The following is a 144,179-nucleotide window of genomic DNA, read 5'->3' on the forward strand; positions in this document are numbered from 1 at the left end:
TGCTTTTTCTCTTTACATGTGCCCTGGCTGTGCACCCTTGTCAGTGTCCACCCATGCTTTATTTCAGATAAGGTAAGACTGTCTTCTGCTGTTCTGGGAGTCACTGGAAAGGGAGCAGCCAAAAACCTTACGCTGTCCCATCGCCACATATTGTGTTGCTGGGTGCATCACAGGGGGCATACCCAGCCAGCATGGATCTTGTGATCCACCGGGATCGCACTTGGGAACCTGGAGACTCTACAGCACAGTCCCATAGTGCTGCTGTCCTCGGTAAGCATGGGCTTGGGTGTGCCACTGTGATGTACTGCAAACATGCAAAAGGACACAGCCTGGGTCAGTCTTGGTCTTTTGACATGTTGCCTTGATGTAGCTCTCCCCTCAGTCTCCCTCCCTTCCGGTGTAGTCAGCATATGTAGGTGAGAGTAGTAAATGTATGAAGGTCAGGACAGCAATTAGTGAGTTACTTCAGTCCCTCATCCCTTAGGTCCATTGCTGAATGGGCACATGTAAAGAGAAAAGGCAGAGGTAAGGCAGACTGCTGCCACTGAAGGAGGTCATGAGACCATAGTGGTATCAGCAGTCTGAGTGGGCAGCCGGCACAGCTATGGGACACTACAGATAACCAACATCTGGAACCCCATGCCTGTCCTTGGCATATTAGTGGAGCGGCGGTCCTTACCCTGCTTTTTCTCTTTACATGTGCCCTGGCTGTGCACCCTTGTCAGTGTCCACCCATGCTTTATTTCAGATAAGTTAAGACTGTCTTCTGCTGTTCTGGGAGTCACTGGAAAGGGAGCAGCCAAAAACCTTACGCTGTCCCATCACCGCATATTGTGTTGCTGGGTGCATCACAGGGGGCATACCCAGCCAGCATGGATCTTGTGATCCACCGGGATCGCACTTGGGAACCTGGAGACTCTACAGCACAGTCCCATAGTGCTGCTGTCCTCGGTAAGCATGGGCTTGGGTGTGCCACTGTGATGTACTGCAAAACATGCAAAAGACACAGCCTGGGTCAGTCTTGGTCTTTGACATGTTGCCTTGATGTAGCTCTCCCTCAGTCTCCCTCCCTTCCGGTGTAGTCAGCGTATGTAGGTGAGAGTAGTAAATGTATGAAGGTCAGGACAGCAATTAGTGAGTTACTTCAGTCCCTCATCCCTTAGGTCCATTGCTGAATGGGCACATGTAAAGAGAAAAGGCAGAGGTAAGGCAGACTGCTGCCACTGAAGGAGGTCATGAGACCATAGTGGTATCAGCAGTCTGAGTGGGCAGCCGGCACAGCTATGGGACACTACAGATAACCAACATCTGGAACCCCATGCCTGTCCTTGGCATATTAGTGGAGCGGCGGTCCTTACCCTGCTTTTTCTCTTTACATGTGCCCTGGCTGTGCACCCTTGTCAGTGTCCACCCATGCTTTATTTCAGATAAGGTAAGACTGTCTTCTGCTGTTCTGGGAGTCACTGGAAAGGGAGCAGCCAAAAACCTTACGCTGTCCCATCACCGCATATTGTGTTGCTGGGTGCATCACAGGGGGCATACCCAGCCAGCATGGATCTTGTGATCCACCGGGATCGCACTTGGGAACCTGGAGACTCTACAGCACAGTCCCATAGTGCTGCTGTCCTCGGTAAGCATGGGCTTGGGTGTGCCACTGTGATGTACTGCAAAAACATGCAAAAAGACACAGCCTGGGTCAGTCTTGGTCTTTTGACATGTTGCCTTGATGTAGCTCTCCCCTCAGTCTCCCTCCCTTCCGGTGTAGTCAGCGTATGTAGGTGAGAGTAGTAAATGTATGAAGGTCAGGACAGCAATTAGTGAGTTACTTCAGTCCCTCATCCCTTAGGTCCATTGCTGAATGGGCACATGTAAAGAGAAAAGGCAGAGGTAAGGCAGACTGCTGCCACTGAAGGAGGTCATGAGACCATAGTGGTATCAGCAGTCTGAGTGGGCAGCCGGCACAGCTATGGGACACTACAGATAACCAACATCTGGAGCCCCATGCCTGTCCTTGGCATATTAGTGGAGCGGCGGTCCTTACCCTGCTTTTTCTCTTTACATGTGCCCTGGCTGTGCACCCTTGTCAGTGTCCACCCATGCTTTATTTCAGATAAGGTAAGACTGTCTTCTGCTGTTCTGGGAGTCACTGGAAAGGGAGCAGCCAAAAACCTTACGCTGTCCCATCGCCGCATATTGTGTTTCTGGGTGCATCATAGGGGGCATACCCAGCCAGCATGGATCTTGTGATCCACCGGGATCACACTTGGGAACCTGGAGACTCTACAGCACAGTCCCATAGTGCTGCTGTCCTCGGTAAGCATGGGCTTGGGTGTGCCACTGTGATGTACTGCAAAAACATGCAAAAAGTCACAGCCTGGGTCAGTCTTGGTCTTTTGACATGTTGCCTTGATGTAGCTCTCCCCTCAGTCTCCCTCCCTTCCGGTGTAGTCAGCGTATGTAGGTGAGAGTAGTAAATGTATGAAGGTCAGGACAGCAATTAGTGAGTTACTTCAGTCCCTCATCCCTTAGGTCCATTGCTGAATGGGCACATGTAAAGAGAAAAGGCAGAGGTAAGGCAGACTGCTGCCACTGAAGGAGGTCATGAGACCATAGTGGTATCAGCAGTCTGAGTGGGCAGCCGGCACAGCTATGGGACACTACAGATAACCAACATCTGGAGCCCCATGTCTGTCCTTGGCATATTAGTGGAGCGGCGGTCCTTACCCTGCTTTTTCTCTTTACATGTGCCCTGGCTGTGCACCCTTGTCAGTGTCCACCCATGCTTTATTTCAGATAAGGTAAGACTGGAAGGGAAGATGTTCACTGGTTCAGAAGGGATGGCATTCACCTAACTGAGGAGGGCATTGGATTCTTCTTGACCAACCTCCACAATGGCGTGAGGAGAGCCATGCATGATTGTGAGAAGAATGGAAAACACCCACGACCAAGTCGGACCAGTATAGTAAGTAAAACACTATTATGAAATGTGTTATGTAAAATTTATTTCTCTGAGCTTGGCAAATAACTGTTATGGAAATTATGATTTTTTTTTCATATTTGGGTAAATAACTTTGCAAGGGAGCATCTGAATGTGCCAAGTAATATCTCATTTTGAAGACAGTATTGCTAGTTCTAATATGGTAAAAGAATTGTGCCAGTATGTTTGACACATGTGCAGATATCAAAGTTTGTTTGAGACTTATGGTTATGGAAATTATGATTTTTTTTCATTATTTTGGTAAATAACTTTGCAAGGGAACATCTGAATGTGTTAAGTAATACCTCATTGTGAAAAGATTATTTATAGTTCTAACATGGTAAAAAAATGGTACCTGTATGTTGTACTCATAGGCAGATATCAAAGTTTGTTTCTGACTTAGGTTATGGAAATTATGATTTTTTTTTCATATTTTGGTAAATAACTTTGCAAGGGAGCATCTGAATGTGCCAAGTAATATCTCATTTTGAAGACAGTATTGCTGGTTCTAATATGGTAAAAGAATTGTGCCAGTATGTTTGACACATGTGCAGATATCAAAGTTTGTTTGAGACTTATGGTTATGGAAATTATGATTTTTTTTTCATATTTTGGTAAATAACTTTGCAAGGGAGCATCTGAATGTGCTAAGTAATACCTCACTGTGAAAAGATGATTTATAGTTCTAACATGGTAAAAAAATGGTACCTGTATGTTGTACTCATAGGCAAATATCAAAGTTTGTTTCTGACTTAGGTTATGGAAATTATGATTTTTTTCATATTTTGGTAAATAACTTTGCAAAGGAGCATCTGAATGTGCCAAGTAATATCTCCTTTTGAAGACAGTATTGCTGGTTCTAATATGGTAAAAGAATTGTGCCAGTATGTTTGACACATGTGCAGATATCAAAGTTTGTTTGAGACTTATGGTTATGGAAATTATAATTTTTTTCATATTTTGGTAAATATCTTTGCAAGGGAGCATCTGAATGTGCTAAGTAATACCTCATTTTGAAACTATTATTTATAGTTCTAACATGGTAAAAGAATGGTACCTGTATGTTGTACTCATAGGCAGATATCAAAGTTGGTTTCTGACTTGGTTTATGGAAATTATGATTTTTTTCATATTTTGGTTAATAACTTTGCAAGGGAGCACCACATTGTGTGAAGTAATGCATCATTTTGAAGACTGTGTTACTCATTATAACATGGTAAAAGAACTGTGTCTAGGCACTGTACACACATACAGATATCACAGTTTGTTTAGTCTTGTACAATTATGAAAATTATGCATTTCCAATACTTCTCATTATTATGCCCATATCTTTGCTTGGGAGCATGGTAATCACACGAATGATGCGTCATTTTGAAGCTGACATTCAGATGCACAACTTCTACACTGATATGTAGGTTCTGTCTGTTACAGGTGATGAGATATTATGCTTTGTTTATTTATCAATTATGAGAAATAATATACTAATCATATTTCTGTGAATATCTCATGAAAGGAGTGTCACACAGTTATGGTTAAAGTATCATTTTAAAGCTGACATTCATACTAACAAATTAAATTCAAATTGTATGGGTCTGCATGGTACATAGACCAAGATATTGTGCTTTGCTTTTCCAAAAATTTAAAAATTGCACAATATCAGCATTCCTTGCCAAATATTTCATTATGACTTTGATATGCACTATCAACATTTACACTGTTGGAAAGGTCAGTGTCTGCTGAACAACTTTCGAGTTTACACTTTTAGTGTAGCTCTTATAGTTAAAGAGTTATGAACATTTGTTTTCTGTATAGTATTACAAATGGATTTTCTGAAAATGAGCTCAGGCTGCTCTGTTGTTCCTATGGTGGAATTCAGCAGGCAGCTTTTCCTGAGCTGCTCTGGAGTGAATGAGTTAAGATGTTATGTATAAATACTATGGATTTCATTCAAATATATTTGAAAAATAAAAAAAAAAATTGAGAGAAAACAGGTTGTCAGCACACACACACCTCTCAACTCACACAAGATAACGTCAAGACACAAAAATCCACAGCTTCAAATCTCCACTCACACAAGATAAGGTCAAGACACATAAACCCAAAGATTCAGAGGTACTCACTAAGAGCATACCAAAAGACCAGAGACCTCAAAAGTGCAAACAACCTACACATACTGCTACACAAAGAAAATCCACCACTACTCATAACAACACACATATCAGTGTGTCAACAATTAAGCTCCTAAGGCAAAATACCTCAAAACCTAATGTCTTGGTCATAGGTGACTCAATAGTGAGACACACAGATGTCCTCCTCATCAGGATGGACAAGGAGAAAGTTAGGTCAGCTACCTGGCAGGTGCCAGGAGCCATCAAACCATGCACACACTCAAGACACTCAGCAACAATTACTGTTATGACTCTGTAATAGTACAAGTAAATTACATGAGACATACCTCTCCGTCTATATAGAGACATGACTGAACTCTCAGATTATGCATCCCAGGCAGGTATGTCTCTAGCCCTAAGCAGTATTCTGCCTTCACCTAGGATGATGCCACAATACAGACAAAAAACAATTGATTTCGATAAGTGGTTTAGCTTCTGGTGCCACTCCAGGGGAATCCAGTATCTGACAGCCTGGGAAGACATGGTCGACAGAATGGGCTGCTATGACAGACATGGCCTTCACCTGTCTCCTCAAGGCTTTTGGATACTGGCAAAGACACTTGTCTCCTCCATAGTGCCTTTTTTAGGCAATGTCAAAACAAGAAAACTCCCAAGGTAAAGAAATTCACTAGAAACAAACTCAAGGTCATGCTGCTGCTTAATGCTAGGAGCCTAAACAATAAACTGCACTCCCTGGCAGCACTCCTCACCTTGGAAGATGCTTACATCTGTGCAGTCACTGAGACTTGGTACAAGGCTGCAGAGGGCACCCAGCCATACAAGGCTACAATGCCTTTCACACGTTTAGACCTCAAAACAAGAGTGAAAGAACCATAGGTGGAGGTGTATTCATCTTCATTAAATCCAAATACACCTTGAGAGTGGTGAAACAGTATGACTCTCTTGAACTACCTAGGTCCAAATAATTATAGGCAAAATACCCTACCACATCATCTCAGTAAACACCTTAATTGTGGGAGATTTCAACTATCCTTCCAATAACTGGGCAACTTGCACAGACACAAACATGACCACTCTGAAGATCCAGGATTTTGTTAATTCAAATGCCCTGGAACAGTTGATCTGTACCCCCACAAGGGGCTCAAATGTCCTAGACCTAGTGCTCACCAACACAGGGTGGGTCACTTCACTACCCCTGTGTGTTGCCCACCCTGGAAAGATCAGACCATAAATCAGTCTCATTTGAAGTAAAGTTCAGACCTGACACCCCCCACAAGATCCATTTTTCCAAATTAAACTATAGCCTAAGTGATAGTATAAAAGTTTTCAGAGTCCCTGCTAATACAGCCAACAATGACTCCTATGCAGAAGAGTACACAAATACCCTATATAGCCACTTTAAACAAATGTATTGACTCAGCTGTACCTGACAGGGCTAAAACCAGGTCCCCCCCAAAAAAAAACAAGCCACCTTGGTAGACTGTAAGTATAAATAAGATACATAACAAAAGAATGAAGCTGATATCTAAGAACTAGAGGGAACGTACTCAACAGAAGAAGAATACCCTCCACAGACTGAACAAGCAAATCAAATATCTTGTAAAGTTCTCTAAGGCTAGTTATGAGACTAAATGTGCATCCTTAGCTAATAACAACCATAAGGCATTCTTTGCTACATTCGAAATCTAATCTAAAAAGGAATGCCCAGCTGTGTGCCATACTTATTGTGGATGGTACCACTCACACTGAACCTGAGGAAATTGCCAACCTGCTAGCTGACAGATTTGGCAATAACTTCACCCTCTCAAACCCAGTGGTGCAAGACTTGGGAACACAGGTTGATAGCACTCTAAACTTCGATCACCATGTATCCATAGTGGTAAGGAAAGCCTTCTACATTGTTCATCTCATAAATAAGGGTACCACATCCAAAACTAAGGAGGTTATAACTCCACTGTACTCGACCCTTATCAGACCACTAATTGAGTACAATGCTCCCTTCTGTATGTATCTCACAAGACACCTGCAGCAACTGCAGAGACCACAGAGGTTTCTAACCAGGAGAATCCACAGTCTCCAAAACATGACTTACATTAAAAACTGAAAGCCCTGTCACTGTACTCTGTATCATGCAGTCTGCTGAGAGGTGACCTGTGCCTGGCCTACAGAGCAGTCTCTGACTGTGTCCTAATGGAAATGCTCCATATTCACAAATCAAATGGGACAAAAATCACTCACTCCAGAGATCTAAAACTAGCCTGCGATATTAACAAAGCATGTTAGAGAGACAGATATATATCCTAGAGATTACTACTCCTCTGAAATAAGCTCCCACTGCACATGAAGCAGACTTCCTCAATGACCCTATTTAAGCACAACCTTGACAATTGGATGAGTGACTGTAAATTCACCCTGGGAGGTGGCACCTATGTCCCTCATGGACAGGGGTAGTCGGTGCTGATCATTGAATCATTCTGCTAACAATGATCATCTAACTATGATCAATTAGGGTGCACTGTTTTTTTACATGGTTATGCTTGTAAAGGCCCTAGAGCCAATAGCCAGGTAACCTCCTATTAACCTATGAGACACTACAATGCAAAGAAAAGTTATATTGTCTTTAAATGACTACATGCAAGGAAATGCATTCTTCTGTGCTGTCAGGATGATACATTAAAATGCCTTCTGGCAGCAAGGTAGAAACTGCAGTCATGTTTGTGATATATGATGGCAGGCACACTTATTATCATTTTCTGGGGAGGGTACTTAGGTCTACCATGCCCTCCACAAATAAATGTATAAGTGCTTTACATAATGCAAATGTGTGAGTGCACTGTGAGTGAGCGTGTGTGTGTATGTGTGTGTGTGTGTGTGTGTGTGTGTGTGTGTGTGTGTGTGTGTGTGTGTGTGTGTGTGTGTGTGTGTGTGCGTGTCTGCTGAGTATGGAGGGGATTACTGAGGAGTGATTTCAGAAGGGCAACTGTCATCAGTTATCTATGAGTGTGAGGCACTGGGGTTGCAGTGCCATTCTTGTGGGAATGCTGGGGCACAGCCTCAGAAGTAGTTGGTGCACCATGTCTTGATCTAACAGACAGATTTAAGGTATGCATGGAAGATGAGTGGGCACCCCATGTATGCTTCTACAAATTGGAGCTCCTTCTACCTGGAGTTTCATGGGAAGTACCATGGCCCTGGCCAGATTTAGATGTGCTACATGATTGAGGGTGATGTCTGTTACTAGACATGGCACTGATGTCAGTGCCACAACTCCTTGGCTGTGTCCTACGTGTAGGCACATCCACATCTGATGTTGCTGTGAAAGTGCTGGCAATGAGTGGCTGTGACCTTAGCTGTACACTGTGACAACCATTTGTGGAGACAGGTAGATCATATCTGTGGATCATGTTTGCCACATGGCACATGGCACGAGTATACAAGGACCTGCCTTGTGCCAGTGTGCAACTAATTCTGTCAAGAAAAGCACTCCTGTAGATCATTACACACGCACTGCAGTATCCTTACCATCTCTGCAAAAGCTGAGATGGAGCTAGCCTTTGCCTTTACAATGGTTCCGTGCATACGTTGGGTTGCATCCATTGACACAGCCAGTTCTAGGGAAGATGGTACCCATGATGTCTACATGCATCTGTACATATAGTATACACATGTGGTCACCCACATGTAGGGCTTGGCACACTGCCATGACTGAAGGTGTCTGCTCCAACTAGACTTCCCTATGTGGTGTGTATGTCTCGTAGGTGGTGTCCACAGGCACCAAGGCTGTTTCTATGGTCTAGGCAGGGGATCTTGTGTACACACTTCCTGTGCCCAACACTGACACTGCATTGCCTGATCATGTCAGCTGTTCATTATAATCATTATCCGAGTCAGACATCCATCAACATCAGGCAGTAGAAGTTTCACTGTAGTGGAGCCAGATAGAGAGTGAATGACCTGTGCAGACACCAAAGTAGAATATCCAATATAAATACAGCTAATCACCTCTACTTTACTCACAGTGTAGATCTGATAGGATAGTAAATACTGGTAATAATGGGTAATATAACCATACCTTGTGAAGGTGCCTTTGGAAGTTGTATCCCTGATTTACCTAAAGTACGTAAAACACAAAACATTGGCATCATGTTCACTAAAAAAGGAGAAATCAAAATTATTCATGGTTTAATAAGACAAGAGCAATACATACCTGGTGCATCTCAGATACATTTGGGGCATGCTGCAACTCAGTTCTGAGATCCAACACCATACTGTGAGCATGCAATAAGTTTGTGCCCCATGCAGAGATAGATGCCAGAACATGCTTCAGTGCAAGGCTGGCAGCATGTTTTTCCACTTCACAGGTATTGCTGGTGGTCCTATGTCTAACCTGCTCATGTGTATTGTCTTGGCCACTGAAAGCATTGATGTCTACAACAAGATCCTGCCAAGCATGGTCATTATAGGGCGAGTCAATAATATCCTACATAAACAGCTGTCAGCCTTGGAAATGGATGGCTTGCAGCAACACTTCATTTTCCACATTGGAAAACCTGCTCTTCCTAGCAATTCCCTTGTCAGGCATAATGCTATGTAGAGAAAGACTACATATGCTATCTACTTGCAACCATGTGGTCATCCACAGTGTGTTTGTCTAGCTACTCTAGCTACAGTCTAGCACCCTTTATATGTTCTCTTTTTTATTTTATTGAGTTTTAACATATATACAATACTTAAACAGAAAAGAAGATATAGCCAATATATTTAATAATAAATAGCTACACAATTATATTAATATATAGCATGATCAATTCAGTTATTCATATATTTTGTAATTAAGGCTTCAAGTTTGTCCCAGTATCATGCATTCTTTATATTCTTAACAGAAACCATCCATCCATCCTAAACCCTTTTTCCCATTTTGCATATGGGATCAGGGTGTCACTTCAACAGTGACAATCATCTCGAGCCAAAGTTTACACCACTGGGTGGCTAACCCTGCTCCAGTAGTTCATTCATACCACTCACTTAAACACACACTTGCACTTATGGCCAACTTAGAGTCTCCAATCCACCTACTCCCTGTCTTTGGAATGTGGGAGGAGACTGAAGCACCTGGAAGAAACCCACATGACTGCAGGGAGGACATGCAGACTCTGCATAGAAGGCCCTCCTGCTGAGAATCAAACCAGAGATCCTCTTGCTTTAAGGCAACAACACTTACCACTGCATCACTGTGGCCACCCAATGCAGTCTTATATATATTTTTTATTTTTACAAATCATAATGATAAGTGACAAAAATTCTTCAAGTAAAAAAGACTCATTAGATTTCCATTTGGCTGTTATAATTTTCCTAGCTATAGCAAAGAGACACCAAAACATTTTATAGGGATTATTGTCGATAACTTTTGAAAATGGAACAATTTTTTAAAATGATTGTCTTTGTAAAAATACAATTATCAGTCCAAAGACTTATGAAAAAAATTACTAATAAATTTCCAAAACTCTTGAACTTTCTTACATTCAAAAAACATACGTACCCAATCTGCTTTTATTTCATTACATCTCCAACATTTAGTCATACATCAAGCTCTTACCCCGACATAATAGAGGTACAAAGGTCCAAAAATAGGGACATGTTTTAAATATTGATGTTATAAATTAGAAAGTTTCTAAAATAACAGGGTATTTGATGAAATACATTTTCTAAAAGATATGAAGTCTGAATCTCAAATGTGTGACATTGTTTACTAATTTTATTCATCAGATCATCCCAGTGATTTGCCAGAAAACCAAAAAAATTTTGCATTTTTGGGCACATTGCAGATGCTGTGAAGAGCACTTTTGGTTAACATAAAAAATTGAAACAATACTAATTTCATGAACTTTAATCATACTTTGACTTAGGAATGGAGTCCATTTCCACCATGGTATTAGAAACCCAAAAACCTTGGAGAAATTGAAAGGGGGGGTGATTCAAAGGGGGATATTCCGCGGTGACTCTTTGCCACCGTAGCTCTTTTGTCTTGCCCTTAACCCATTAAACTGTCTACTTAACAGATTAGGTCATGGTTACAGTTTGTCTCTCAGAAAACAATAAAGTGTAAAGGCTTCTCACCTTCTTTTTGTGGATGATTTGAAATTGTATAGCTCATCAGATGAGCTGAAAGTACAACTGGAATGGGTCAAAGCTTTCTGAGATGATATAAGAATGTTATTTGGTCTTGATAAATGTGCAAATTTAACATTTAAAGCAGGAAAGATACAGCACAAAGAAAATATCAGTCTGGGACAGGAATGTGATATAAAGGAACTTGAGCAAGAGGGACTGAATAAATATCTGGGAATTGAAGGATTGACAATAAAACATGAACAAATTCAAACAAAACTCAGTAATGAATATTTTAGAAGACTAAAATTAATACTGTAAACAGCCCTGACATCTAGCAACAAAGTACAAGCTACAAACCAATCTGCTTTCCCTGTACTAACTTACAGTTTTGGGGGTGATTGACAGCGTAAAAGGTGTTTTATCAGTTGGATGGCTAAACATGAAAAATGCTTCACATTTATCAAATGATATATAAAAATCAATATATGCCAAGATCATATATTCTTCATTCATAAGGAGATATAGGCCTTCTTGGAACTGACTACATGTATAGCTCTACAGTCATAGGACTGCATTCATATCTGCTAACCTCATCAGATCCAAACATAGTGAAAGTTTTGAAATATGAGGAGAAAAAGTCTAAGATGACTTTCCTGCTTAGTTTAACAGAAACATATCACTGTCAAGCAGTAATGGAAACCAAACCAGAAGTAGACAAAAACAGGCAGCAACTGAATGTGCCAAAAAGCAAAAGAAAGAATATAAAGGGTGGGATCAGATGAGAAGGCAAGAAATGTGGAAAAGGCATAAATATAGTTGGTAGTACAAAAAACCCCTGGAATAATCTCATGTCAATCAGGAGCTGATGCAGGAATGGTTAAAGAGAGGTGAATTTAAACCAAAAGATGAAAGGTTAATATTGGCAGCCCAGGATAGTGGACTACATACACATTGGTTTACAAAGTTCATTGAGCATGTGGAAGAAACAGACAAATGCAGGTTCTGTAAAACAAAACTGGAAATTGTTGCACATTTTCTGACTGTGTGTGATACACTAATGGCAGAGATCCTGTATATTGAAAGGCATAATAATGTGGCAAAATTATTGCATTGGGGATTGTGCAAACAATACAATGTTGAAGTAGCTGAGATACATTGGAAACATAAGCCACAAAATATTATAGTGAATGATGAAGTCTATATCACATGGGACCATTCATTACCAACACTTTAATAAACAGATGCAAGAAAACCAGATATAGTCCAGGAAAAAAGACAAAAGTAGCACCAATCACCAAACTTGCTGCACTCAGTGATTACAGTGTCTTATGTACAGAAAGACACAAAAGTCATAAAATGCATAATTTGCAGGCAAAAAGCAAGAACACTGTGGAAGAAGGATACCAAGATTGTTCCAACAGTAGTAGGAGCAAAAGATCTTATAAAAAGAATTTACAGTCTTATTTAGATATGCTACCAATACCTATAAGTCTGTATGAATTGCAGAAGGAGTCAATTCTGGGCACATTGTGGGTTCTGCAAAGAGCATTTTTAGCTAACATCAAAGATTGAAACAATACAAATTTCACTAATTTTAGTTATACTTTGACTTATGAATGGGGTCCACTCCCATCATGGCATTAGAAACCCAAAAAGCTTGAGAAATTAGACCAACTGTAATAAATATTCTATGCATATATTTCCACATAAAGATTCTCCATTATAGACTAGACTATATTTGTTGCACAGATTTCAGCATTAACATCTTACCTACATTTAGTTGTAAATTATCTTCTAATGAATTTAAAAAAAAAATCATATAGTCTCTATCTAATTATCAATTATAATTAGCTTATATACTCTAGCAAGATGTTTTTAGTAGATAAATTACCTTTAAAATTTAAATAATATATTTATAAAAACTTGGAATTTTTTTCCTTTCATTTTCATTCATGAAATACAGATAATCATTAAGTTTATTAATAGCATAAACTAATAATACTCATCTAAATCAATTTTTTCAAAATTTCTGTTGACAAAATGGGTGTATTTTTATCAAAATAGTCAAACAAAACTACAATAACCCGTTTTTATTTTTTAATTAAGTCATTCTTAGGTTATCTTGACTTTCTGTAAATCCGACTGTAAAAGCTATAGGACATTTCAGAAATGTCAATGACTAAGTGAAAGAAATCTAAAAATAGAGTTCCTGAATTATTTTAGAATTAGATTAATATAAGTTGAATCAGATACAAATACTGGTTTTCCTTAAAAATACCTGTCCAATTAGGCATAAAAGCTTATAATCAAATCATTTTTTGTAGTCATGGTTAGAAGATTTTAAAATAACTTGTTCATGTATATTTTTCCAGTTATGACTATAATTTGAATTCAGTGACAAAAATACAGTTGTAAGACATATAGCCAATGAATATGACTCAAGATCTGAAAAGCTAATTCCATCAAATTCCCATAATCTTATATGATTTGTAGATGATGACCTTGGCTTATTAGTATTCCACAAAAATTAGACTAACAAGTTTTCCTGTTTCTTTATTAATATGTTACCTGACTGCATAGCTGTAGATTATAAAATATGTAATATGTTAGGTAGTAGTCCCCCTTTAAATAATAATTTTATATTATATACAAGATTCATAATTAGTATTGATAATTTTATTTATGTCATGTTGGATTACATTTCCTGAATATACAATTCTTGACTATCCCATTTGTAAACAAATTTATTCTTTGAATTTTCATTTATAGGTAGCATTATTAAAATTATATCTCATTTATTATCATGCAATTCATTAAGACTTACAAATAAATTTATTCCATTAACTACTTCTTCAAGTGAAATGTTAATATCCGCTAGTGATAAAAAAAGTCATCAGCAAATAGTTGTAGTTTTGAATTATATTTTTATGTATATTATAACCTTTTTTTCATTTGATCTAATACTATTTGCTAAAGGTTCAATGGCTACGCCAAAGGGGAAGAGAGCTAGAGGGCATCCTTGTATAGTACCTTTATTAGTATTAAACATTTGAGAATGAAATACATGCCTGTATATATCTTTCTAACTAAATCTACAAAATTTTCTAGAAATCCAAAACTTGATAATGCTTTGAATAAATATTCCCAGTCTACAGAATCAAATGCCTTTTGTATGCCCAGACTAATTAAAGCTATTTATATTTTGATTTTGGCTAGATCAATAATTGTTACAATCCTTTTAATTTTTTCATAAATAAGTCTGGTAACAATAGATTCTGTTTGATCTTTATCAATTAAACTACTTATTTCCCCTCATTCTCAAAGAAAAAATCTAGTAATCTGTATTTAATAATGTTAGTGGTGTACAAAATAATACAAATTCATTATTTTCCCGATTAAGCATTAGAGATATTAAAGAATATTTCCAAGACAAAGGAACTTTATTTGAACTTTGAATAAAAGTAATTGTTTTATCTAATGAACTAATATCCTATAGGAGTAATTTATGCATTTCTGCACTGAAGCCATCTAAACCTGGTGCCATTCCCATTTTACTGTTGTAATTGCATCTTTAATTTTCTTAAATTATATATGTTTAGAAATATTAAATATCTGATCTTCGTGTTTAAAAGATATGTTTTGTCCACATAATACTTTTATATATATATATTTGGCTATTAAAATACAACTATTATTAAGTTTTTCATGATCATTTTTAAAGATGGAAAGCATTTCATCAATATCTAAACTTTTTTTATTTAAGGGATTTACAGTATTACTGATTTGAGCTTTTCTAGCTAAAGTTTTACTTATATTAGCTCTTCTATGCATGTTTTTGGGTGTCGTTGCATAACTTTAGAGCTTAAACTTTTCTAAAGCCATTTTAATTTTATGTTCCAAAATCTTCTGATATTATGTTGTTAAATATTGTATCATTTTAATGTTATGAGTGTTTTTCCTTGTTCTAATCTAGTTTTATGAAGTTTCTATTGAATATCTGATTCTTTATTCCATTCTTTAATTTTATTGCAAGATCATCTCATTTTAAATTTTAGTGCAAGATCATCTCATTTTATCTCTAATATTTATTTTAAGAGTGTATCAAAGAGTAAGTTTATTTACCTCATCATTATTATCATTAAAGATAAATTCTACAATTTTCTTAATTAAATATTCTTTGAAATATTGTAATTTCTAATGTCCATTACTAATATTATAGATAAAGCATTGTGATCAGATATTGGACATGAAATGACTCTAAAACTATTAATTTTTATTAAATAGATCAATGTATATATAAGTTTTTGATACAGGTTTATGTACCATGCACATAAGAGTAATGTGTAAAATTAAACTTTTCCTATGATAGTCTAAACATCCTTCACATTGTTATTATATGTCCACCTATTTAAGCTTTTGCCACACATCCTAATTTTGTTTTTTATTAGTAGAATCCAAAAAGAAGCACCAAAAGTCCAACCGTCACAAGTATTTTAATGAAAAAACAATTAAAAAAAACTTTCAAGCCACACAAGACTCTTCATCAGTGTTATAGATAGATTAAAAAATACTCTATTATATATATATAAACAGCCAGCCAATAGAATAGAATGAAGCAAATCACGTGATAAAACTTAATTTAAAATTAAGTAAATCACACCATAATATTACCCTATACTACTATATAAAATGTTCTAAAAAGCATTCTAAAAATAATTAGTTCCAAAAATACAATAACAAATGTACAGAAAACATATCAAATAGAAATATCTGTAAAAATGTGCTAAATATATATATATATATATATATATATATATATATATATATATATATATATATATATCAAGGAATAAACATTCAGGCAGAAGACTGTCTTTCCTTTAATAAGGTTTAATGCTATTCATAGTATTAAGTTCTGGTGGGGAGTCTGCCCTAAAATAATTTATCCATTTATGTTCAATGAGCTCAGTAAAGTTAACTATATCTCCCCCTCTTTTATTAACATAACATAATTGTATATTCAGGAAATGTAATCCAACATGACATAAATAAAATTATCAATACTAATTTTGAATCTTGTATATAATATAAAATTATTATTTAAAGGAGGACTACTACCTAACATATTATATATTTTACAATCTACAGCTATGCAGTCTCTAAAACCTTAAACTTAAAATTATGTTCTTTACCATACAATATGATAAGTTTATGTAATGCATTACTCTCAATTTGCCTACAGATCTCAGACATATGCGACGCTATCCTATCTTTCCATTTCTGATTAGTTTTGCCTGCATAGCAACTAGTACATTTCTCAGAGTTCACCATATATATTACATTTTCTGAAATAAAGGCAGCATGGATATTAAAACTGAATACTTGTGAGATAGGCTGTAGAAATTCTTTCTCCAGAATTAATATACCTACAGAACATACAGTTATAACAAGTGATTGTCACTTTTCTAGAAAAATCATGTCCCATTTTCTTGCTATGGGAACTGAGGTCTTTATAACATAAATATTGTTTTAAGTTCTTTTCTCTCCTATATATGAAGTGGGAGCAATCACTTATTATCCTCTTGATTTCAGTATCAGAACATAAAATAGGCCAATTCTTCTCTATATTAGATCTAATTTGGGGTGTCTGCCTGTTATATTTTGAAATATATCTCATAGCCTAATCTTGATCACTAGTTAACTTTCTATTGGAAGTATTTTCAATACCAAATAGATAGGGTCTACCTGTCTTATCTCTCTCAGATAGAATATAGTCAGTATTTTCTTTAATCGTCTTAAGATCATGCCCTATTTTTAAGAAATTTTCAGTCATTCCTTTTCTTTTTATGTTAAAAGCCTTCCGTAGTTGTATTCAACCTACTCACTCTTATAAACTGACTTTTTACAGCAATGTTATATACATGTCTGGGATGCATACTTTAAGCATGAACATATCTAGTTGCTTGAACATTTTTCTTATGTATAGTAATGTCAAACCTACCATTAATACATATGTTTAAATCTAAAAAGTTAATGCATTTTTCAGAATCGTGAAGTTCAAATTGCAAAAAAAAAATCTGAAGTATTTTGCAAATATTCAACAAATATATGTAAAGTTTCGATGTTACCTAACCAAATAAGAAAAATATCATCAGCAAAATGTTTGTAAAATCTAAGACTCTCATGTTGAAAGCCTCCATTTTGGGTCCTACCTTTGTGAAGGTTAATGGTCCCATCCATGATGGTGTAGTTAGCCATTCATTCTGTTCTCGCTTTCAGCTTCTACCTCTTGTTGCTCTTGCTGGAGAAGGAACCTGAATGGGAAGCTGCAACTGGACCCATGACTCAGAGCAAATTAACCAAACCTTAAATGATATTGACAGTAATGGACCATCTTATATTCCATATGTTGATGGTAGTTTGAATGATAGTCTCTGTGATCTTAGATTATTTGTTAGAATTGTTGACCTTAAATATATGTTTAAAAATAGTGTACTGAACAACAGTACACAATACAAAAGGGCTAATATTACACCAGCCATTAGAGCTTTTTATAGTATGTGTGAGAGTGATATGTATAATGTGATATATGAATGCAATAAAAATAAGTTCTATAATTTCAGTGTATAAGAAAGACAAGCACTAATGGATTTATCTAAAAGAGAGGACATTACCATTAAACCAGCTGATAAACGTGGCAAAATTGTTGTGATGAATACATGTGACTACTTTGAATGGATGTCTTTATTATTGTCAGATACTAATAATTTTAGAAAGTTAAGTAGAACTTAAGTCAATGGCATTATTTATGGAGTAAAAGCATTTTATATGACTTATTAATGTAATTTTCTATCTCTCCAGAATTGTATAATTACCTCTGTGTAGCTAACCCTACCATTCCAATTATTTATGGCCTACCAAAAATTCATAAGAATTTAACAACTCCCATGAGACAGATAGTGTCTGGGAATAGGTGGCTCAGTATAGTTCTCTCTAAATATTTGGAGCAAGAGCTGCATAGCCTCCTCACAGTCAGAGCTTTATTAAAGGTAGTAATGATTTCCTATCTGCGTTACATGTCTGGTTGCAAGATAGAACACTCGATAACCTATTACTAGTTACATTAGACATGAAATCTTTATTTACAGTGATTCCTAATGGTGCTGGGGTTCAGTTCATCAGAGAATATCTCTGTACCCATAGTGAACTTTCAGCTACTAAAATATTAGAAATGCTTTGTTCAATGTTGGAAAGTGTTCTTTGCAATAATGTGTTTATGTTTAAGGATGAGTTATTTCATCAACTATTAGGTGTAGCGATGGGGATTCTAGTGGCTAACAGTTATGTCAATCTGGTACTATCTAGATGGGAAAAACTGTTTATTTTTCATGCTAATGGGGGTTTTCAACATGTGAGTCTTACATTTTGCAAATGTTTTGTTGATAATATTTTTCTTATTGGGTTAGGTAAGAACAAAATGTTACACATATTTGTTGAATATTTGCAAAATACTACAGATTTTTTTGCAATTTGTACTTCACTACTCTGAAAAAATATTATTTTTTTTAGATTTAAACACATCATGTATTAATGGTAGATGTAACATGACTATACATAAGAAAAATGTTCAAGCAACTAGATACATTCATGCTCAAAGTATGCATCCCAGACATGTATGTATGCAAACTCATCAGCTCCCCAAATTGCCATTGAAGAAATAATATATACCAACCTGAAAATAAACCAGAATAAAACCATCAACATAATAGGATGCTACTTCCCACTTGGCCAAAATATCCATCCACTAGAAAACCTCCTCAGCTGGACTACCCACCATCTCCCCCAAGAGACCATAATTGTAGGTACCTTCAATATTGATTGGCAATCCTGTTGCAGCAACCATTCAACCCATCATCTAAACCTTCATGGCTTCCTCCAACTAGTCCAGTCACCAACCAGAATAAATAAAAACTCCAACAAGCACACTAACCTGGATTGGATAGTAGTCAGCAAGATTCCCCAGTCCTATATAGCAGGCTGCCTATCAGATAGCCTCAGTGATCATTCCCCAACATTCCTACTCAAAAAATACCTATACCAAGTTAAACCTGCCATCTACTGTCAAATATATAAAAAACTACACTTTAACCCAATCACATTCATCTCATACCTCAAAGAATTTAACTGGCACCCTCTAAATGACCTCAGCCTAGATGATGCAGTCCAATTTTTCAGTATTACCTTCCTAAGCATCCTAAATAACCATGCCCCCATAAGACTTACCAGAACCAAAGCCCAACCCTCCCCATGGCCACAGAAAACCACTAGGTCAGAAATGAAAAACAGAGATAAAGCCTGTGAACATTGACGCAAAACCAAAACCCCCTCAGCTAGACAGAAATTCCTAGAACTACGCAATAGAGTCAAAAAGCTAATAAAGCAAGACAAAATCCAACACTACCAGTCTGCCCTCAACTCCTCCCAACACAACCCCAAACAATTCTGGACCTCCATAAACTCCATCCTCCACCCAGGTAAATCAATACCCTTCCACCTAACATTCCTCACTCATCCGAAAATATTGCTACCTCATTCAACACACACTTTACACAAACCGTACTATCACTAGCTAGACAACACAACCCCCCCCCATACCCCACACCTTCACCCAATAATCTCCCCACACTCTTCTCATTTTCTCCCATTCCTACTTCCAACATAAAAAAAACTCTTAACTAAACTTAAACCCACAAAATTAGACAACCTCCCAAGTGAATTCCTGCAAATTGCAGCTGACGCCCTAGCCTACCCAGTATCACTCTTGATTAACTGACCTCTGTCAGAATGCTACGTCCCTACACTATGGAAAATATCACACATAATTCCCCTTAACAAAGGTGGCCCCTCCACAGAACTATCCAACTACCGCCCCATAGTGATTCTGTCTCCACTCTCCAAAATACTAGAGAGATGCAGTCACTCTCAAATCTCAGACTACCTCCTTACTAGCAACCTCCTTTCTAATACTCAACATGGTTTCCGACCAAACCATAGCACTACCACTGCCTTACTCTCTTTTACTACCACTATCCTTCACCATAAAAATAATGGCCATCTCTCCTCTGCTATTTTCCTAGACCTATCTAAAGCATTTGACATGGTCCCACACAAACAACTCATTTCTGTACTCAGTAACCTATCCTTCTCTCAGTCAGTCACCAACTGGTTTCAGAGTTACCTGTCTGACCGCCAGCAATCCATTGTATGGCAAAATGAAACATCTCCCCAACTACCTGTCTCTGTTGGTGTTCCCCAAGGATCCATCCTTGGACCCCTACTCTTCTCTATTTTCACCAATAATCTAGCCTCTGCCACCAAACATGGCACACTCATACAATATGCAGATGACTCAACCATCATCTGCTCAACCCAGTCCCTACCCAAACTGCAAAAGGTCACACAGGATGCCGTTTCCTCTGTTAAAACTTGGCTATCTGATGCCCAGTTAATACTCAACCCAAACAAAGCTAAACTCCTCATCTTCAAACCCAAGAAACATACTCAAAACAACTCTCACTTTAACATCACAGCAAAAGACAACACCACTATCCACCCAACAGATCACACCAAATTGCTATGAGTTGAAATAGACAGCAATCTCAAATATGACATTCACGTATCCATGACCATAAAAAAGTCCACAAAAAACTAGGAGCCTTATACAGAAATAAGCAACTCCTCACCAAAGCAGCTAGGATTTCAGTTGCAAATTCGCACCTTATCTCCACCCTACATTATGCCTCTCCAATATATACCAACCTAAGGCAATGCGATCTAAATAAACTCGAGACCTGCTAAAACAAAATCACCAAATTCGTCACCGGGGCATCCTACCGCAGTCACCACTGTCTCTCACTTATTGAACTAGGCTGGCTAGAACTCCCTCACCTCCTTCAATGGTATCAACTCGCATTCACCCACAAACTTGTAAACCATCCTCTAAAGGTCCCATCCCTCCAGTATCTACTCCAACCCTATCTCACCACCAGACCATTATGATCCAACAACAAAAATCAATTACAGGTTACTAGAGCCAATAATACTGCTGGAGGAGCAATATTCTCCAGCACTATAGCCAAATTATGGACCCCCCCAACACTAACCTCTGTACCATCATGCACCCACTTCAAAGCATTACTTAAAGTGCACCTAAAAACATGCTGGCCATTCCCTTGTAACTCTCCCCTCTAACTTCTCCCACTCCACCTGCCCTCTATCTCTCTTCCACCCCACAAACTACTTTTGATTACAGCAAGCTCTGATACTTCCATGCCTATCTAGTTATTATATGGCAGTAACTTCGTATTGTAACAATTGTTAATATCTGCTATGACTTCATGGATGTAACAGATGCTAGTTATCTACTGAATGTACTATGTTCTTCATCTGTAACTATGTTTGTAATATTTTAATTACTAGGATTCTTCATTTGTAGCTATGTCTGTAATATTTTAATTTGTGGAGCTTTTCTCCCCAGGTCACTGCTGAAAATGGACCTGTGTCCAGTCGGACATTCCCGGTCAACAAATGTAAATAAATAAATAAATATTGTATATAACAGTGCTGTGAAAAGTCAGGTTATAAGAGTGAATAGGTTGAATCCAACTATGGAAGGCTTTTCAAAAGAAATAAAAGGAATGATTGAAGACTTCTTAAAAAAAGGGTATGATCTTAAGATGATTAAAGAAAATACTGACTATATTCTATCTGAGAGAGATAAGACAGGTACACCTTATCAGTTTGGTAATTAAAATACTTCTAATAGAAGATTAACTACTGATCAAGATTGGTCCATAAGCTATATTACAAAATATAACAGGTGGACACCCCAAATTAGATCTATTATAGAGAAGAACTGACCTATTTTATTTTCTTATACTGAAATTAAGAAGATAATAGGTGATCACCCCCACTTCACATATAAGAGAGAAAAGAACTTAAAACATATTTATGTTATAAAAACTTTGGATCCTATAGTAAGAAAATGGGACCCGATGTTCTAAAAAAGTGACAATGCCTTGTTATAACTGTAGGTTCTGTAGGTGTACAAATTCTGAGAAAGAATTTCTACATCCTATCTCACAACAAGTGTTCAGTTTTAATATCTATGCCACCTGTGTGACAGAAAATGTAATATATGTAATGAACTGTAAGAAATTTACTAGTTTTTATACAGACAAAACAAATCAGAAACTAAAAAAATAGGATAGTGTCACATATGTCTGAAATCCATAGGAAAATTGAGAGTAATGTACTATATAAACATATCATATTATATGGTAAAGAACATCATTTTAAGTTTAGGGTTTTAGAGAGAATATATGTTAATAAAAGATGGGAAGATATAGTTAACTTTACTGAGCTCGCTGAATATAAATGGATAAATTATTTTAGGGTAGACTCCCACCAGGACTTAATACTATGAACAGCATTAAACCTTATTAAGGGAAAGACAGTCTTATGTTACCTGAATGTTTATTCCTTGATATATATATATATATATATATATATATATATATATATATATATATATATATTTTTTTTTTTTATCACATTTTTATACATATTTTTATTTTATACATTTTCTATACATTTGTTATTGTATTTTTGGAACTAATGATTTTTTAGAATTTTTTCTATAATAGTGTAGGGTAATATTATGATGTGATTTAATTAATGTCGTTTAATTAAGTTTATTATGTGATTTGCTCGTTTCTATTCCATTGGCTGGCTGTATATATATATATATATATATATATATATATATATATATATATATATTTAAAATAGAGTGTTTTTTAATATTTCTATAACACTGATGAAGAGTCTTGAGTGGCTCAAAAGCTTTGTTTCTCTATATTTTTTTCATTAAAATACTTGTGATGGTTGGACCTTTGGTGCTTCTTTTTGGATTTTACAGTATTTTGCTTTTTTTTTACCTATTGGTCCATTTGTTTACCATGTATTTTTTATCTTTATTCATTTTTTATTAGTACTTATTTCTATTTATTTTATATAATTAAAATCTCCAACCAAAATAAGACTACCTTTCCAGGAATCTTGTAAAATCTCAAGAGGATTTCTTTCTACACTAACTTCTAATCCCAGAATTCAATACAAAATTTCAAGAGTATATAGCTTGTTATTAAAATTAATGTTTGCTATAACATTTTGGCATATATTGAGACCTTCCCCACAAAATAAAAATGCATATTCTTTTCTTTTCAAAACAAGATGAAACTATAACTTCATAATCAAATGTATTTAAAAAAATACTGTATTCTCTAATTAAATGCATCTGTTTTAAAAAATGTAATATCGCCTTTATTAACTTTTTAGTATTTAATTAGAGCATTTATTTTATTACTGCTATTCAGGCCATTAATATTGATGTAAATTAATTTCAGTTTAGTCATAAAACGTTAGTGAGATAAAAATTTTCTATGTAAATTTTAATGGATTTACATAAGAATATTCTTTTCATTAGTTACAATTGGGATATATTATTGAATATTTCTCTATATTATTTACACAAAATTTAAATTGAGCTAACATTTATTCCTTTCTAATACCGACCCCCAGATTCAGCAAATGATGCAGGAATAACTTATTCCTGCATGGAAGCGAACATGTCTGTTCAGCATGGCAGTACGCCATGCATATAAATTCATAGGTTCATAGGTAGGTACTAGGCTATCGGCCCTGGGGCCTATACAAGCCCAGCCAAAAAGGTACCCTGGCTTTTGCCACCCAAGAAAATTATTTTCCTGTGCCACTGTCGAGCAGAGCCACAGGGGTGATCCCCGGGGTGAATTTCCTATTTCCCATCCAATCATCAAGATTCTTCTTGAAGAGTGCTAATGAGGAGCTTTGTTTGATATAGATAGGTAGTTTATTCCAGAGTATGGGAAGTCTCTGGGACAGGAATCTATCCCTCCGGCATGTTCTGTTTATTGTGGTGACAAGGTTTAGGTCCCTAGAGCATGTAGCTCAGAGGGATTGGGATTTCTTTAAGTGGAGCATGTCCAACAGCTCTGGGTTTGACATAGCTTTGTATGTTAGGCAGAGATCACCTCTGAGTAGGCGATATGCGACGGAGTAAAGCTGTAGTTTTTTGAGACGGTCTGCGTAGGGCATCTGTTTGAGGCCGGTAATCCTCTTTGTGAGGTATTTCTGCGGCCTTTCCAATTGTTGTAGATGTCTTGTGAGGTACATACAAAGAGGGGCGTTGTACTCTATAATGGGTCTAATGAGTGATGAGTAGAGGGGAACAATGACCTCTTTTTTTCTAGATGAGAAACCTTTTGTGATGAAGTGTGCCATGTAGAAGGATTTCCTGACTACAGTGGCGATGTGATTATCAAAGGAGAGACTACTGTCCACCTGTGTCCCAAGGTCTCTTATCACACTTTCTGTATTAAGTATACTACCGCCTATGTTGTAGTTCATGGGTACAGAGTTTTTACCAAAGGGGATGACAATGCACTTTTTGGCATTGAGCTTGAGGCCATGGCTTTGACACCAGGCATCTGTCTCAGTGAGGCCCTTTTGTAGGATGTCCACATCATTAGGAGTTTTGATTATGGCTCCTAGTTTGCAGTCATCTGCGAACTTCATTAGCCAAAGACCTTCTGTGTTAGCCTGTACTTCAGAGAAGTAGATACCAAACAGGAGAGGACCCAGGACTAAACCTTGTGATACTCCACTTGTCACTGGTCTGAAGTCGGATTTGAAGTCTGCTACTTTCACTGTGTGGGTTCTGTCAGTGAGCCAGTTGGCAACCCATCTTGTGACATAGGGATTTATACCTAGTTTAGTGAGTTTATCTATAATTCCAGAGTGGGGGATGGTGTCAAAAGCCTTGGCAAGATCTAGACAGGATGTGTGAACCACCTTACCCTTGTCTACAGCTTTGGTGACTGCTTCAAAGATGTCTATCAGGTTTAGGAGACATGATCTGCCTTTTACAAACCCAAACTGGGTGGGGTCCAGAGTTTGGAGATTACCAATGTCTTTGTTTATAAGTTCCATGATGATACATTCCATGGCCTTGCAGACAGGCTCATCAGGCTAATGGGGCGGTAGTTCCCGGGGTCCGTGGTGGCTCCCCCCTTGCGGAGTGGGATAACCATCGCTGTGCACCATTCAGCAGGCACAAAGCCTGAGGTGAGGCTATGATTGAACATGGTACTTGGGGGGGGGGTGCCAGTTCGTTCTGTAGTTCATGTAGAACGCAGCCTGGGATGTTGTCTGGTCCCATGGATGCTGTGTTCATGGCTTTGGAGAGTGTGGTTTTTACCTGTGCAGCCATGATTACAGGAACTTTTCATTCTTCCGGTATAGAGATGGGCTCTTTAGGGGGTGAGGGGGGGGGTAAAGTTAGCACTGAACCTATCTGCCAGGATATTGTCAATATCAGTTGGGTCTGTATATTTAGTGCCATTGTGCTGTAACTCAGAGCAGATCTGAGTGTTGCCACTGAGATTCTTGACATAGCTATAGAATGCTTTGTGGTTGTCTTTAGAATCAGTGGCGATTTTGTTTTCGTAACTAACTTTGAAGGATTTTATCAGGGATCGCAGCTTCTTACTGAGGCTGACCAGGGAGCTCCTCCACTCATGGGATTTTACTCTCTTTTGCAACAGTTTCTTTCTTCTGTTGTACAGTTTGTTTATGACAGGGGACCACCAGATTGGCTTCCATTTTTGGAGGATAGTGTCTTGGTTCTGTTTGGGATAGCACTATCCATGCACTCATGTAAGTGCTTATAAAGTGCAATTGTGTAGGATTCAGTAGTCATAAGTGTATTGTCCATCTGCATGGGTGTCATGAAGTTCACCACTTCTGTCTTAAAAAGCATGAAGTTGGCTTTGGAGAAATTGTTTACCATGGTTTCCTTAATGGGGGGTGGGGGCAGGATGTGTATATCTAGGGTAATTAGCTTATGGTCGGATCGGACCAATGAGGCGTTGACTTCAGGTGTGGAACACCGGTCACTCATGTTGGTAATGACTAGATCTAGGATATTGTTGCCCCTGGTGGGGGAGTGGATAAGTTGATCCAGGGCATTGGAGTTTATGAATTCTAGAAAGCGTTGAGTGAAGGAGTTGGTACATGAGTAGGTTTCCCAGTTAATGGTGGGGTAGTTGAAATTGCCCATTATTAAGGTGTTTGGTTGAAATCTAATATTTTCCAGTACATCAAGAAAAGAGGAGTGGGAATCCTGGGGCATGGTGGGTGATCTGTAGCAAGCTACAATTTGGATTGCAGTTTTGCCCAGAGTTAGTTGCACTTGGATAACCTTGGCTGCATTATGCTGAGCAACTAGCCTGGAGGTGTGGATATCCTTAATGAATATGAACACACCTCTGCCTTTGGTGTTCCGGTCCAGGTTACATGGCTGAAAAGTGTGGTATGAGTTATAGCCTGGTAGTGCAGGGGTGCTCTCTGGAGCCTTGAACCAGGTCTCCGTCACTGCACAGATATCGATGTTCTCCATTTTAAGGAGTGCCTCGAGTGAGTGCATTTTGAGATTTAGACTTCTAGCATTGAGTAGCATCACCCTCAGTTTTTGCTTGCCTGTTCCTGTTACGGTGGTGAATTTGTCATTTGAACCTTGCCTAAAAAAAGCACTATAGGGGTGGCAAGAACCTTAGCCAATATCCAGAATCCCAGGGGTGACAGGTGCAGGCCATCTCTAGCAAAGCATCGTGGTCTGTCGACCATGTAATCCCAGGCAGACAGATACTGGATCCCTTTAGAATGGCACCAGAAGCTTAGCCAATTGTTGAAGTCGATCATTTAGTACTTGTACTGCGGCATCATTCTGGGTGATGGCAGAATGCTACTCAGGGCTAGGGTCATACCTGCCTGGGCTACAAGATCAGAGAGCTCTTCCATGTCTCTTTTCATGTAGTCCAGGGAGGTACGTCTCAGGTTGTTCACACCAACATGGACAATGACAGAGTCATATTTGTATTTGTTGTGGAGTGACCTGAGTGCGTGGGTTATGTGTCAGATCCTGATGATTCATGACAATATGTATGAAGGCATGTTGCCGTGCTGTAAAACAGACACGGGTCTGTGTACGAGTGCAGGGGCTGTGTCTGAGAGCTCTGCTGTCACAATACACATGCTCCCTGCTCACTAGAATTGCCATACGGTAATGTAAAATGAGTGAGAATGCTTGTAACACCCCCAACCTGTCAGGGTAAGAAATCTGGACAAAGCCATAAGGGACAATCGTCCCTACAAAGCCAGAAAGTTGATAGAATAACATGTTTAGCATAAGCACATAGTGCACACCTCCCAACCCATCAGAGTAAGGAATGTGGACAAAGCCATAAGGGAAAATCATCCCCACAAAGCAGAAAGTTGATAGAATAACAGATTCAGCATTAGCATGGATATTCTGAAGGGTACAAATAAAAAAACACAACAAATAAATTATTTTTTTATATATGCAATAAAGTTTAAGCATAGCTGATGGGTGTGTCCATTGCTTAGCTACGCTTAGCCCAGCTGAAATGGCACGATAAGTTAAAAAGCAATTGACATCCAGCATAAGCATAAGTGCAATAGTGTAGCAGTTACAGCATATGCCTTGCATATAGTTATTCATGGTCTGAGCCTCACCAAAGCCATTTCCATTTTGCATGTGTAAACATTAAAATTTTAATTTTTTGTATATTTATGTAAGAAGTAACTGATTTTTCTCAACCAGAGTAGTATATTAGGCCCAGATGTGTGTTGTCAGTGTGATAAAGTATTGAAACCCACATATAAACACATGTGCCTCATACAGTATAGTCACACAAGAATAAATTAATCACAGCACATTGGGGGGATGTCAGGGAAGGTAAATAAATCTATATTATGTAATGAATGATGAATCAATCCCATAGAGGTGGTAAACCAATATAATAAAACATAAGCAATGCTAAGCATTGCACAGCTACGCTGACCGGGTGTAAGCATTGTGTACATATGAATACTAAGCAATGAATAGCCCAGCTAAGTGGATTTGCCCAGTGAAAAGCAGTCCTGAACCTGCCCCTTTAAGCACTGCCAACCTTAGCTAAGCAGGTTTTCCCATAACGTAGCTGATCTCAGCAGTTTCAAAAGTAACCAATTACGACAAAGTGCAGGAAATCGGCCCTATTTAAACCCTGTAGACGGGAATACATCCCAAAACTAGTTGGAGCTCATCACTGCAGGCACCATGGCTGGAGTAAGAGAAGGTGCTTGCTTTCATGTGCAACGCTGGGGCATTCTGGAGTCCAGGGTCATGGTTGGACTTCTTGTTGAAAACCATGATTTGAGACTGCTGCAGGGCCAGTACCAGGGCTCAGAATATAAAGCAGAGGCCTGGAACCATCTTGCCCATGAACTCATTAGTGCTACTTGGATCCCTCGGACTGGTGAGCAGGTTCGGCATCATTATGCTGATTTCAAGCGAAGAAAGAGGGACCTTCTGGACCAGTGAGAATAAGGAATGCCCCAGTAGTGTGTAAGTATCAGTATCAATTGCTGTTTAAGGTAGTCCAGGCTGTGTATGTGATGGATAGGTAGTCATAAATGTTTCTCTGTCTCCTGTACAGCTGCAGCTGAGAGGGCTTTGAACGTGGAGGCACATGGAAGCAGGTTGCAAAGGCTGCGCCGCAAGGCTGGTGAGTACTGATCTAGCTGGCAGTATAATCGAAAGTAGTAGAATATCACCGATCAGTGCTGTAATCTATGTATTGTTTGAACAGAATAAAACTGAAATTACCACAGATAATTCTAGTGATATACATAAAACAGTGATAACCTGTCAATAAAACTATACAACTCTGGACTGTTGTGTTTTATTTGCAATGTGTTAGTAGGAATTGGAAATGTGTATAGACTTTGCACAGCAAATATGGCTCTGATAGCAATAAGTAGCTGAGGTTCATGTGGCAAACAGTCAAGTCTTGTATAACATATTAAGCATAACAAAGTTCTCCTGCACTATGATCTGATAGTTGAATATTAAAAATGCTTGCTAACCCTTGTTTCCTGTAATGTAATATCTGAAAGTGTGAGTGCACAGTAGAACAACTGACTGCCATGCGGGAATGTCAGAAGTACAAGGTCAGATTGGCCAAATCACAGACTAATAGGTAGAAAATACTCACACAATAAATAGCAGTTGCTTGATAGCTTGTTCTGATAAACATCAGCATTATGACTACTTTTTGAACAAACTGGCAGGATTTGAATCCCAGGAGTGGTACTAAGCTGTCTGTGTATTTCCACACAAGAATATGTGAGTATTGTTACAAACAGTCAGGTAGTGTAAACACACATTTCCCACAGCTTCAGCAGGTAAGGCAGGCTGGATATTAACTGTAGGATTAGCCAGCCCCAAGGCTGCAGATAACAGCAAGAGAAGTCCAAAGACCACTTAGTTCTCCCAAAAAATGTCCAAGTGTCACACCATCATGGCTATTGGTCACTGTGCGCAGCATTCATGGTGCTGTACAAAAATGAAGGTGGACTATGACATTAGCACACACACATGCAGTATGATTGCACATATCAAAGCTGAACCCTGTTAATGTGTAGAAACAATCAGGTAGTGTTAACCCATTTTTTCCACAGGTCCAGAAGCTAAGTATGGCTGTATATTAGGTGTACGAAGTTTGAACTGATAACTGTGTACAACACCCACTGGCCAACACCAAGCCCATGGGTAGCTGTAATTTCAGGTCATATCTGGAGAGTACTGAGTAGACTATAATGTACAGAACAGTTGTGAGCAATGTAATAACAAATAGTTGTTCATTTTTCTGTCTCACCCCCACCCTATCTGCAACAATAATACAACCAAAAAAAAATGGTATGTTTTTAACAAACCTACTGTTGGGACATGTTCCCCATTGTTATGCCAATATTTCAATGTCTGTTTATTGCTGCTCCCTGTTGAAATTAAATCATTGGTGGCCTGTTGCTATCAATATAACCTGCATGCTGCTGTAATATCCACTGTGGTTCCATATCTCATGTGTTATGTTTGCTATGCAACTGATTGAAAATTATGTTATGATGTCTATTGGAACATCCATGCATGCTGTTATAACTAATCCTGGCATTGTATTATTCATAACTAACCAACATATGTTGTAAACTGTCAACACTCTAGCTCATCTGGGAAGGATGATCCCAGTGGATCCACCTGACCTGCCTAATCTGGCTGTGGTACCAAGCCCCAGCACATCTGGGACCTACCCCAGATCTTCCTCATCGCTGATCCTGCACCACCCACAGGTGGAAATGCTTCAGGGGATGGGGATCGTTCCCCCCCCCAGAGCAGGCATGGACAGGAGCCCATCACCCAATGTCAGGTCCGGGGTTTGGTACATAGTGAGATGCAAAAGGAGTTTGCAGCTCAGCTACGCCAGCTTGAGGACCACTTGGTGCATTTTGAGGGTCAGCCTGCCCCTCCTGCTCAGCCCTCAGCACAGCCACCTTTGGGGCCGTGAAGGTACAGTGGTGACTGCCCATGGGTGGGGACCTCAGTCTCACTGTATCCATTTGTGGGCTCATGTGCCTCCGATTCCCAACCACCCTCCCCATCAAAGTGTTCACCCCCACATGTGTCATACACCGCCCCTGTCTTCTGTCTTGTCTGTCTTGTCTGTTTTCCTACCCAAACTCCCTCCCTACATATACCTACTATCCTTCCCCAAAAACCCACTCTCATCTTAAAAAAAGGGAAATCTGTTCCCACAAAAATTACTCCCCATACATAGCTGTCCATTTCACAGACATGTCCACTGGACACATGTAATCTTGTCCAAATGCCTAGACAACACATTACCGTTGTCCTCACCTCTCTCACATGAGTATGAGTATCCAAATTTACCTTCAAATTCAATACATATGCACAGCTGCTGCTGTAGGAGAAATGGACAGCTATGGACCTTCCCTACTCCCATCCTGCACATTCCTATCCATCTTTCATCTTCTTTCTCCCTCCGCATGCCCCTTTGTTCACCACTTTCTTTTCACCCCTTTTTCTTTTCTTTTCTTTCAAAAAAATCAGAGCGGGGGTTAGCAGGAATAAGCGCCGCTAAGTGAAGCTAAAATGGAGTAACCATATTTAGCAATGCTTAGCTTCAAGCAAACCCACTTAAAGCTGCTTTAAAGTGCCTTAATCACCCTCTATCCATCAGCTGTTATTGTAGCCAGCAACAAAACTAATCAGCCCTGCCAAGTCTTGAACCCAGGACTCTTCACACTACAGTCAGCAACCATTCCACTGCACCACCCAAGCTCTAAAATTTGCTCTTGCTTTGCCTAACTTATCATGCAGTCCGGTCATTTAACGTTATTGAAAAAGCTAGCAGCCCCAGGTCTTGAACCCAGGACCCTGTACAATGCACCAGAGACCATACCACTACACCCCCTGAGCTGTGTAAGCTGTGCTTGTTTAGTCAAACATAACATTCAATAGAGCGCCTATACGTTTAACCATGTATTACCATCGCTGAGCGGTGGGAAAACCAGTTGACATAAGCTCAAACACTGAATAGATAAACAGTAGTTATCATACCTAACTGGATTTGTGCAATGATTAGTGCAGCTAAGACAAGCCCACGCAGTTTAAATGCCTGTACATTTAACTGTGTGTTAGGTCTGCTTAGCTTCGCACAAATCCATGCACACCCACTTAAAGCCGCTTTAAAGTGCCTAAATCACCCTCTCTCCATGAGCCCTTGTTCTGCCCAGCAACAAAATAAACAGCCTTTGCCAGTTTTGAACCCAGCAACATATACACCATAGTCACAGCACATAGCCATTAAGCTGTATAAGCTGTAAGAGCTCAGGATGATTTCATGAACATATCTTGCAGGACAATCACTGAACTATAGGGAATGTATATTGTGGAAGCAGTAAACATTCAAATAAGGCATTACACAGTGGCCAGACATATACCAATCTCTTAGGCAAGTAATGGAAATGACTAAAGAGAGCACAGTGAAACCCAAAAGGCCAGTAATCCTATAGCTGCCACCTTATCAAATGGCCAGAGTGAGATATATTTGCACAAATGAGAATATTTGCATTAAAAAACACAAATAACACCACCATTTTCCCAAAAAAGTTTATTTCTGTACGATTTTAGTCATTTATGCCATGTCTTACAGCATGCAGGTGTGTAAAATACAACATAACTGAATTATGCAAATATTAAAGGAAACATAGGTTCATAGGTTCATAGGTAGGTACTAGGCTATCGGCCCTAGGGGCCCATACAACCCTAGCCAAAAAATGTACCCTGGCTTTCACCACCCAAGAAAATTATTTTCCTGTGCCCCTGTCGAGCAGAGCCACAGAAGTGATCCCCGAGGTGAATTTCCCATTTCCCATCCAATCAATATTTTTCTTGAAGAGTGCTAATGAGGAGCTCTGTTTGACATAGATATGTAGTCTGTTCCAGAGTATGGGAAGTCTCTGGGACAGAAATCTATCCCTCCAGCATGTTCTGTTTATTGTGGTGACAAGGTTAAGGTCCCTAGAACGTGTAGCTCGGAGGGATTGGGATTTCTTTAAGTGGAGCATGTCCAACAGCTCTGGGTTTGACATAGCTTTGTATGTTAGGCAGAGATCTCCCCTGAGTAGGCGATATGCAATGGAGTAAAGCTGTAGCTTTTTGAGACGGTCTGCATGGGGCATCTGTTTGAGGCCAGTAATTGTCTTTGTGAGGTATTTTTGTAGTCTTTCCAGTTGTTGTAGATGTCTTGTGAGGTACATACCAAAAGGGGCGTTGTACTCTATAATGGGTCTAATGAGTGATGAGTAGAGGGGAACAATGACCTCTTTTTTTCTGGATGAGAATCCTTTTGTGATGAGATGAGCCATGTAGAAGGATTTCCTGACCACTGTAGCAATGTGATTATCAAAGGAGAGACTACTGTCCACCTGTGTCCCAAGGTCTCTAATCACATTTTCGGCATTAAGTAGACTACCAGCTATGTGGTAGTTCATGGGTACAGAGTTTTTACCAAAGGGGATAACAATACACTTTTTGTCATTGAGCTTCAGGCCATGGCTTTGACACCAGGTATCTGTCTAAGTGAGGCCCTTTTGTAGTTTGTCCACATCATTAGGAGTTTCGATTATGGCTCCTAGTTTGCAGCCATCAGCAAACTTTGTTAGCCAAAGACCTTCTGTGTTGGCCTGCACTTCAGAGAAGTAGATACCAAACAGGAGAGGACCCAGGACTGAACCCTGTGGTACTCCACTTGTCACTGGTCTGATATCAGATTTGGAATCCGCTACTTTGACAATGTGGGTTCTGTCCGTGAGCTAGTTGGCAACCCATCTTGTGACATAGGGATTTATACCTAGTTTAGTGAGCTTATCTATAATTCCAGAGTGGGGGATGGTGTCAAAAGCCTTGGCGAGATCTAGATAAGCTGTGTGAACCATTTTACCCTCATCTATGGCTTTGGTGACTGCTTCAAAGAAGTCAATCAGGTTTAGGAGACATGATCTGCCTTTTACAAATCCAAACTGAGTAGGGTCCAGAGTTTGGAGATTACCAATGTCTTTGTTTATGAGTTCCATGATGATACGTTCCATGGCCTTGCAGACCAGGCTCGTCAGGCTAATGGGGCAGTAGTTCCCGGGGTCTGTCATGGCTCCCCCTTTGTGGAGTGGGATAACTGTCATAGTGCGCCATTCAGTGGGTACAAAGCCTGAGGTGAGGCTATGATTGAACATGGTGCTTAGGTAGGGTGCCAGTTCATTCTGTAGTCCATGTAGAACGCAGCCTGGGATATTGTCAGGCTCCATGGATGCTGTGTTCTTGGCTTTGGAGAGTGTGTTTTTTACCTGTGCAGCCATGATTATAGGAACTTTGCATTCTTCCGGTATAGAGATAGGCCCTCTAGGGGGTGAGAGGGGGGTAAAGTTAGCACTGAACCTATCTGCTAGGATGTTGGCAATATCAGTTGGTTCTGTATATTTAGTGCCATTATGCTGTAACTCAGAGCAGATCTGAGTGTTCCCATTTAGATTCTTGACAAAGTTATAGAATGTTTTGTGGTTGTCTTTAGAGTCAGTGGCAATTTTGTTTTCATAACTAGCTTTGGAGGATTTTATGAGGGATCTCAGCTTCTTACTGAGGTTGACCAGGGAGTTCCTCCAGTCATGGGATTTTACTCTTTTTTGCAACAGTTTCTTTCTTCTGTTGTAGAGTTTGTTTATGGCAGAGGACCACCAGATTGGCTTCCTTTTTTTGGAGGATAACATCTTGGTTCTATTAGGGATAGCATGATCCATGCACTCGTGTAAGTGCTTATAAAGTGCACTTATGTAGGATTCGGCAGTCATACCTCTATTGTCCATCTGCATGGGTGTCATGAAGTTTGCTACTTCTGTCTTAAGAAGTGTGAAGTTGGCTTTTGAGAAATTTTTACGATGGTTTCCCCAATTAGGGCTGGGGGTGGGATGTGGATGTCTGGGCTGATAAGCTTGTGGTCAGATCTGACCAACGAGGAATTGACCTCTGGTGTGGAACACCGGTTTCCCATGTTGGTAATGACCAGGTCTAGGATATTGCTGCCCTTGGTGGGGGTGTGAATAAGTTGATCCAAGGTGTTGGAATTTATGAATTCTAGAAAACGTTGAGCAAAAGCGTTGGTACATGAGTAGTTTTCCCAGTTAATGGTGGGGTAGTTGAAATCGCCCATTATTAGGGTGTTGAGTTGTACCCTAATACTTTCCAGTGTATCAAAAAATGAGGAGTGTGAATCCTGGGGCATGGTGGGGGGTCTGTAGCAAGCTACAATTTGGATTGCGGTCTTGCCCAGAGTTAGTTGCACTTGGATAATCTCGGATGTATTATGCTGTGCAACTAGCCTGGAGGTGTGGATATCCTTAATGAATATGGACACGCCTCCACCTTTAGTGCTTCTTTCTGGGTTAGGTGGCCGAAAGGTGTGGTATGAATTGAAGCCTGGTAATGCAGGGGTGCTCTCTGGACCTTTGAACCAGGTCTCTGTCCCTGCACAGATGTCAATGTTCTCCATTTTAAGGAGTGCCTCGAGTGAGTGCATTTTGAGGTTTAGACTTCTAGCATTGAGTAGCATTACCCTCAGATTTTGCTTGCTTGTACCTGTTATGGTGGTGAATTTGTCATTTGAACCTTGCCTAAAAAAGGCAGTATGGGGTGGCAAGAGTCTTAGCCAGTATCCGGAATCCTAAGGGCGACAGGTGCAGGCCATCTCTGACAAAGCATTGTGGACTGTTGATCATGTCGTCCCAGGCAGACAAATACTGGATCCCCTTAGAATGACACCAGAAGCTTAGCCAATTGTTGAAGTCAATCATTTTGTCCTTGTACTGTGGTATCATTATGGGTGATGGCAGGATGCTACTCAGGGTTAGGGTCATACCTGCCTGGGATACAAGATCGGAGAGCTCCTCCATGTCTCTTTTCATGTAGTCCAGGGAGGTACGTCTCAGGTCATTTACACCAACATGGACAATGACAGTGTCATATTTGTACTTATTGTGGAGTGACCTGAGTGCATGCATTATGTGGCGGATCCTGGCACCTGACAGGCAGCTGACAGTAACTTTCTCCTTGTTTAGTCTAGTGAGTGGAACATCAGTGTGCCTGACTATAGAGTCACCTATGACTAGAGTGTTGGGTACATTGTTATGCCTTATGGGCTGTGGTTGAGTGGCACACTGAGTTTGTGGGCTATATGTCATTTGGGTTGTGTTGGGGGGTGGAGTTTGCTTGCGTTTATGCTTTGGATGTCCTGATGCTTGGGCAGGTTTTTATTGAGAGCCTCATGAATGTAGGTGTGTGTTTTGTGTTTCTATGTGTGTGTTTTGGTGGTGTAGGTTTTGAGGGACTATGTGTTGAGTGTGGTGTGGTGCAAGTGTTTACCCTCTCCTCTTGACTGTCTAGTCGAGTCTTGGGTGAAGAGAGCTTTGCTTCCAGTTTGGCTATATAAGTGCATCTCTCACAGGTTGTAGTGTTGGGTGGTAGGAGGAGAGGGTTGTCTGTGTACATGAGGCAATTGCTGCATTGCCTCAAGATGCCCAGATTCATCAGGTAGACAGGAGAAATCACTGGGAGCTGATCCTTAGACATGCCTGGATAAGTGCTTATTTATTAAGTACTAAAAACTGCTTTCCACTAGACAAGTGAGGAAAGTTGAGTGCTGTAGTAATTTGGAGCTTATGTAGTGCTTACAATGAGTTCTGAACAAGTGCTGAGTTCAAAGAAACAGATTTGAGTGCTGAAACTAGAAAACTGGCTAGATATAAGAAAAAAAAAATAAGCTAGAAGGCTTCCCTCCAACACAGAAGGGCTTGGGGGCTCAGAAGCCTACAGTCTATACCATTTAACAGGAAAGGCAGGAAACAAGCTTAAAATGTTTTTTTTTCTGTTTCAAAGATGCTCTCTTTGTACACAGTAGGAGTGCCTGAAATCAGAATATGATCTCACTGTACTCAGTTGAGTGAGCAAATGAGATGGGCCCAGAAGGAGTATCCAAACACAAATTTACAAGAGGGACGGGCAGTTTCAAGGCCACTAAGATTAACACCAAAACAAAAACAGGGAGGGTGGGTGTGACTAACTGAAGAGCAGAGTCAAAACTTCCAGTTCAGTTAATATTCCTGCAACACGGTTAAATCAATTTAAATACTATATTCTTTGAAAAAAAGAGCAGATAAAGGTACTTACATTCTCTTATATGTCCAGTTGAATACAGCTAGATCTTAGCCGGCCAAAGCTGAGGTTTTTAAGCAGAAAATATTTCCAACTGTACCACTTAAATAGGCAAGGACAGGAAATCAAAGAATGTGGCTACCCCCACACTTGCAATTACTAACAGATAATAAAATTCAGCAAGCACTGACTAAATAGCAGAGTCAAAACTTCCAGTTCAGTTAATATTCCTGCAACACACTTAAATCAATTTAAATACTGTATTCTTTGAAAAAAAGATAAAGGTACTTAACTTCTCTTATACGTCCAGTTGAATACAGCTAGATCTTAGCCGGCCAAAGCTGAGGTTTTTAAGCAGAAAATATTTCAAACTGTACCACTTAAATAGGCAAGGACAGGAAATCAAAGAATGTGGCTACCCCCACACTTGCAATTACTAACAGATAATAAAATTCAGCAAGCACTGAGTAAAGAGCAGAGTCAAAACTTCCAGTTCAGTTAATATTCCTGCAACACAGTTAAATCAATTTAAATACTGTATTCTTTGAAAAAAAGTGCAGATAAAGGTACTTAAATTCTCTTATATGTCCAGTTGAATACAGCTAGATCTTAGCCGGCCAAAGCTGAGGTTTTTAAGCATATGATACATTCTTGCCCCTACCATCTCAGGACATTTTCCAGTTGTCAGAATTGTCGTCAGCAGTACCATACCTCTCAACCTGTTATAGGCAAAAATATGGACAAAGCATAACATGATGGTGGACAAATAGGGACTGATTATAAATATTCTCTTACAATCTCAGAAAGCTGATAGAATACTAGAGGTTTTGCAGTAGCATTACTTTTCTGAAGGATGTGGAGTCTTACAGTCAAATGTTTGTCAACATTGAATGATCCTCAGCTTTTCACCAGAAAAACTAACTAACTAAGGAGGAACGCACAAAAGTTATGATGCCAACATCTGGACATTATGGAAAAATGTGTACAGTTGAGGGTTATGAGTAGGACACAACTGGCAAAACAATGACCATGCCTTGCGCAGAGCGACCAAAGTAAGCCACACAAAGTATCAGACACTGATGTCATGGCAAAATTTTTCAAGTAGTACAACAGTACAAAACACATGCCTTGAATAAAAAAATCAATCAACACTCAATTACATGATTAAGCCAACAGCCTTCAATTACACTCCTCAGTTAACCACTTATTGGGGAAAGTATGAAATGTTACAATATAAATTGATACTTTATATAAAAATGCTTCACTTCAAACTGGTCTATCAAACTGACAAACAGACTGTGTGCCAAACAGTAACCTCTAACCCACCACTGTCCCCATCACCATAGTATCAAAAAGTACAGCTACATAACTTTTATGTTTTTATTAGTAATATCACTCACATGTACTAACAGCCTAAGAGTCAAACATGTACCCCCCCCAAAATGTGTTACATGGGTATATAACAGTGTTTGCTATACACTGACCTCTTGACTGTACACGGTCACACATGTTGTCTAGCCTATGGCACATATTTATGGCCCCTACCCCACAACATGAGTGGGAGTCCACAACATCACTGGGATGAGAGCAGGAATATAAGCACTAAATAATGATAGCACATACCTATCAACCTCTTACTGCATGACATCTGGACAAAGCTGGTATATAGGTGTCAGCACTAAATAATGATAGCCCACACCTATCAACCTCTTACTGCATGACATCTGGACAAAGCCTGGTATATAAGTGGAGGACATAGGGCCAAACACATGGCCATATTCAATATATTGCACTCGTACACTGTGAAAGTTGCTGGTGTCACAGGGTTGCTTGCAACATATCCTTCCTGAGTGATATGAAGTCAGAAACACTAATGCATGTTTCCAGTTACTGATAGCAGTCAACAGAGTATGGCAATGATTTGTCAAGGACAACACCTGTTTTGGTAACACACTAAACATAGTGGCCCAAACCCTGGCCATTATGTGGATAACCCTATAGTTGAGAGCTATGCAGACACATAACGTTGTCAGACTGCAAGCTATGCAGAACTAACATGTACACACTAACCCTGTTAAACTAGCAGTATTCAAAGCATACAACAGTGATACTCACACTCTGTCCCTATGTCTGGAACCTTACATAAACTTGTAGTTGGCCTATGTCCACATGTCATGTTGTAAGAGATATTCTCACTTGCTGTCTGTAACACTGCTGCCCACACACAGAAAGGATGTGTTCCTTATAGGCAATGTAAAGAGACAATGACCACACACAACATGTATAAGAGTGGGTTACCATGACATTGGCTATTGGAAGAACTACACAGCTGCTCTGCATGCAATTAGCAAGTGGGGAACACTTATTGGTGCATAAGCCATCACCTGGTCATGACCATCACCTACAAAAGCCATGCTGTCACTTAATCAAACCCACTCAATCCCTGCACTATAGACGGAGAGAAAGAAAATGACACAGAGCGAGAAAACAACCAAACCAAAACTCTTACGTTTGAATATACAACAACCCCAAATTAAAAAAAGGTATTCAAAACATTTAAGCATGTAATTTAATGTATTGCTTGGTCTGTAATAATGGGAGAGCTGATTTGAAAAATGTATATATGGCAGCAAAACTTGCTGTACTGATGCCCTGCTGTACAACTGCTATGGCAATAGCATCTGGCTCTGTCACAAATCTTCACAGAATGTCCAGATTTTGAAATCAGACTCTTGTGTCTGTTCCTCTTGACATCTCTACCTGTCTGACAAATAGCTGAGGACTGAATTCATGAAGTAATGACAAACACTTGAGTGTAAGACTACACATCCTTCAGAACAGTCACAGTAATGCAAAATGTATTATGCTAAAAACTTCATAACTCTGTAACAGGAATATGTACAATATTTCCCTATTTAACCCCCCCCCCCCCATCATGCTAGGTTTTGTCCACATGTGATGCTCTAAGAGTTTGAGAGGTGCTATCACAGCTCAGGGGCCAGACTCACCCTGGGAAAGGACAGCTGACATTTGCCAATCACTAGAGTGTCTGTCAAACAATTGTGACTGTGCCACTGCTAGGCTAGTTAATGGGATGTTGTCCACATCCATATGTTACCTGTGAATATGAGTATGATATATGTTTGTCTTGGAAAGCTAAGAGACATATCTAGGGCATGTGGATAGTACAGTACTGTTGCAGACATGTGTGCCGAACTGCATGTGATATCTTGAATTAATAACATTCAACTGTACAGTGTTCTGCTGGACAATAAGCACATGTGTGACTAATATCTGTAGACACGTACACATATACTTGACCTATGTCGGCCAAACCAGTGGCAAGTCTTCCAGCAATGACAACGTAACATAATAGTGTAGTTATAACTGTTGGACATCTTCCAGGTTATCACAGTAGTGTCAAAGGCTAATGTGCAATCAACTTAAATATGTATGTTGCAGCTAGAGTAATAGTACAGTCAAACACAGACTTGCCATCATCCACACACCATCCACATGGCCGATGGCCACTGTCATCCCTACAAGTAGACAACCATATGAGGTTGTGTAACCTTTTCTCCTGTTTATGTCTTCCAACTACCATGTCACGAGGAAGACTACCAGTCTTTACTTCATTGGAGAATTATGTAATCATTCAGTATCTCATACAACACTATGATGTCCTATTTGGATGGGGCAAAGAAGCCCTACATGACCAAACAGCCCTGTGGGAAGAACTGGTCCACAAGGCGAATGATGCTGGACAACAGAACTGGCATTATGACCAGGTCCATCATCCTGCCAGTGACATTTTGCATCATGCATGGAACTGAACAGCTGCTGTAGCAAGGGAGCAGATAGCCACAGGTGGGGGTGCAGTCATCCAGCCTTCACTAACACGTATGGAACAGCTCCTTGCCAGCCTTGGTGCACCCACCCAGCACACCCACCATGAAGCAGAACCCAGCATTGTTGAGGTGGGTGGTGCCAATCAATGTCTAAGGAGCATGCAGGTAAGTCCACAGTGCACATAACTAGAAGAGTGTTGATTCTATATTTCTATCTATAGAGAATCTGTATGTGTATATCAGAGAAGATAGTATGCAGCTGGAGTTTAGTAATGCACAGATGTGCACATCTATGGTGTTAGGCTGCATATTCTGTAGTATTGCTGTTTGTTCTGTTAATGTTCTGAAATGCTGCTTCCACCCTGTAGCAATGCCACATGAGTGGCTACTGAAATTACCTCTCTCCTACAACTATGTAGGTCCCTCAGGTATACAACTGGGGCAGCAGCCAGTGGCTGGTGAGTATGGGGTTATTTTGTTCATGTTTGCCAATACACCAGCCATGTTAAGGCCATGCTATATGCCCTGTACACAATTATCACACCTACCTATAATGCATGATGTACATGTTCGGTTTTGTTGGTGTTAACTGCACAGCATCACAGTGGTCACCATGGTGAAGGGTAAGTAGGAGTCCTGCAGTATACCTCACAACCCATCAGTGCAAAATGTGTGTACAAAGACAAGCCAAATGGTGGGACAAATGGCCTACAGTAGGGACATGTATGAAACATAAACCTCATACAGTCAATACAACAGTGTACACACCCCTATGATGGTGTCAACTGTTCCTGATATATACAATGAGAGAGCATAATAACATATTCCACACCTTTTACAACCCCTAATGTGCACCTAACATGTGCAATTAATGTGTAAAATAGAATCCTGTTAGGACAACAAATACAATACACTGGATTCATATGTGTGCACACATTCCAATTCACATATTGTGGAGGCAGCTTGTGATGTACTGACAGCATTCACTCTTCTGCAGTACACAGCTGCCATCAAGTACAGGCCTTTATGTCACACCATGTAATGGTCTGCTGTCCGAGAAGTATGTCCATGACAATTGGCCAGCTGCCTGAAACACAGGCAGCCATGGCTTGCAGACATCTTCCAAGGCTTGACATGGATCCCATATCTGAAAGGAAGTAGTCAGGAGTAGGGTAAAATAACATTACCTCACCATTGTATATTTCATGGCAAACAGTGGCGACAGTCATCTAGAGGTGTATTAAATATGGGACGAGAGTGATGTTGACAAGACACAGATGGCCATCCAATACAGATGACAATACATAGTGCAAACTGGTCAGTGAGGCTACCCAGATACATGCAGCAACACTGAGGCAGTTGCACAAATGTCTAGCAAGTCCCACCTGTGTATTACCTGCATCAACAATTGCATGGAGTCTGCATAAGTGTGCCCTATGGGTTAAGGTAAGTAGATGGGAGATTTATCCCACAAGAAACATCATCCAGGCCTCCGTACAGGTAATAAAAGCATGACCTCAGGTCTTCCAAAGGCATGTGTGGCAATGTGTAATGGTGTCATGAGACCAAGGCTCAAACCTACAGACAGTAGTCCTAAGGTTATGTGTGGTGCACAAGCAGCAGCTCCCATCCCATCAGAGCCGCCATCCCCAACTTGAAGGTTGCTGGTGCCAGTGTACACCTTTATGGTTGCTGTTCATTACCTGAAAGTATGCCTGTAGACATGGTGGAGTGAATTTGGAACAATGGAAACTAACACTCATGTGTGGCCCACAGTTGTCAGGCATCTGCAATAAGGCTGAGGATGGGGAGGGGTGTCAGCTTCAAATACGACAGTGAACTGGAGCATACATCCAAAGCTAGCTAAGAATGGCCATATCTTAACACATTCAAGGTTATGAATTTTCCCACACATAACATGCACTCCACAGCAATATTGAAGTCCCTGTGTGACTTCCATGGGCCGTGCACATGAGCTGGCCTTGCAATCTGGCAGAGTTGTGGTACCTTTGTTGGGAAGACGGACCTAATTATGCAAAGGCAAGATGTGCCATGCTACTGTACCCCTTCCAGGAATAGTGACTGCTGTATTTCAGTTAGCAGGTGGTTCAACAAACCATTGGTTTAAGGGTGTGCACAGTTATGCACCCCCAATATGGCATGTATCTCAGTCAGCATCTCCATGACTGACAGTCATCTGACTCAGGATTGGATTGCATAGGTCATATGTCACATATCAGGTGTGTGTAATGTTTTTGACTGCAGTAATGTGGCCCCATTGCATATCATAGAAGAGGCTGCCATGTCAACAGGGGTGTGTATGCTCTTGAAATCCACATGAGGCTTGGAAGGTCATCAGTATACACAGATGTTATTGCACATACATCAACTGATGATGATGAGATCTGGGAATCACGTCAGTCATTCATTAGTGACATCTGTCCTCATATCATCCCAGTCATGTGTCAGACAAACAGATAGGGGTTGTAAACTACAGAGCAAACATAACTGCTACACATCTAACACATTCAGCAATGATTTGTATAGTTGTGAGGTATGGTGTACAGTGCATGCCAGTGTTCTCTACAGGTGCAAAGCATTAATGTGTACATGGGTGCAGTGTGTCCCGGGGGAAGAGGCATCACCTAATAACATGACTCCTGCATCCCACATATGTATACTGTTTGTAACCAGGATTTAGAATGGCTGCACTGCCTGAATTGAGTGCCATATGTCATGCACGTCAATTGTTGGGTACTGAGGTCTGTGTAATATGTTTGTGCCACCTCACCTGTAAGTGTGTATGTGTGTAGACATAAACCATAATGTACAGGTCTTAATTTACATTTCTTGTGTGTCACTCACAGATGGCGAGGTGGGTCAGGGTCCCTCCTATAAGCAAACTAATGTTAGTGTCCATACAGACTCTGACAATGATAATAGGCATAGTGAGGCACAGGCAGGGTTGTCAGGGGCTGAATCTGTGCCATTGGTTGACATCCCACTTTTATCCACCCCATCCCCACACACAGTCACAATGCCCATACATACCTCATCACCAGTGGCCATAGATGAGGGACAGTTGGCAGGTGGTGGCATGGGACAGGACAATGTGGTGACTATGGCAAGTGTGTTTGTACACAGCAGCCATAGCTGGATGACCGGCAATGTACCATACAGGCAGATGTACAGGGGTGCTCATAGGAGGGCTGCTGGCCATCATGCTTCTGGCAGAAGTGCCACAGCAGGTGTCACCAAACATATGTTTTGGACCATTGTGGAGGCACGGGCATGTATGGAACATTACAATAGAGATAATCTGAGCCTCCAGAGGGCTACTCTTCCTGCTGTATGTGACAACATCCATGATCTTGCAGGTGCCCACTGTTATTTTGTAGAGGTCATGGATAGACAGTTGGGTGAGATGGTGGGAATCCTCGACTTTGTGGTGTCTGTGGTAGAGCATGTGGTGGGAGTAGGGTGTCGGCCACATGGATGTAGGTCAGCAACACCAACAGGTGGAGGTCTACGTGGACATGCAACAACTCATGGCCACTCCCGTAGTGGCAGTACCAGCACCAGCACTGCAGGGGGGGTGCTGTCCACACCACAATGCAACAGGCTACATGCATGTGGTCCTGGCCAGTCCCAACAGGGACTTGATCCAGCAGACAGTTGTCATCATCATGGTAATGGTGGATGTACTGGTGTTAATGAGCAATGCATAGTATGACATACTGTCATATACACATTGACAAACACATACAGTCATAGACACATTTGACAGACCTGGGTTTAGCAGTGCTAACTACCTTGTCAGTGATTCCATACTGTTATAGAGTTTTTGCACACAGCACATGCATTATTGGGCTGGATAGTGTTATCAGTTACCTGCATGGTTGATGGTGACAGTGGTCCTCATACAGTGGACCTTGGAATATGTACTGGGGGTATCATGGTGTAAAGACAGTATACCCAGCACCCACACCTCACATTGGATATTGTACTCACTAAAATCCATGATAATGCTCTGACATACCCACAATCACACATTGACCAGGACTGCAATACAACCCCTTGTCTATCTAATCAGTGCTACTACAGGGATATGCATTTATTGCACATGCTACAGGGATAGTAGGGTGAGGGTTTGTCATGGCTCTTCTAATGTCAGCAACATCACCATCCCTTATAATGTATGGCAAGGTTTAGTGTATTTGGAGAATGTGGCCTCAGAATGCTGTCTCCTACAAATATGCACACTCACACACAAGTGCACACACATACATACACACACACACACACACACACACACACACACACACACACACACACACATACACACTCACATTTGCAAGGACTCAGAAGGTAACCCAAGGCTGTCTACCCATTTGTATAACAATGTTATGCTGGTGCTGCAAGCTCCATGTAGCCCATAGGGGAAAGAGGGCCACAAGGTACATTTAATGTGAATTACAGCAGCAGCCCTTTCTAAGTATAGCAATTGGAGGTGTAGTGGGTGAAAAGGCCCTCAGAGGATTTTCAACTACAAGTTTACAAACACACAAACACTGTTATACTCAATAATGCACATGCACATTTCTCAGTACTTGGAGGTGTTCCTAGGTGTGTACCACGCTAATGTACATGGAGAGATGAGAAGAATAAGACATGTGAGTACACTGGTATCATGCCACCTGACATTTGTCAGCAGGCCATCTGTCAACTGATGCCACTTGAGTGATCCTCGGGGTGACAGTTAAATTCAACATCCACTCATCTGGTTTTCTCTTGAAGAGGGCCAGTGAGGTGCTCCAATTGACATGTATGCAACATATATTACATAACATGGCCAGTGTCTGGGTTAGGGACCTATACCCAAACATGTTCTATTGACTGTGGTAGTCTGGTTGAGGTATCCATGCCATGTGGTGCATACAGAGTGGGGTTTCCAAGCTGTGGCATTCATAAGACAATTGGCAAACATGTAAGTGTCAGTCAATCAGAGATTGCCTGTAATCAGCCAAGATGACTAGCTGACATTTGCGCATCTGTACAGAGGACAGACAGAAAGTAGCTAGCCAACAGGTTATGCATTAGGATGAATGTTTTGACAGATAGACGTCTGAAACTGATAGGTATGCCATTGCTACATGACAGAAGTCCTCAATGACATGTCCTAAAACATAGTAGTCTACAGTTAATATCAACATATCAGATCAATATCCAATAGGAGATGCATAAAAACATACAGGTCAGACACCAAGAACATGATAGTCAGTACTCAGAGTCCACTTTGCATGCAGGGATGTATGGTTCCAGTACTACAATCTACAATCTAACTCTTACTTGGAAAAGCACTGTTAAAAGTAGTAATGTAATGATACAATACATGTATGTGTGACTGCATATAACCTGGGATACTATCCAAGTATGAAACACATACAAAGTGAAAAGATTGGGGTACTACCCATGTATACTCAGGTGTTCCATACAATATACACCCCTTGCTACTGTAATGACAGCACATAGAAGCAGGTTATGTACATGGAATTAAATACACTAATTAAAGATGTCATTACCTTACTATTTTATCAGACTGGAATGTGGTCACCAGGGCTGAGTTATGTGTAGCAGGTGTAATCATAAACGTAAATGCTAAGTAGATTTGCGCACTGGTAAGCGAAGCCTACACAGTGTAAGTGCCTATTTGTTTAACCATACATTAGCACCGCTTACCATCACGCAAACATGCTTAAAGCTGCTCAAAACTGCCTTGACCACTCTGTATCCAACAGTCCTTGTTCTGCCTAGTAACAAAATAAACAGCCCTTGCAGGTCTTGAACCCAGGACCCTGCACACTATTGTCACAGCAGTTAACCACTAAGCCATCTGAGCTATAAAGATATCTGTTGTTTTTCAAATATATCATTCATTATACATATTGAATAATAGTGAACAACTGCTTTGACTACTGCAATTGTTTAGTATTTGTAACTGAAAATAGTGTTGAATCAGTCATGTTCTTATATGTAAATATACACATATCAGACTAATATGGTGGGATACATCTGAGAAGGTATATCCTACATTCATGTTTACACATAAAAGGATATAGATATATGTTTATACATATATATATATATATATATATATATATATATATATATATATATATGTTCATGTGTGTGTGTGTGTGTGTGTGTGTGTGTGTGTGTGTGTGTGTGTATATATATATATATATATATATATATATATATATATATATATGTATATAAAATATGGATCTAGGACTTTTGATCAAAAGTTCAAAAGCCCGAATCCATTACCACTGAACACACTTTAACAAAAGCGCTTTCATTGAAAAAGCACTTTCGTTAAAGTATGTTAAAAAAAAAACACAAAATCTTCTTGAATGCAGGAGGGCAAGTCCCCTGTGCCCCCAACCTCTCCACTTTAATATTCTCACTCTGAGGTTGCACTACATTTGGAAAAAGGGAATTTTCCCTTACAGCACCATAGTACGACCGGAACAACAAGCATACTTACGCAAAAGTGCTGCTTCAGTGAAAAGCACTTTCGCGTAAGTATGCTCACCAAATTGGGATTCGGTGAATGAATATGTAACATATGCCCATGACATATAGTGGAGTCATACCTCTTCACCACAACTCTCAACCTCTTAGTGCAAGGGAACGTAATGTATGTATTGCAGTTATAAATGTAGAATGTTGCTACAGTGACAGGGGTTGTGTCAACATACATGTTGTGAAGGAAGGGTCTTCTGAAACTGACATGTATGCCATCAGTTACTGACAGAAATTATAAAATCATCATAGTGAAATACCACACAAATCATAGTAATGATCCTGTGGAATACAGAAGAAATATGAGCAATAAACATGGAGAGTCTGAAACAATCTGGTCAGTCAGGAGGTATACACAGAATGGCTTAGTGCAAGATATGTGGAACAAGCCTGACAAAGGGGATGTTTAAAGCCATGAAAATGGGGATATATCAGAAATACTAGACTAGATAAGCTCACACAGTTGATGCATTCACACCTTCCTGTCTGTCCTAACACATATTAAGTGGAGAAGCAGAGATCCCAAGCCACATACTTCATACTAGTTAGTGACATACATCTTCTCACCAGCCCACTGCTTTGTCAGAAAAACACAACACTTATGGTGGCCAGGAAACAGTACATCTGACAAATATCTGGACATAACATCACACTAGGGTAAATACACTGCGCTGCTAGGCATGTCACCAAGCACTGTCTACACTACAGGCAGACTGCCACAACACTAACCCAATTTACCTATGGAGGAATACATATGTAATTGCAAATATAGCAGACACTGCAGGCATGTAACAGTATGGAGTAACAGACACCAGTGTGAAAATGCATACCCACAACCAATCTCAACACAGTCACATAATGGTAAGCCTAAGTAATAGTACTGTCTATGGTCTCTGTGAACAAAATTCATCATCATGTTTGCCACTCACACACTAACCCAATTCACAGTGTAGTCTAATGCCTGACTGTGGTATGGGACATGTCTCAGTCTGGCCCTACAAACATATAGGCTGATAGGGTATCAGAAACTGGAGCAGCATGCACTGTCAGATAGAAGAGGACCAAGAACACTAACGTCTCCCCCAGTCTGTACACAGGCCAAATAACATGATCATGATACACTGCTACATAATACAGGCACTCTGTCAACAATCACCATAAGTACACAGACCTCACTGCTATTCAGGCTACCACAGAATGTTCAGGTTTTGTCATCAACTATTAGGCCTCATATACATTACATGTCTGGCAGTCTGACATATCACTGGCTTGATATCAGGAATTATGTCAGGAAATAATGGTATACTGTACATATCCACCTCTTACTGCATGACATATGAACAAAGGGTGACAGACCTGGAGGACAGAGGCACAAACACAGGGCCAATATTGACATATTGCAGTTATAAACTGAGAACATTGCTGGTGTAGCAGGGTTTGTTGTGACAAATCTCTTCTGAGGGATATGAAGTCAGTAAAACACATGGATGTTGCCATTGACTGACTACAATCATCAAAGTACACTACTGCATTTACAAAGACAGAAAATGTGTGAGTAACACACCAGATCTCAGGCTCCAAACTTTGGTGAGCCTGCAGATAGCCCTACAGGTGAGTGTTTTCTCAACCACATGTCATGCCAAACTTTAAATCATGCAGAACAGCCATATCCACACAAACCCTGTTAAACCAACATTTCTTCAAATGTAGAACAGCAATACTTGCATTCTGTCCCCATGTCTGGAACATCCCCCTCCAGTTTGTTAGCCTGTCTCCATAGTGTTTGTTGTAAGAGGTGTTTCCAACTACCCTCTGTGATGCTGTTTGTCACACACCCACATGAAGTCCTGCTCACAGTGAAGGAGAAGGGCCAACATCCACTTGCACTGCTTACTTATAGGAGTGTGTTTCCATGCAATTGGCTATAGGAATGATACCACAGCTGTTCCACATGCAATTAGCAAGTGGAGGACTGCAATGAATGCACAGGCCATCAGCTGATCATGAGCATTACCTACCAAAGTCAAGCTGCTGCCTATGCAAAACAGATGCATTTTTCCACATCTACCAGAGAGGGGGAGAGAGAAAGACAGACGTTAAGAAAGAAAGGAAGAGAGAAAGAGCCAAGCATGTTTGTATATGATCTGTGGGTGGAAAGAGGTATCTGGGTATTATAATGGTTGCCTATATATAAATGTATGGCTGTGGATTGTCTACAACAACCTCTACAGTGTTTGACAACTGTTAGCCTTGTAATGTGACATTGGGACATATGGGTCCTCAATATGAAAATGTAGCAAAACCCATCCTGCAATGGATCCTGTTATTTACACAATCACACCCACACCCACACATACTTGCCAGTACTGAGTTTCAAACCCCTACCTAGTTATGGATTGGTACTATAGTGTTACACAGTTATCCCAAGCACCATGGAGCTTATATGTTGGAATACTGTCTAAGGTATCTTTGAAGGTGAGTGACATTAGCTGCAGTGCTAAAGGAGGGGTAAGAGAAGTGCAGTAAGTGTAAATGTCCACATAATCAGGTTTCAACAAAGACTCACACACAAACACACACATTTTCACAGTTACCTGAACCAGGATTAGAACTCCTACCTAACTAGCTTGCTACACTATGGTATTACACAGTTATCGTAAGCGCTACAGAGCTTATATGCTGGTAAGCTGTCCAAAGGTATTTTTAAAGGTGAGTGACATCAGCTGAAGTGCTAAAGGAGAAGTAAAATAAGTGTAGTAAGTGTGAATGACCACAAAATCAGTGTCAACAAAGACTCACACACTCTCACACACATTTTCACAGTTTTATTTATTTATTTATTTATTTTACATTTATTTTACATTTGTTGACCAGGCTAGTCTAACTGGATACATGTCCATTTTCAGTAGAGGCCCGAGGAGATAAGCTCCAATACAGATAAATGAAAAGCTTAGTAATCAATATATAAAATAAGACTAAAAGAAAAAATTCATATAAAACTAGCAGATTTCAGGTGCATAAACACAAAAAATAATAGGAAAGATAACTAAATAGCAGAATTAATTATATATAAAGAGAAAAACAATATTGCCAGTTAAACATATTATTCTGTGAAGATAAACAATAAATCGTGTAGTGCCAGAATGCTTCTACTATACAGTATGCAGTTATAGGTCATTTATAAATAGAAAGACTAAGGTCTAGAGGGGAGGCAGGATAAGTATATACATAATGTAAAAGGAAGAAAAACAAGTATATTTTTCAGTAGGAAATGTAAAGTGAGATTCTGCATATTGAAGTTTGGGAGGAAAATAGAATTTATTGGGATAAAATATGTACTAATTTCTGAGTAGTGAAGGCTAGGCAGAGTTTAGTTCAATTAGATAGATAGTTGCCTAGTCAGGTTTAGTACAGGGGCACAACCAGTGTGTTCTAAGGAAGGGTTTTAGTCTATTTTTGAAGAGTGATAGAGAGGGAAGAGAGGAGAGGTCACTGGGGAGAAGATTCCAAGTTTTTCCAACAGCATTGGAGATTCGCCAGCTTTGTTGTTAGGTTTAGAAATGTACAAAAGAGTTTTGTGAGAAGAACGCAGTGATTTCAGATTTGTGTATGGAGTGATGAGGGTAGATAGACTAGGAGTGCAGGAAGGTTTATACAGAATTTTATGGGCGATGGTTAGTTGATGGAATTTAATCAAGTTTTGTAGTTCCAGCCATCCTAGCTGCTTTATATTTAAGCAGTGGTGGGTTCTGTAAGGGTTACCTGTTGCAAATCTAGCAATATTATTGTAGGAAGTTTCCAGTTTGCTGAGGTTATTTTTTGAAAGGTTAGTAAAAATAGGTGAGGCATAAAGGAGGGTAGAGATTGGATGGGTATGGGCTATAGTTGTTCTAGCTGTGGGAGAAAGGTATGATTTAATTCTGTAGAGGGAGCCAAGTTTTTTGTTGACAGTTTTTATTGTGTTGTTGATATGGATGTCAAAGCTCAAGTTGTTATCAATGGTGATTCCCAGTAGTTTGGTAGAAGTGTCAGGTGATATTATGGTGCCGTTAGTGGATATAACTGAGAAATCAAGTGGAGAGGACTTGTGGGTGGGATTAAAGAGGAGGAGGTTAGTTTTTTTGGGGTTCAGAAGAAGACAACATTGTGTAAACCACAGTTCAACTGTGTTAAATACTTTCTGGGTATAAGAGAGAAGTTCAGATGTGGATTTGGCTGAGCATATAAGTGTCGAGTCATCAGCATATTGTATGCATGTGGCTTGGGGGATGGCTAGATGAAGGTCATTAATAAATATTGAGAAGAGGAGAGGTCCAAGTATAGACCCTTGAGGGACACCCAGTGAAACTGGTTGGAGGGTAGAAAGAGTCTTATGCCAAATAACTGCCTGTTGTCTTTTATCTAGGTAGGACTGGAACCATTTTATAGAAGGTGCATCAAATGATAGTGATTCTAGTATATTGAGGAGAATCTGATAATTGACCATGTCGAATGCTTTGGACAGGTCAATGAATAGTGCCGAGGATAGGTTATTAAGGTTATGATTTTTATTAATATAATCTGTAAAGGAAAGGAGGGCAGTGGTAGTACTGTGTGAAGGTCTGAAACCATGTTGACAGCTGGAAAGTAAGTTATTTTGTGTTAAGTGGTCAAGTAATTGTCTATGGATACATTTCTCCATGATCTTTGCTAGAGGGGAGAGAAGGGCAATAGGATGGTAGTTGGAGAGCTCATTAGAGTTTCCGCCTTTATGGAGAGGGATAATATGAGAGACTTTCCATAGGCTAGGTATGTGACCTTCGGTAATCGTCCTATTGATCAGAATGGAAACAGGGTAAGCTATGGATTTGGCTGATAGCTGTAGAAAATTGGCAGGTAGTTGATCTGCAGAGGGACAGCATGGTTTTAGTTTTTGTATGAGGGTTTGGATGTAAGTAGTTGGGACAGGTTGTAAATGAAAAGGAGGGGGTGAGGTAGAGTTATAGGTGGGTATTGTAAAGCTATTGGGTGTTAGCTGATTAGCCAGTGTTTGGATAGTATTTGTAAAGAAGGTATTGAAAGTATTGGCTGTATTTATGAGGTTAGTATGGTCAGTGTCTTGAGGGTTTGGTGTGGTGGATTGACCTGGGTGGAGTAATTGGTTAATGCTAGTCCAGAATTTTTGAGGGTTGTTTTGATTAGTTTTTTGGGATTGTAGGTAGCAATTTTTTTTATCAGATAGTATACCTTTCTTAGTGTCGTTTCTTAACTGTCTAAAGGTTTGTTGGTCAACAGGGTTTTTAGTCATTCTCCATTTGGCCCAGTGTTTATTTCTAAGGTACATTTTGTCTTTGGTTGCTTTTGAAAGCCATGGGGCAGAGTTGGTTTTGACTCTAATTAATCTGGTTGGAGCATGTTGGTTAAGAATAGCCAGAAATTTGGAGTTAAAGTACTTGATGGCTTCCTCTAAAGGGAGGTATTTTAAGGGAGACCAATTGCATGTTCTTAGTTCATTTTCGAATAGCTCAGGGTTAAAGTTCTTTTTGTATCTGATATTTTTGACAGATTTAGGATTGGGAGTATGGGTTTTGTGTCTGATAATATAGGTAAGTGAGTGGTTGCTTATATCATCAGGGAGGGTTCCTGAATCATAGTTGAGAGGGTGATGGTTTATGAGTATCCAGTCTAATATGCTAGCTTTCTGGTTTGTTTTATTGATCCTGGTAGGGGATGTAATAGTTTGAGTAAAACCATGTAGGTTGATGTGGGTTGTAGGGAGGCTGCTGCAATAGCAGCTCCAGTCAATGTTTATATCTCCTAGGATTATGGTTTATTGAAGCAAGTATTGGGAAAGGCAGCAAAGAATATTTTCCATGGTGGAAATGTTATTACCGGGTGGAAGATACATACAGATGATATAGATGGATTTGGCATTGTTAATTTGAAGTTTGGATATGAGAATTTCAGCATTTGAATCAAGAGGTATTTTACAGTTGTGGGTGATAAGCTGTAGTCCTGATTTAAAAAGAATAGCTACCCCTCCACCTTTCTTGGCTACTCGGTCGAGTCTTAGTATGTTATAGCCAGGTGGAAGGAATTCATTGTCTTTGGTAGAAGGTTTTAACCATGTTTCTGTTAAGCAGAGGATATCAAAGGAGTATACTTCTACTAGAGCTTGTAGTTGAGGTATTTTGTTGTTTATGCTGCGTATATTAAGATGGGCTACATGGAGGGAATTAGATGTTTTACTATGTGGATTGATTGGGTATGGATTTTGGCTGTGGAGAGTACTAGAAGTATTTGTTGGGCCTGGGTTAGGGTGGATATCTCCATCTTTTATATGGAGTAGTACATCTATGTAGCTTGGGTTAGGGAATTTGTTGTATGGAGTAGTACATCTATGTAGCTTGGGTTAGGGAATTTGTTGTATAGAAGTAGATTTTTCCTGAGATTGAGGGTGTAATATTTCAGATGTTGTATTCTATGATACTTTGCAAGCAGGTATTTATGTGAAGTTGTTATGTTAGCATGGTTAAGGAGGAGTGGAATGGATGGAGCATTGGTTTCTTTGTTGGGAAAGGGATGGTCTAGATGTAGTGGATATTCATAGGAAGTAAGTATGTAGGCAAAGATTAGTGGAAGAAGTAGTAGTAGTATGAATAGAGGTAGGATAAGTAGTGGGGTATGAGGTTTATACATTGTGCAGATTTATTATTGGATCTATGTAAAGGGTGAGGTTGGAGAAATGTGAAGGATATGGTAAGGTGGAAGGGAGTGTTATTAAGGTAGATATAAGAGAAGATGAAATGTGGTGGAGTGTTATGAGAGTAGTAGTTGAAGGAAGAGGTGTGGCTAGTAATTACTAGAATAGATTGGAAGAGGAAGAGGTGTGGTTAAGTAAGTATAAAGGTAGGACCCTTGGGGGTGGGTGGGAATTGAGGGTAGGCAGAGGAGCGGAGTGAGCCCACAGGGCGAACGGAGCAAGTTGAAAAAACTTCAGTTGCAAATGTAAAAAACAATCAGCAAGACTGACTCCAGAGGAGAAGTTAGACAAGATACATGTGGGAGAAAGTAGTGAGGAACTAACTTAGAAGAGGTGAGTGTGGACAGTAGAAGTAGAGGGTGAAGTGCGAGGACTAAAAGGTAGTTAAGGAGCAGCAGGAGAAAATAGTGTAAGTTCTGTGCATAAGTTACAAGAAAGAGGGAAAAGCTGGGGGTGAGGAGCCCCCTAGTGAACAGATCAGGTAGTTGCAAGGCTTGTAAGAGAGGGAGTTAAAGAGCAAAACAAGAGAAGGTTGCTGGACAAAGGGAGTTTAAAGAGGGGATGGGAAAAGAGAGTAAGAGGTACAGCGGGGGGGGGTAGAGGCTGCTGGCTGTCCTAGCTCAGGACTTTCTCTAACTTGTGGTATAGGTACAATAGTAGAAAGTATCTCTGGCAGGAATTATTCCACAAACATACTTTGCTGGTGTCCTTTGGAGAGGTATTGTAGGATGGATTATTCAGTGAGGTGGACCTCCGATAAGTTGGAGTACTTTATTCTCCTAGAGACTAGTGCAGGTAGCACAAGATGGGCAGGTAACACATGGGTTAGATGCTGGGAGCGGAGCAGACAGCAGCCAGGGCTAATCCTAATTCCTAAAGATCAGTTGCCAGGAAAAGGATTAGAATTCCTACCTAACTAGTTTTTACACTATGGTATTACGCAGTTATCGCAAGTGCCATGGAGCTTATAGGGCTGAGACCTGGCCAAAGGGTTATTTCAAGATAACTGACAGCAGGAGTGCTAACATGGGCAATGGGAAGTGCAGTGTGTGTGACTGGGCTATAAATCATTCCTTTGTAAACACACACACACACTCAGTCACACACAACTTTACATTTGACAGGGCTGAGTATATAAATGCTACATGAATACTGGTTTTTACTATTGTGTTACACAGTTATAACAAGCACCACAGACACTGTAGGGCTGAGGGCTATCAAAAGGAATGTCTACAGTGATTGACATCAGCACATCATGTGATATCGACCAATTGGATGTGTAGTGGGTGGGACAGGCCTCATAATGGAATTCTGTCTGCCACTGTCTGTCTCTCTCTTCCCCACATCTCTGTGTATGTATGTTTGACACATTATAGTGTGTTGGCCTTGGATACATGTGAGTATTCCTATCCAATGTGTGTGTGAAACATAAATGATGTACAATTTGGTGTATGCGCACAGACATCTGCAAATGACAGATATGTATAGTCCAAGAAGAAAATGATGCCAGGCAGAAGCGGAACCAAAGGTGTAAAATAATTTATTCCAAAACTAAAGTCGAGCTCACAAGAAACAACCACACAATAACGTTTAGCGCGCTTTCACTCTACTATTGCAGAGCTTCCTCAGAACATTCTCAGTTCTGCAATAGTAGAGTGAACGTGCGCTAAACGTTATTGTGTGGTTGTTTCTTGTGAGCTCGACTTTAGTTTTGGAATAAATTATTTTACACCTTTGGTTCCGCTTCTGCCTGGCATAATTTTTTTCTTGGATTGTTACTTTTGACTTGTGTTTCGTAGATATGTATAGTCCACTGTGTTGTCAGACATGAACTTCATTTCTCAAAGTGTAGGAGCATGCTCAGTATGACCTTCTGTATTGAGTGTGTGAATCCATTCCAGGTAGGGTTGTACTCCAGTCCAGGGTTTGGTGTTCTCAACCTACATATACCAACCCTTTTTCTGCAGGATATCTGTAGATAGGTTGACAATATGGAGTCACAATGGGTGACAGATAGGGGGATACTATACCTATTGCTGTCTATGCTGTTTGTGTTACATAGTTGGTGTTAGCAGAGATATTCAGACATATATACACTGTGATGTATTATGTCATCGACTACTGACAGATATAATTATTTGCTCACAGTTATTTACTGGGAAATAGAAGATGAATGAAGCTGAGTCTAGTATTGAGGTCCACAGCTTACACATTCTTGCACACTCCTGCTATTCTGGAGGGGTAGCTACAGACACTTGCTGATGGGTCTGTGTAAATGGTCCAGCACTTTGGTAGCATGGTGGCTGAGGATCCCCTTCTTGTACATATATCGACTTAACAGAATGGCCATATCCTGCTGTGGTCATACCTGTCAGCTGTATAGATTCACCCAGGTTACCCAGAGGCAGGGCTCATATATCTGGTCAGTTCCCCTTCACACTGTGGTTTGCGAGCAGGTTTGTAGTCACCCATTACTGGGTTTGCAGGCAGGGGTAGTATGGGCCCACATCAGAGTTTCAGACTTCATGCACTCCATGGCGTCCATGCATCTACACCCCCCCAATCTGTTATTCTATCCTCCTCCTAACATTATGCAAGTGATATCTGGGAAGTATCCCTATAGTTGGCCCTTCATCCCAGCAGTATTTATGGATTGGTCTACAGTTCATGCAGTAGGACATGGGGGCATGCTACTGGAATTTGTCAACGTGACCTTGCATTTGTGTTCTGTTGACTGTTAGTTTATTTGGACCCCATGAGATACCATACATTGGCACTACGGGTGAGGCACAGGCCTTTGATAGAGGACTGTAGGCCATTTGGTAGTGATGCAGGCCATCTGTTGCAGGCCAGTGCATTCTGTCACACCTACATTCCCAGGCTGTGAGCCAGTGGATTCCCCTGGGGTGACAGGGTAAGTGTGCAAGGTGTTAATGGCAATAGTTCCTGTACATATTGACCCATTGGTCTGGATGCAGGCAGGGTGCTGCTTACAGCTAGGGACACACCTGCATAGGATACCTCTTCAGCATGCTGCATTCTGTGGGTATTCCCACACAGACATGGGGTCATACTGTACTCATTCCCAACAGCAAGAATATGACCTGTGATAAACCTGTGGCTGATGGTGGGGTGAGTTGAGTGAATGTGTGATATGGAAGCTACTTGCAGCTGACTCACAGATATACCTGGGACATTCTCCTTATGCTGCCTTGTGCAGGGACATAGGCAGTCTCTCATTACTTCATAACTGTGCCTTTTGTGGTCTGCCAGTGATTGTCCAGACTACATCAGTATTCCATACTACACATACAACTAATGTGCTGCTAACCTGTATGTACAATTCCAAAGTTGTGTGCAGTTGACAGTTACATTTTATGCACTCTGTCTAGGGTACTTCCACCTGTGTACTGTGTGTATGTATGGGCCCACATTCATGGCATGTCCATCTTTCAGATAGTGACAGACATTGACATGTGAACAGTGAATATGGATGACTGCTGACATGAGTATTGCTGAGAAGCATTGTGGTCGGCACTGCAGTTGTCGGAACATGGCCCTGTCATCCACAGTACTGGCCAGAGGCCACTGAGACACAACCCTCCATGCCTACATGCTGACCACTTCCACACAATATTGAACACATGACAACTTAACTCATGGACCCCTGCATATTGTACACATGCAACAATCTATCTTGTAGATAGGGCCAGCTCGGGTGATCTGTGCTCCACTGTTATTACACCTCATACTAACGTTACTGCATTTCTACATAGGATTGTGGGGGGGCACACCTGATGACTTTAAACATTTGCTATGACTGTACACATATTTCAGGTACTCTGTTGGCTTCCATTTCATTTTGTATTCTGAGTTAACATGCAGACTGGAGGCATATCAGTAGTGTACAGATCTTAGGTTTTATTGACCTACATTTCAGTTTCAGACTTCTTACCCTTCAGAACTGACGTGCAACTGCCTGACCTGGTGTTGTCTGTCTGTGTAGGGCTGGAGGGGGGCTGTTAACCATTGCCATCAATTGGAGGCCTTAGCCCAGCCATTCTTTATGGTCATCTACACCTGTCCTGCTGGCTGAGGCTGGTGGTGGGTATGTGAGCCTCACTGGCATGCATGTGTGTGTCCTATGGACACACATTTGGGCCACCACATGTACTGCAGTGGGATTTGTCACCTTGTCTAGTACTGCCTAGTATGTTGACAGCAGTATTTGTTATGGATTTCATGCTGCCCACATAGGTGTCCAGTATTTGGTGCCATCCCATTCAGCCACCCGATTCCCTTGCATGCTCATGTCCATACCATAGATACAACTATCAGAACATACTATTCCATTCAGCAATTGATAGGAAGACTGACTTACCTTATGGCTGTGCCAATATTGAGGATGGTGCTGGAGGGCTGATTATGTCAGATGCATGTAGTATACTCCCTATACATGGTAAAGCACAGGTATTGTCATGTTTGGCATCCCTTTTACTGCATGTGCGAGTCAGAGAGAGGTGTCATTCCCTGGGTTCCTGCCGTGTCAGTATATGTGCTATGCGTTGTCTCTTTGCCAAGGTCTGGGCATACTGGGCATGCCTCCTTCTGCCTACATGGGCAGGCTCATGTAGTTCCTCCTCCAAGTCCCTCTGTGCCTGTGATGGCCTGAGCAATGGTGGGGGGCTGTGTGGCTTTGCCCCATGCTGTTCCTGCTGCAGCTGTTTCCACAGGATCATATTGTGTAGCATGGCACATACTATTAACATTTGTGCACATGTAGCTGAAGAGCACTGCAAGGCTCCACCAGATATGTCCAGGCAGCGAAACTGTGACTTGACCATCCCAAACACATGCTCCATTATGATTCTGGTCTGTATGTGTGCCTCATTATGGAGTTCTTGTTCAGGTGTGTGTGCATTTCTGAGGGTTGTCATCAGCCACGGCTCCAGTGCATAGCCAGCATCCCCCACTAGGTGGCCACATGGGATTCCCCACTGGCAAATGCCTGGTACAGCTGTGCCATATGCCAGATGTGGGAGTCGTGATAGCTTCCAGGACTGCCAGCACACACATTCAGGATAATGCTCTGGGCATCGCGCATGACCTGGAAGTTGATGGAGGGGAAGCCTTTGGAGTTTATGGAGACCCTATCCCGCTCGCCAGGTGGTGCTTTGATGTGTATGTGCGTGCAGTCTATAGCACCCACTACCGCAGGGTATTCTGCTATTTGGTGGAAGAGATGCATATTGCTGGTCAACGCCTCACAGGTGTTGAGGAAATATATGTGCTCACAGGCATGTACTGACATGACATTCAGGAACTGGTGGAGTACCCTGGATGCTGAAGCCTGTGAGATCCCCATGATATCTCCAGTTGCCCTTTGGAAGGTGCTTGTGGCTAGTATTCTTAAGCCTACACATACCCTGGTATCCACTGGGATGGGTTCCCCTCTGTTGGTTCTGTGTGTAAGGTGTGGCCAGCACAGCTCAACAATTTGCTGTAGAATGTCCCTGTCCACCCATTAGTGCTCCACTATCTCCAGTTCATGTAGACCCTGGAAGGTTACCCTGGGTCTGTACACTCTTTTCCTTCTCCTCACTGTGGGTTGGTCGTCAGCATTCACATCCTCACCACCCTCAGCCTCTTGCACATATTGATGTATGAGAGCGACAGCAGCCCCTAACATTTTGTTAATTTTGTCAGGTAAAATTTCCCCCTTCTGTGTACACCTGTGGTGTAGAATTTCTGGGAAAAACCAGACTGGAAGGTGTTTGCATAGTTTATAGTAGTGCGCAAGGCTGTTCCATGTATAATTGGCTGATTTTGATACATTTCACCTGCCAGCTATGCTAGTTCTGCTTGATTGCCTTCCTACTGCTGTTTTCCCTTCCCATTGCCTTCCCGTTTAAGCCCCAAGGCGCAGTGCGCATACCCAGTGCTCAAATGTGAACAGAGCTGCTATTTCCTGTTTTTTTTTTTGTTTGTTTAAAACCCAGTGCACAGCACACACACCCATTTAGGCAATGTAAACACTGCTAGGCAGCCTCAGACACATCCCCTTCTTTAGCTGTGCTTAGCTAAGGGCAAACATGGGCCACAGAACTCCAATAAGCTTGCAGCATGTATGACACTCCCCCTTATGAGGTCATCCACCTCTTATACAATGGTGTTGCTGCACCTACACGGTTGGGTGCAAGGTAACACTGAGAGGAAATCTGTGATTCAGTATCAGTCCCCTCATTTGCATAAAACAGAATGCTAATTCCGTTAATTATCACATTCACACTCAGCCTTCCCCCTTAGCAACCACTATTCCCTGGTATTGTTGTCTTATGCATGCCATTGACTATTATGGCAAAATGCTGATTTGGGTTTAAAAGCTTATTTCCAACTTTTTTTTTCTTATTTTCGGGCCGATCCCATTTGCGCACTGTTGCCCTACGCTTAAACGACCGAAATCAGCCAAAAAATAAAAGTTATCTTTTATAATTTTTGCAACTATTTCTCATGCCAGTAGCCATATATTTAGCCATTTGCATGCCTATTCATTAAATGCATGCTTTCTTTGGAGCTATCATGCCTCCATTTTGTAATTTGCTGAAATGTATTCGGTTAGTAACCGAATACATTTCTGCAGGTTACACTATTCCTGCACAGACACCTGCCTGCTTCCTGGATCGCTAATTCACCTCATTTGCATAGTTCTCACCAGAAAATTAGGTAATTAGTATATAGAGTGGTGCCTGTGCAGGAACAGTGTATGAGAGCTCGTGCACATCCCGGGAGCTTGTTCCTGGATCGCTCGTCGGCCATACTGCATGCAGCAGCTCTTGCACTATTCCTGCACTCCATGCAGAGCTTGCTGAATCCAGGGTCTAATCTATTAAAAGTAAAACACAGTAATAAAACTATAACATCATAAAATACAGCAACTAAATTAGCAATCCTACTCACTATGGATGCCAGGTTTCTTATTTTGTCTCCAATTATAGACAGAAAAAACGGGTCTATATCATATAATCTACATTTGAAAATGTCAAAGCACCTTTACTCGACACGAAAATGTTGAATGCTAAGTTTGTCAAATGACCAAATCACCGATTTCTTTCCAAGGGAAAGAAATCGGAAAGCCAACAACAACACCACATAAAAACAAATGTATTTAATTTTTCAAATGTCGATCTTATGATACACACCCGAAAAAACAATCTTACCAATCTAAATAAAAGTATTTTAAGTATCAGTGCAAAATCAGTACTGTAACTTATACTAATAATCTTTAATTGCCTATTATTATTATTATTTTAGAAATCTTATAGAGTTAAATAATCATACATTAAAATTTCTTAACATTAATGTCATCTTTCTACCATAAACAAAACAACTTAATGATAAAAAGAGATTTAAACAATAAACAGTAAACATGTCTATGCTTCTGTTGTAATACTATTCAAAATGATGTACACTATTAATACAAAATAGTGGATAATATTTAGAAATTCATATAAGATGACCTTGTGTCAGTTTATATATATATATATATATATATATATATATATATATATATATATATATATATATATGTGTGTGTGTGTGTGTGTGTGACAACATTACATCATTGTGTAAGAAATAGGACTATATAACCACAGAAAAGAAGAATGTATAATTCTTATAAACCTTTCATATACTCTTGCATAATAAATAGATACACACACCCACACACACACAAACACACACACACACACACTCACACACACACACACACACACACACACACACACATATATATATATATATATACACATACTTATACATGATAACATTAAAACTAAAAAAAAGTTTTCATTAACCAAGTAAACACTCATTAAGTTCATCATAATATAACTCATTTAGTATTAGTTTTGACTTTTAACATGCTTATCTTACAAATTCTAATTCTAGCTTAAAGTATGATTTTCAGATAGTATTCAAATACCAAGGTATTAATAATTTGATATTAAAAATAACTGATAATATCACTATACTAGTCTAATCTAATCTAACAAGAAATTAGTTCATTTTAACAAGTAAGAAATATATAACTTACATAACCTTGCGTTTAGTACCTGTGGACTTACTATTAAGTTGTTTCCATATTTTTTCTTAAGAAAACCTTTAATTGCAGTATTATGTCACAATCTACACTCTAATGCATTGATTAAAAATGTTCTTAATGAAGTAATATATAATCAACAGAATATATTTTGTATGCTTAACCTTTTCCACTAAGTTATTTATAAAAAACAGGCTTATATAGTACATTTAATGTAAAACTCTGTATTATTCTGTGGAAAAAACTTTGGGCAGGATTCACGAAACCTCCGTGTAAGAGTTAACAAGTCTTACATGGAGGCTGCAGTTAAACGGTGTGACGTCAGCATGCCATGCATATTCATGAGGGCATGCTGAATCACACCCTAAGCTAACACGGTCCGTGTAGGAAAGTAGGGGGCGTGTCCGCACGGTGAGTCCTGCAAAGGGACATGCCCCAGAAGAGTCACAGTCCTGAAAGGAAACTCCCACGAGCGAGTCCGCGGAAATGTCAAGAAACACAACACCACACATACCCCCACAGACTATAAACCCAACTGTAATGTGAAACGTAAACATTAACAGTTTAATTTTTTTTTTTATAATTTCAAAAATGTTTGCCCGTAATTGCGCCTTGCTTATGCTGGTGTGCCCTTTGCTCAGCCACAGTTAGCAGTCATTGAAAAAGCATATAAGATCTAAATATGCAAATTAAGCCAAGTCGCAATAGCGTAGCGGTAGAGACGTCGGCCAAAGAGGAGGTAGTCAAGGTTTGAGCCCCAACAACATCATTTTCTATTTTTAGTGAAATAAGCACGAAACAATCCCCTGACATATATGTACATATATATAACTATAATTTAAGTAAAATGTAATGAAATGGGCCATGTATTTTGGAAGAAATCTGATACAATAAAAAAAAAAATTTATAAGTGCCCATAGCTGAGCAGCGCTCTAACAAGCTGAGTATGACTGCCTGCAGGTGAGCAGTGGTTTAACAGGTGTAAAATGAGTGCCCAGAGTTGAGCAGCGCTTTAACATGCTGAAACTGTGTGCACGTAGCTGAGCAATGCCTCACACAGCGTAATATGCATGCTCATAGCCAAATGACGCGTAAACCAGAGTGACCCATTTGCGCGGAGCTGCGCACCGCGCCAACCAGCTTACCGGCGGGCAACGTAGGGCAGGCTGTATCAAAGCCGCCTTTACACAGACACACCTCCTAGCCTGTGTAGACAGTCATAAAATAAAAAAAACAATGCCCAGGCTCGAACCCAGGATGCCGTGCACCATAGTCAAAGTACTGAATCACTAAGCCATGACAGTTATACTGAGAAATGCAGTATTAGCATATATATAGGAATGAATGGAAATAGAAGCATGACAAAGCAGGTTTTTTTAAGCTGATACATTTCCAAAATGGCCAATCACAGATAAGTGTGGGAAAATCGGCATATATAAGCCCCATAGGCGGGAATACACAGCATAACTGATTGTGGAACCTATTTGCAGTCAGGATGGCAGGTGTAGGAGAGGGCAGTCGCTTCCGAGCACAGAGGTGGGGTGTTGAGGAGTCCAAATATATGGTTTGGCTCCTAGTCCACGATCATGAGGCTCAACTCATGCAGGGCCAGGTTCTATGGGGTGTGTACAAGGCAGAGGCATGGAACTGGTTGGCACATGATCTCACCAGTGCCACAGGCATACCAAGGACTGGTGAACAGGTCCGTCACCACCATGCGGACCTGAAGAGATGAAAGCAGGACCAACTGAACCGTTGGATCCAGGAGGCCCTGCAAATGCCCAACGCCCCACTACTAAGTATCCATGTAATTACGTAAATATGTATGTAAGAAATTATCCTAGCTGATATTATGGAGATGTATGTTCCAATATTACTTCATTTATATTACAGCTGCAGGTGTGCGTTCTGCGAATCGGTGAGCCTATGGTGATAGGCTGGTGCGGTTGCACCACCAGGCAGGTTAGTAATTATTTTTCTGTAATTGTTATGCAATATAAGTGAGACGGCTTGTAAAAGAGTTCAGTGTAGTTACATATTAATAAAGTTCAAATAACACTAGAAGAAAGATTCTGCTAGTACTGTATGATTAGATAAGTGATGCAGCCTGTAATCCAGAAATAAAAATTAAACAAGTCTGAAATAGAGATTTTCCACCTGTATTGTAATATCACATAACCTGCTGCAGCCTGAAAATTAGTGGTAAACAAGCTAAAGACAATAGACATGTGTCAAATACATCCCCTTTTAAAATCTGCCATATGAAACAAGTGAGTCTGTTGGAAAGGATTGTTGTAACCAAGTAAGACATGTTAATAATGCCTAGAATTAAGTACTATCTTAAATTGTAAAAATAAAACAAGTGAGAGTGTGAGAAAGAGGTATGAATCCACCAAGAAAGCTGTAATAACTCTTGAATAAAGTATACTGCAGTCAGTACATAATGAAATGAATGAGACAGCCACAACCAAATAGTGAAATGTTTGTAATAAAGTACTGAAGCTGGAATGTGTCTGTCCCACAATTTGGATATGTTGCTGTACCCTTGCAATATGGAGATAGTATGGTTGTATGAAATAATGAACATCCACAGTTGTCTAGAGCCATATAAATCAAATGTAGCAGGATGTTGTACCTGAACACAGCCAGATATGAACATGTATGAATAAAAATGCAATGTATACTAATGTAGCAGTAACCTTCCCATCACCAACATTCCTAAGGTTACATATAGAAAACTGTGCTAAGACCTGTAGGGTATATATATCTGCAGCTACTAAAAATGTACAGAATATGTATAAGTAGTTGAAGTTGTTAATTAAATATTTCTTCACCCTACCCTATATTCACAAATAATGCCATTCCACACCAAACTGGGTATGTGTATTCACAATTAATTCCTATGGACATTTGTCCTGTTGGTTCATACATATTTGCATGTACGTTGATGCATGTGCCCTGCTCACATATCCAAACCTGATGGCCTGTTGCCATCAATCAACCCTGCATGCTGTTGGATTGTGTACTGTTGTTCGAAATATGCATGTGTTATGCTTGCTGTTCAATGTTTGGAATTCATGGGTGTTTGGTTAATGGGAATTCTGATGCATGCTGTTACAACTAATTTTGAATGGTATTGTTTGTTACTAACCCAAAATGTCATAAAATATTGCTAAACATAGGACAACAGGGAAGGCGGGTTCCAGCAGACCCACCTCTCCCACCTCAGCTGGTGAGTGCACCTGGCACTAGTGCCCAGGCCGGAACCTCCTCCGGTGGCCCTGTGCCACCTTCAGGTGGAAGCACTGCAGGGGATGGGGCTCATCCCCCCTTTGCAAGCGTGGCCGGAGGAGAACGTCCACTCACCCTCCAAAGTGTCTGGTCTGTGGTGCGTAGCGAGATCAGGCATTCTGTGCTTGAACCCCTATGCCAGCTTGAGGCATGGGTGGTGCAACTCACGGGTGTGCCTGCTGCCCATCCTACACAGCCGTCAGCACAGCCCCATCCTGGGGAGTGAAGGTGCAATGGCAACTGCCCATGGGTGGGGATCTCAGTTCGACTGTTGCCATCTGTGGGCTCATGGGCTCGTGATATCCAAACATCCATCCCCGTCAATTGTGTTTCCCCCCACATGTGTCATACCCTGCCCCTGTATGCATCTTGTTTGTCTTGTCTGTTAACCTCCCCTACCTACCTCCCCAAATATACCTACTTCCTGTACCTCACATTCCACTCTCACCTGAAAAAAAAATAAAAAAAGGGCACTCTGTTCCCGCAAAAAAATTATGCCCCATACATAGCTGCCCATTTTGCAGACATGTCTGCTGGACATGTGAACTGGTAATTACAATTGGCTGTACAACATATTTTGTTGTCCTCACCCCTCTCTCAGGGGTGGAAGGTTTCAAATTTCACACCAAATTACACAAATATGCACATCTGTTGCTGATAAAGAAATGGGCAACTATGGGCCTTTCCTGCATCCTTCCTGCAAATCCTGAGCTTGTTTTCCTACTGTCCTACCCTGTTTGTGCCCCCTTTTTCACCACTTTCCTATCTCCCCATTTTCTTTTCTTTCAAAGAAATTAGCGCAGGTGTGCGCAAGAGTAAGCACTTTTAAGCAGTTGTAAGCGGGTGTGCGCTTGTGTGCACTTAGCTAAGCGTGTGTGCGTGAAGCTAAGCGCCACTGCGCATGCATGAGCACTGCACAAACCAGCGCTAACCCGCTTACAACTGCTTAAAAGTGCCTTAGTCACTCTGAATGACAAGGCCTGTAGTCTGCTCAGCAGCAAAATAAAATTCCTCTCTCAGTCTCGAACCCAACACCTTGGAAATACTAGTCTGTATGACTTTCCACTAAGCCACGACTGATATACAAAAATGTTGTGCTGAAAGCAATATATCATGAAACAGTAGGACTGAATGTAAAGGGAATATAGGAAGGCTATTACACAAAGCTTTTCTTGTATCTTTACTGGCAATTCTTGTGGAATTGCATTACATTAGTGTGAGAAGAGAAACAGCCATGCTAGTAGGTAATAATGTGACAGTAGCACCTTGCAAACCACACACACTATCAGAGCAGGATAAACACCGCCATATTTGAATAGGTAAGAGGCCAGACCTCGCAACTGTGACTGATTTACAGGGATGTTCCTGATTTGCAAACAAATGTTAACTGTGCCCCACTGACTCCCTGTGAAATGTACTAACAGTAGGCAGAAAGGTGTGGAATCCCACGTAATGGTAACTGTCAATTACTTAAAGTACACACTACTTGCATGTCAGAAATGGTGTAGTAATACATATGCTCAAAATACCCCACAGTCACATCTGCAGAATATCTGAAATATATCACGGGTGTATCCCACTGATATGTGCCATTCCCTGAGGCTGCTAAAAGATACACCTGAGAGTATCTGAGGCCTGCAAGTGTCAGAAACTCACAGGCATATCATTCTGTCTGCTGTCACACACTGTGTGAATAGCTGTAGAATTGCTTCCACAAGCACACCCTCATGTAGGAGTACAACCCAGAAATATCAAAGCATGTAGCCAACTAATAAAGTAAGGACAGTATAGCAGTTTACAAGCGCTGCATGTGCCTGATATCCATAACTGTTAGTACAAAGTACAAGGCCCCACTACTGTTCAGCAGCAAAATAAAATACCCTTGTAGGTGTCAAGCCCCACACCTTGGCCTTACCAGACTGCATGCAATACCACGAAACCACACCAAACATATAAGGAATTGCTGCTGAAAGAAATATATCAAGCATTACAAGGAGTGAATGTAAATGGAAAATAGGAAAGCCATAGCAACACATTCCAGTAAAGACACCTAGCAGGCCTTCAAGGAGTGAATGTAAAGTCTAAATAGTGGAGCCATAGCAACAAATTGCAAGAGCCACTGCTGTATACCAGTTAATCCACAAGTCCCACAGGAAAGCACATACTCCCATTTAAACAGTATTAGTATTATTAGGTGTCAGTTAACATACACACTGAGAAGAATGAACTGGAAGAAGCAACAGTCAGGTTTCAGTACAACATGCATTTCAGTGCCTACAACACAGCCTTAAATATGAGAGACATACCAACCTTTATACTCACAGAACAGTGTCCACAGCATACCAGCATGGTCCCCGCCCTTACAATCTGAAAGGGCTACGCCTACCTAACCTAACATTTTATAGCACTGTCCTGAAATCACAGTGAGAACTGCAATTACCACACAGCAGGCTGCATGCAATTAGTAAATGCTGGCTAACAATTGGTGCAGAGGCCATCACATGTACATGTGCAGATACCTACAAAAGCAGCCTGTACTCCCAGTCCACACATGCAATAGTTTCATTGCAACAACTGGAGGGAGAGACAGAGAGAGAGACAGAGAGAGAGAGACCAAAAAAATAAAATAAAAATAAAAAACCATCAAGCCAACCATCAGCAGGCCAGCCAGCAGCAAGCCATCCCAAACAGTAGACAGAAACAAAGGTAATGTAAACTACATAATCTAATAATCTACATACTGTGAACTCTCCATATGTGTTAGCAGTCTGTATCTATATATATATATGAAGATGTGCATAGGGCAGGGAACATACTGCAACTGTTAGTGAAGGCTGGACATATATATGTATTTGAAGGTTGCTATGTGCACATATCAATGTAGGTTGTAGTGCAACGTACAATGTAGGTTGTACAGTAATGGATGTTTAGCAGTATGTTAGTGTGTGTATTCGTATGTGTAAATAAAAAAAATATATATATATATGTGTATATGTATATGTATATTTATATATGTATATATATATATATATATATATATATATATATATATATATATATATATATATATATATATAATATGCATATATGTGTACATAGATAGAGAGGTATGTATAAATAGATAGACATATATAGATAGATAGATAGAATATGTATATACATATATATGTAATAGACACATACATATTTAGATATATATAGATACATACACATATACAGACAGATATGAATGTCTAGAGATATGTATGTATATGAATATCTCTCTCTCTCTCTCTCTCTATATATATATATATATATATATATATATATATATATATATATATATATATATATATATATATATATATATATATATACTGAGAGAGGCACATGTGTGCAGATGTATTGCAACAGGTGCCTGGTGACAAAGGCATGGACTGAACACCAGTGTGGATACTGGAGTACCATACCCCATTCCAAAACACTGTCACCACTAACCACCACATAGGCGGTTGCCTGCCTACTACTGGATGTGTCAGAATGGAACATGGGAAACAAGTGTACAATAGCCTCCCCTTTGATATTCACAGTGGCACACTAGTCTTGTAATCCCTGTACATGGTACGTGTCAGCACAGATGGTGTGTCAGCTAGGGAAATGTAGGTCACTGTACCCCTCTACACCTCACAATGTCCTACACGGTATGTACCTCCCATGACAACTACAGAAAGGGAGAAGGACACAGTCTTACCTAACAAACAGTGATAATGCCCTCAAACACATTACCTATGCAGAGTGACTGACAAAACCACAGATAGAGTGCCTTTCATTCTACCTACACAGAGGTTACCACTGCTGGATATACATAGTTAAGTCACACCCATAACAGCTGTCCAACAACCATGGTAACACCTCACAATATCTCCAGCCTAAATGACCTATGTCTGTCATCCTTGGCACCGCAGTAAAGAGCACATGGTGGAGGTACAGGTTCCTACCCACAAATAAGCCATACCCTGGAGTAAACCACCCAGCATTAAGAAGCAAGGCTCCTCATTAGTAGATGTCAGACATACCCCTGTTGAATGTTATGCAGATAGGAAATATGCCATATGAGTCACCCTGTGTAACTGTTTGACAGGAGCAAGTACAATCACATTACATGTGTCCCAAGGGGCAGGGTAGCATAACAGTATGCTGCTGTAGGCCCAGGGCCAATAGCATACTACCTACCTATGACACAATGCACACACACATGTACTCATTGCAATACCAACTATGTGAGGTGGAATGTGTGTGCCACTGACTGTGTGCAAGGTCTGTAATGGTGTGATTGCTCAGCATGACTTTGTGTCTGACATGGTAGTGTGTGTCCTTGGTGTGAGGCCAGAGAAAGATGTGTCAGGTATTGGGATACAAACATACTACATTGCCATATGTTGTGCTGTGATTCCCTGTATATGACTGCGGTGTAGGTAGGGGTATGGCCGCAAAGACTAGGGTGCATTACCATTGAAATTTTAACTGTGCATTGCATGCATTGCATGGGATGACAATGTTCCCCATCCATTACCTTGATACATACCCCCAGTGTGAGGTTGTGCATTGGACCTCAAACAGTGTGCCGACTGCTGGTGTATACTAGTTTGTTGTATGGAGTGTACCAGGCACTGTCACACAGTTGTTGGCTGAGCACTGATATGTGGTCATTTACATGTGTATCCCCCGATAGACAGACAGATGCTATATATGGCAGTTCAGAGATATCACTACAGTAGAGTATTATGTGTGCCATATTACTTGCTCACATATTTTTCTTTTCCTTCCACGGCGATGGTGCATCAGCGCAACCCCTCTTATTCAGCTGCAGAGGATGAGGAGATACACCAGAGCCTGGTGTGGGATTTTGCAACACTCTTTTCCCGGACCAGCCAGAACCAGCAGGAGAGGGCTGCACTGTGGCAAGACCTTGTCCGTCGGGTAAATGACATAGGCATGCATAACCGGACATATGAGCAGGTACACCATCACTGCAGTGATTTGATTAGAAATGTCCATCAGCGTGTGTCTGATATCCACAGGCAAGAACTTGCCACAGGTGGTGGGGCACCTATACACCCCCCCTCACCAGACTGGAGGAGCTCCTCCTAAGTGTTGTGGCTCCAGCCCAACAACAACAACATCCACAGACATGTGTAATGATGGAGGCTGGAGCCACCCAGCATGTGGACATGGAGCGTCCAGGTAACATGCCATTTCTATAGTTGACTGTTCTCTACACTGGTAGTTTATGCATGTGTGAGATGTGTACTGTATTTGTAGCTGTTATCCTGGAAATTATTGTGCAAGATTGATATTCTCAATATCAGCAGTAGACCTGTGAAAGCCAACTGTTGTACTACTGTATTGTATCATACTCACAGTATCAATGGCACAGTTGTGCCCACTGACAATAAATGTCTTATTTGTGCAGGTCCCTCTGGAGTAACAGCAAGGCAGCCAATCCATGCTGGTGAGTGTGTAATAACAATACTTTTAATACTAATGATAATAATAGTAATAATACCCTCAAACAGTATTGCTATGTGTTGGATTGCAGATGTGTTTGTGTCTGTGTGTTTGTATCTCATGTACTGAGGAGTGTGCATGTGCCCATGTGTGCATATGTGCATGTGTGCATGTGTGCATGTGCCCATGTGTGCATGTGTGCATGTGTGCATGTGCCTATGTGTGCATGTGTGCGTGTGCATGTGTGCATGTGTGCATGTGCCCATGTGTGCATGTGCCCATGTGTGCATGTGTGCATGTGTGCATGTGCCCATGTGTGCATGTGTGTATGTGTGCATGTGCCCATGTGTGCATGTGTGCATGTGCCCATGTGTGCATGTGTGCATGTGTGCATGTGCCCATGAGTGCATGTGTGCATGTGCCCATGTGTGCATGTGTGCATGTGTGCATGTGCCCGTGTGCATCTGTGGTAACATTGTGTACACATTGTAAACTGTGTTTCCTGTCTTCCTCTCACAGGTTCTGGTGTTGCTCTGGTGGTGTGCAGCAGGGAACCTGAAGCCACTGCTGGGGATAGTGATAATGATGATACATGTGTAATGGCACAGGGAGGTGTGACAGGGGCTCTTGTTGGTCAGCCAATCGACAGTACACAGCAGTCAACCCCATCAATGCGCACAGTCATCCTGCCGATACATCCATTGTCACCAATGTCCTTAGGTGAGGGACAGCATACAGTGGGCATTGACCAGGGTAATGTGGTATCAGTGGCACATGCATCCCCTCACAGCAGCCATGGCCAGAGTCCTGACATGGTACCACACAGGCAGATGTCCAGGGGTTCTTGTGGGAGCATCCATGGTCGTACTGCCCCTGTCAGACGTGCCCACAGAGGTCTTTCAACCTCAGCTATGTTCCGGGCTGTAATGCAGGCACAGGCACGTATGGAATGGTACACCAGACAGGGTCTGAGGGTGCTTAGAGCACATCGCACTGCTATGAATGACACTATGCGTGACGTTGCGGCTGCCATCCGTAATTTCACCAAGGTCATTGATAGACGTTGGGGGGACACATTAGATCTGTTCCACAACTACATGTCCATGAGCCAGGGCAATGCAGGACGGTTGAGACATCAACGTGGACATATGCCAGCAACATCAGCAGCTGGCAGTCATCGCAGATGACAACAAACCCGCAGCCGCTCCCATAGTGCCAGTACCAGCCCCAGCAATGCTGGGTCTGTGCTGTCATCAGACCGCCCTAGGAGACCACGTGCACGTGGCTCTGGACAGTCCCAGCAGGGACATGTGTCCAGTCATCAACCAACTGCTTCTGATGACAGTACCCAGTCTGGCTTAGTACCCGATACTGTCCATAGCACCCCAGCCAGGCACAGGTACCGTGTCCATGGCCAGAGACAGTGATCTGTATGACCTGGCAGGTATAGTCTGTGGCTGTCCACAAACACCCGTATATGGCAGCCATGAGGTGGAACTGTGTGCATGCATACACACATGCATAATGCTAACACCTAGGGCTAACACATACATGCACACACCGCATCAACATTGCCCCATCTTGTACTGTTGTCCCTCACTAACACACACACACACATACATGTTGATTGGATGTATCAGTGGCAGACTCAGGCATACCAAGTACACACCCTGTGCATATGATGAAACTGTGCCACCTCCTGCAATCTGTAACATTAATTCAGGAACAGGTTAACATGGTGCTGATGCACAGGGTGACTACATAGAAGTGTAGTAATATTATCATGTTGTTAACTGTACAGTGTAATGATATCCTCTGGATATTAGAATCCAGAGGTACTGTTCTGTACTCCTACCGGGTCGTATCTCCCTAGCGAAAGGGAGCCCCCCACCACTACCACACACCGCGTGGCATCCGGACCCCTAACGCTGCCCCAAGGACTCCAAACTGGTGCGAATGCACTAACCTGATCATCTCATCTGGAAACCAAGACCCCTCTATGAAAAGACATTTCAGGGGAGCCCCCCACCACTACCACACACCGCGTGGCATCCGGACCCCTAACGCTGCCCCAAGGACTCCAAACTGGTGCGAATGCACTAACCTGATCATCTCATCTGGAAACCAAGACCCCTCTACGAAAAGACATTTCAGGGGAGCCCCCCACCACTACCACACACCGCGTGGCATCCGGACCCCTAACGCTGCCCCAAGGACTCCAAACTGGTGCGAATGCACTAACCTGATCATCTCATCTGGAAACCAAGACCCCTCTACGAAAAGACATTTCAGGGTAAAACACTATTTCCTGTAGCCTAACTTTATCCAGGAAAGTGTACCTCTAGCAGGAACCAGTCAGTACCTCCACCCATTTCAGCAGCATATGCTGCATAAACAAATAAAAGGGTATTCCATTAATAGCAAAATAGTAGCTGGGAAAGAAATATAAAATTACCTACCAGCTGCCTTTAAGACCCTGAGAACTCCTGGCTGGTATAGCCTGACGTCAGCGAGTTTTCAAAAGCTCTAGTGTTTTTCCGCCAATTTTTGAATTCTAGAATCCAGAGGTACTGTTCTGTACTCCTACCGGGTCGTATCTCCCTAGCGAAAGGTACGGTGCAATTACAAAATCCTTGCTGTTGCTACTTTTTGGATGCTTATGTTTATGCCAATAATCAATGTGTTACTGCGACTATAGTGTCTCAATCATGCTTTGACTTGCTCTACTGTGTACATTTATTTCTGGATGCAGACAGGGACTTGCCCAGTCGTGCTGCATAACCAAATAAAAGGTAGCATTTACTGTAAACTACTGCATATTTGTATAACCGCTGTAAATTACTGAATATTTGTTTAGACGCAACTCATTACGTTACTGCGACCAGATAGCTCTCGCACATGTTCTGAAGTGGCTGTTTCTGTTTACTAATGAATGCAGACAGGGATTTCCCTGATCGTTGTTAGCTTTAAACTACAGAATACTCGGACAGCTGTTTTACTAGTTCTAATAACCAACCTTTACTGAAACAACTTAGTCGCAGATAGAGACAGTGCTTATTCTAACTTAGTAAAGCTGCAGGAAGCCGCAGAAACCAATACGGCGTCCTTTACCTACCTCTATATCATAATCTGATTAGTATAAGAGTGTTTTCTAGGATTGTCTCTCGTTACCAGTAAATTACAGTGTATCTGCTTAGAATATTTTAGCGACAGCTACTTAAGAGTGTAACTGCTCCTTTGTCTCTGAAAACAACTGAAATTGCCTAAATAATCACTAAGCTGTATTGTTGCCATATTAAACTGTCTCTTGCTACTGTTTAATCCTAGGGAGCCCCCCACCACTACCACACACCGCGTGGCATCCGGACCCCTAACGCTGCCCCAAGGACTCCAAACTGGTGCGAATGCACTAACCTGATCATCTCATCTGGAAACCAAGACCCCTCTACGAAAAGACATTTCAGGGTAAAACACTATTTCCTGTAGCCTAACTTTATCCAAGAAAGTGTACCTCTAGCAGGAACCAGTCAGTACCTCCACCCATTTCAGCAGCATATGCTGCATAAACAAATAAAAGGGTATTCCATTAATAGCAATAGCTGGGAAAGAAATATAAAATTACCTACTACCAGCTGCCTTTAAGACCCTGAGAACTCCTGGCTGGTATAGCCTGACGTCAGCGAGTTTTCAAAAGCTCTAGTGTTTTTCCGCCAATTTTTGAATTCTAGAATCCAGAGGTACTGTTCTGTACTCCTACCGGGTCGTATCTCCCTAGCGAAAGGTACGGTGCAATTACAAAATCCTTGCTGTTGCTACTTTTTGGATGCTTATGTTTATGCCAATAATCAATGTGTTACTGCGACTATAGTGTCTCAATCATGCTTTGACTTGCTCTACTGTGTACATTTATTTCTGGATGCAGACAGGGACTTGCCCAGTCGTGCTGCATAACCAAATAAAAGGTAGCATTTACTGTAAACTACTGCATATTTGTATAACCGCTGTAAATTACTGAATATTTGTTTAGACGCAACTCATTACGTTACTGCGACCAGATAGCTCTCGCACATGTTCTGAAGTGGCTGTTTCTGTTTACTAATGAATGCAGACAGGGATTTCCCTGATCGTTGTTAGCTTTAAACTACAGAATACTCGGACAGCTGTTTTACTAGCTCTAATAACCAACCTTTACTGAAACGACTTAGTCGCAGATAGAGACAGTGCTTATTCTAACTTAGTAAAGCTGCAGGAAGCCGCAGAAACCAATACGGCATCCTTTACCTACCTCTATATCATAATCTGATTAGTATAAGAGTGTTTTCTAGGATTGTCTCTAGTTACCAGTAAATTACAGTGTATCTGCTTAGAATATTTTAGCGACAGCTACTTAAGAGTGTAACTGCTCCTTTGTCTCTGAAAACAACTGAAATTGCCTAAATAATCACTAAGCTGTATTGTTGCCATATTAAACTGTCTCTTGCTACTGTTTAATCCTAGGGAGCCCCCCACCACTACCACACACCGCGTGGCATCCGGACCCCTAACGCTGCCCCAAGGACTCCAAACTGGTGCGAATGCACTAACCTGATCATCTCATCTGGAAACCAAGACCCCTCTACGAAAAGACATTTCAGGGTAAAACACTATTTCCTGTAGCCTAACTTTATCCAGGAAAGTGTACCTCTAGCAGGAACCAGTCAGTACCTCCACCCATTTCAGCAGCATATGCTGCATAAACAAATAAAAGGGTATTCCATTAATAGCAAAATAGTAGCTGGGAAAGAAATATAAAATTACCTACTACCAGCTGCCTTTAAGACCCTGAGAACTCCTGGCTGGTATATTCCCCGCCTGCTGCCCTGGCTCGGCTCGCCTCCCCACCCTGCCCCCATATCCCACCCGCCCCCACTACCTCTACATTTATTCAGTCAAATAGCCCCTCCCACTACCCTCCACCAATTACAATCCGCCCCCAATCTGCCACTACTCCTCCCATACTTTCAGCCTCACTCTTTCACCAAGTAAAGTCTTCTAGCCCTCCCACCTTGTCTTACTCTTCCTTTGGTCATCATGGGCAAACTCACATCTAGCTTAACCCCTCTCATAGCAATTTTCCTACTTATTCCCTACTACTCAACTAGATATGAAAATCAAACTCTAATGGAAATCCCCTTCCCAAAGGGACACACGTCCAACCATCCAATCCCATCCTCCCAAGTTATCTTCACTTCCACATACCTTGACAACAGGATAAGCTCCAAAATGGTGCATCTTACCCTCTACCACTCTAAGATATCAACCAACAGAGCCTATCACAAACTGATCTGTAAACTTCAAAGATTCTTAGACCACCTAAAGAAATGTATTACCACCTACGGAGATATTCACCCTAACCCAGGTCCTACCAAGATCCTGGACTCAAACATCCCCAAACTTACCCATACTTCTACAGGCTCCCTGCGTATATTCCATCTCAACTTAAGAAGCTTGAATAACAAAGTGCACCATCTTCATGCGATCTTAGCTACCCACTCCCCTGATATTATGTGCCTATCGGAAACTTGGTTAAAACCCGCCACCAAGGACGAAGAGATAATCCCACCTGGGTATAATATCCACAGGTTAGACAGGGGCAACAAAAGGGGGGGGCATAGCTGTTATGTACAGGAATACAATGAATGTCACCAGGTTATCAACACAACCTCCCAAAGCCTTTAATATTGAACTAATGGCTCTAAAGCTCTGCCTAAACACCCAAAAATCAATAAACCTTATTGTTATGTACATTCCACCAGGGAAAAACACAGAAAAATTAGAACAAACTCTTAGCTGGTTAACAACTAATTACCCTCAAGAAACCATAGTACTTGGGGATTTCAATATTGACTGGTCTCACTGCACGGCAAAAATTAACCCCCTTACAATCAACCTATATGGCTTCTCCCAAAATATCGCATCACCAACTAGAATAGGAAATGCTCAACAAAAAGAAAGCACCATTGACTGGATACTAACTAATAAGGATCCACTAAACTATACGTCTGGAACCCTTCCCAACGACCTTAGCGACCACCTAATCACCTATATTATCAAACACAGAAGCTCAACAACTAACCCCCCTCTAAATAGATCTGTAAGAAATAAGAAGAAATTTAACGAACAACATTTTCTTGCTGAACTTAAATCCTGTCACTGGTCCATCCTCAAAACCCTACCCCTACAGGAGAGTGTTATATACTTTAACAATACTTTCCTCAATATACTAGACCGTCACGCCCCCATTCGGAAAATTAGAACTAAAGAACGTATAGCACCTTGGCTTACCAGGGAGACTAAAACTAAAATCAAACTCCGTGACCAGGCCTGGAACCAATGGAGAGCCACCAAAACTCCCCTGGACCGCATTAAATTCCAACAACTCAGAAACTCGACTAAAACAGCCATTGTTCAAGACAAAAAACAGTATTACTCCCACCTCCAGGTTAAACACCAGAATAACCCAAAAAAGTTCTGGGCTGGATTTAATAACCTCCTCCATCCTGGGAAATCTACTACCCCCACCCCTGAGAAACTCATAAGGAAAAATCCTGTCGAAATTGCCAACGCCTTTAACTCCTTTTTTACGGATACCATACAGTCCCTAGCCACCCAGATTACTAACACTTCCTCATCACCCAATTATGCTTGTGACTCAACTCCACCTTCCTTTAAATTAGAACCTGTACCTACCCAGTACATCTGCTCCCTCTTAAAAAAACTTAGACCAACCACCCTAGCGGCAGATCACCTCCCAGCGGAATACCTTCAGATAGCGTCAGAAGCTATCTCCTATCCCTTATCTATCTTGATCAATAGATCTATAAAAGAAGCCACAATCCCATCTATTTGGAAAATCTCATACATCATCCCCCTCCACAAAGGAGGTACCTCCACGGAAACATCCAACTATAGACCGATAGCAATCCTGTCTCCTCTAGCTAAAATCATGGAGAGGTGTGTTCACAGACAACTTATGAACTACCTTACCCTTAATAGTCTCCTGTCTAATTCCCAACACGGGTTTCGCCCCTATCACAGTACCACCACTGCTCTCCTCTCCTTTACTGACTCAATCAATAATAACCGTAATAATAAACTCATATCCTCTGCTCTCTTTCTGGACCTATCGAAAGCTTTCGACATGGTCAACCACCAGCTACTGCTCCAAACCCTGGAAGGCTTACATCTAGATAACCCAGCCCTAAACTGGTTCAAAGCCTACCTCACTGGTAGACAACAGGCTGTTCAATGGCAAAACAGGCTATCTGGCCTACTCCCCAACACCATTGGCGTCCCCCAGGGCTCCATACTAGGTCCCCTCCTCTTCTCAGTCTTCATCAACAATCTTCACCTAGTTATACCCGAAGCCACCTGCATCCAATATGCAGATGACTCTACCCTGATATGCTCTGACATCTCCCTCTCACAACTCCAAATAAAGACCCAGACCTGTTTCACGAAAATCGAAAACTGGTTCAATGAACTGAAACTACTACTTAATCCCGCAAAAACCAAGTTGCTGCTATTTTTCCCCTCAGCAGCCACTCCCAGAGGTAATGAACCCCTATCTCCTAACAATCTCTCATTCCATGTAAAATCCACCAACGGGACCATCATAGAGCCTGTTCCCAACACTAAACTATTAGGAGTAACTATTGACCACAGGCTGAAATTTGACACTCACATTAGCAATACCATCAGGACAGTTAACAAAAAACTCGGGTCAATGTATCGTATTAGGAATTTTCTGACCCCTCATACCAAACTAACCATTGCTCGAACTCATCTTCTCTCTACCCTCATGTATGCTTCCCCTATCCTATCTTTCCTCAATAAGCGCAAACTCAACATGCTCTCCAAGCCTATAATCACATAGCAAGATTTATAACTGGAACTCCCTACCGCACCCATCACTGCCTTAACCTAAAGAAACTTGGCTGGCTTGAACTGCCCAATCTACTCAAATTCTCCCAACTCACGGAAGCATTTAAAATAATTAACCAACCTGACAGAGTCCCTGCTCTGAGCAAAGTATTTCCACCCTACTCAAACCTTAATAGCCTCCGTTCAGCACATAGTGTTCAAATAAAAACCATCATATCTAAGAACTGTGGCGGGGATGCCATCTATGCCAACTCCATAGGGAAAACCTGGAATTCACTTCCAAACAATTTAAGAAGTATAACCTCGCTTAACTTATTTAAAATCAACCTCAGCCAATTCCTGAAATCACACTGGTTATGTCCTTGCCCTAAACCAGACTAAACCTAGCCATCAACCACTTCACTAGACTCATTACTCCCTGGTAGACTAGTACTCCCTCCTCTAGCTTCCCCTCCCCAACCTTCCTCCTACGCGTAGGAATCGTGAATTACTCACACGTGGTATTTGATGTACCCATTTATACCTATGTTAAAAGTATAATAATTTTTCTCTATATGTTCAATTTTTTCTGTCTTTTTTCTCTGTATATTTGTTTTTATTTCTCTTAGCATATTATGTTGGAGCTTTTCTCCCCGGGCCTCTACTGAAAATGGATATGTATCCAGCTAGACTAGCCCGGTCAACAAATGTAAAATAAAATAAAATAAAATAAATAAAATAAATAAAAATCATTGTGGGTATATCCCAGCATGCCTGATGCATTAACAGTATGATTGTCATTGTATTGTTTTGTACACCACTATTAATTACCATAGTGTAATGTTTGCACATCTTTGCATTCTGGTGGTAAGGCTGAAAACACAAGGCCACCTACATAGGTAGCACAGGGGATAAGAAAATGGAAGCAATGATACTCAATGCCGGACATGTAAACCGCAAGATGCATGCAGTCCAAACTCTACTCAGCATGGAGAATGTTGATATCTGCGCAGTAATACACAACAGGTTAAAGACTCCCAAGAGCACCCTAGCACTACCAGGTTACACCTCATACCATGCTTGACAGCCCCAAAACACGGAACTAACTATGACAGGAGGGTGAGTCTCATCAAATGTCAAGGATACTGTGGTGGCAGGACAGGTAGCTTACATCCTTCTAAGTTGGGAACTGCTGATTGAGGGCTCAGTGTCTGTTATTCTAAAAGTGTATTAGTTCTTGTTTAAGCACTTGGGCTTCAGGCCAGTTATTTTACATTAAGAAGGTTCGTGGTCTGCACTCTTGTGGGAGGAGAGGCTGGACTCTGCCCTACTGAGCTGGGAATGTCTGGTTAAAGGCTTATAGTGCCTGCATATTTGAACTGTTTCTTACTGAAATTGGTACACCTTGTTTGCTGTAGCATAGACTAGATCCAGGCCTGCTGAATCTAGCTTTGTTTGTATGCTTGTTTGCTTGTTATTTCCCTGAAAGCTAATTCCACCTAAAATGCAGCTTTTCAGCACTTCTGTGGATCCCTACTGTACTTATTTCCTTGTTTCACTTAAAAGAAAGTTACTGTTTGTCATTTTTGCATTTAAGTTACCTGTAACACATTGCATTTAAGTTACCTGGCACTTGCTCACTAAAGCAATTATATAAGTCAGCACTAAAAAATTAAAAGCACTACACCCTCACAAACCCCCCTTGAGTACCTTGTTCCCCATTGGCCCTTTTTTTTCAATTGTAAAGGAATTCCCAATACTATTCTAGCATGTCCAAAGGTCAGTTGTCAATCTTCTCTCCGGTCCAGCTGGTGAATCTGGGAATCTTGAGGCAATGTTACAACTGCCTCATGTACACAGACAACCCTCTCCTCCTCCCAACAAATTCCAACACATGTGAGAGATGCAACCATATAGCCAAACTGGAGGCTAAGCTCTCTCAACTCAGTACTGGCGAAACCTGTCAGGAGGAGAAGGAAACCACACTCATTACAGTTCCAGTCTCACATAGACCTACCACAACAGCAAACCAAACACATAAACACACAAAAACATATTCGGGGGCTCTAAATAAAAATCTGCTTAAGCAGCAGAGACCTCCAAAGCAGACACCCAAGCAACTGCTACCCCAAAACAAAACACGTGTAACACATAGCTCACAAAGCCAGGGTGCTGAACAGTCACAGCCCTTAAGGCTAAACAACACACCTGATACACTTGTAATAGGTGACTCTATCGTCAGGCACACCGACGTCCCACTCACCAGGCTGAACCAGGAGAAGGTCACGGTGAGCTGCCTGTCAGACGCTAGGATCTGCCACATAACACAAGCACTCAGGTCACTCCAAAGCTAGTACAAATATGACTCAGTCATTGTCCATGCTGGTGTGAATGACCTGAGACATACCTCCCTGGACTACATGAAAAGAGACATAGAGGAGCTCTGTGAGCATATGGCCCAGGCTGGTATGACCCTGACCTTGAGTAGCATCTTACCCTCACCAAGAATGATGCCACGATATGAAGACAAGATGATCAATTTCAACAATTGGCTTAAGTATTGGTGTCATTCAAAGGGGATCCAATGCCAGTCAGCCTGGGATGACATGCTCGACAAGCCACGATGCTTCACTAGGGACGGCTTGCACCTGTCACCCCTGGGCTTTCGGATATTGGCAAAGGCTCTTGCTACCCCCATAGTGCCTTTTTTAGGCAAGGCTCAAAAGACAAACCCACCTCCATAGGAATCACAAGGGATAAGAAACTAAGAGTAATGCTACTCAACGCCAGAAGTCTAAACCTCAAGATGCATGCACTGGAAATTCTCCTTAGCATGGAGAACATCGATATCTGTGCAGTAACAGAAACCTGGTTCAAGGCTCCCGAGAGCACCCCAGCACTACCAGGTTATACCTCATACCATGCTTTTTGGCCCCAAAACTTGGACCGAACCAGAAAAGGAGGGGGAGTATCAATATTCGTCAAAGATACCCACACTTCCAGGTTGGTGGCACAGCATGAAGCATCAGACTATCCATGTGCAACTAACAGTGGGTAAAACTGCCTTCCAGTTTACAGCCTGTTACAGACCACCCTCCCAAACCCAGGAACCCCACTCGGCCTTCCTGAGAACACTGGAAAATATGAAGGTCTCTCCAAACACCATTATATTGGGTGACTTCAACTACCCAAACAAAGACTGGGAGCATTACTCTAGCTCCAACACTCTAGCTCAAAGGTTCCTAGAATTTATAAACTCAAATGCTATGGAACAACTTGTTACCACTCCCACAAGAGGGGAAAACATACTGGACCTGATCATCACCAACATGGGGACTCTATGCTCCAGACCAGAAGTGTATCCCTCACTGGTAAGATCAAACCATAAGCTAATCTCACTGGATATTCACAGCCCGACCCCACCCCCTGCCCAGAAAACCACAGTAAAAAACTTCTCTAAAGCAAATTTCACACTCCTCAAAACCGAGGTGGAATCCTTCAAAGCCCCCGGGCCTGTGGAAAATACGGCCCAGACCGCAGAATCCTTTATAAATGCATTCTATGAACACCTTCAGGAATGCATGGATCATGTAATCCCAAATAAAACCAAGACCCAATCCTCCAAAGGCAGATGTCCTGTCTGGTGGACCCCAGCCATAAACAAACTATACAATAGAAGGAGGAAGCTACTACATGATAGAGCAAAATCCCAAAAAGGGAAGGCATCTCTGATCAGTGATAGCAAAAAACTACGGGCACTCATAAAATCGTCTAAGGCCAGCTTCGAGAGAAAATTTGCACAGGACACTAAGAATAATCACAAGGCTTTCTTTAGTTATGTTAGGAACCTGGGTGGGAATTCCCAGATATGCTCAGAATTAGTCCAAAATGACAAAAAATACACCGAACCCACAGACATTGCCAACATCCTAGCTGACAAGTTCAGCGCAACCCCCCCCCCCCACCAAAAGGGCAAATATCTATCCCAGCAGAGTGCTGCCCCCCTGACATCTCAGATGCTTGGGTAAGAGCCGCCCTCTCCAAAGCAAAAAACACAGCATCAATGGGACCAGACGGTGTCCCGGGCTGCGTCCTACATGAACTCCAAGAAGTGCTAAACCCAAACATAAAACTACTGTTCAATCTCAGCCTTACCACAGGATATGTACCCAAATAGTGGCGTACAGCAACAGTGGTCCCTCTCCACAAAGGTGGTGCCTCAACAGATCCTGGAAACTATCGCCCCATAAGCCTGACTAGCTTGGTCTGCAAAGCTATGGAAAGGATCATCATGGACCTCATAAAAAAAGATATTGGGGACCTACAGACACTGGATCTTACCCAGTTCGGCTTTGTTAAGGGCATATCCTGCCTCTTAAACCTGGTCAATTTCTTTGAAACAGTCACCAAGGCCATTGACGAGGGGAAGGTGGTCCACACAGCCTACCTGGACCTCGCAAAAGCCTTCGATACAATACCCCACTCGGGCATTATAGATAAGCTCACCAGCTTAAATATAAACCCCTATGTCACTAGATGGGTTGCAAACTGGCTCAAGGACAGAACCCACATGGTTAGAATTGCTGGAGCCATGTCAGACTCCAAACCAGTTACAAGTGGCGTCCCACAAGGCTCAGTCCTGGGACCTCTCCTGTTCGGTATATATTTCTCGGAGGTACAGGCCAACACGGAAGGACTGTGGCTGACCAAGTTTGCAGATGACTGCAAACTGGGCGCTATAATCGACTCTCCAGCTGACACAAGCATCCTCCAAAAGGGCCTCATAGAAACAGACAACTGGTGCCAGAGCCATGGCCTCAAGCTAAATGCCAAAAAGTGTATAGTCATCCCCTTTGGCAAAAACAAAGTGCCCACAAATTACCACATATGTGGTAATCCATTGGCACGGAAGAAGTAATTAGGGACCTGGGGACCCAAGTTGATAGCAATCTCTCATTTGACAACCACGTGGCCAAAGTGGTTAGAAAAACATTTTATATAGCCCATTTTTATATAGCCCACCTAATCATGAAGGGATTCACATCTAGATCAGGGGAGGTCATCGTGCCTCTTTACTCATCCCTCATCAGGCCCATAATTGAGTACAATGCCTCTTTTGGGATGTACCTTACCAGACACCTGCAGCAACTGGAAAGACCCCAAAAGTACCTCATCAAGAGGATCAAAGGGCTCAAACAGATACCATATGCTGCCCGGTTAAAGAAACTCCAGCTCTACTCAGTGGCATACCGCCTGCTCAGAGGCGATCTGTGCCTGACGTATAAAGCCATGTCCAACCCAGAATTAATGGACATGCTGCACCTCAGAAAATCCAAATCCCATCGAGCTATGCGCTCGAGAGACTTGAACCTCAGCACTGAAATGAATAGGACATGCTGGAGGAACAGATTCATAACCCAGAGGCTTCCTTCACTCTGGAATAAAATCCCAGTCCAGGTTAGACAGAGTCCCTCATTGACTTTCTTCAAGAGGAATCTTGATGAGTGGATGGGGGATCATAGGTTTACCCCGGGTATCACTTCTGTGTCACTGTTAGACAGAGGCACAGTATACTAACCTCGAAAAAGGGCATAGCAAAATTAATTTAAAATGGGTGGCAAAAGCCAAACACACTCTGGCTAGGCTTATAAATGCCCTAGGGCAGATAGCTTAGTATGAACCTATGAACCTATGAACCTATACCCACACCCCCAGGTTGTTGCCACAGCGTGATGCATCACAGACTATCCACGTGCAACTAACAGTGGATTAAACTGACTTCCAGTTCATAGCCTGCTACAGACCACCCTCCTAAACCCAGGTAACCCACTTGGCCTACTTAAGAACACATGAATATATACAGGTGTCTCCAAACAACAAAATATTGGGCAGCTTCATTTACCCACACATAGACTGGGAGCATTACTGTAGCTCCAACACCCTAGGTGAAAGGTTCCTAGAATCCATACACTCAAATGCTATGGAACAACTTGTTACCTCTCCCACAAGAGGGGAAAACATGCTGCACTTGATCATCACCATGTGGACTCTATGCTCCAGACCAGAAGCGTATCCCTCACTGGTAAGATGACACCATAGAGTAATCTCACTGTATATTCACATACCAACCGAAGCCAACCCGGAATTAATGGACATGCTGCACCTCATAAAATCCAAATCCCATCGAGCTACGCGCAGAAAACCACAGTGAAAAAGTTGTATAATGCAAATACCATGTATTCACATGAGGCAGGCTACACACATGGGAACTATTTAAGGTCACAGGTACATATGTCTATGTGGCACACACATACCTCATGTGTGCATTGAAATTACTGCTATAATATATGTCATATAATATTAAGAGCAACACCCAACACACATGGACAAACTGTGTGACTAAAACACACATGGCATTTGTAGGATTCAAACCCCTACCTAATTATGTTATGACACTTGAGAGAGACGCATTAGCGGAGCGCGCTATTTGCATTTCTAAGAAGTTTTCCTTCTCCTGCTATACTTATAGGGTGCTGACATCATCAGTGTTTAGAAAGAGGAATGTACATCATGTAGTGTGTTCTTCTAGTTGCCAAAAGGGACATTTCTTTCAAACAGAATTGCACACACACTAACCCCCCCAAAAAAAATCACACACACACTGCACATTTGCAGGATTCAAACCCCTGCCTACCTATATTATGACATGTGAGAGAGATGCGTTAGCAGAGCATGCTATTCAAATTACTGGGTGTCATTTTTTCTCCTGCAGTATTTATAGGGTGCTGACATCATTATTTATAAAGAGGTATGTACATCTATTACTATCCATCAGTAAGGGGGATAGCATATATATGCATTAACAGACGCCTACTTCAGGGTCACATATGCACATCAGCACTGCCAGGTTATGTTTTATACCATGCTTCATGACCACAGGACTTGTGACACACAACACAACCAGTTCAGACCACCACTCCCATATCCAGGAACCACACTTTGCTTCCCTGGGAACAGTGTAGGATATGAAGGTGTTCACATACACCATTACAGTGGTTAACTTCAGGTACAGGTATATTGAGTGGGGGAACTACTCAGGCCTCAACAACATCACCCTACAGCCACTACAATTTGTGAATCCATGTGCTATGGCAGGACCAATCACCACAGCCACAAGGGGGAATACATATTGGACCTGACCATCTGCAACATGGGGACTATATGTTCCACACCAGAGGTAGACCACCATTGTTAGTATCTGACCATAACCAACTTTCCCTGGACATCCATATCCCATCCCCACCCCCAGGCAAGGAAGTCACTGCAAACAAAGTATTTATCAAAAGCAGACTTTGCACTTGTGAAGACTGGGGTGGAAGACTTCAAAGGACCCATGCTGGAGGATTATACAGGACACTCTGCATAATCCTTGACAATTGCATTCTATGAGCATCCAGAAGGTTTGCATTGATCATGCTATCCCAAATAAACCCAAGACTCCTCCACAACCTGTGTGGTTTACACCAGCCATATAAGCTGTACAACAGAAGGAGGGAGCTAATACATTACAGAGCAATATCCCACAGAGGGAGGACATCTCTGAACAGTATTGGCAAGACTCTTCAATCCCTCAAAATCATCACTTGCAAGTGTTGACAGTGAAATTGTCCAGACACTGCAGATAAGGCTCCCCTCAGTCTAGAATTGACACCCAATTACTGTTATAACTCCTCGCAAACCCTCTTCCAGCAAACTCCAGCCACATGGATGTGACATTGCAAATTCAACCCCTGGGATCTCCGCTGTGTCCCTGCTTGATGGAGGCACAGCACACTAGCCTTAAACAGTGCCTTCTGTGACCTACTTTACAGAGGCACAGTAGCCTACTGTACTGGGGAGGCAGATGCCAAATACACTCTAGCTAAGCTTGTGTATTCCCTAGGGCAAACAGCCTAGTATTGACCTCTACACCCATATGTTTAATTTTCAGATGCACAATATTTGTTGCTGATAAACTGTTTGCAGGTCTTTATTGCCATAGCTTTCCCTGTTTCTATGAACAACTTGTGTATCTGTGGAAGATGTTTGAATATGAGAGGGATCCACTATTTTACTTATGTCTCTGTTGTCATTTAACTGTGTGCACTGGGCAGATTGCTGTATTGTGGGAGGTTCCTGGCTTAACACATACAAATGCCAGATATGTGTGGCCAACTGCTAAACTGAGACATGGCCTAAATGTGTGAGCATGCCCAGTTCAGGCTTTTCATGGCTTGTTGCCTGACATATGTCTCATTTATCAAAGTGTGTGAGAATGCCCAGTGTGAGCTTTCCATATGTTGAGATCTGAGGTCCACTACATTTGTGGTTGTGTGTGAACTTCAACAATATTTCACATTTATAGCTGTGTGTTGGAAGTCATGTTGTGTTCTTACTGCCCAACTGCTTTGTGTCTGAACCCAACAAGGATTATGCTGTGCCTGCAGGGTTTCCATGGGATAGTTTGCATACAGTTGTCAACATCCTTTCATACTGACCAAACACTGTAATATCGTATAGTGTACTGGTTCAGTACTTTCACTGTGGTGGACAGTATCCTGGGTTTCAGTCCTATCACTGCTTTAAATATTCATAGTGAGCACACCAGACTGGTTAAGAGCCAGTTGTGCAAATATGACCATGTTGCATTTTGTTCAGATATGGACTACTTAAACCAGGCTTGTCCAACATTGGTAGTGTATTCCGCAACTTGGGTGGACATTGACAAACACTAGCTATGTGCCCTAGGCCATTTCTAATGCTAATCAGAGAGTGTGTTTGTCCTTCAACACACATTGTAACTGGAGTTTGCCATGACATATTTCAAGGTTAGTATACTGTGCCTCTGTCTACCCATGACATAAAAGTGATACCCAGGGTAAACCTACCATCTCCCATCCACTCATCAAGATTCCTCTTGAAGAGTCAATGAGGGACTCTCTGGCTAACCTGTACTGGGAGTTTACTCAAGAGTGGAGAGAGCTTCTGGGTTATGGATCAATCACTACAGCATGTCCTATTTATGTCAGTGCTGGGGTTCAGGTCTCTCATGTGCATAGCTCACTGGCATTCAGATTTTACAAGGTGCAGCATGTTCATTGATTCCAGCTTGGACATGGCTTTATACATCAGGCACAGATCGCCTCTGGGCAGGCAGTATGGCACTGTGTGGAGCTGCAGTTTGTTTAATCAGGCAACACATGGCATCTGTTAGAGCTCTTTGATCCTCCTGGTGAGGTACTTTTGGGGTCTTTCCAGTTGCTGGAGGTGTCTGCTAAGGTACATCCCACAAGGGCCATTGTACTCAATTGTGAGGCTGATGAAGGATGACTGAAGAGGCACGATGACCTCCCCTGATCTAGATGTGAATACCTTCATGATTAGGTGGGTATATGGTATGTTTCTGTAACCACTACGGCCACATGGTTGTCAAATGCAAGATATCTATCAACTTGTATCCCCAGGTCTCTTATTGCTTCTAAAGTACTTAATGGGTTAACACCTATGTGGTAATTGGTGGGCACTTACTGTTTTTCCAAAGGGGATGACTATACACTTTTCTGCATTTAGCTTGATGACATGGCTCTGACACCAGTTGTCTGTTTCTATGTGGCCCTTTTGTAGGATGCTTGTGTCAGCTGGAGGGTCAGATATGGTGCCCAGTTTGTAGTCATCTGCAAACTTGTTCAGACACAGTCCTTCCATGTTGGCCTGTACCTATGGGAAATATATACCAAGCAAGGGAGGTCCCAGGCCTTGTGGGATGCCAGTTGTAGCTGGTTTGTATTCTGACATGGCTGCAGCATTTCTGACCATGTCAGTTCTGTCCTTGAGCTGGTTTGCAACCCATCTACTGACATAGGGGTTTATATTTAAGCTGGTGAGCTTATCTATAATGAACAAGTGGGGTATTGTATGGAAGGCTTTTGCAAGGTCCAGATAGGCTGTGTGGACCACATTCCACTCATCAATGGCCTTGGTGACTGTTTCAAATGAGTCAAACATGTTTAAGGGGCAGGATTTACCCTTAAGAAAGCCACACTGGGTAGGGTCCAGTGTTTGTAGGTCCCCAATATCTTTATTTCTGAGGTTCATGATGATCCTTTCCATAGCTTTGCAGACCAAGCTTGTCAGGATTCTGGGGTGATAGTTTGCAGTATCCATTCAGGCACCACTTTTGTGGAGAGGGACCACTGTTGCTGTACACTGCTCTTTGGGTATATATCCTGTGGTAAGGCTGAGATTGAGCAGTAGTGTTATTTGGTGTTCCATTCTTCTTGGAGTTCATGTTGGACGCAGCCCAGGACACCATCTCGTACATTGATGCTGTGTGTTTTGCTTTGAAGATGCTGGCTGTTACCTCAGCATCTGCAATGTCAGGGGGCCAGCAATCTGCTGGGATAGATATTTGGCATTTTGGGGGGGGGGGTTGCACTGAATCTGTCAGGTTGGATGTTGGCAATGTGTGTGGGTTTGGTGTATTGTTTGTAATATTTGAGTAATTCAGAGCATATCTGTAAATTCCCACCAAGGTTCCTACCATCAGTTAAGAAAGCCTTTTGATTATCCTTAGTGTCCTGTACAATTTTTATCTTCATAGGTTCATAGGTTCATACTAGGCTATCTGCCCTAGGGCATTTATAAGCCTAGCCAGAGTGTGTGTGGCTTTCGCCACCCCTTGCAATGTGAATATTATGCCCATTTAGGGTTTACTTTACAGTGCCTCTGTCTAGAAGTGACACAGAGATGACCCCCAGTGTAAATCTATGATCTCCCATCCACTCGTCAAGATTTCTCTTGAAGAGAGTCAGTGAGGGGCTCTGCCTAACATGGACTGGGATTCTGTTCCAGAGTGTAGGGAGCCTCTGGGTTATGAATCTGTCCCTCCAGCACATCCTATTTATTTATGTGTTGATGTTCAAATCTCTCGCTCTCGTGGCTCTGATGGATTTGGATTTTCTGAGGTGGAGCATGTCCATTATTTCTGGATTGGACATGGCCTTGTATGTCGGGCATACATCTCCTCTGAGTAGGCAGTATGCAACTGAATACAGCTGGGGTTTCTTCAGCCGGGCAGCATATGACAAATGTTTGAGACCCTTTATCCTCTTGGTGAGGTACTTTTGGGGTCTTTCTAACTGCTGCAGGTGTCGGGTAAGGTACATCCCAAATGGGGCATTGTACTCAATTATGGGCCTGATAAGAGAAGAGTATAGGGGCACAATGACCTCTCTTGATGTAGATGTGAATCCTTTCATGATAAGGTGGCCAATATAGAAGGTCTTCCTAGCCGCCTTGGCAATGTGAGTGTCAAATGAGAGGTTACTGTCCACTTGTGTCCCTAGGTCCCTGATTACGTCTTCCGTACATAATGGATTACCACCTATGTCGTAATTTGTGGGTACCTTGTTTGGTATTTGGAGAGACATTCATACTCTCCAGTGTCTCAGGAAGGCTGAGTGGGGTTCCTGGGTTTGAGAGGGTGGACTGTAGCATGCTACAAACTGTACGGCAGTTTTGCCTACGGTTAGTTGCACATGGATGGTCTCCAATGCTTCATGCGTTGTCAGTAACCTGGAGGTGTGGGTATCTTTGATGAATATGGATACTCCCCCTCCTTTTGTGGTTTGGTCCAGGTTTTGGGGCCGAAAAGCATGATATGAGGTATAACCTGGTAGTGCTGGGGTGCTCTCAGGAGCCTTGAAGCAGGTTTCCATCACTGCACAGACATCGATGTTCTCCATACTGAGGAGGGACTTGAGAGCATGCATCTTGAGGTTTAGACTTCTGGCATTGAGCAGCATTACCCTTATTTTTTTTCCACTTATGTTTTCTACGGAGGTGGGTTTGTCTTTTGAGCCTTGCCTAAAAAAGGCACTATGGAGGTGGCAAGAGCCTTGGCCAATATCCAGAAGCCCAGGGGTGACAGGTGCAAGCCATCCCAGGCAAAGCAGCGTGGCTTGTCAAGCATGTCATCCCAAGCAGACAGACATTGGATCCCCTTGGAATGACACCAGTAATTGAGCCAATTGTTAAAGCTGATCATTCTGTGTTTGTACTGTGGCACCATTCTTGGTGAGGGTAAGATGCTGCTCAGGGTCAGGGTCATACCGGCCTGGGCTACATAATCAGGGAGCTCCTCTATGTCTCTTTTCATATAGTCCAGGGAGGTATGTCTCAGGTCATTCACACCAGCATGGACAATGACTGAGTCATATTTGTACTTGCTTTGGAGTGACCTGAGTGCTTGTGTTATGTGGCGGATTCTAGCGCCCAACAGGCAGCTTACTGTAACCTTTTCCTTATTCAGTCTGGTGAGCGGGACATCAGTGTGTCTGACTATGGAGTCACCTATTACAAGTGTATCAGGCATGTTGTTTGTCCTTAAGGACTGTGACTGTTTGGCACACTGACTTTGTGAACTATGTGTTGCATGTGCTATGTTTTGAGGTAGTGGTTGCTTGGGTGTCTGCTTTGGAGGCCTCTGTTGATTTGGTAGATTTTTAATTAGAGCCTCCGGGAATGTTTTTGTGTGCTTATGTCTTTGGTTTGCTGTTGTGATAGGTCTATGTGAGACTGGGTTTGTGGTGTGTGTGGTTACCTTCTCCTCCTGACTGGTTTTGCCAATACTGAGTTGAGAGAGCTTGGCCTCCAGTTTGGATAAATAGTTGCATCTCTCACATATATTTGTATTTGTTGGGTGGAGGAGGGGTTGTCTGTGTACATGGGGCATGTGTAACATTGCCTCAAGATTCCCAGATTCAACATGTTGTAACTGGCCTTACAGGATTTTATGTGTGGCCATAGTTTTTTGCCATAATACTGATCAGAGATGACTTCCCTTTTTGGGTTTTGCTCTATCATGTAGTAGCTTCCTCCTTCTCTTGCATGGTTTGGTAATGGCTGGGGTCCACCAGGCCAGATGCCTGCGTGTATGGAATTGGGTCTTGGTTTTATTTGGGATTGCATAATCCATGCATTCCTGAAAGTGTTCATAGAATGCATTTATAAAGGGTTCTGAGGTCTGGCCCATATTTTCCACAGGCACAAGGCCTTTAATGGATTCCACATAAGTTTGTGGGTACCTTGTTTGGTATTTGGAGAGACTTGCGGTTAATGTTTTTCACTGTGGTTTTCTGCCCAGGGACTGGGGTCAGGATGTGAATATCCAGTGAGATTACTTTATGGTCTGATCTTACCAGTGAGGGATACACTTCTCATCTGGGCATAGAGTACCCATGTTGCTGATTATCACATCCAGTGTGCTTACCCCTCTTCCGGGAGTGGTAAGTTGTTCCTGAGCATTTTGGTTTATGAATTCTAGGAACCTTTGGCCTAGGGTGTTGGAGCTAGAATAATGCTCCCAGTCTATGTTTGAGTATTTTCAGTCGCCCAATATAATGTTGTTTGGAAAGACCTTGATATTTTCATGTGTTCCGAAGTAGGCCAAGTGCGTTTCTTGGTGTTAGGAGGGTGGTCTGTAGCAGGCTACAAACTGGGAGGCAGTTTTAGCCACTGTTACTTGCCCGTGGATAGTCCATGCTGCTTCTTGCTGTGGTACCAACCTGGGGGTGTGGTTATCCTTGACAATTATTGATAGTCACCCTCCTTTTGTAGTTTGTTCCATGTTTTGGGGCTGTAAAGCATGGTATGAGGTGTAACCTGGTAGTGTTAGGGTGCTCTTGTGAGTCTTAACCCAGGTTTCTGTTACAGAACAGATATCAACATTCTCCATGCTGAGGAGAGTTTGGACTGCATGCATCTTGCAGTTTAGACTTCTGGCATTGGGTAGCATTATGTCTAGGTTCTTATCCCTTGTGATATCTATGGAGGTGGGTTTGTGTTTTGAGCCTTACCTATTCAAGGCATGGTGGGGGTGACTACAGCCTTTGCCAGTATCCAAAAGGCCAGGAGTGATAGGTGCAAGCCATCCCTAGCAGGTGGAGCATTGTGTCTTGCTCAGCATGTCATCCCAGGCTGACACGCATTGGATCCCCTTTGACTAACAGCAATACTTAAGCCAATTATTGTAATTGATCATCTTGTCTTCATATTGTGGCATCATGCTTGGTGAGGGTAGGATGTTAGTCAGGGTCATCAAGTTTGCATATACTACATGGTGTTACATTGCTTAACACATGGCAGTCATGCCTCAGGTGGTGCTGCAGGGCTGTCTATGTTGGATGCACATACTACACTCCCTGTACATGTTTGAAAGCAGGTTGTGTCAACTTAGGCATCCCTTTTACTATATGTGTGAGTCAGAGAGAGGTATAATTTCCAGGGTTCCTACTGAGCCAGTGTATGTGCTATGCATTGCCTCTTTGCCAAGGCCAAGGCATACTGGGCACGCCTCCTTCTGCTTACTGGGGTAGGCTCAGGTTGTTCCTCCTCCAAGTCACGCTCTGCCTGTGATTGGCTTGGCAATGGTGGGGGGCTGTTTGGCCCAGCCCTATGCTGGTCCTGCTGTAGCTGTTTTCACAGAATCATATTATGTAGCATAGCACATACCATGACAATTTGGGTACCTGTAGTTGGTGAGTACTGCAAGGCTCCACCAGATGTGTCCAGGCACTGGAACCGTGACTTGAGCAGCCCAAACACACACTCAATTACATTTCATGTTTGTGCGTGTGCCTCATTATGGCATTCTTGTTCAGGTGTGCATTTCTGATGGGTGTCATCAGCCACGGCTCCAGTGCGTAGCCAGCATCCCCCACTAAGTGACCATGTGGGATGTCCCCATTGGCAAATGTCTGGTACAGCTGCGTCAAATGCCAGATATGGGAATCATGGTAGCTTCCAGGGCAGCCAGCACACACATTCATTATTATGCCCTGGGCATCACACACGACCTGGCAGTTGATGGAGGGGAAGCCCTTGCGGTTAATGTAGGCCCTACCCCGCTCACCAGCTGGTGCTTTGATGCGTATATGAGTGCAGTCTATTGCACCCACTACCTCAGGGTATTCCGCTATTTGCTGGAAGAGACGCATATTGCTGGCCAATACCTCACGGGAATTGGGGAAATATACATGATCACCGACATGTGCTGACATGGCATCCAGGAACTGGTGCAGTACCCTGGATGCTGATGCCTGTGATATCCCCATCATATCACCAGTTGGTCTCTGGAAGGTACCTGTTGCTAGTATTCTTAGACCAACACATACCTTGGTTTCCACTGGGATGGGTTCCCCTCTGTTGGTTCTGTGTGTGAGGTGTGGCCTGCACAGCTCAACAATTTGCTGTAGGAGGTCTCTGTCCACTCTATAGCGCTCCACTATCTCCAGCTCATGTAACCCCTGGTAGGTGACCCTGGGCCTGTACACTCTTCTCCGTCTCCTCACTGTGGGCTGTGCAGCAGCATTTGCATAGTCACCACCCTCAGCAAGTTGCATATGTCTCCTTATAACAGCTATGGCAGCCCCTAGCATTTTTGGTCTGAGTGAAGCTTTTTCAGTTTTCACTTCTAATAGCTTACTCCTCTCTTGCAGTGTCTCTTGACAGAAACATACTGCACTGTTGTTTGCAGAGTTTTAAGTGCTGGGCTGGGCTACTGTTCTGCCTGTGTAATTGCCTGCTTCTGATTGTTTTCACCTGCTAGCTCTGCCAGTATTCCCTGCTAGCTTCCTACTATTTCTCCTGCTTCCTTTTTCCCTTCTGTTTCCTCAGGGGGGAGTGACGCGCATACAAGCGAAAACACGCTCACAGCGGCTAACACGCGTGCACACATGCTTAGATGGACTAGAATCTGCTTATTCAGGTTAAAACGCGAGCACACCAGCGCAAACATGTTTACAGGTGTTTAAACAGGCTCCTACATGCTTACTCTGCCTTAAACACGCGCACTCACGCTTACAGATGCGCACTCTATCTTACCCGTGCCTACCAGAGCACGCATGCACGCCCAGCAAGAAACTTTGGTGTTATCCATAGTGTACACCTTCCATTTCTTGGCTTTCCCATGCCTACCTGTTGACACTCCTCTTTCCATGATGTGTGACTGACATCTTTCACATGCCACTGTGCTCCAATGAGCTTCATTTCTTTCATACATTCCCCCCTGTGATGTCACCTATCTCCTACTCTGTTACTCCCCCTTATCCTACTCCTACACTCCAGGGAATGTGCTCATTTGCTATGTGACAGTGTGATTCACTATCCTACCACTCATTTACATAGGATTGCCTACTAATGCTTAGTTACATGTCTTACACTCAGCTTCCCCCCTTAGCAACCCCTACTCGGTGGCCATGTTGTTTTCAGCCTGCTATTCCCTTACATTGTAAATTCATGCTTTGCATAAAATTTTATTTTTCTGTTTTTTATAGCGCAGCCCATTTGCATGGCGCTGCGCCACATTTAAACATCAGCAATCGCAGAAAAAAAAAATTATTTCATTTTTGCATCGGGGTACGTTGCCAGTGGACACATATTTGACCATTGGCATGCTGCCTGGAACATATGCAATCTTTATTTGGAGCTGACAAGGCTCCATTGTGTTATTTGCAGAACGGTACTCAGTTGTCAACTGAGTACATTTCTGAAGATAACACAGCTCTTACACGGGCAGGTTTCTGCTTCCTGGATCACGAAATTACCTCATTTGCATGCCTTTCGGCTGCAAGTGAGGTAATTAGCATATCCACGCCCTGTCCGTGTAAGAGCCGTTTTAGGTGCTCTCTTACACGCAAATACAGGCTGTTCCTGGATAGCGATGGCTGCATGGAGTCTTACACTACTCTTAGACTCCGTGCAAGCCATCGTGAATCCTGCCCGGTTCCTCTTACTAGTTTATTGAGTTGCATTTTGCAGGATGATGTCAATAGATTTCAGACACAATCAACATTCAATACAAAAACATAGCAGCTTGTAAAGTTGACAGTTCTACAAAATGCAAGTGTTTAAGTATATTCCTTTACTAACTGCAAGCTCGAGTGCATTTTCAGTCGTCAAGTCATACCACAGTGTATGCATAAGATGAAGGAAACAAAAAAAAAAAATCAGCAGCTAATAATCATAAATATTTCAAAGACTCAATGTATTAGTAGTCTAAAAGAGCTTACATCTGCCAGGCTTTGCCAAATGTGCATACAAATAAAACATTTAATTTCTAGAAGTAGAAATAAACCATACAAAAAGAAACTCTATACAAGTAAAAGTTTGTTCCAAGTCAAAATAACCGAGAAAGAAGAAGAATGAGATGGGGGGGGGGGGGGCAGAACACATCAGCAACACATCTGTGTATTTAAAACCCAAGTGCTTAAAGCTATTAACAACTTACCTCCTTCTTTTCTTTTTTTTTTTTAAATAATGCCTTATTTTATATAAAAACAGCATAATAAACTAAAACTGCATATACTAGATAATATATCTATACTATATATCATGTTTGCATAGATATTTTAGAACTACAGAAAGAAAAGGATATGGGGGGTACTTACATTTCAGTATATGAACATTTTCAAAGCCCATTAGATATAAATAAGACTACAGATGTTTGATTTTTATGTTAACCAGTATCAAAATTGATGTTCATACTAGAGTCTTCTTCTTTTGGCTGTTCCCATTAGGGGTTGCCACAGCGGATCATCTCTTTCCATTTCTTCCTGTCCTCTGCATCTTGCTCTGTCACACCAACCACCTGCCTGTCCTCTCTCACCACATCCATAAACCTTATCTTAGGCCTTCCTCTTTTCCTGTTACCTGGCAGCTCCATCCTTAGCATCTTTTCCCAATATACCCAGCATCCCTCCTCAGCACATGTCCAAACCAATGCAATCTCGCCTCTCTGGCTTTGTCTCCAAACCGTCCAATCTGAGCTGACCCCCTAATATACTGATTCCTAATCCTGTCCATCCTTGTCACACCCAATGCAAATCTTAATATATTTAACTCTGCCACCTCCAACTGTGACTCCTGCTTTTTTGTCAGTGCCACCGTCTCCAACCCATATAACATAGCTGGTCTCACTACTATCTTGTAGACCTTCCCCTTCACTCTTACTGGTATCTGTCTGTCACAGATCACTCCTGACACTCTTCTCCATCCACACTACCCTGCCTGCACTCGCTTCTTCACCTCTCTTCCACACTCGCATTACTTTGAACTGTTGATTCCAAGATGTTCATACTAGAGGATCACACATAAATTTACTTCCAAAGCATTTTAAAGAAATAGTCACTTATATTTCAGTTTTATTAGCTATGAAGTTAGATTTCCAAGAATTTACTTATGTTTATCTTTTTAGGGGAAGTAACATTCAATTCCATGTCTTCTAAGAAGTTAATTATTTTGTTTTTCGGAAAGCTCAAGTCACTGAAAACACAATTCACTGAAATACATTTCACTGAAAGTTATATATATGGCCTTTTCCTCACTGTATTGTGCCCCTGAGTTAGAATATATAGCAAGGGGGGGCACCGCCCCCACATTGGGGGTAGGGGGATATAGCCCCCCCACCTATTTTAAATATTTTGAACTATACATATGGATACTTGCAATTTCAATAAATTACTCTTTTCTAAACTTAATATATATCCAAACTTTGTGGGGGGCAGTACCACCCACACCCCCCAATGTGGGGGGCGGTACCACCCACACCCCCCTTACTATATATTCTAACTCCAGGGTCGCACTACAGTGGGGAAAAGGCCATATATAACTTTCAGTGAAATGTGTTTCAGTGAATTGAGTTTTCAGTGAATTGTGCTTTCAGTGATTTGTGCAGTCATTTGAGTTTCAGTGAAATGTGCTTTCAGTGAATAGTCCTAGACCCCCTTAGACACATGCCCTATACGGACAGACTCAAAAATCTCCAGCTATGCTCTGACTCTAATCGCATACTTAGAGGCAATCTCTGCTTGACCTACAAAGCCATGTCTGACCCATAGCTGCTAGATATGTTACACCTAAAGAAATCCCAATCCCTCCATGCCACATGCTCCAGGGACCATAACCTCATTACCAAAATAAACAGAACATGCTGGAGGGACAGGTTCCTAACCAGACTTCCCATACTCTGGAACAAACTTCCCATTCACGTCAAACAGAGCACTTCACTGGCCCTCTAAGAGAAATTTTGATGAGTGGGTGGGCAATAGGAAGTTCACCCCAGGGATCACTTCAGTGGCCTTGCTTGACAGGGGCACTGGGAACTAACTTTGGGTGGCATGATGCCAGGGAATCTTCTTGGGCTAGGCTTATATAGGCTTCAGGGCCATTAGCCTAGTACACACCTATGAACCTATGAACCTATGAATTGCAATCGTGCTGGGGCTGTTTGCATTGGCTTTTTCAAAATTGTCACTAGTGTTTGGTGATCGATCTCTATTTAGATAGGTCTGCCATAAATCTAATCATTGTACTTCAAACATGCAAACACTATTGCCAAAAGTTCTTTCTCTATTTGTGTATAATGCATCACTGTTTGGATTAAAGTTTTGGATGCATAAGCAACTGGTATGCCTTCTTGAAGAAACGCTGCACCAAGGCTGTACTTTGAAGCATCACAAGAAAGAGTTACAGGTTTGTGAACATCATAATATCTCAATGTGGGTGGACTAGCAATTTTTTTCTTCAGAATATCAAATGTTGGTGTTGTTCCAACCAGGACCAATTTACATTTTTGCGTGTAAACTCACATAATGGTGCAGAAAGCTCACTGAAGTCTGGAATGAACTTTCCTAAATAGTTGACCATACCTAGAAAACGTTGTAAAGATGTGACATTCTCTGGAATTGGCATCTCAAGAATTGCTGCTTGCTTAGATGGATGTGGTTGTAAGCCAGAACTGGTAAACAAATGTCCCACATAAGTAACTTCTTTCAGTTCGAATTTACATTTCTGAAGATTCAGTTTAAGATTTACTTCACATGCACTGTCTAGAACTTTCCTGATGTTTCTATCTTGTTCATCATCACCACTGCTCCTGACAATAATGTCATCTACTGGAATAGCACATGGATAACTAGAAAAAATTTGTTCCATAGCGCATTGAAAGACTTCATTGGCAGAAATAACTCCAAATGGCATTCTCAAAAATCTGTATCTACCAAATGATGTACTGAATGTGGTTGCCAATGAAGATTTACAATCCAGCAAAATATCCCAAAAAGAACTTTTTGCATCTAAAACTAAGACAGTGGAATTTGACATGAGAGCAGCTACCTCTTCTACTGTATGCATCAGATTATTTGGGCACTTAAGTGCTTTGTTTAAGTCTCTTGGATCAATACATATTCGGGATCAATACATATGCAAATATCATCTGAGCTTTTCTTGTAAGCAACGACCATGGAGGATACCCATTCAGTCAATTCTTCTACTGGAGTAAGGGCACCAAAATTCACCATATTGTCTAGTTCTGTTTTTACTTTGCTCTGCATTGCTACTGGAATCTTCTGTGCTGGTCTGACAACTGGACTTACTTCATGGTTTAACTTCATGGAATATGTGACTGGAAGTTTACCAAGCTCGTCTTTGAAAATATCAGTATATTCACTAAAAATACTCTGTGTAAAACTATTGTTGTTGTTCATACTTATATTTTAAACCTATTTATTAAATGAAGCAGTCCCATTCTCAGACTGTCAGTGACTGTACATGTCTTTTGACTATGCAAAACTGCAAGTCATAGCTGTTTCCAGCAGAATGGCATGAAAGAGCTACTGCGCCATCAGTATGAATCTGTTCACCAACATAAGCAACTAGTTTTGCACACTTTGCTGAATCAAGTTTATCACCAGCTTTTATTATAGCAAACATTTGTGCTGATATAACATTACACTTAGATCCAGTGTCTACTTTAAGTTCTACTGGTTTTCCATCAATTTGCACGCTATAAAATATTTTGCTCTTTGCTGACAACTGATAATCTACTGTATTAACTGTTTCATCAATCACAGAGACACCATCAAAATAGAAAGTTTGCTCACAGCTCATGGAGTTTGCTGCAGTCTCTATCTGATCTATTTGCTTCTTCAGATACTCCCTTTTAACATAAAACTGTGACACTTTAAACTTGCAAAGCCTTTTGAAATGGTTCCACTATTTTCATTTGTGACATTGCTGACCCAAATCTAAACACTTTTCTCATTTAGGTTCATGACTGCCTCCACAATTGCAACAATTAACAATGAGGTTAGGTGTGGCACTACCTCTCAGTTTATATTTCTTTTTCCTCCCAAACCCATGTTGCATACTATCAACATTCACACTAGCAGATACTGAAAGCATACTTTTCTCATTCATAAGCATATTCGTATACTTTTCATTTTTTTTTTTTTTTTTTTTGCCTCATGTATTTGGCAATTTTCAATAGCTTTGCTCAGTGTTAATTCATTATCTCGAAGCAAAGTCTTCCCCACTGCATCATTAACACCACATATAAGAAGGTATTTTATCAACTTATCTCATAGAGCACCAAAGCTACATGTTTTTGCTTTATTTATTATGTTGGTAATATATGCTCCAATAGTTTCACTGGGCTTTTGATTTGTTGTGTACAGTCTGTGCCTTTCCATTGTAATATTAATTTGAGGGTTACACATTTCTCTAAATTTACATTTTAAGCACTCAGGGTCTTACTGCTTTTCAGCCTGTATCACAATATGGCGGTTCTCCCCCTCCCCTGCATACATGGTAGGTTCATACACAAATGAACATTCTCACTCAATGGCCTCTGAGCCAGCTAAATTGAGAAGTATAAATGCTTTTATACATGCGTCTTTACCAGAAAACGCAGCGTGTGTGAAAATATATTCTTATTCAAACAATCGCCAATTCTATGTGATATTATTATCAAACACCAGTGGTTCAGGTCTGCAAAATTACTCTGCCATAACAACAAATTACTTTTGAACATAAGTATAGACCGTGTACTTGTATTTATGCTCAATTGCACAACAATGTCTCCGAAATTGCAAAAAAAATTGGACATTTTAGCCTTTATGAACATTTCAAACACTTTGGAGATAATTTCAAATACTTTAATCATTATGTCACTATTTTGGACATTTCGAATAACTCGGTAATTATTTCAAACACTTTGAATGCTATGCCACATATTTGGTGACTGAAAACCATTTAAACAAATTTAAGTACCATCAAATAACTGGTGACCTGTTTGCAAGTTCACTTCTGTATATTACTCCACTTCTAACTGCGTGTCTCATGGTTTGCGAGCTGCTTCAACTTCAGATCCCATTCTGACACCATGTCACATGTCTCATGTATTCAAATGAGACACTGAGGCAAGGGATTTGTTCAAGTCATTTACTATACATAAACACATGAGGAGCTGTAAGGGGAACATATACTGAGAACGTCAAATGCTTACTGACTGACTCATAACTTGTAACACACTGACATGTGCATCTCCATTCAAGCTAGCACTCACACTGACTGACTATACAAAATGGCATTGATCTTGCACATGTTATCTGATTACAGTGGTTGACTAGGTACAATATGTACACTGATCTATACCCAAGACCCAATTGGCTCCAGATAGCAACTCCCTTCATCCAAGGCACATGAGTGAAGAACGCCATAATGCTCTTACATCAGACAGACCAAAAACTGAATAGATAAGCAAATAAACAAGGCAAGTTAGTACCAGCAAGAATTACAGCTACATTTTTTTTATTGTGTACTCTGTTATAACCCTTCAAATCAGCTCAGCCTCCCCAAGGTGTAATGCAGGAAATAAATAGAGCATATTCCACATCAGTTAGTAGTTTGATGGCTGCATTGTATAAATATCACCTTAGGTCTGCCTTGAAGATCAGCCGTGAGTCTAATGGGATAGAGGCAACACCCCAGGCTTCATGTTTTACTCTGAAGACAGTTTTACTCTGAAGACAGCTGTGTTTTCTTCATGCATGTCATAAACAGTAGAATCCTAGTAGAATCCAGTAGAGTCAGGCATTTGAGCATAAACAAATGAATGCAACTCTTGCTACTGTCAAAATGTGGTCACAAGTAACTCTGCAGGAAATAACTTCCAAACAGATTACACCTGTTTTTACCATACTCTCCAACTTAGAAGCCTCACATCTCTAATTCTGACATTTCACTTTGGAATCATAGCACAGAAAACAAACATTATATTCAGAGCTATCATAACAGACTACTAACTATATCTGATTTTCTGACTCACCCACAATGTTACTGCTGTATTCTTATTTATTTATTTGGTTTTGATAATGTGAGAAGGAAGATGGAGGACATTTATTCAAACACAATAAATCCCATTCCTTCAGCATCAGTCACAAAAGAGACTTAAGATTTTCACCATTTTGAGAAGTCATCAAATCTGAAAAGTAAATAACTGACTAATTCGTTTAGTGACTAGGCAGGCCAGTAAGGAGGTGCCCACATAATGCATTGCAAACAATGACTATAGATTGCCATCGCAAAAAAAATCTGCTTCTCCTGTAGCTGTCAAAAATGAAGAAAGAAAGAAATGCCAGTGAAATACATGATGGCAAAGCTGTGTTGCATGTTTCTGCTTTGTCTGCTGTTGATGCGTTGGCAAATTAACATCCTGTTCTACTGGCAGTGCTTTCTGTTTGTTCTGCTCCATCCTGGTGGAAAGAAGAAGAAAACCAGTAAACAGTTAGGAATCAGCCAGGTGAGTGCTTTTTTAGAGATGTAAGTTCAGGAAGGCTGAGCCTTGCACTCAATCAGCAGGATTCTTTTTTCAGATGGACAGCAAGCTTGTGAGTGGATTGGCTGAAAGACTGGTGAAATCAGCTGGCCATCCATCTTGGAAGGCAATATTTTCTAAAGTAGTTTCGACAGGTCCAGGTTAATTTTCAGAGTCACAAGAAGGATCATTGCTACTCTGTCACTATATACCTGGTGTTTGGCTTTCCTTTACAGCAACATAAGTTGAACACCACTGCAGTACACATACATTCAGTGTTTGTGTCAGTTGAGGAGATTTAAAATGCCTTTTTTTATTTTTTTTCACCTATAGGACAAGTATGAGAACTATGTATAAGCACTGGTGATTACAAACCACGTTAAAATGCTACTGCAAAGTGCAGAGTGCTCATTCATGCTGTAGGCATGGTAGGGAGATGGTATTTTCTCGCTCAGCGCTGTGGGTTCTGTACAACACTTTACTTAAACCACTCTATGGACATGAAAGAGTTAATTTTCTTCTTTTCTGCTCTCATCCTTTTTCTCTTCTTAACACTCCATAATTTCATTTTTACGTCTACTTTTACAGATTTTATTTTGCTTCTATTTTTTCCTATTTTCATCTTACGCATGACTTCTCCTTACAATTTCCTTACAGTATTGCTTATTTTACTCCATTACTCTTCATACCACTACTCATACTATACTGCTACCTCCCTTTCTATGCTTGTGTCCTCTTAAATGCCATATCAGTCCTTGCTAAACCGTATTTTATAGATCAGCCTTACCTTTATATGCTGTTGTAGATATGAATGAACTACATTCTGTTCTATACAGTATTTTCACCTTTTATATGTTATGGTATATAGGAATGATATGGTAATGGTGATTTAAGGTGTTCTATAGATCAGCCTAGAACATTGTTAAAGTGCATTTGCCTTTTTGGCCAGGTCATATCTGAAAAGGGTGTACTTACCTGGTCAACAACTGTATAAATCAATAAATTAATTAAAAACCCTTAAGAATAAGTTTATTTTAAGGTTCTGTAAGATGCTATAACCAAAGTTTTTGCAGATGTCACAGTCTGCACTCAAAAGATCCTTACCCGGCAGACTATGCAAAGGTTTTGTGTCTCTTGGAGAGATGTTTGTGAACACACTGACTGCGTTTACGGAAACCTGAGGCATCCATTTTAAATACAAACACTAGTTCATTGATCAGAATGTCAGTCATGCACACAAAAGAAAACAATATTTCTGCCAAAGTTATCAAAACAGTTTTACAGCACTGAAAAAAAAAACACTTTTATGAAATAAACCTTTCACTAAAATTAAAACTTGTAAAGAGAAGGGAATGCCTTACTGCCTACAGAGGAAAATGGTCAAAATTTTGGAGTGGGAAAAACAAGCAGTAAACACTCTAACTAGCTTAAGCAAAGCTATGTTACACAATATAGACTCAAAACATTACTTATCATGTAGAAAAAACAGCTTTTCACCAATAAAGTACTTGAACTAAGGCTTCACCTGGATGCTGTGATCTGTGGCAAACAAGATCTGGAAAAGAAAGGGAAGTGAGTTGCATTATGGGAGCATGGGAATGAGTCTGAGCTTTGGGGAAGGATGGAAGATGTTATGGTAGTGTCACCAGCAATAACCAGCCCTTTTGTTTGAAGTGCATGGACAAGATCATGTAATATTTTATGTTACTGAACTTTTTACTTCAAATAGAGTTTCACACTGTCAGCAAATGTTATTATTAACCAGCAATCAGTCTTCAGCCTGTTCATCATAGCTCTGCCTTTGGAACATTGCAGTTTGATTCACCTGGAAGCACAAGAATTTGCCCAGTGCCCTTGCAAAATGTCTCATGGCTGCAATAATTAGCATGCTGAGTCTCCCATGGAAACTGATCATAGCTTCAGTGTGCTCTGCCAAGCTGAAAAATTGAAAAACTGATGAGACAGACAACAATCCCATTCAGGATAGTTTCTGTATCTTATGTCTGCTATTTGTCAAGATAGGCTTTTGGTTCCCATATCCCAAAATATGATAAAGTGAGTTGCCAGGTAATGAATGACTCATAGTCAACAAGGACTAATATTAAAGAAAATACAATCTTATCTTATTCACATCTCCGGCATATTCTTTGTATATGCAATGTTAATAGCATACATCCTTTTGTCAAGGTGGCATTTTTGGGACTAATCCTTGACTAAGTTTCTTATTAATTAATGACAGGCAGTGTGATATAGATAAATATTGCCAGCCCAGCTATCTACAATTTTGTAAGTAATTCTGTCATTTGTGAATATTGATATGATTTATACAGAACTGTTTGTTATGTACTGAGCTAAAATGTATCAACAGTGTACCCTGCAGGAACATAGAAGAGTAACCTGCAAAACTTAAGAATAGTTATGGTTAAGTTACTTTATAGCTGAGCCATAAACAAAATATGTTATTTCTCAGTTTCAGTTCAGTAGCAGACACAATGTCTAGAGCTAGAAGTTTTTGTATTGTCTTCAAAGAGAAATAATTACTAGGCTTCAAATGTAAAAGCATTTTATTGTTTTACAACTTCCAAGATCTGCAAACATCTGAGAGAGATATGCATTTTTAACACAGAGATGTTAAATTCTGTTAGTTTCCATTTTAGTCTGGGAACTGAAGTCAGGTGACAAAAAATATGTCATCCAAGCTAACCCAGCAGTAAAATATGATATTAATTTAAAAACTCTCTCAGAGAGAGACTATGCATTTTGTATTTTGTCTTGGGCCTAGCAAGAACATCCACTCATCTTCACCATCTGCATTTGCCTTGCTGTAAGTAAGATTTAGGGCATAGTATCGCTTTTAGATATAGATAGGAATATAGTAAAGATTAGTATTGATGTTTTCTGTATTTATTTGAGACTGTCCTGCAATATTGTTTTAAAATATTTCCTGTGATTATGAACTCTTAGGTTACTGTGTTGATTTTACTGAGTATTGTCTTGTTCTTTTATTTATTATTAAATATATTTAAAACTATCTTTGTGGCTGATATTTGTGAGACATATTTAAGCTTTGAGAGTACTTGCATATGTATGTGGTGACACTGTACAGGCCACTCCTAAATAGCCTCGCCAGTCTTGGTCAGACTACAATTTGGATTAATAGTAACATTACACAGTAGGATTGGACACCTTTTGTAAGGGCCTTATAGTAGCTGATAAGTAAGGGTTAGTGGCAGTGGAAACTGCCTTATAGTCTGGGCAGAAGGGGGTATAGCTAGTAAACCTGTGGCAGCCTTCTTGGGCAGGGACATGAAGCACTGGTTGGACAGAGAGGGTGCTGGAGGTCTTGACTTGGCGTCTCAGCTGAGATCTTAACCCAATAGCTGTGCCAATGAGGAGCCTTATTGGGAATTTAGAGAAAGAGGGAGGAGCCAGCCCCAGACTGACTGTGATCTCTGTGTGCTCTTAAGGGAATTTGTACTTTACGGTGTGTATACTTGTCATCCTCCCAATGTGTACGTCCCCTAGCTGTTGCCAGTGCTGAGGAATGAGGGTCCTTGACAGTGGTGGAATATCCACATCACATATTAATTGGCTTGTAGTGGTGTGGATATTGAATTTCTGTAGCTTGTGTACAGTGGCCACTGAAGGTGTTTGTACCCTCAGTCAGCCAAGCAGTAAACATTCAGAGTTTCACATCTCAATTTTTTTTTTTTGGTTAGCTTAGTTAGTCAGGGAGAGCAGTCAAGCATGTCAGCAGAGCAGTATGGCAAGTTGACAAAGAGCTAGTTAGCTGAGATGTGCCAGGCTAAAGGACTGGTGCATGCCAACCTGACCAAAGCAGAAATGATTGAAGCTTTGGGCAGAGCTGCATCGCAGACCAGTGATCAGGAGGACAACCAAGCTGGCCTTGGAGATGTACAACTCTCAGAAAATGGACAGCTCAACCTTTCCACAGAGGACTTAAAAATTTGACTGGAGTTAAAGAGACTTGAGCTAGAGGCCAAGCATTTGGAAATAGAAGCAGCAGAGAGACTGAGACATCTAGAGGCTGAGGAAAATGAGAAACTGTGATGTCTAGAGGCTGAGAAGATGGAAAGGCAGAGGCAACATGAAAAGGAGATGCTGAATCTTCACCAGAGTCATGCAGTCACACCGTAAAGTACAAATTCCCTTAAGACACGCTGGTGTCAACGACCTGAGACGTACCTCCTTGGACTACATGAAAAGAGACATTGAGGAGCTCTCTGATTATGTAGCCCAGGCAGGTATGACCCTGACCTTGAGCAGTATCCTACCTTCACCTAGAATGATGCCACAATACAGTGATAAGATGATCAGCTTTAATAATTGGCTTAAATTCTGGTGTCATTCAAAGGGGATCCAATGTCTGTCTGCCTGGGATGACATGCTGGACAAGCCACGCTGCTTCGCAAGGGACAGCTTGCACCTGTCACCCCTAGGCTTCCGGATATTGGCAAAGGCTCTTGCCACCCCATAGTGCCTTTTTAGGCAAGGCTCAAATTCTAAACCTACCACCCTAGAACACAAAAAAGTAAAAAAAACTAAGGGTAATGCTGCTCAATGCCAGAAGTCTCAATCTCAAGATGCACGCACTCGAGGCCCTTCTCAGTATGGAGAACATCGATGTCTGTGCTGTGACAGAAACCTGGTTCAAGGCTCCTGAGAGCACCCCAGCACTAGCAGGTTTCACCTCATATCATGCGTTCCAGCCCCAAAATCCGGACAACACCAAGAAAGGAGGGGGGGTGTCCATATTCATAAAGGACACCCACACCTCAAGGTTGGTGGCAATGCACGATGCATCGGAGACCATCCAGGTGCAATTAACCATAGGCAAGACTGCTCTGCAATTTGTAGCATGTTACAGGCCACCCTCTCAAACTCAGGAACCTCACATGGCCTTCCTGAAAACAATGGAGGGATAAATGTATCTCCAAACACTATCATACTAGGTGACTTCAACTACCCTAATATAGACTGGGAACACTACTCAAGCCCAAACACTCTAGCCCAAAGGTTCCTGGAGTTCATAAACTCAAATGCCATGGAACAACTAGTCACCATCCCCACAAGAGGAGAAAACATATTTGATCTCATCATCACGAACATGGGATCACAATGTTCAACACCAGAAGTATACCCCTCACTGGTGAGATCAGATCATAAACTAATCTCGCTGGAGGTCCTCATCCCGCCCCCACCTGAAACAAACAAGACCACAGTGAAAAACTTCTCAAAAGCCGACTTCACACTTCTAAAAACTAGTGTGGTCTCCTTTAAGGCCCCTGAGCCAGTGGTAAACATTACTCAAACCGCTGAATCACTTACAAATGCCTTCTACCAGCACCTACAGGACTGCATGGATCAGGCAATCCCAAACAAAACTAAGACTCTTTGTACCAAAGGCAAGCGTCCAGTCTGGTGGACCCCAGCCATAAACAAGCTCTACAACAAAAGGAGGAAGCTACTACAAGATAGAGCAAAATCCTTGAAAGGTAAGACACCTTTGATCATTATAAGTAAAAAACTAAGAGCTCTCATAAAATCATCCAAGGCAAATTTTGAGAGAAAAATCGCCAAGGATTCAAAAGACAATCATAAGGCCTTCTTTAGCTATGTTAGAAACCTAGGAGAAAACTCCCAGATATGCTCAGAATTAGTTCAAAATGATGTGAAGATTACTGAACCTACACACATTGCCAACATACTGGCTGACAGGTTCAGTGCAAACTTCTCCCCTCCCCAATAGGAGAGATATCTATACCAGAGGATTGTAGCCCTCCAAACATCTCCAACGCCCAGGTGAGAACTGCTCTCTCCAAGGCAAAAAACGGATGGTGTCCCCGGCTGTGTGCTCCATGAACTCAATGAGGAATTAAACCCGCAGTTAGGACAGCTGTTTAATCTTAGCCTCACCACAGGATACGTACCCAAGGAGTGGCGCACGGCGACTGTGGTCCCACTTCACAAGGCGGTGCCTCCACCGACCCTGGAAATTACCGTCCCATTAGCTTGACAAGCCTTATCTGCAAAGCCATGGAGAGGATCATAATGGAACTCATAAATAAAGACATAGGGAACTTGCAGACTTTGGATCCAACCCAGTTTGGCTTTGTCAAAGGCAGATCATGCCTTTTAAACTTGGTTGACTTTTTGAGACAGTCACCAAGGCCATTGATGAGGAAAGGCAGTCCATACAGCCTACCTTGACCTGGCAAAGGCCTTGACACAATACCCCACTCAGGTATCATCAAAAACTCATCAGCTTGAATGTAAACCCATACATCACAAGATGGGTTGCAAACTGGCTAAGTGACAGAACCCACAGGGTCAGAGTTGCTGGAGCCATGTCAGACTCAAAGCCTGTCACAAGTGGTGTCCCACAGGGCTCAGTCCTGGGTCCACTCTTGTTCGGCATCTACTTTTCTGAAGTACAAGCAAACACAGGAGGGTTATGGCTGACAAAGTTTGCAGATGACTGCAAACTGGGCGCCATAGTCGAAAACACATCCGACACAGATATCCTTCAGAAGGGCCTCACAGAAACGGATAACTGGTGCCAGAGCCATGGCCTAAAGTTAAATGCCAAGAAATGCATAGTCATACCCTTCGGGAAAAACAAGGTTACCCCTAGCTACCATATAGGTGGCAATCCACTGAGCACAGAAGAAGTCATCAGGGATCTGGGGACCCAGGTTGACAGTAGCCTCGTTTGACACTCATGTTGCTAAAGTAGTTAGGAAAACCTTCTACATTGCCCACCTGATCATGAAGGGATTCACATCTAGATCAAGGGAGGTCATCGCCCCCCCTGTACTCATCACTCATTAGACCTATGATTGAGTACAATGCCCCATTCGGAATGTATCTGACCAGACACCTGCAGCAGCTGGAAAGGCCCCAAAAGTTCCTCACCAAAAGGATAAAGGGTCTCAAAAATATGTCTTATGCTGCCCGACTGAAAGAACTCCAGCTCTATTCAGTCTCATACCACTTGCTCAGAGGTGACCTGTGCCTGACATATAAGGCCATATCAAACCCTGATTTGATGAATATGCTTCACCTCAAAAAATCTAGATCCCTCAGAACCACAAGGGCGGGAGACTTAAACCTTGACACGGTTATTAATAGAACATGCTGGAGGGACAGATTCATCACCCAGAGACTCCCTATGCTGTGGAACAAAATCCCGGTACATGTGAGGCAGAGCACCTCGCTGGCCTTGTTCAAGAGGAATCTTGACCAATGGATGGGGGATCGCAGATATACCCCAGGGATTACTTCAGTGTCACTGCTTGACAGAGGCACAGCAAAATAATAGGCATAGTTTTATTCAAACTAAAGGGGTGGCGAAAGCCAAATAACTATGGGCTAGGCTTATAAATGCCCTTGGGTAGATAGCCTAGTATGAACCTATGAACCTATGAACCTATAAGATAATGGGGAAGGGAGAAGCTGAACCCCAGAAGCAAAAAATGTCAGTAAATTTCTTCCACAATTTACAGAAGGGAATAATTTTGATAGTTTCATTCATATGCTTGAGAGGATATGTAAACAGTATAATGTTGACCAAGGTCTCTGGGTACAGTTCCTGACCCCCTTTACTCCATGGTAAAGCTGTAACTGCTATTTCTAAATTGTCTGATACTGATTGTTTAAATTATAATCCAGTCAAATGTGTTTGTTAGAATGCTTTAAGTTAACACCTGAAGCTTACCGAAAAAAGTTTTGTGAGCATAGACGCATGGCAGATGAAAGTGTATATGAATATATTGCTGAACTAAGCAATTATTTTCATACATGGTTGAGTGGATGTTAGGTTATGACTTTTGAATGGCTGGCAGACCTTTGGGTGGGGGAGCAAGCCCTTAGCACTTTGCCTGAGGACATGACAATCTGGTTAGCTGATAGACAATGCAATACTGCAATTGAGTTGGGGAAGAAGGGAGATCTATACAAGCAGGGAATCACTGCACAGGAAAGGGACACCCAGTGCTGCTCATGGGTCTAAGAAAACCCATGGTGGGCAGCCGAGACTGCCCCAACAGGGTCCATCAGTAGCAGGGCAAGCCACTTGTCCAAGTACAAGTCCAGGACCAAGGGTTAAATATTTTAAATGCAACCAGAGGGGCCATGAAGCATACAGATGTCCTCAGAGGCAATGTGGAGAACAAAAGATGGGAGAGCCAGGAAGTGGGAATGACAAAATGCCAGCAGTAGGTTGTCTTGAGACAACAAGGGTACCAAACCACCACAAGAGGTTATATCCTATCTTAGTAAATGGAAAAGAGGCCATTGCTAAGAGAGACACAGCCTGTAAACTAACCATTGTGAAGCGTGCAATGGTTAAAGAGGAGCACTACTTGCTTGGGCAGTCTGCTCCAATCAGAGCTTTAGGAGGGACACATTCCAAATACCTTTGGCTAGGGTTCACCTTGACTGGGAGAGTGGAAAAGGAAGCAAGCAAGTAGATGTTAGAGACAATTATATAAGTCAGCACTAAAAATTAAAAGCACTACACCCTCACACCCCACTGGCCCTTGTTTTCAATTATTAAGGAATTGCAAATATTATTCTAGCATGTCCAAAGGTCAGTTGTCAATCTCCTCTCTGGTCCAGCTGGTGAATCTGGGAATCTTGAGGCAATGTTACAACTGCCTCATGTACACAGACAACCCTCTCCTCCTCCCAAAAAATTCCAACACATGTGAGAGATGCAACAATATAGCCAAACTGGAGGCTAAGCTCTCTCAACTCAGTACTGGCATAACCAGTCAGGAGGAGAAGGAAACCACACTCACTACAATTCCAGTCTCACATAGACCTACCACGACAGCAAACCAAACACATAATCACACAAAAACATACTCGGAGGCTCTAAATAAAGATCTGCCAAAGCAGCAGAGACCTCCAAAGCAGACAACCAAGCAGCCGCTACCCCAAAACAAAACACGTGCAACACATATCTCACAAAGCCAGTGTGCCGAACAGTCACAGCCCTTAAGACTAAACAACACACCTGATACACTTGTAATAGGTGACTCTATCGTCAGGCACACTGACGTCCCACTCACCAGGCTGAACAAGGAGAGGGTCATGGTGAGCAGCCTGTTGGGTGCTAGGATCTGCCACATAACACAAGCACTCAGGTCACTCCAAGGCAAGTACAAATATGACTCAGTCATTGTCCATGCTGGTGTGAATGACCTGAGACGTACCTCCCTGGACTACATGAAAAGAGACATAAAGGAGCTCTCTGAGCATGTAGCCCAGGCCGGTATGACCCTGACCTTGAGTAGCATCTTACCCTCACCAAGAATTATGCCACAATATGAAGACAAGATGATCACTTTCAACAATTGGCTTAAGTACTGGTGTCATTCAAAGGGGATCCAATGCCTGTCAGCTTGGGATGATATGCTCGACAAGCCATGATGCTTCGCTAGGGACAGCTTGCACCTGTCACCCCTGGGCTTTCGGATATTGGCAAAGGCTCTTGCTACCCCCATAGTGCCTTTTTTAGGCAAGGCTCAAAAGACAAACCCACCTCCATAGATATCACAAGGGATAAGAAACTAAGAGTAATGCTACTCAACGCCAGAAGTCTAAACCTCAAGATGCACGCACTCGAAACCCTCCTTAGCATGGAGAACATCGATATCTGTGCAGTAACAGAAACCTGGTTCAGGGCTCCCGAGAGCACCCCAGCACTACCAGGTTATACCTCATACCATGCTTTTCGGCCCCAAAACTTGGACCGAACCACAAAAGGAGGGGGAGTATCAATATTCATCAAAGATACCCACACCTCCAGGTTGGTGGCAAAGCACGAAGCATCAGAGACTATCCATGTGCAACTAACAGTGGGTAAAACTGCCTTACAGTTTATAGCCTGCTATAGACTACCCTACCAAACCCAGGAACCCCACTCGGCCTTCCTGAGAACACTGGAAAATATGACGGTCTCTCCAAACACCATTATAATGGGTGACTTCAACTACCCAAACATAGACTGGGAGCATTACTCTAGCTCGAACACCCTAGCCCAAAGGTTCCTAGAATTTATAAACTAAAATGCTATGGAACAACTTGTTACCACTCCCACAAGAGGGGAAAACCTACTGGACCTGATCATCACCAACATGGGGACTCTATGCTCCAGACCAGAAGTGTATCCCTCACTGGTAAGATCAGACCATAAACTAATCTCACTGGATATTCACATCCCGACCCCACCCCCTGCCCAGAAAACCACAGTGAAAAACTTCTCTAAAGCAAATTTCACACTCCTCAAAACTGAGGTGGAATCCTTCAAAGCCCCCAGGCCTGTGGAAAATATGGCCCAGACCACAGAATCCTTTATAAACGCATTCTATGAACACCTTCAGGAATGCATGGATCATGCGATCCCAAATAAAACCAAGACCCAATCCTCCAAAGGCAGACGTCCTGTCTGGTGGACCCCAGCCATAAACAAACTATACAATAGAAAGAGGAAGCTACTAAATGATAGAGCAAAATCCCAAAAAGGGAAGGCATCACTGATCAGTATTAGCAAAAAACTACGGGCACACATAAAATTGTCTAAGGCCAGCTTCGAGAAAAAATTGCACAGGACACTAAGGATAATCACAAGGCTTTCTTTAGTTATGTTAGGAACCTGGGTGGGAATTCCCAGATATGTTCAGCATTAGTCCAAAATGACAAAAAATACACCGAACCCACAGACATTGCCAACATCCTAGCTGACAGGTTCAGCGCAAACTTCTCCCCCCCCTCCCCACCAAAAGGGCAAATATCTATCCCAGCAGAGTGCTGCCCCCCTGACATCTCAGATGCTCAGGTAAGAGCCGCCCTCTCCAAAGCAAAAAACACAGCATCAGTGGGACCAGACGGTGTCCCGGGCTGCGTCCTACATGAACTCCAAGAAGAGCTAATCCCAAACATAAAACTACTGTTCAGTCTCAGCCTTACTACAGGATATGTGCCCAAAGAGTGGCGTACAGCAATAGTGGTCCCTCTCCATACAGGTGGTGCCTCAACAGATCCTGGAAACTATCGCCCCCATAAGCCTGACTAGCTTGGTCTGCAAAGCTATGGAAAGGATCATCATGGACCTCATAAATAAAGATATTGGGGACCTACAAACACTGGATCCTACCCAGTTCGGCTTTGTTAAGGGCAGATCCTGCCTCTTAAACCTGGTTGATTTCTTTGAAACAGTCACCAAGGCCATTGACGAGGGGAAGGTGGTCCACACAGCCTACCTGGACCTCGCAAAAGCCTTCGATACAATACCCCACTCGGGCATTATAGATAAGCTCACCAGCTTAAATATAAACCCCTATGTAACTAGATGGATTGCAAACTGGCTCAAGGACAGAACCCACATGGTTAGAATTGCTGGAGCCATGTCAGACTCCAAACCAGTTACAAGTGGTGTCCCACAAGGCTCAGTCCTGGGACCTCTCTTGTTCAGTATATATTTCTCGGAGGTACAGGCCAACACGGAAGGACTGTGGCTGACCAAGTTCGCAGATGACTGCAAACTGGGCGCCATAATCGACTCTCCAGCCGACACAAGCATCCTCCAAAAGGGCCTCATAGAAACAGACAACTGGTGCCAGAGCCATGGCCTCAAGCTAAATGCCAAAAAGTGTATAGTCATCCCCTTTGGCAAAAACAAAGTGCCCACAAATTACCACATAGCTAATTACAGCCGAGTGCTCCTCCAGGCGTCTTCTGCAGTTAACCCCTACTGCTCCTCTAGGCGTCAAATATGGATTGTTCATATTTGCATTAATAATTCCAAAACCATGTTACTTACAAGGTACCAGGATATTTTGTCTTGAGCCATATGTGATGGCAAACACAACTCTATTGATATTTGACCTCTTTCAATGAGAGTTTTCTAGAACTCTAAGGTGATAACTTAGTTTTTAAAGGCTTAAGCCACGCCCACTAGGGGTTAAAGGTGCACACTCAAAAGAGCTGCTCTGGAGCAGAAGAAGTAATTAGGGACCTGGGGACCCAAGTTGATAGCAATCTCTCATTTGACAACCACGTGGCCAAAGTGTTTAGAAATACATTTTATATAGACCACCTAATCATGAAGGGATTCACATCTAGATCAGAGGACGTCATCGTGCCTCTTTACTCATCCCTCATCAGGCCCATAATTGAGTACAATGCCCCTTTTGGGATGTACCTTACCAGACACCTGCAGCAACTGGAAAGACCCCAAAAGTACCTCACCAAGAGGATCAAAGGGCTCAAACAGATGCCATATGCTGCCCGGTTAAAGAATCTCCAGCTCTACTCAGTGGCATACCGCCTGTTCAGAGGCGATCTGTGCCTGACGTATAAAGCCATGTCCAACCCGGAATTAATGGACATGCTGCACCTCAGAAAATCCAAATCCCATCGAGCTACGCGCTCGAGAGACTTGAACCTCAGCACTGAAATAAATAGGACATGATGGAGGGACAGATTCATAACCCAGAGGCTCCCTTCACTCTGGAATAAAATCCCAGTCCAGGTTAGGCAGAGTCCCTCATTGACTCTCTTCAAGAGGAATCTTGATGAGTGGATGGGAGATCATAGGTTTACCCCGGGTATCACTTCTGTGTCACTGTTAGACAGAGGCACAGTATACTAACCTCGAAAAAGGGCATAGCAAAATAAATGTAAAATGGGTGGTGAAAGCCAAACACATTCTGGCTAGGCTTATAAATGTCCTAGGGCAGATAGCCTAGTATGAACCTATGAACCTATGAACCTATGTGTTTGAGGATATCCATGCAGATGTCCTGATAGGGAATGATTCTGATAATGCAGTACCTTGTTCACATGCAATGACAGGCAGTCAGGCTTGGAGACAAGCATGTAGGTCTGGTAGCCTGGAGGAGACCCAGACAGACTGCACACTTGCAGCCAGGACTGGTGATGTGGTTACTTCAGGAAAGGCGCTACCCTGCAGCAGTCAGACTTTAGGTGAGCCACAGCTGCTTGTGGGTACTGATGTTCCCTTGGACAGAGTGACTGCAAGGGCAGAGGTGAGTAGTAGTAGTACCCGGGCTGACAGCGAGGCACCGGTGTCAGAGAATACCAGACTTCCTGTGGAAATGGAGCTGGGAAGGGTTACAAAGAGAGAGTTGAGACAGGCTCAGCTCTCAGACCCTACATTACAAGGTCTGAGAGAGGTAGCCAGTGAGGCACCTGATTTTCAAGGGAAAGGGGAATCTGTATACTGGGACAAAGGATTACCGTATAGAGAGTGGACCCTGAAGGAGGGCTAGAGGGTGAGAGAATACAGCAGTTGGTAGTGCCCAGAGCCTACCATCTGGCATTTCTAGCCATAGCCCATGATATTCCCTTTGCAGGTCATATGGGCATAAAACATACAAAGAGATGTATTATGCAGAACTTTTATTAGCCTGGGATTTCCAGAGATGTAACAGGGTATTGCACGACCTGTGAGCAGTGCCAAAAGGTAGGCAAGGCAGGAGACAAGGTCAAAGCTCCTTTGATGCCTTTGTCTGTGATTGAGGAGCCATTTCAGAGGGTAGCTATGGATATTGTGGGGCCTCTGAGTACCCCAAGTTCCACAGGGGAAAAGGTATATCCTAGTGATAGTAGATTATTCTACAAGATACCCTGAGGCAGTGGCTCTGTCATCCATTGAGGCAGAAAAGCTGGCAAATGCTTTGTTAGAGATTTTCAGCAGGGTAGGTTTCACAAAATATCGACTGACAGAGGTGCCAATTTCATGTCAGACCTGCTGGCTTGTCTGTGGAAGCACAGCGGGGTGATGCACCTAAAGACCAGCCCCTGCCATCCCCAGACTAGTGGTTTTGTTGAGAGGTTAAACTCAATATGCAAGTCCATGCTAGAGGCATTTGCAGACCAGTTTAAGAGGGACTAGGACAAATATTTGCCCCATCTGTTGTTTGCTTACAGAGAAATGCCCCAGGAATCCACAAATGTTTAACCCTTTGAGTTGCTGTATAGGCATAAGGTGAGGAGACATCTAGATTTGATTTGAGATGAGTGGGAGGGTGAGCGTGAATTTCACAAGGAGTCTGTTGTGGCATATGTCCTACACCTCAGGACAAGGCTCAGAGATCTCATGTGTTTGGCCCAGGAGAACCTGGCAGAAGCTCAACAGCAGAAAAAAGGTCTGACATGACAGGAATGCTCAAGATATAGAGTATGCTGTAGGGCAACAGGTAATGGTTCTCATTCCTGTCAGACACAACAAGCTGCAGGCACCTGAGAGGGAACCTACAAGGTGGTATTGAAGGTAAATGATGTTAACTACATGGTAGAACTGCTAGGCAGGAGGCAAGGGCACAAATTGTACCATGTTAACATGATGAAAACTTACCATGATAAGGAGGCCCTTGTGGTGAGCATTTGCAGTTGATGGCAGGAGGAGTCTGAGGGGGATCTGGTGACTGATCTCCTCTGTGAGGCTCAGACTGACACCTCAGTGTAAGGGGTAGCAATGTTCCAGCAGCTATCCCCCACCCAGGTTTGAGAAATCTGAGCAGTGTTACAGGAGTTTGGGGGCATGTTCACTGGGAAACCGGGGTGCACCCACCTGGTGCAGTACCATGTGGATACAGGACCCTTATAGGGTGCCTGAGAGAGTCAAACAGACTCTGAGGGAGGAGATACAGGAAATGCTGGGAACTAGGGGTAATTCAGGAGTCCAGCAGTTCCTGGGACTCCCCAGTTGTGCTGGTACCAAACAAGGATGGCAGCACCAGGTTCTGTGTGGACTACAGGGAATTAAATATTCACACACAGTCAGATGTTTACCCCATGCCTAGGACAGATGAAGCGCTAGAGCAGCTGGGTGGGGCTAAGCATCTTACCACTACTGATCTTACCAAGGGTTACTGGCAGGTGCCCTTGACTCACAGTGCTAGAGAGAGAGGTCAGCCTTTGTGACTCCTTTTGGCTTGTATGAGTTCATGAAGACACCCTTTGGGAAGAAAAATGCCCCAGCAACTTTCCAGAGGCTGGTAGATCATATTCTAGAAGGAGCAGGAGATTTTGCCCTTGCTTAACTAGATGATATTGCCATCTACAGCCATTCCTGGCAAGAGCACCTTCAGCATGTCAGGGAAGTGTTGGGCAGATTACAGAGGGCAGGGTTGACTATTAAGCCCAGCCATACCTCTCAACTTGGAAACATCAAAAATCTGAACAAAAGTCCACGAAAAATAGGGACAAATCTGCACACCAATTAACATAAAATTTACATATATAATTATGTAACCCTACCCACCTCAATGGAATTGTGGGATACCAACCTTCAAACACAAACTGAAGAACAGACAACCAAAATATGGCCCCAGACCCTATAATAAATGGTAACCATATTTTGAAATGTGTAGCAATGATGTTCACTGGGAAGGGAAAAGATAAACCTTAGAATTTTGTTTTTGGTGACTTGCAGTATATGTTTTTTTTTCTGTTAAATGTAGAGCATTTAATGGCAGCAATAATCTAATCTTAGCAAAAGAAAATTATAGCTCGGTAGGACTTCCAAAAGTCATTCTCCATGGCCTACTGATCAGTGGCGTAGCTAGAGTTTGTGCTGCCTGGGGCTGTCTTTAAATTTGCTGCCTTTCCCCCTAACAAAATTTATTTATTTATTTATTTTATTTTACATTTGTTAACCGGGGGTGTCTTACTGAGCCGAAAAGACCCTTTTTCAGCAGAGGCCTGGGGAGAAAAGCTCCACATAGAAAAATTACAGATACTTTTAGACATGATCAGTTTACACACAAATTACAAAATACATGTTTTTACAGTGGTATGCAGCACATCAACAGTTACAGTGGAGAGAACAAACAAAAAATATTTAAAAATAAAGGTACTTAATAGATTTGTGGTGTACAGCTGAAATATGGAACATAGGTAGAATACATACATAGTACACAGGTACAGTACATACATTGTAGATTAGCCAGTGTTTGTGAGAATAGTTTTTAATCTTAATCAAGTACTCTAGGTTTAGTATGTGTACCTTAACTCCTTTCACTAGCCTGGGGAGCAATCATGGCACTGCCAACTTTGCTTGAGATGTTGCCTGATGAGGTCTTTAAAGGAGGCTTTGGATAATGTGTTTTGAATGCTAGTGAGGACAGAGTTCCATTTTTTAGCCACTGAACTACTATATAGTGTATCTCTAAATCTATTGTAGCTGTTGGTGACTTCTAGTAGTAGCTTGCTTGATGATCTAAGAGGCCTTTTGACTGAGTGATGTACTAGGTTTTTGAAGGCAGGACAATTATTGGGGAGGTAATAGATAGAATGATATAGGCAGAGCTGATTGTAGGTTAGGAGGTTGGGCAGTTCAAGGCAGTGGAGCTGTCTCAAAGCAGTACAGCGATGAGTTCTATATGAGCAACTTGCAGCAAAGCAGGCAATTCTGTTATAGCAGGCTTCCATTTTGCTTAGTTCAGTTTTGTTGAGATTAGTCAGAATGGGAGATGCATAGAGTAGGGTGGATAGAAGTTGGGAGCGAGCAATGGCTGATCTTGTGTTATTGGTAAGAAATGGTTTGATACGGTAGAGTGATCCCAGTCTGGCATGTACTTTTTTAATAGTTAAGTTGAGATGACTATTAAATATTAGGTGGGAGTCTATGGTTATTTCCAATAGCTTAGTCTGTGCCACTGGAGTGATTGGAGTAGCATTTTGTTAGAACTGGTTATAATCATAAGCTGAGTTTTCTTTGGATCGAGGATACATTGGGCTTTGGTTAGGTAGTTTTCAATGTCAGAGAATGTTAGTTCAGTTGTTTGCAGGAGGGTGGGACTGTTTTGTGCAGCACAGATTAAAGTAGTGTCATCTGCATACTGAATGATAGATGCATGCTGTGTGGAGGTATGGAGGTCATTTGTGAAGATTGTGAATAGTAGTGGTCCTAAGATAGAACCCTGTGGGACTCCTATAGTTATGGGCAGCTGAGGAGAGAGAGAGATGTTTCCCATTTCACAGATTGGTACCTGTCAGTTAAGTAGCTTTGGAACCAGGTAAGAGTGGAATTTGATAGGTGATACTGGTTTAGTTTGTTTAGCAGGATTTGGTGTGAGACTGTGTCAAATGCTTTGGACATATCCACAAAAAGAGTCGACACCGGCAGGCCTTCATTTTTGAGACAGTTTACTGTGTCTGAGAAGCAGAGGAGGGCTGTAGTGGTACTATGGGCAGATCTGAAACCAAGCTGAGTAGGTGACAGGATGTTGCTGTCTAGGAGATATTTTAGCATCTGGGTATGGATGCATTTTCTAGGATTTTGGCCAGGGGGGAGAGTAAAGCAATGGGTCTGTAGTTATTTAGTTCAGTGGAGGTCCCACCTTTATGTATGGGTGTAACATAGGATATTTTCTAGAGTTTGGGCACATAATTTTCAACAATTGATCTATTTATGAGAGTGGAGATTGGGATAGCAATAGCATCTGCTGTGAGTTTCAAGAAATAGCTGGGGAGTAGGTCGGCTGCTGTTGATGAGGTTTTTAGTTTGGAGAGCATGGTTTTGATTGAAGTGGTGGAAACTGTTTTGAGGGTAAAGCTTGTATTGGTGTTATTTGTGTTGGGGGGGGGGGCTAGTGAGGAAGGAACTGTCCTGTGATACTAAGGATAGAATTGAGTTCACAAAGTGGGAGTTGAATTGTTTTTCGATGGGAACTTTAGTGTCAGGGGTGGTTGGTTTGGGGATAGCCTTTTGGGTGGGTTTTAGTAGCTGGTTTACATTTTTCCAAACTTTTTGGGGGTTGTGTTGGTATTTAGTATGTAATGTCATGTAGTAGGATTTTTTTGTCCAGCCTAATGCATTTTTTTGCACGGTTGCACAGTTCTTGGTACTTAGTTAGGCTTTGTGTTTCTTTGTTTTTTTGATAGTAAAGCCAGACAGCATGTCTGGACTTGAGGATTTGTTTGGTTTCTTTACTGAGCCAGGGGTTTGTAGAGGTTCTAACCTTGATTTTGCACAATGGAGCGACAATGTCTAGGTGTTGTAGAAATGTTTTGTTGAAATATGCTACAACCTGGTCAAGTGGGAGGGTTTTTAAGTGGGTCCAGTCACAGTTACAGAGTAAAGTATTAAGGACCTCAGGAGAGAATTTTTTTGTGTTCCTAGTGGATATATAGTTAGTGGTTTTGCATATGCTTGTTCTGCTATGTATAAAGTATATTATGGTGTGGTCACTTAAGGTGTCTGGGAGACAGCCTGCATGGGGGTACAATGTGGGGTTGTTAGTTAGGACCCAATCAAGGATGGATTCCTTTTTAGATTTTTTATCACATCTAGTTCGAATTTGGACTAGCTGCTGGTAGCCATGGATATTTATTAGATTACGTGGTGGTTCTGATATGCAGGTGAACCAATCTAGGTTGAAATCCTCCAGAATAAGGGTTTCTTGTGAATATGTGGAAGAACACCAGGTTAAGAAGTCTTCAAGGCTAGCAGGTGTATTATCAGGTAGAATATAGATCACAGTTGTGGTGATTACCTTTTTAGGGTGAAATTGAAGTTGTGAGATAAGTATGTCCCAATTATTGGGGGAGGGGTAAGAGTTTGGTAATTGATGTACAGTTAAGTTGGACTTATACAGTAAGGCAGTTCCACCCCCTTTACGAAGTGGTCTGCCTTGTCTAATGATATTGTAGCCGGTAGGGAGAATTTTTGAGTTAGCTATGTTTTTATTTAGCCAGGTTTCTATTAAAGCAACTATGTCTGGGAAGTAGTGTGCTATTGTGGCCTGAAATTCAGGTCGTTTATTTTTGATACTTCTAATATTAATATTTAGCATTAAAAGATGGTTGGTTCTGCTGCTGTTGTTGATTTGCCCTGGGATGAAGATAGTGGGGGTGTTATGTTCTGACATTTGTGTTGGAGCAGTTTGTGTTGGACAGGATGGATTTGGGCCTGGGTTGGGGTGGATATCCCCACTTATGGTGGGCCTGGTGTTAAAATGGTGCTACAGATGTTGGAGTTTGGTGAGGAGTGTGAGAAAGTATTGTGTTTTTTTGGAGTAGGAATGAGAGCATATTTGTTTAGTTCTGAAACTGGTCCGTTATGCAGTTCTTGAACAATTGTGGACAGATATTATTATAATGTATAGTGTCTGTATATGAGAGTGCATAATGTAGTGTTGTGCTACTAAGTTTAGGGATATTGCTAGAGTGATAACTTGTGGTGTTATAAAGAATTATGAGAAGACAGACTAGACTTAGTTGTGTGATAGTCATGGTTATAAAGTTTAAGATGGTACTAGGTGGGGGTCTGAATAGGAATTATAGGATTGCACTATATGTGGATGGGTAAGTAGTGTTGGTGATATAAAAAATGACTAATGGAAATAAGAGTGATTGGGAGTATTTTTTGTGGAGCAAGTTGGTGTGGTATAATATGATCTGACTTGAGGAGCTGTGATTGGTGGAGGTGATGTGAGGGTGAGCTGTGGGTCTGGCTGTGATTACTATAAATGCAGAGGTAGTGAGGGCAGGAGAGAATAGGGGGCAGGGGAGTGGAGAGAGCCCTAGCGTTAGTGAGGGTGAACGGAGCAGGGCAGAGCCCACCAAGACAAGAGTAAAAAGTAAGTATTACTTTACAAATCTGAACACTTTAAACAAATTCCTGAGGTCTAATGGCTTACCAGCAAGCAGAATGCAATTGCTGAAGAGCACTTGTATCCTGGTGGGAGACTAGAAATTTAAAGATGGCTCCATGCTCAGCTGGATTCTAATATAGACTTAGTATTGGGGGAGGGAGATAGCACAAGGGGTGTGAACCAGGTGGAATGCAAAGAAACCAGAGAGGCAATCAATGGAAAGCTATCAGTGAAGGCCTCAGAGGGGGTAAGTAAGAATTCAAACTACCTGTAAAGTGAAGGAGAGAAGAGACAGCAAACTTTATTAATGTTGGGAGAGTGTCTTCACTTTGACTTGCTAATTAGTAACCAGTTTGTGCACAGATTAGAGTAGGGAGATACATTAGCAATGAAGGGGAATGTATAGAGATGCAAATAAACAGGTGGGCCTCCAAGTGATACAAACTAAAGCAGAAAGCACTGAGAGGGCTGCTTGATAGTTAATTTAGTCACAGGGATCTGAATTAAATATATACTGTCTATTGGACAGTTAGGATTACTACACTAGCTGGGGGGGGGACACAAGGCTCCAACAGTCAGTTTTATTAGTACGCTGAGAACTACTAAAAAATACTGCTAATGTAATAGCTTCACTCTCATAAAAATACAAGTAGAATGCCTGGGTGGACTGACCCTGCTCTTGAGGCTCAAAATGTATATCCTTGTTTAGTTTTTCAGTACTGATTCCTTCTTAAACTGCATGGATGGAGTGGTAGCTGCAGACTGCAGATTTGCTTGAGTGTGCTTCTGCTCTTGAGGCTCAAAATGTATATCCTTGTTTAGTTTTGCAGTACTGATTCCTTCTTATACTGTATGGGTGGAGTGGTAGCCGCAGACTGCAGATTTGCTTGAGTGTGCTCCTGCTCTTGAGGCTCAAAATGTGTGGTTGAATGGGGCCCCCCATACACAGCCCTCCCCCTGCAGCCATTCTGATGTCCAATTACTTGGCTATTTCACCCCATTTACCATAAACACTGTAATGTGCATACAGATTTACTTCTACAATGATTATTTGGATTTTATGTAAAACTTTTATTTTACATTTTATAGCATAAAAACTAATAGACACCAGCTAAACAAAGCAATACAGTCTCACAATGAAAATGGACTTAGCATTAAAACTCCTCTGCCCTTGAAACTCACATTAATTGAAACAGCATTGAAACCCACATTCAAAGAAAATGCATCTGGCCAGTGGCGGATAAATATTACCTTGGGCTGTTTTCAAATCATAGGCCCCTTGCACACAAAATATACATGTGTTCTTTGAGAAACCTTCCAGATTGTATTAAATTATATTCGTTGTATACTACAGCACACTTGTTAGAGCTTGTTTTTAATTTATTGTTTTGAACATTTTTCCAGTAAGCAATGAAACAAAATGCATGAACCAATAATGAGAAAACTGAACATTTCCATCATAAAAGTCTATTCAAACTTCTACAATCCACCATTTAGGCAACAAGACCTAGGCTTGCTGCCTTTGTAAATGACAGCTTTGAAAAAAATAAAATAAAATACAAAAAAAAGGACCAATGAATGGCATTCTCTAACTTAGTCTGCATATATTTGCCATCTGATTTCAGGGTTTGCTTCTGCATTTTAACATGTAATGAATAATAAATCAATGCCAAAAGGAAAATATAATGCTAATTAAATATTAAGCAACACTAAGCATTGCACATCTCAGCTTACTTGGTGTAAGCAATGTGTAGGCTGGCTAACTCAATCTGCCCAGTGGTATACCCTTTTAAGCAATGCTAACATTAGGTAAGCAGGCATGCCCATAGTTTAGCTTTTTCAAAACTATCCAATCATGGGAATGTGTGAGAAATCAGGCATATTTAAACCCCACAGGTACAAATACTTCCCATAACTGGTTGCAGCTCCCTACTGTAGGCAGAATGCCTGGAGTAGGGGAAAGCAATCAATTTAGAGTGCAGCGCTGGGGCACTCAGGAGTCCAGATTCATGGCATGGCCCCTGGTAAAACACCATGAGCAGAGACTACTGCAGGGCCAGTACCAGGGCTCTCAGTATAAAGTGGAGGCCTGGGATAGTCTCACCCGTGACCTCACCAGTGCCACTGGTATCCCCCATACTGGTGAGCAGGTCAGGCATCACCATGCTGACCTGAAGCGGTGGAGGGGTGATCTCTTGGAGCAGTGGATCCAAGAATCAAGGCAGATGGCCAATGCCCCAGCAATAAGTACTCATTCTACTACGTAGATAATGATTGCCTAGCTTGTGTATAGTATGGATATGTAATGGCTAAATATCACTGTATTTCTTTGACAGCTGCAGATGAGTGGGCTGCAAACCAGCAATCCCATGCTGCTAGGCTGCAAAGGCTGTGTCGTGAGGCAGGTTAGTAATAATCTTGCATGTACTGTCATAAATAAATATAAAAGTTCTAGAAAGTGTTGTACCAGTATAAAAATGCATTCTGTATGGGATGTACTGAATAAACTAGACAATATGGCAGGAAGACTGTCATATAGGTTGTGTGGAAATAAAGGTGTAATATCTTGTTAATAAAAGTATAACCCCTGGAGTGTTTTGCATACATTCTGCTTTCATATGTTGTTGTAGTGTGGCATTCTATAAATAGTACTGTTGTAATAAGCAGTGTTGCCCACACTGTTGAATGCAGATAAAATGTGTAGGAGGTTCAGTATAACAATGTTGGAAGTCCCAAGAGGTCAGTCATATTGTACAACTGAGGGAGACTTAGAAAACATTGGAATGCTTCACACTCAGTCCCTGATAGCACATTGTACTGTGATGTCAACTGTAACATTTTTACCACACACAGCAGGGGTTTGAATCCCGGGAGTGGTAGTAAGTTGTATGCATAATCATACCCCACAACCATACAGAGTCTGTGAGAATGTTCAGATAGAAAGCTGTATGCATAATTAGACCCAACAACTGTACAGAATATGCTAGAATGTTCAGATAGTAAGCTGTAAGCATAATCATAGCCATCAACTGTACAGACCATGGCAGAATGTTCAGGTAGTAAGTTGTAGGCATAGTCATACCCCTCAACTGTTCTGATCTGTCCAGCATGTCCGGATAAATGGCCCATATCTGCTACCCGGTAACCTGTTCCCCTGACAAATCAGTGTGATGATCCAAGAAATGCAGGCAGCTTTTACTGACATATAACTGATAGTCAGACCTGAATATAGTCAGAGAATGTATATGAAAGCAAACCTGTCATTTTAGCATCTCACCCAAAGTGTATGACAGCTATTCTCAAAATATATCACATTAACACCTGCATCCTGTCAATCCTTGACCAGTGTGTGTGCAATAACAGATTGTTAGGTATGTGTATAACATCAACATGGCATCTGGGAGTATGTGTAGAATTTTTCAGGTAGTGTTAACAAAGATTTCCTCCACAGCTATAACAGGTTAGAGGTGTAGACTGTAGGTACAACACAGTTCACTTATATACTTGTATACAAGTATGGAATCTGGGAGTATGTATAGAATTTGTCAGGTAGTGTTAACAAAGTTCCCTCCACAGCTATAACAGGTAAGAGGTGCAGACTGTAGGTACAACACAGTGCACTCATATGCCTGTCTACAAGCATGGAATCTGGGAGTATGTGTAGAATTTGTCAGGTAGTGTTAACATGGATTTTCTCAACAGCTATAACAGGTAAGAGGTGTAGACTATAAGTAAGACACAGTCCACATATATACTAATCTACAAACATACCATTGTACAAAGTACAGCCATTTGGTAGTGTAATAATACATGTAAGGGACAGATCACTGGAGTGACTAAGAAAGTTGTGAAAACTACAGGGATATAGTAGTTGTTAACTGACCTCTTTCTCTCTCTCACCCCCACCTTATGTGCAACAATAACCTAATTACACACCTCAATGGGTAAGTGTACACTCCAAACTTTTGTTGGGACATATGTCCTATTGGTTTATAAATATTCACATTTGGTTGGTTCTATGCATGTGCCATGTTAATATACTCCCATACTGGTGGCCTGTTGCTATCACTAAAACCTGCATGCTGTTGTAATGGCCACTGTTGTCCCATACATGCATGTGTTCTGCTCACCCTGCAACTGTTGTAAATATGCTGCCTTGGGTTAAATACCTATGCATGTTGTTATAACTAGTCCTGAATGCTGTTGACTATTACTAACTGATATCTTTCTTAAAACTGCCACACCATAGCTCATATGGGAAGGCCGGTTCCAGCGGACCCACCTATCCCACCTCAGCTGGCCATGGCACTGGGCACCAGCATGTCTGGGGCCCAGCCTGGGACCTCCTCCTCCATTGGCCCTGCACCACCTTCGGGTAGAACCACTGCAGGGGATGGGGCTCAGCACCCCCAGAGAGCAGGGGCCGAGAGGTACCTGTCACCCACCATCAGGTCTAGGCAGTGGTGCATAGCGAGCTCGACAAGGAAATATGAGACAAGCTCTGCCAGCTTGAGGGCCATGTGGCACAATTAGAGAGTGAGTCTGCCCCTCCTACTCAGCCCCCAGCAAAGCCACCTTTGGGGCCTTGAAGGTGCAGTGGTGACTGCCCATGGGTGGGGACCTTAGTCCCACTGTTTCGATTTGGGGGCTCATGGGCTTGCGACTTCCAAACACCCCTCCCCGTCCAAGGTGTTTACCCCCCATGTGTCATATACCACCCCTGTATGCATCTTGTTTGTCTTGTCTGTTAACCTACCCAACCTACCTCCCCAAATATACCTATTACCCCTACCCAATATCCCACTCTCACCTGAAAAAAAATAAAATGGCAATCTGTTCCAACAAAAAAAAAGTCACCCCATACATAGCTGTCCATTTCACACACGTGTTCACTGGATACGTGTAATCTGGTCTGATTAGTATCACAATGAATTATTGTTGTCCTCATCCCCACCCAGCGGTTTGAGTGTCCAAATCTACCTCCAAATTCAGTGTATATGCTCAGCTGTTGCTGTAGAAGAAATGGGCAGCTATGAGTCTTCCCTACACCCTTCCTGCACATCTCTAGCTATTTTCCCTACTGTCTTCCCCTCTTTGTGCCCCTTTTTTTCATACTTTCCTATCAACCCCTTTTTCTTTTCTTTTAAAGAAATTAGTGCGGAGCTAAGTGGGAGTAAGCACTTTTAAGCAGCAGTAAGTGGGTTTAAGCCTGTTTGCACGGGGGTAAGCTATGCCTACACAGGTTAAGCAATTTTGAAGCTAACTGAGTATAAGACACTGTAACCGGAAGTTAGCACTGCTTAACTCCGTGCAAACCCACTTACAACTGCTTTAAAGTGCCTTAATCACTTTGTATCCAACGGCCCATGTTCTGCCCAGCAACAAAATAAACAGCTCCTGCAAGTCTTGAACCCAGGACCCTGCACACCATAGACAAAGTGGTTTACCACTTAGCCATACCAAATATACATAAATCTGATGTTTCCAGAAACATATCATCCAGCCCAGTCATGCAGCAGTACATAGAATGTATACCAACATCTAGATGTATGTGTGTGTGGGTAAATATATTAATATCTAAACAGATATAACATATCTATATATGTGTGTGTGTGTATATGTATATATATATATATATATATATATATATATATATTTCTAGAAATATATACTATATATATATATATATATATATATATATATATATATATATATATATGAACATATATACATGCAAATGCCTACATCGACACATATATGTGTCTACAATTATATGTCTACATATACACAGCAAGTTACTATGTGTACACTGGTATATATCTATGCAGGTATACACGGACATAGTTATATATATGTAAGCAGATATTTATATATATATATATATATATATATATATATATATATATATATATATATATATATATATGGCCATACATCTGTAAATAGCAATGGTAGATTAACAAAAACAAATATGTCCACATGCACTGTTAATGGGGTTGAGAGGCCCCACACACTATATGTCTTGTACGAATAGGCATACCCCCCACAGCCAAACACGTCTGCCCTGTAATACACTACCAAGTGTTGCAGATCCCATAACCAGGACCTGACATGACATGGGCACAAGATGTTAACAGTACTACATCCCACCTGCATGATGTCAGACTGGTATTGGTAAAATATGCAGTACAGTCTGCCTCCCATAGGAAATGCAAAATGTGGAAGCTATCAACATCCCCAAGATACAGATACACAGACACAGATATGCAGATACGGCTATACAATACTGTTAGATATTATGAATTTAAGGTTGAAATTAATTCTGTTGTAAATATGCTGAAAGAAAAAGCTTGCTTAAATGCAGAAACAGAGTTTAGTAATATGTGATCAGCAACCATACTAAATGACTGTGGCTTAAAAAAATAAGGAACTTGCTTATGAGTGTATTACACACACATCAAGAAAGCTGAACTTCTTACAGACATGATAAGAATGTAATCTGCTTTCACTAGACAACAGGACATGCTTTTCTAAGAAAGTTTAAAAATGTGCTTTTCTAATCCACAAGGCGTTTTCTTGAAGACAGTTTACTTATCAGCATTTGCACAAGAACAGATGTGTTAGCATTTGCGTCATCAAGGCAGTATCTTTCCAAAACTAAGAGGGTGTGTGTTTAACTAAAATATGTATAAAAAGTCTGTATTAAATCTAGTTATGTTAGAGGTAGGGTAAGGACACAAGTCCTGAGGTAAATGGTATATCTCTCACATCATCTGTACTATATGAGAAGTAAAGTTGGAACAGTACTTTTAAGCTGCAACGTTTGTCCAGTTTGGTTTATTATAAAAGTTATTGGTTACTGCTCTTAAAGACAGGTGCTGCAAAGTATATTCTCTCATCAGTGTATATTCTGCAAGTTTTTGTATGTGACAGACTGTGAATGCAAATATAACCAGACTTTGAATTTTAGCAGAATCCAGCCAGCAAGACTGAGTGTCTTAAGAAGACTTCAAATCCCACAGCAAGAGCAAGCAGTAAGAAGCAGCTATACAAGAGAGAGCTCAATATCATTTTTCAATGGCAAGCTAGCCTGCATTTGAACCTAAAATCTGCATTTGAACACAGGGGGAGTGATGGTAAGCCCTGCAGAGGGTTACTTCAGTTAAATTGCAGTAACTAACATTTGTACGTATGTGTCAATTCTGAACAGAAGTATTCCAGTTTATGCAGCTTGCAGTAGTAAAGTTTTTTAGACGTCTACATCCGGAGTGAGACAGAAGTTCCAGTCGCAGTGCCATAATTTCACTAAAGAAAAGGGGGATAGCCACTAGCCCAACAGTCCACTGCCTGTTGTGCTTTTCCAGCTTCTCAAGTGACTTTGAAAAATTTCCAGCCATCTGCAACAACAGCCTGATCACCTGTTTTCTTGCTCACTGGTAAGACTTTTTTTCTACGTCACATTTTTTTGTATGGATGCTATTCGACAGTTTGGATATTGGACAGTTTGCATATTATAAGACAGTTTGGATATTAGACAGTATGGATATTTTCATGCATAATTCAAGCAAATGTAAAAAATTGCAATGTTGGTATACACAGCACATTAGTAAATGTAAAACCTTAGTAGGGCAGGTTGATAGTAAGGCATTATGCAAATGTATTACAATATTTGACTGGTATCTCAAAGAAAACCATGAGAAATATGACAAATGTTTATTGTGTGATTTAACAAAAACTGCATTTTGTGTATTATGTCATAAAAAAGTATTACATGATGTTGCTAAAACAATAGACTGTGAAGACAGATCTGTTCATGATAAAGAATTAACTAAGGCTTAAAGTGTTTCCATTATATTCAGATGTTAAACAGTTATGTCCTGTCACCACATGTGAGTCAAATCAGTTACTGATAGAACCCTTAGTACATTTTGTTACAATTAAATGTAGTAAACTTCTAAAAGACAGACACAATGAGTTCAGGAAGTTTAGACAAGTTATACATACATATTTTCAAAAGTGCATAGGAGTTTCAAATTCCGCAGAACAGCTTACTAAAAAATGTCAAAAAGACCATGCAATATTACAGGAGACTCTTAAACAACAGTTACAAGATGAAGAAAATAGATTAGCTCAACTGACAGAGACTGACTTCCTTCATACATTGGGACAGAGTAGGAAACTACAGGTGATCTGTACAAAAGAAATATATTTTATAACATGTTTGTGTTTTGAAAATGGTTAAGCTTACATGGTAGGATGATAGGATCTGACAAATCATTCTAAAATGTTTAAAACTTCCATTCAATTAAAGCAATGTATTTATCAGTACTACAGTAAAGTAGAGCATATGACTGACATTCTCATAGCATAGTCAAAAGGTAAACAAAACAGTTCTTGTATATAAAAATTAAATAAAAATAGTTAATAAGAGTAATGATTTAAAGTCACAAGACTGACATTCATGTATTTTCTTTTTATACAACACACAAGAATAACAGGCAGACAACAGCAAATATAAATAATGTAAATATATAAATGTGTTTGTTAAGCTAATATCTATTTATTTTTTTACATTTTTTTTATAATTGTAACACCCCAACAAACAGTTAAAGTTCTGAATTTTAAAAAGAAATAAAATCATGGATGGTGTTAGTCAAACAGTCTTTGTAAAATGAATGTCAGAACAGTTAAATAAATAAATAAAAATACTGAAATCAAAAGTTAAAAAATATATATGATTAAAGGAAAAATGCTAAAAAGGGTTAACTGAAATGTGAGCTCAGACCTTCCTAAACTGGATGAATAGTTACAGGAAATGTTGAAAAGATAAGATAAGAAACAAGACTGCAAGACAAGTGACTTGAGTTTTTCTAAAAACTTATTGTTATTAAAACATAATTGTTAAAATGTTCACATGCAACACTATTTGGTAATTATAATAAAACATCACAAGTGTGCATATATGTCCCTAATTAAAAAAAAAAAAAACCTTAGTTACATAAAGTATAGCCAACAGATGGGTTATAGTATAAAGTATACAGGAGGGTACAAATAACTACTAGCAAAGGCAACAGAAAAGAAAACAAAAAATGAATAACCTAATAAAAAAAAATGTATAACCAAAGTGTTGGGCTGAAATACATTCTATTCTCATAGTATAAAGCAAATAAACAATAGTGCAGTACTACGGGGGGGGGGTACTTTCTCAGTTTTACACTGACTGTATAAGCAGTATTGCACAAGAGTCAGAAATAAAGCTACAGAAAAAAATAAACAACAAGGGTCTAAAATAAAGCTACAGAAAAAATAAACAACAAGGGTCAGAAATAAAGCTACAAGACTCTTTCAGGGGGAGGGAAAAACAGGTATTAGTGCATTAGAAATATTGGTAAACAGATTAAACCTGATAGGATAAAATATTTTATAGTTGTCATTCTAGTTATTTTTGTATTGTTTAGTATTAAATTGTATTTACAACCTACTAAATCAAAAAACGAGGCCCTTGTCAGCAGAAAACAGCTCCAAAGAAAGTCCTTAACGCAATTTATTAATAAAAACAGCAAAGTGTTTTCACCACAGAATACTGCGGCTTCATCAGAGAAAATATATATTTTTTTTTTCCTGATGTGTTATATTTTCTCTGATGAAGCCGCAGTATTCTGAGGTGAAAACGCTTTGCTGTTTTTATTAATAAATTGCGTTAAGGACTTTCTTTGGAGCTGTTTTCTGCTGACAAGGGCCTCGTTTTTTGATTTAGTTGGTTGTTTTACTTTTTTTGGCTTGTATTTACAACCTGTTAAACTGTAAAGCTATACAAAAGATGGTTTAAAAAAACAAGAGATGGCTTAAAATTGATAACAGCTATACAAGAGACAGTAAAGATATGTAAAAAAAATTGAACAAGATTGGTCACTATTTCAATATGTTTTTGGCAATATTGATGCTATTAAATTTGTAAGATTCGACTAAATTTACTTTATAGTCTTTGTATGTACAAATACAGAAGAATTCAGTACAAATTAAATTAATATCTAGCAATGAATATGTGTGAAAAACCATGTTTTAAAAAAATTGGGTTCAGGATAGCTGCTAGATTGAAATGAATGAATAGCAAACAGCCTGTGTAAATACATACTGTACAGAATACATTGTAATAAGTTTAAAAGTAATTTGTCAAGTTGTAATATCACTGGTTTTAGCCCAGTAAAATAATTGCTTTCAAATATTTATTATCTAAGCCCAGTTCAGTACTTTACCAAGATGTTAATGGGCAGTTCAAAGACATGACCACAATGTTATAAATGCTTGCAGTAGCACATGGTTCTTGTCTCTTACATGTAATTTAACAAGTTGCAAAGAGTTAATGAAACAGTTCTAAGTCATAAATTAAATTCTGTAATTGCAAAAGAATAAATTAATCAAGTTAAACTAAAGCAGGCACGGTACATAACTGATAAAATAATTTCACAGAATGGTCTGCAAAAGAAAAAGTTGTTAAATACATTCAGTTTGGCAGTAATACTTTAATATCATTGTATTAACTATGTAAAATTGCATTTTGATTTGTTGTATCAAAAGACTATATAATGTGATAAAAAATACATATCAGTATAAAATGTTTTGAGTATGTTTAAAAACAGAGGGAATTGTTAGATATTATGAATTTAAGGTTGAAATTAATTCTGTTGTAAATATGCTGAAAGAAAAAGCTTGCTTAAATGCAGAAACAGAGTTTAGTAATATGTGATCAGCAACCATACTAAATGACTGTGGCTTAAAAAAATAAGGAACTTGCTTATGAGTGTATTACACACACATCAAGAAAGCTGAACTTCTTACAGACATGATAAGAATGTAATCTGCTTTCACTGGACAACAGGACATGCTTTTCTATGAAAGTTTAAAAATGTGCTTTTCTAACCCACAAGGCATTTTCTTGAAGACAGTTTACTTATCAGCATTTGCACAAGAACAGATGTGTTAGCATTTGCGTCATCAAGGCAGTATCTTTCCAAAACTAAGAGGGTGTGTGTTTAACTAAAATATGTATAAAAAGTCTGTATTAAATCTAGTTATGTTAGAGGTATGGTAAGGACACAAGTCCTGAGGTAAATGGTATATCTCTCACATCATCTGTACTATATGAGAAGTAAAGTTGGAACAGTACTTTTAAGCTGCAACGTTTGTCCAGTTTGGTTTATTATAAAAGTTATTGGTTACTGCTCTTAAAGACAGGTGCTACAAAGTATATTCTCTCATCAGTGTATATTCTGCAAGTTTCTGTATGTGACAGACTGTGAATGCAAATATCACCAGACTTTGAATTTTAGCAGAATCCAGCCAGCAAGACTGAGTGTCTTAAGAAGACTTCAAATCCCACAGCAAGAGCAAGCAGTAAGAAGCAGCTATACAAGAGAGAGCTCAATATATTTTTTCAATGATGAGCCAGCTGAGTGACTAGAACCATATAATATTTTTTCAAATACAAATATATATATATATATATATATATATATATATATATATATATATATATATATATATAGATAGATATACATGTGACTACACATACACACGCAGATATATGTACAGTAAGATACATATGTAGAAGGTGCACACAATATGGAACAGCCACTAAGCCTACAGTTAACACCTGAACAACTGGACACTGTATGGGCCACCCATACAAATGACAATCGTTGCCTGCAACATATAACCACAGAGAGGTCATAAGGAAAAACACCACACACATGTTTGCAGAAATGGAAAATCATTAATTGTGTATTATTACAGTTCTGTATGCCATGTCATATAGCTGTTCAGACACTGACATCCATATAAACAGAGTAATGCAACTGTGAAACAGTTATACTAATACAGTAGTCTGGAAAGGTTCACAACTGTTGCTGTCCAGGCCAAGCCCTTCAAATTGTACAATAGTAAAGACAGACTGGGCCACATGATACCAAACAATCAACAGTATGTAATGCAGGTGTATAGTTCAGCAGCCTCTATCTACACTCTGTACAAAATCACTAGGTGCTAAGGATGTTAAGTGACCAAATGGGTTGTAACTGTTACATAACAAGGCATTACTGACACCATCACAAGCACACTGACAAACAGAACAGTCTGTAATGCAGGTGTATAGTTCAGCAGCCTCTATCTACACTCTGTACAAAATCACTAAGTGCTAAAGATGTCAGGTGACCAAATGGGTTGTAACTGTTACATAACAAGGCATAACTGACACCATCACAAGCACACTGACAAACAGAACAGCCTGTATGGCAGGAGACAGTAGGCCTGCATTAACCCAATTTATGTAAGTAATGTAAATATAGGTGAAGTATATGGTACTGTACATCCAGATACCTTAAGACAGCTTACCCCTGATACCCTCACATTTTGTAACAGCCTAAGTCATTTATGGTGCACCCCCCCAGACTCAATAATACAGGGCCATATACCACTGTTACATACACTGGCCTCTGGAGTGCATAAGGGCACACATGTCTTGTGTAGGAGAAGCCCACAGATATATGGCCCCAGCTCCACAGTATTTGTGGGGGATACAACAGCAGTGGACTGATGGCAGGGGATATACTCACAGCCCACTACAGAACAACTCCTGACAGCATGTCATATGTGCAAAGCTTGATATGTAGGTGGAGGACAGAGGCTGGAACACAGGCATATATGTGGAAAACTGTTGCCATACACTAAGTAAGTTGCTGATGTTACAGGATAGTCTGCAACATACCCTTAGTCAGGGAACTGAGGTTAGAAACAGAAATGGATGTAGCCATGTACTGATAGCACTCAACACACACACTGCCAGTGAAATATCTGACACAGGACCTGTGTGGTGGACAGACAAAACATGATAGGCATACCTGTGGCCACCAAAAGGATAGGCCCACAGTTGAGAGTTATGCAGACAGACTGTATTCCAAGGTAAACTAGTATGTGCACGCACACACCCTATAACACCAGTACTATACAAAGCATAACACAACTCTACTCGCACTCTGTAGTTCTTGAACCTCCTACAAATATGTAGCTGCCCTGAGTGTGCCAGTTCTCCTGTAAGAGGTATTGCTACCTGCTGTCTGTAACACCGATGCCCACACACAGGAAGGATGTCCATCACACAGGAAAGGTAAAGGGACCACGCCCACATGATGTAGGGATATATAGTAGGTGGTTGCCATGACAGTGGTAATTGGAAGTACTACACATGTGTAATCATTTATATAGATATCTGGATAATTATATGTACATATATTTTCACCATATGTCCTGGACATGGAGTGTAGCCCTACCCCAGCCTCTATAGTCCCAAAGTCATAGTGCAAGTGGATGTCAGGTATATATACCAGATATATTAGTAGACTATTGCTACTGTAATTGGGATTGTCTTCACAGACATGGTGTGTGTGGGAGGTCACATCTGCTTATCACATGTGTGCCATTGGCTACTGACAGACATCCTAAGGACATCATAGTAAAGTACTGCTGCTAGCACGTAATGCCCCTGTGGACTGCAGCAGAGATATTGGCCAATATATGTGGACATTCTAACACACTCCGTACAGTCCAGAGGTATACACATAACCCCATAGTGCAAATCATGTGTACCATGCCTGACAATATGGATGTTGACAGCTGGGTATAACACATAATGACTGGTATACATTTGCCACCATAGGTTAGGCATTCACACAACCCTGTCGGGCCTGACACATAATAACCGCTGGTACAGGGGTACCATGGCCACATACTACTCACTAGATATTGACATATATCCGTACAGCATCCCACTGCTCTGTCTGACATACATGACTGTTAAGGGAGGCCCAGCAGCAGTACATCTGGCAAGTATCTGAACATGAAATCTCACTGGGTACGTACACTAAGCTGCTAGGCATGTAACAATGCACTGTGCAGGCTACAGGCAGACTGGCTCAACATTGGCCTACATCTCCTATGGGGGAATGCACATGTACCTGTATATATAGCAGGCTCTACAGGCATGTCACAGCACAGGGTAAGATACACCTGTGTGAAAGTGCATAACCACAACCAATATGAACACAGCCACAACCACATATGTTAAGCTAGCATAATATTACAGTATATGGACTATCTGTTCGACACCATCCTCATATGTGCCACTCACAGACTGACCCTACATATACTGGGCTGCTACACAGTTTGGTCTGATGTCTGTCTGTTGTATGGGACATGTTTGTGTATGGCCCTACAAACATGTACGCCAAAATGGTACCATACAGTGGAGAAGCATGTAACATCAGATAGGACGAGGACTAGAACAATGACATCTACCACAGTCTGTACACAGGCTAAAGTACATATTAACAATACACACACTGTCGACATTCACCATAAGTACACAGAACTCAGTACTGTACAAACATCCACAGAATGTCCAGGTTATGTCATCAAATATAACCCCTACTGTACATATCATGTGTACCAGTCTGATCTCTCACTAGCTTCTTATCAGATATGATGACACTAATTATGATGTACAGCACATATGCACCTCTTCATGCACGACATATGTACACAGGTTGACAGAGTTGTGGCTGGAAGTACATATACAAGGCCAATATTGACATGTTGCTGTGATAACCTCATACATTTAATGTTGTAACAGGGTTTGCTGCAACATATGTCCTATGAGGGATATGAAGTTGTAACTGTCATGTCTTTCACCATCTACAGACTGCAATCCTCACACTACCTTCTGCTGTCCACAGATAGATGCTCTGTGGGTAACACATGAAACCAAAGGCACAACACACTGCCCAGTCTGCAGATGACCCTGTAGATGGGGATTCATCATAAACATAGAACTGACATGGGAGGTATTAAGACATGTAGGACAGCCATATCCACACACACACTGTTAAACCAACATTACTCCAAATGTAGTATAGCAGCACTTACAGTCTGTAGTCAGGTCAGGAACATCCCCCTCCTATGTGTTGCCCTGTTTCCTCAGTGTATGTTGTTAGAGGTAAATCCCCAATCCACCTGAGATGCTGTTTGCCAAACAACAGATCTAAGTCCTGCTCACACTGAATGAAAAGGGTCAACACCAACATGATGTTCCCAGATATTGGAGTGTGTTTCCATGCAATTGGCTATGGGAATGTTAGCACAGCTGTTCCACATGCAATCAGCTAAGGGAGGGCTGCAATTCATGCAGAGGCCATCAGCTGATCATGAGCATCACTTAGAATACACATGCTGCTGCCTAAGCAAAGCAGGTGTAGGTCTCCACATCCACCAGAGAGGGAGTGAGAGAGGCAGAGAGAGGCAAAGACAAGTCAGGAAGGGGTGGGAGAGTAAAGCTTAAACATGTTTGTGTCACACACCTATCAGCACAGGGTACCAAATCCCTGATGACTATGTAGTACTATCACAGTTCTATGCAGTTATTAAATGCACCACATGGGTTACCTGTTGTGGAGCCCTCAGAACATATATGTGATGGTAAGTGACATCTGCAACAGGGATATGGTAGCTATATGGTAGGTGACGTAAACGTGCCTGCCCGCATGAACAGGTGCCAGTGTCAATACAGCCACACTCTCACAGGGATGCACACACATTGACACACTTAGCAGGGCCAGGATTACAACTCTTCAGTAGTGGGATTGCCACAATGCATCACTGTACAGGTATCACATGCACCACATGGGTCATACGGAGGTTGTATGGGCAAAGGGTATGTGGAGGTATCTGATATCAGACAGCATGCTTCAGTATGCCAAAGGGGATTGTAGTGAGTGTGGATGAGATCATGCACATCGTACAACACACACACAAACACACAGGTTGCCAGTACTGACATGCATGGGTGCATGTCAGCACAGGTGTGTGGTGGTCAACTGTGCCAGATGGCTATACAAGGCTAGGTAATGGGTATAACTTGACATCAGGCCACATGACAATGGTCTGCATTGTGGCTCAGGGCTGTAGTTTCTGCATTTGCCCACACAGGTGGGTATTGTATCCCCCATCCAGTCACCTGGGTGACTATTGTGTGTGACCAGTGCTGTGCATTACTTGCCATGTATGTGTTCCTTAATCCATGACATGGACGGTGTCTGGGATGTGCACACCTTCCACATGCATGTACAGTAACATGTTGAACTGTACATGGAGTGTCTGGCCCATGTTGTGAACACAGATTATCATCAGATGTGCCAGTCTTGCCAAACTCTGGTGGGAACTGGTGATAGGTAGCAAGTTTTCCCTGCACCTACATTGATAGCATGCTAATGGCATTCCCTGGTGTCAGTGGCATCTGTCCATACAGGGCATGTTGTCAGGCATGGTATGTCCTTTGTGGGTCACGTGATGGCACCACAGATGTTGCAGGTGTTCATTGGGGAACATGGGGAGGGGGCACTGTCTGCATGTACGTGCATATTGGACAGATGGACAGGGTTGCCATGCCCTCTGTAGCCCACTGCTATCACTCCATAGTTGGCCAATATGCAGTTTACTACCCACATATTGGCTGTTGCCTAGGCATGTTTCTGTGCATGAGACATGGGTTGAGAGTATGCTCTGGGTAATACTTTGGTTGATAACTGTGATTGCCTGGTCTTGATGTCACATGTATGGGTATGGCTTTGTATCCCTGCCTCTCAGATATTTCACATCTGTTATCCCTGTATGGTGGACATTGTGATATATAGTAGGGCCACAATATAAGAAATATGCAAAACCCACTTCACATTGGCCACACACACTCACACCCACCTCCACACAAGATACAAGTTACAAACACACACGCATGCACGCACACACACCTGACATGTCTGGGAGTAGAACCCCTACCCAACTAGTTTATTACACTACAGCACTGCACAGTTATAGTATGAGCCATGAAGATTACTTGGGTACTCTTTCCCCAAAGGTGTATATCATATTGGATGACATCAGCAGGATTGCCAAAGTAGGACATTCAAATTGTAGTGAGTGTGACTAGCCTAAAATGTATTTTTCCCTACACAGACAGTGACACACATACAAAACATCCACAGCCGACATGTGTAGGTAGAGAAACCCTAACAGAGGTCTATATCACACTACAGCATGGAGCTGTTATAGGACACACCACAGGGATTACTGGAGAACTCCTTCCCCAAAGGTGTATTTCACAATGAATGGCATCACCAGGATTGCCAAAGTTGGGCATTTGAAATGTATTGAGTGTGACTAGCCTATAATGCAGTGCTCCATACACAGACATTGAAACACACACACAAAACATCCAGAACTGCCATGGGTGGGGATGGAACCCTACCAGAGTTCTAAATCACACTATAGCAGTTACAGCATGCACGACAGAGATTACTGGGTTGCAACTTTCCCAGAGGTGCATTTCTAGGTGGATGACATCAGCAGCCTTGCCAAAGTTGAGCATATGAATTGTAGGGAGTGTGAGTACCCTAAAAAAGCACTGCTCTCTACACAGACTGAGTCAGACAAGCACACACACTTGCCATGTCTGGGATTAGAACACCTATCTAACTACTTTACCACACTACAGCTGTACACAGTTACAGGATGTGCTATGGAGATTACTGGGATACACCCTTTCCAGAGGTGTATTTCTAAGTAGATGACATCAGCAGCCTTGCCAAAGTTGAGTATATGAATTGTAGGGAGTGTGAGTATCCTAAAAAGCATTGCTCTCTACATGGACACACACACACTTACCATGTCTGGGATTAGAACACCTACCTAACTACTTGCTCACACTACTGCAGTATGCAGTTACAGGACATGTTACGGAGATTACTGGGCTACAATCTTCCCAGAGGTGTATTTCTAGGAGGATGACATCAGTAGCCTTGCCAAAGTTGAGTATATAAATTGTAGGGAGTGTGAGTACCCTAAAAAGGATTGCTCTCTACACAGACAGATGCACACACACACTTGCCATGTCTGGGATTAGAACACCTACCTAACTGCTTTATCACACTACTGCAGTATGCAGTTACAGGACATGTTACGGAGATTACTGGGCTACAATCTTCCCAGAGGTGTATTTCTAGGAGGATGACATTAGCAGCCTTGCCAAAGTTGAGCATGTGAATTGTAGGGAGTGTGACTACCCTAAACAGCATTGCTCTCTACACAGTCAGACATGCATACAAACTCACACAGTTGCCAAGTCTGAGATTAGAACCCCTATCTAACTAGTTTATCACACTGCAGCAGTACGTACTTATGAGACACACCACAGAGACTACTGGGTTACAACTCTCCCAAATGTGTATTTCACAGTGGATGACCTCAGCAGGCTTGTCATAGTAGGGCTATGGGGAGGGCAGTGTGTGTGCATGGGCCATAACCCATTCATCTAGGGGTTGACATGCCACATGCGGGCACACACAAGGTCATATTTCACAGGTACATGTATGCAGCTGCTAGATGACTACTTCCTTGTACAGTCATGTTGCACAGCTGGCACGTGTACCACATAGTCTGTAATGCTGACAGATACTGGTGGCTAGTATCTGCAGTGAGTGACATCTGAACCTCATGTATTTGGGGCCCTTTGGCTGTGTGCTGGGTGGAACAGGCCTGGATGGCTCCTTGTCAGAGTCACCCTCATCCACACATCTATGTATGTCTACCTTTGGCTTATTATAGTGTGTTGTCCTTACATATATGTCTGTATTCCTATCCACTGTGTGTGCAAGGCATGAGTTCATAGGTTCATAGGTTGGTACTAGACTATTGGCCCTAGGGCCTATACAAGCCTAGCCATAACAATTCCCTGGCTATTTCTTCCCACACTACTTACTTCCCTGGACCCCTGCCTAGCAGGGCAACTGACATGATCCCCGGGGTGAATTTCCTTTCTCCCATCCAATCGTCAAGATTCCTTTTGAAGAGGGCCAAAGAGGTGCTCTGCTTGACGTGTAGGAGAAGTCTATTCCTGAGTCTGGGGCGTCTCTGGGTCAGGAACCTATCCCTCCAGCATGTTTTGTTTATTGTGATGACAAGGTTTAGATCCCTGGAGCATGTGGCTCTGAGGGATTGGGATTTCTTTAAGTGTAGCAAGTCCAACAGCTCTGGGTTTGACATGGCCTTGTATGTTAAGCAGAGATTGCCTCTGAGAAGAAGATATGTGACAGAGTATAGCTGGAGTATTTTAAGGTGGTAAGCATAGGGCATCTGCTTTAGGCCTGTGATTCTTTTAGTGAGGTATTTCTGCAGCCTTTCCAGTTGTTGCAGATGTCTTGAGAGGTACAAACTAAACAGGGTGTTGTATTCTATAATGGGTCTAATGAGGGATGAGTACAGTGGGACAATGACCTCCTTTTTTCTGGATGAAAAGCCCTTAGTGATGAGGTGTGCCACATAGAAGGATTTCCTGACCGATGTGACAATGTGGTTATCGAAAGTGAGACCACCATCCACCTGTGTTCCTAAGTCTCTAATCACACTTTTGGTGTTTAGTGTACTGCCACCTATGTGGTAATTCACGGGTACATGTTTTTTCCCAAAGGGGATAACTATACATTTCTTGGCATTGAGCTTGAGCCCATGGCTCTGGCATCAAGCATCTGTTTCTGTAAGGCCCACATCATTTGGGGATTCAATAATGGCTCCCAGTTTGTTAGCCAGAGTCCCTTAGTGTTGGCCTGTACTTCAGAGAAGTAGATACCAAACAAGAGCAGTCCCAGAACTGAACCCTGAGGTACTCCACTTGTCACTTGTCTGGAGCTGGATTTAGAGTTGGCTACTTTTACAGTGTGGGTTCTGTCAGTAAGCCAGTTGGCAACCCACTGAGTGATGTAGGGATTAATGCCGAGCTTAGTAAGTCTATCTATGATTCCAGTGTGGGGGATGGTGCCAAAGGCCTTGGCAAGGTCCAGATAGGCTGTGTGGACCGCCTTACCCTCGTCCACAGCTGTGGAAACTGATTCGAAAGAAGTCAGTCAGGTTCAGGAGATAAGATCAGCCCTTCACAAAACCAAACTGGGTGGGGTCCAGTGTTGAAGTTTGCCAATGTCTTTGTTTATAAGTTCCATGATAATACGTTCCATGGCCTTGCAGATCAGGCTCATCAGACTGATGGGGCGGTAGTTCCCGGGATCCAAGGTGGATCCCCCCTTGTGGAGTGGGATAACTGTGGCTGTGCGCCACTCAGTGGGCACAAAGCCTGAGGTGAGGCTAGGATTAAACATGATACTTAGGTGAGGTGCCTGTTCATTTTGTAGTTTATGTAGTACACAGCCTGGGATGTCATCTGGTCCCATGGATGCTGTATTCTTAGCTTTGGGGAGTGCGGTTTTTACCTGTGTGGCCATTATTACCAGAATTTGGCAATCGTCCGGTATTGAGATTAGGGGGTGAGAGGGGGGTGAAGTTGGCACTGAATTGGTCTGCCAGGATATTGGCAATATCCTTGGGATCAGTATATTTAATGCCATTCTGTTGTAGCTCAGAGCAGATCTGAGCATTGCCATTTAGATTCTTGACATAGTTATAGAATGCCTTGTGGATGTCTTTGGAATCTTTGGCAATTTTATTTTCATAAAAGTTGAGTGGTGCATACTGATGAGTGTCTGCGCTAACAACTGTGACTGCCAGATATGTCTTGTCCACCGGTGTTTGCAGACATGGCCTTCATGTGTTTAAGTGTGTGAGCATGCCCAGTATGGCCGTCTGTATTGAATGTGTGGATCAAGTCCAGGTAGTTTGTACTGCAGTGCTGACCTTTGGGTATCAGAGTATCCAGCAATTATTTGGCATTGACTGTTACTACATTTCTGCATAACGGGGGGCACACCTGACTGTTTCTACATTTCTACACAGGAGAGGGAGGGGCACACCTGACTGTTGCTACATTTCTACATAGGATGGGGGGGCACATGACTATTTCTACATTTCTACACAGGATTGGGGGGCACACCTGACTGTTATTACATTACTATGTAGGATGGGGGGGTGGCACACCTGTCTATGTCTACATTTCTGCACAGGATTGGGGGGCACACCTGATTGTTATTACATTACTACATTGGCTGGGGGGGCACACTTGACACTTGTACACATTTGCTATGACTATACTGGTATGTCAGGTACTCCATTTCATTCTGTATCCTTACCTGTCATGCTGACTAGAGGCATACCAGTGTACTACAGATCATAGTTTTGGTTGCCCTACATAGTAGTGTATGACTTCCTACCCTTCAGAACTAGCATCCCACTGCCTGACCTGCTGTAGTCTGTCTGTGTAGGCCTGAGGGGGAGGTTAACCACAGCCATCATTCAGGGGCCATAGCACAGGCTCTGTTTGGGTTTGTCTACACCTGTCCTGCTGGCTGAGACTGTTGTTGAGTATGTGAACCATCCTGACTGGCATGTGTGAGTCATATGTACACACATGTTTCTCAGCACATTGCCTGCAGTGGGTTTTGTCATCCTGTGTAGTACTGGCTACTATGGTGAGTCCAGTATGTGTTACAGATGTCATGGTGCCACTATGGGTGTCTACTGTCTGCTGCCATAACATTCAGCCACCCAATTCCCTTGCATGCTCACATCCATACCATAGATACAGGTAATGATGCATTCTACTCCATTTGGAAATTCGTAGGTAGATTGACTTACCTTGAGGGTGTGCTAGACTTGCGGATGGTGCTGGAGGGCTGCCTATGTTGGATGCACATAGTACACTCCTTATACATGGTTGAGCACAGGTAGTGTCATGTTTGGCATCCCTTTTACTGCTCGGCATACTGGGCACGCCTCCATCTGCCTACTGGGGCAGGCTCAGGTTGTTCCTCCTCCAAGTCACTCTGTGCCTGTGCAGGCCAT

This window comes from Protopterus annectens, chromosome 1.part1, assembly GCF_019279795.1.
Source record: "Protopterus annectens isolate FY-2018-M chromosome 1.part1, PAN1.0, whole genome shotgun sequence".
NCBI lineage: Eukaryota > Metazoa > Chordata > Ceratodontiformes > Protopteridae > Protopterus > Protopterus annectens.